Genomic DNA, 144,179 nt, shown 5'->3' on the forward strand with positions numbered 1-144,179 from the left:
ATTCAATATGTATCAATTTTTTTTACTCCTACATTTACATAGGAAATGTTTAGAAATATTTATATAAGTATACTTTAGAAACCAAAATAAATTAGTCAAGACATGATTAGATGTTCAAAAGTACCATTCTGAAGATTTAAGTTGGACCAGGTGGCAAACAGTAAGTGGTATCTTAACATGAAGCTGTTATAATAGAACTTAGCACTGTGTTTATTACCACAGTGAAAGTCAATCAAGCTTTAAGAAAATATTTCAACAGATGGTGTGTTTCCTAAGATTACATGACTCAACTTTTCTTTGACTGTGATCAGTATATTCTAAACATTTACGATGCCATTGGCACATCTTGGTTGTGAGTGGGAGGAAAAAATAAATTTAAAACTTTATTTAGTTTGGTATTCTTGGTAATGACCAAAATCATTGATCAACTCAAATAACTCCATGAAAATGGCTGAGTTTAGGGTCTCTCACAAGCTATTACTGTGATGTCAAAATAGCAACAATGCCATTCATTACAATTCTTAAATATCATTGCCATTTAAACTTCTAATAATTTGTCTTTAGAGATTCCCAACCCTGCCCCAAGGTTTATTTTTATAATCTTTTTAAAAGCTAATATATTGCTCATGAAATATGTATAGTTTATCTAAATAACATAAAACAGTATTACCTCACTTTTCCCATAAACTCTTAATGAGCATTTTTTTTATCACCTCAATTTACTACAGGCTGGTGATTTTTTTCTCCATGAACTCATATTTTAACTTGCAGTATATGAATATTTTCCCTATGTCTTTGTTCAATCATCTGCCAAGTTTTGTTAATTCCAAATGCTAATTTAAATCCAAATAATTTGAGCAGAAAAGAAATCCACAATGTAAAATCAGGCAACTATGTCTTGCTTGTCAGTCCAGAACACATGTAACTGAACTATACAATATGTTACATCAACAAATACTACACAAGTAAAACATCTTTGAAATTTTGATGTTCTCTTTGTGCTGTAACTTTTAAAATTTACTTCTAGCTAGCATATTACATACAAACAGTGGAATGCTTTCAAAGTTGAATTCATTATAGGCATCAGCTATCCATAATTATACCTTTATCCATTTACTTGAGTTGACCTGTTATTTGGAACTTTTTAGATGGAAATATTCTCATTCAATTCATGAAATGTTTTCAACTATATTAGTGCTAGTATGCAGTAACTGCCTTATCCAGACTTATAATTCTTACAGATCCTGAAATGGAACACCATGAAAATTAATCTTCTGAGTTTTCCCTGCAGACCTTTAGAAAGAGGAATTTTACATGATTTTTACAGAAACCTGATATAAGCCTGTATAACTTCAGGATCATATTAATGTTATTTCCCATAATTAGTTAGCACCAGGCCAACACCCTGTATACAATACAATATTTATTTGAAGTGAACTATAGTTTTGAGGTTTTATAATTTCTTTGCGTAATGTGTATATTCAGAAAATATATACATACAGTTGACAGATGTTTTAACCATTACAGCTGCACAATATAGCTATTGAGCTTTTTTTTTTGACTCATATAAACATAATATTATGAACTGTTTTAAATTTCAGGTAACAGATTATTCATTTACTATTTCACATTGAAAAATGTTATATACATATTTATTTAATTATATATACCATATATATATATATATATATATATATATATATATATATTTGTGAGAGTATTCATAGTTGCCTGTGTACATCTCTCTCAGTGGCTTTGTTCCTGTATGTCCCTGGCAAATCTCTATGACTTTGTCTTCTGTAGTAACATGATGTTATGGAGAGGCTGTGACCTGACTAATGATAACAGTCATTTTCATACAATTATTTAGGGGACTTAGTGGTTAAGTTGCTTGTGGCAAAGCCACAGGACCCAGGTTCCATTCCCCAGACCCAAATAAAGCCAGATACACAAGGTAGTGAATGTGACTAGAGCTCATTTGCAGTGGCTGGAGGCTCTGATGTGCCCAATCTCTCTCCCTCTTTCTGTCTCTTTCTCTCTCTCTTAAATAAATAAATAAAATACTTAAAAATATTTAGGTATATAAGAATATTGAATTATTTAAAAAATTAAATGTGGGATGGAAAGATGGCTTAGCAGTACGGGCGCATGCCTACAAAGCCTAAGGACCCTGGTTCAATTCTCCAAGTCCCATGTAAGCCTGATGCACATGGTGGTGCATGTGTCTAGAGTTCATTAGCAGTGGTTAGAGACCCTGGCATGCCCATTCTCCCTCTCTCTATTTCCCTCTCTCTGTCTCTAATAAGTAAATAAATAGAAATAAAAATCTTTAAAAAAATAAATGTAAGAATATATGAAATGGAAGAACAGGTTACAAAGCATGACAAGAGGTTTCCATGGGTTTACTACATACCTTATGAATATGAAAACTATGAGAATTTCATCTATATTTGTCCTCATTTCTCTCCCAGAGGAACCACTATATTGCATTGCATGTTATTTTCTCATTCTTTTAGAAACAATTTTATTACTAAAATGTGTTTTATAATTTTAATTATTTATTTTACAAAAATTTTATTCCATATGACCATTAGTAATCAATATTCTCTAGAAGAGTTGAAAATTTATGACTCACAGACCAAATTTGATCCACACACCAAATCTAATTACCCACTTGTTTAGTAAGACCTATCAGATGATGACAATTTTCATATTTGAAAAATTTTAAGAAAAGTTCTATAGCCCCAAAACTTAAGCTATTGTGAACCTGTACAGAAAAAGTTTACTAAAACCTGCTATATGTTATTCAGAATTCATTAGTCCTTCTGATTGTGAAGTTGTCTGTTTATCACCCAGGATTTTTGTTATTGCAAACAATGGTACTGTAAACATTGTACTGGTGCACATGGCAAAATTTTCTTTGATGTGTATAACTAGGAATACAGAGTGGATGTTTAATCTGGTTTACTAACTTGACAGGATTTAGAGTTACCAAAGAGACAAAACTCTAGACATCTATGTAAGGAATTTTCTCGATTAAGATAATTGAGTTCAAAAGACCTACCATGACTGTGAGTGGCATTATTGTATGGTCTGGGATGTTATAAAATGGAGAAAGTGAATGGAGCACTGGAATAGACCTCTTTCTACTTCCTGATTGGAAAAGCAATCCGGCTCTTGCTACCAAGCCTTCATTTCTATGATGGACTTTACCCCTCCAACACTAGGCAACATAACCCTTCCTTCCTTAAATTAACTCTGTCAGGTATTTATCACAGGAAGAAGAAAAGTAACTAATACATTGGGTCTTCATGTGTCATACATCATTGGCTTTACATGACATGTGATCTCTCTTTTAACCACTCAGCTCCATAGCATACAAGCAACTTTGTTTGACCTGGTATTTTTCAATACAAGTCTGATAAAAAATATGTTGTTATTGGGTAATTGGAGTTACCTTAATTATATATTCCTATTTATATAAATGAGTATAGTTGTCAGTGCAAATTTATTTGGCTGGGGAGACATCTCAGAAGTCAAAGATACTTGCTTGCAGAGTCTGTTGGCCCAGATTTGATTCCCCAGCAATGATGTAAAGCCAGTAGTAAAGTGGTACATGCATAGCATATATGCATACCCCCCCCACATACACTTATGCACAAATGAATAAAAATTAAAAAACAAGACAAAACTTACTTATTAAAGTTGTACTCAGGCCTGCCAACTGGAGCCTGCAGACCCTTTGTACTTCCATGAAATGCTTTCTATCTTTAATTTGAGTTTTTTTTTTTGTTTGTTTGTTTTGTTTTTTTGTCCACTCTGTCTTCTAATTTATTTTTCTTGCATTATATCATGGGCTGGGATTTCCAATTCAGTGCACATACAAGCAATGATAATGGGCCTTCTTTGTTTTCCTTTGCAAGCACAATGTTAAGAAGGATGTTTTTATGTTTCTTAAAACTGAATTTCTCTCATGATCCTTTATACCTATCTAAAACTTTTGAAATTTATGTCATTTGATTCTTTGATCTATAGTGTGGTAGTTGAATAGATGGCCCCCAATATATTCAGTGTTTTAATAGTTTGTAGTTTCCATCTTCAGCCACCTGGCTGGAGGCGGTGTCACTTGGCAGATATTAAGTTTGGTGGTGGGTTTAAGATTTCAATCTAATGATACACAAAGTGTGCCTAGCTGAAGATCCTGAAGTGTGCTGTGCTGTGAGGCTTTTGGCTTGTGCTTCTCTCTCTCTCTGCTTGGGCCTGTGAAGGCAGGCCAACTTCTTCTGCTAATATGGAACTTCCCCAGGATCCGTAAGCTTCAATAAGTACCTTCCTCCATAACTGTGCTTGGTCTGGAAGTTCATCTCAGCAAACCTGAAGCATTTTTCTACAGAAGTTAGTACTGAGGAGTGGGCTGAGATGAACCTGACCATGTGGATGTTGGTCTTGGAACATTTGTTTTGGAGGAATGGGCATAAACTTGGTGCTTGCAACTGAAGATGCCTTCTGAAGTGGTAAGGCAAGTTTTATGGACTATTGTGATGAAAGTTTAAGAATGCTAAGTGAAGACAGCATTGAACTTCGAGGCTTGGCTTATGAGCCAACGGGAAGGAAAGGAAGGAAAGACTGCAGAGGACTTTGTTAGAACTGGTTTACTGGCATAAGGGCTTAATGCATTCTGCTGCCCAGGCCCAGAGAGTTTGACCAAGGTTAAACTTGTTATGGACTGATGTGCTTGGCTAAAGATATGTGACTGAGAGATGTAAGATTTTTAAGTTGGAAAAACCTCAAGCAAGTTAAAATTACAGGCACTGAGACTGGTCTTAGTTTTCTGAACTTGCTATTGTCAAATACATTAGCAATCTTAAGGAAGATGTTCCAATTGCTTTACATTAAAACAAAGGAAAGGATGCCAGAAGAAAGACTATCATAGAAATGCAAACTCTTTTGGAAAGAGTTTTATTTCATCCCTGAAATAAAAATATTGCTGTGTCCTGCACACCTGGTGTTGGTTTCAGAAGCATGAAAAATGTGAGGAGTGGTTGTGAATTGCACACGGTTACAGGAGGTACTGCTGAGATGCAGCATGAGGCAGGGCATGATGCCCTGATAGGCTAAAAGAGCCTTTGGAAGATGGACCTCTGTTTGCATGAAGACCTGAAGATGTTTTTCTTATACCAGAACTATGCAAGGGCTACAATAGAGTGAACTGTTGGCCTAGGATGTAAGTATTCCCTGGCTACTATACCCAGCTGGAGGGGTGAATTGGAAAATCTGGACCCTGTCAGTCTCTGGTTGTATTGAACTTGAACTGCAAAAGTTTGATGTTTGTTTGATAGAGGTTGAGTTTGTATTATTTTAGTCTCTCCTTGCTATGCATTATACTAGTTGAAAATGTTTACTCTGTGCCTTTATATGTTGGAAGTATTTAACTTGTTTGATTTTGTAGGACTTACTATCTTAAGTTGGTCAAGACTGTGGAGACCTTTGAAATTGAACTGAGTATAATTTACAATGTGTGATGGTTATACATCTACTGGAGGCCAGAGCAGCATGTGGTAGTTTGAATAGATGCCCCGCTGCATATATTCAGTGTTTTATTCACTTGTAGTTTGCATCTGCAGCCACCTGGCTAGAGGTGGTGCCACTTGGCAGATATTAAGGTATCATGGTGGGTTTAAGATTTCAATCTAATGATATGCAAAATATGCCTAGTTGGAGTTCCTGAAGTGTGCTGTGCTGTGTAGCTTTTGGCTTTTGGCTTGTGCTTCTCCCCCACCCCCCCGCCTCTCTCTCTCTCTCTCTCTCTCTCTCTCTCTCTCTCTCCTTGGGCCTGTGAAGGCAGGCCAGCTTCTTCTGCCAATATGGAACTTCCCCTGGATCTATAAGCTTCAATAAATACCTTCCTCCATAACTGTGCCTGGTGTGGAAGTTTATCTCAACGAACCTGAAGCTGTCTGCTACATATAGCATAATTCTTAGAATTTTATTTTAAATTTAAATCTTATTTATTTATTTGACAGAGAAAGAGAGGGAAAGAAGCAGACTGAGAGAGACTGGGCATTCCAGGGCCTCCAGCCACTGCAAATGAACTCCAGATGCGTGTGCCGCCTTTTGTGTCTGACTTATATAGGTCTTGGGGAATTGAACTGAGATCTTTTGGCTTTACAGGTAAATGTCTTACCTGCTAAGCAATCCCTCCAGCCCTAATTCTTCAAATTTTTATGTACGGTTTTATTGGTAATAAATTGTTTTTCTTGACTTTTGTTTGTCTGATGAATGTTTGGGTTTTGCCATTATTCTTAAAGTTTAGTTTTATTGCATATACATTTCAAAGTTGACAATTTTATCTTTAGCACGCAGCAGACATTATCTCATGTGTTTTGACTTGAACTGATTCTGGCTTGATATCTCCCAGTCTTCTCATCATTCTTCTACAGGAAGTCATTCTGTTTGCCTAAGAGGATATCTGTTGGTTCTTGCATATCAATGTGGTTAAATTGGTCTTATTAGCTAAAGATCCGTACACAACGGGACATGTAAGATAAGGAGGGTTGAAAATATAGTATAGCTGAATGCCCTTGAGAGAAAGACTTCACCTCCTTTCACCTGCAATTTTACTGCTTTCTCTAAATATTTATTTTATTTTATCTTTTTACCTGTGTACTGTGTTTGCATATGTGTAGATACAAATGTGTGTATGTGGTATGCTTACAGACCAGTGGTTGATATCAAACATTTTCCTCAATTGCTGTCCACCTTATTTTTGTCACAAGATATTTCACTGAATGGAGCTGACCAGTTTAGTTAGATCCACTAGCCAGCAAGTCACAGAGATCCTCTTGTTTCTACCTATCCAATACTAGGATTATAGATGTACATGCCAAGCCAGTACTTATGTGGATGCATGGGATCTGAACTCAGATACTGTTTAATACAAGCACTTACCCACTGTGCTATCTCTCTAGGTCCTTCTATGTCTTATATTTCATGCTTTCTCTTTCTGTAGCATTTTGGTGAATCTTCTCAGATATGTGTTCAGACCAGGCATAGTGATGCACTCCTTGTATCCCAGAACTCTGGAAGCTAAGGTAGGGGGATTGCTATGAACTAGAGGCCAGCCTGGGCTATACAGTGAGTTCTACAGTGAGATGCTATCTCAAAAACAAACAAACAAAAACAAAAAGAAACAAAAAAGTATCAAACAGATATGCATTCCATTTCAAAAATTCTCTATATAGTTTTATCCAAACTCACCATATCTTTGTCTGTCCTTCTCTGAGAGAATGCCTGGGTAGTTGTTAATAAAGTACCTCAATGTGGAGACTGTGAAGTTCATGAGAATGGTGCTGGTGGTACTTTGATTCAGGTGTCCCCCATAAACTTGGGTGTTCTGAATGCTAGGTTCCCAGCTGATGGAGATTTGGGAATTAACACCTCCAGGAAGCAGTTATTGCTGGGGGCAGGCTGATGGATGTTATAGCTAGTGTCCCCATGCCAGTGTTTGGCACATTCTATTGCTATGGTCCACCTTATGTTGGCCAGGGGTTGATGTCCACCCTCTGCTCATGCCATTGTTTTCCCCTGCCATCATGGAGTTTCCCTTCAAGCCTGTAAGCCAAAATAAACCTCTTTTATCCCATAAGCTGATCTTGGTTGGGTGATTTCTACCAGCAATGTGAACCTGACTACAACAGTGCCAGTGCCTTGTGTCTGGTGAATAGGTCATTTTCTGTGTCTTCTGGGTCAGTCGAGCAGCAGAGAGCAATCTCCCTCCTCAGTGTCCTGCTCATAATGGAATTCTTTCATGTGGAAGAGCAGAGCTCTATTATCTGGAATCTTTCCTAAAGATCTCATCTTCTAACTCTGGGGCGATGGCTAAGTGGTTAAAGGTACTTGCTAGACTGGCCTAGACAAAGTTTCTGAAATATGAATTTGGGAGTACCCTTCTGTTCATATCATCTAATGTGCTTATCATGTTCTTTATTACAAAATCATAAAGGTTCTATTGATTCATTTCAAATCTCATTGCTTTGAGATTAGCTTATGACTTAATATATTTTGTGATAATATATCTTCAAACAATTCAGACACAGATACTCATTTTGTTTAAAAAATACAATATTAGAGGATTTGGGGTTCTAGAGAAATGTCCGGCCTTCCCACTCACAGTCACTATGTGCCTCCCTTGGAAATCATGACTCAATGAATGTTCTTATTTTGTTTTTTCTTATTTTTTAAAACAATGTTTTATTTATTTGTTTGAGAGAAAAAGGCAGATAGATAGAGAACGGGTACACCAGAGCTTCTAGCCACTACAAATTAACTCTGTATGCATGCATCATTTTTGTATATCTGGTTTTATGTGGGTACTGGGGAATCGAACCTGAGACCTTTGGCTTTGTAAGCAAGATCCTTAATGACTAAGTCATCTCTCCAGCCTAATGTTCATGTTTAATTGACATTAATTTATGGAAAATCCAGGTATAATTTTCTAACACACTCCTGATTTTGCCTATTTGTGTGTGTGTGAGTATGTGTAGTATGTATGATGTGGTAGATGGGAAGGTGTGTTCATGTACATATGAGATGGGCTTGCAAGTGAGCAGAAGATAGAGAATATTGAGTTTCCTTCCTCCATTGTTTACCTGCATATTTCCCTAAGGCAGTATTTCTTTGCACTAGAGCTATAGTTTTGGGGTGTCTCCACTATCCTCTGATCTCTGCTCCCCACAGAACTGGGGTTACAGATGTGTATGGCTATGAACAGCTATTTAAGTGGGTCCTGGGAAATCGAACTCAAGTAGTCAGGTGGTCCCACACAGTCCCAGACCCTCATGCTTGCTGCAAGCACTCTGACTTACTGCACCATTTCTCCAACTCTATTTTCTTTCACTTTTCTTATTTTCTTCCTTTCTAGCCACCTCCCTTCCTCTTGGAATCTAAGGGATCTGCATTTCTAAGTTCTTTTCAGAGCTTATCCAGGCTGAAGTTTAGCCCCATCCTTTTTCCTCTTATATTACAAAATACTAACAGTAGCCTTTGCACTCTATGTAAGTACATCTCAATGCATGTGCATTGCTCACAGCTTGGATTTTGCACATATAATGATATTGGTAATCATTTTGAAAGTATCAAGCTTCCTGGATATGAGTGGGGATACCAAATAGTTTTTATTTTATGCAAGGCCTCATTCTATAAAGAGAAGAAAACCTCTCAGTGTGTATAGTGGATTAAATTAATTTTAAAATTATATCATAAACCCTAAAGGTCTAAAAATATTTTCTAAATTTTAAGACAATAAAAATAAGTTTTTTTCAAAAGTATTGTCAGTTGATTGACCAAAATATTGTATACATGGTACTTAATTTTTAAAATAATTTTTTTGATTTGAAAGGGCAAAAGAGTGAAGATGAGCAGAGGAGAGGAGAGAGAACACACCATGGCCTCTTGCCACTGCCAACAAATTTCCAGATGCATGTGTCAGTTTGTGCATCTGGCTATATGTGGGATCTGGGGAATTGAAACCAAACCTCTAGGCTTTGTAGGAAAGTACCTTTAGCTACTGAACCAGTTCCCCAGCCCTAGACAAGACACTTTAAACAACGAATTTGCTACCTCACAGATCTAGAGGCTGGATGTCTAAGACCAAGATAATAGTATTGAGAGTTATGTTAGTCAGCTTTCCATTACTGTAGTAAATAGATAAAATAGCCTATTTATAAATGGAGAAGGCTTCTTTTGGCTCTCATTTTTGTAGGTTTCAATTCAAAATTGAGTGATTCCCCCCCCCCATTGATTTTAGGTCTGTATTCCATCATGATGGGAACATATGATAAAATAAAATATCTATTTCATTGACAGGAAATTATAAAAGAGAAAGAGAAAGTTTCATAATCTCTTGAAGTGTATAATCCAAGTCACTTTAAGACCTACTACGTTTACCAGTACCCACTGTAGCAGCTAGCTTCAGGTTCACTGAAATGAATTTCCAGACTAGGCACAGTTATGGAGGAAGGGATATTTATTGAAGCCTACAGATCCAAGGGAAGTTCCATAAATGGCAGAAGAAGCTGGCCTGCCTTCACAGGACCAAGCAGAGAGAAAGAAGCACAAGCCAAAAGCCACACAGCACAGCACACTTCAGGAACTCCTGCTAGGCACACTTTGCATATCTTTAGACTGAAATCTGAAACCTACCACCACACCTTAAGATCCACCCAGTGATACTGCCTCCAGCCAGGTAGCTGCAGATGCAAACTAAAAACAAAAAAATGGATATATTGGGGGCCATCTATTCTATTCAAACCACCACACCCTCCATGTGGAGTTTTCACCACTTCCAAATAGTTCCAGGCTGAGGAATGAATCTTTGTTACATAGAATATTGTGGACACTTATTAACTATAGCAGTTGATTCTTTGCTATATCTCCCATCTCACTTGGTGTCATGTCTTGCAAGGGTGCTAATCCCATCATGCCCTTATCCCTTATTCTTTCATCTGTACCTAATTATTTTCCAAATATCTTTAGACAAATAACATTACATCAAGGGGTCAAGAATTCAATATGTGTTTTAAGGAGGAAATGTCTCCTAAATTATGAGACACATAGACCCATACAAACATAATAACTAAGCAATGCAATGTATAAGAGCATTTGGGGATGTTTTCTGTCACTGTTGAGCTTCTTATAATCCCCAAATAACCTGCTCTATTTTTTAAAACATTCCACAATATTTTAGACAGGACTAATTCTGCATTGGTTGTGCAGATGTAGTTTTTAAAATTTTCATTTTGGTGTGTTGGAAACTTTTTGTTTCATTTAGAAACAGGAGCAATTATCCCTGAGCTCACATGTTTTTGTAATGAGTAACTGGGCATATGTCTCTTTACCCCTTTTATCACTCAATTCATCACATTCTCTACTAACTACTTAGGATTTCCTAAAATAACAATTCTTTACTTAAATGTCCTCTAAATTCATGGATTCTTTTCTCAACTCATTTTCCCTGGAGATATTCATTCATTTCACAATATATTCCAGGAAAACTCAATAATGGATATTATATACACTTGCTTTCATTTGCTTGTTCAACTCCATATTGGGCTTATTTTTATCCAATGTGTAATTTAGTTAAATATAAATGTATAATTTACCAAATTATTTAATGAGTAAGGTGAATGCCCATAATGATAAGTTTAATGGTACTTAAACAGCAGTGCTTTTTATTAAATGTTGTTGTTTTCTACAAAGAAAAATAATTTTCTATGTTTACTATTATAATATGATATTCAGAATGGAGAAGTATATTTTGAGTTTTCATAACCTAGACAGATAAACCATCTGAAAAATATTCAAATTCTAAAGAGGACTAGGGATATAGATCAGTAGAAGAATGTTTACTTGGAATATGCAAGGACCTGGATTATATCCCTAGCACCAATAATAATAATAGTAATAATAATAATAATAACATAGAAATTTCATTTTCCAGTGTTTAAATACCATAGAAATAGCAGGGGCATTTTTTTAAAATTTAAGCTAGGTATAACCTCAATATAACTCAACAATTTAAAATTAGTAACTGCTGGCTGGCTTGGTGTAAAATCTTCTAATAGACTTTGATCACTAAACACACAGAAGTCAGTTTGCTCATCTGTAAAATGAAGATCTTGGATCATCTGATCCAAACCCCAAATATTGAACCTAAGTCTTAATAAACAGATTTACACAAGGAAAAGGATGTGATTATAGTTGTGTGTGTGTTAAGTTATATATAACCAGTAGATTTTTTTTTATAAAAGCTAGAGAGGCTTTTGATAAAAAGATTTGCCCAATTATTTTTCTGAAGCTTGCTTGTAGTTTTCCTCTGGCATAAGAACATTATCTTATGAGCAGAACTGATTCTTACTACATTCTTATTTATCATTCTAGATTAGAAAATATTAGTGGTAGGGGAATGAAATTCTTCCACAAGTCATTTAAGAGGAACTGCTGTCTTTGTTATTAGAGTGTTCACTCCAGCAGCATACATGCCTTGGTAACTGACCTTTTGGTGCTTATTAAAGGATTAGTGATAGGTTAGTTAAGTTGGCAATTTTGTCCTGCCTCAATTTTTACTCCTTTCTTACTAGTCGATGTTGGAGGATACAAATTGCGAGAAAGCCAAATATGGAATGAACAAGAGAAAAGAGCTAAAAGCATGGATAGATTCCAAAGTGGATAATATTTTATTTCTGTTTCTCCATACATATAAAAAGTCAATGGGAAAAAGCAGTATGTGGAAAATAATGTATCAGAATTACCTGGGTGCCTACAAATTTTGGGATGTACCCTTCATAATTTATTATTCAAAAGGTCTGAGTTAAATCCTTGAATTGTGGACTCCCAATTTTACATCCCAAACTCATGCTAATAATGATGTGTATCTAAGCATCTAATTTTCAGAGCAGTTAGCTCTTCCAGAGCATTGCCAGATGATGTTCCTGCAATGGTGGAAGTCATGCACAGCTAAACCAGTTATCATGCCCCTTATGTAGACTGACTGTAGGAGTCACAGAGAGCTTGTCTTTAGATTTGCTATAAAATGTTGGCTTTCCATGATAGGAATCCATTGGGTACTTTACAATTTGAGTTAATTATCCGCCAGGCTATGAGGGCTCTTTGTATGCATAAAAGCATACCAGGACATAGACTTTATTCAGATGTCAAGAATGTATCATGCTTATTTTTACTTTTGAATTATTAGTTCTGTAACTGATCATGGTTTTTTTTATTGTTCTTGTTTTGTTTTTATTTATTTATTTGAGAGTGACAGACAGAGAGAGGAAGAGGCAAATACAGACAGAGAGAGAGAATGGGCGCGCCAGGGCTTCCAGCCACTCCAAATGAACTCGAGATACGTGCGCCCCCTTGTGCATCTGGCTAACGTGGGTCCTGGGGAATCAAGCCTCGAACCGGGGTCCTCAGGCTTCACAGGCAAGTGCTTAACCACTAAGCCATCTCTCCAGCCCAACCATGTTTTTTTTCTTTTTCTTTTTTGTGTTAGTTCTAGGAAGCTCAGAGGCAAATTTGCAGACAATATGTAAGAAATTGTAGTGAGTATTTTTATATTAATTTTAGACTTGGCTTTATCTTATATCATTTACCTTATTTTTTTCTATTCATCTCATCCTTTTCTTTTCTTTTGATTTTGTGCCCTGCACTGTTATAGTTCAGTTAAGAGAATAAAGACTATGAAGTAATCAACCTGATAAGTATATTATAGTACTAATGTTTTCAAAATTAATAAAGTGAGACTCAAATAAATTTGTTTGCTGTAAACAATCAATTTGAAGATCTGCTCTATTCCTGTCTAGAGTGTTACACTTATGACTAGGTTATATTTCTCACTTTTTCTTTAAATGTCAGGTAGCTGTATATCATCATTATCTAGGGTAGACATGAAGCTTTAAATAATGTTAACAACAATTGTTTTAATATGCAAACATAGCCCACTAGGTCTACAATTATTTACCCTTACAAGGAATGGGAGACTACTTCATAAATCTGTCTCTTCTTTTATATCTGGAATGTTGTACTTCTTTTCATACAGAAATCTGTGGAGAACAAGGAGAGTACTATTTATTGTAGAATATGTTTACTTTCCAAATATGTTGTGTTCAATCAGCACAGGGAAATTTGCCAAAACAAAGGAGAGGGTTTATTGGTGATGGTGCTGTGCTGCGTCTTCTTCCCCTGGTGTTAGCGAAGTAGTCTCCACATATTTCTTCATTTTTGTTGATTCTTTTAAATAAACATTGAGTCAGAGGGAAATCATTTCCACATTTCATGTGGAAAATGCATATGTATTCCATTAAAAAATTTGGGGAGGTTTTTTGTTTTAATAGAAGATCTTAATTTACTAGCATGTTTAATATTTCTCCACACTATAATTTGTTTTTAATTACACATGAATGCCATATGTAGTTCATTGACACTCTTTATTAATTCCCGAAAGTAAATTTACTCACTATTCATGTCATTTGTATCATGGGGTGTATGCTCCTTGTTAAGTGATTCCTTTCTAATTTCTAAATAATTAGCTAATTAAGTACAGGTTCCTACGGTTCTGTGCAAGGATAACACCCACTGGGTTACAGACATCGAGGTTTGCTTTCATTGTGAATCCCAGTGCTACACATTCACTTGATGTTGTTTTCTTTTTTGTTTGTTTTCTAATTAATGCTTGTGAATTTTCACCTGTGAAAACATCTTGTTAAGTGAGTTTGTTGACTTCTACTTTGCAGTGGTATTTAGCCCACTGTTGGTAGATGCTACAGAAACAGTGGATTCTGGTTAGCTCCACCTGTACATAGCCATCACTTTATTAACCACTTGGAAAAATACATTGAGTTAATAATAGGTGGTGGTGTGTGATAGAGCTGAGCTCAAATACCTCTCTCTGGTGAATCGTGGCTTAACGAGCAGCATTAGATCTTTCCAAATAGCTCAGCCTAAGAAACACAACCTTTCCAGGATTATGAATAATAATGATCATAGCTTATACTTTTCTACAACTTATTATTTTTCAGATAGTATTACAACAAAAACCCTGACTTTCTGAATCACTATGAAAATGTTTTTGTTTGTGCATCTTCTAGTATCAGGGAATATTTACATAGTCCCTGATAGGATTCCCATACATAGTCAAAGTACCCCAACCTTCCCTTTCTTGGTTTTACCATTTCTTATCTTTCCCCACTCCTTCTTTTGTTTATGGTACTGAGATTATTGACATTTCTCATTGCTGCAACTAAATATCTGAAGAAAAAATCAACATTAAGTATTAGTTTTCCTCCTAATCTGAGTCCATCAGGTCTAAGAAGACAGAAGGAACATGAACCAGATGCTCACATTGGGTTTTCAGTGGGGAATCAGCAAGAGTTGACAGCTACTGCTCAGCTTGCTTTATCCTCTTTATGCAGTCTGGAACTTCAGCCTGTGGAATGATGCCAGCCAGATCTGCTGGGTCTTCCCACCTCATTTAATTTATTCTAGAACTCCTTCACAGACATACCCAGAGATTTGTTTCTAAATCCTGTCAAGTTGACAGTATTAATCATGACAGTGCCTTTCTAGTCATCTATACCAGACCTAATTAATCTTTCACAACCCATCTCTGAGTTTTCCTTAGCTTCCGGTCTGATTTCCTTCTGACATTTCTTCTCTAATCATTTTGTGATGAAAGGCTGATCAGTGATAAGATCATCATACTTCCTCCATGAAGTCCTTCTGAAGAACCAGCGTTAGCCATGCTTCTATTACATTGTAAAAATACATAGTATTGCCAGGTGTGGTGGTGCATGCCTTTGATGCCAGCACTTGGGTGGCAGAGGTAGGAGGACTGCTATGAGTTCAAGGCCACCCTGAGACATAGTTAATTCCAGGTCAGCCTGGGCCAGAGTGAGACCCTACCTCAAAAAACCAAAAAACAAACAAACAAACAAAAATACATAGTACTTAATTTATACTTTAAGCATGAATATATATTAAAGATTACACATCTGTTTCACAGAATAATTGTATGTATTATTCTCTTCACAAGCATCTTTGATCTCAGTATTTGAATACAGGGAGAATGCTTTTTATGTGGCCCAATTCACTTTGTGGATCCCATGACAATCACTATTTTCTAACTTTTTCTAGATCTAGCATTTTCTGAGCCTTTATATGATACTTTCAGTAACATAGTTCATCCCACAAGTCTCAGTTCATGAAATCACACATATTATATTTCCAATTGTTCTATATATTTATATTAATGAATACAACATCTTATCATTTAGTGTATCATATTATTTTCAGAGTTGTGATATACAATGTTTTGATATATGTACACTTAACTGAATGGCTAAATCAAGTAAATTAACACATGAACATATATATATATATATATATATATATATGCTGATCTCAGTATTCATTTTGATCTGTGATGTATTTGTTTATATGAATAATTCATTTTCAGATTAGGAATATCTTGAGGACCAAAATCCCCCCCCCCATCACTGCAGCACAAACGTACTTCTGCTCAGTTCTCCATTGCTATACCTAGTAGATAGCCTGCAACCATGTACAGAGTTAGCAGAATACTCATCCATATGGCATGATCTTTCATCTTTGTTGTCTAAAGACATTTTATGTTTTATATCTTGTATGTTTGAAATTTACTATGCTAGTCATAAGCAATTTTTAAGTAGTACATAACTAGTAATACATTATTTTGCTTTTAGATAAGTCACTACCCCTCCTCCAAATAAAAACTTTTTATCTATAGAATTCTTGTCTTTTATATCTGTATCTATTTTCTGTACTTTATATACCACAGTGGCTTAAGAGTGCTCCCAAGCCAGGTTGTCTGAATTGAATCTCAGCAACTCTGAAACCTAACTTTGTAGCCTCTGGCTTCAGTGTATCCATCTGTAAATGAAAGCAATACCTGCACTTACTTGTCAGTGTTGTGAGGTTTATATCACAAGATGTGACCTATAGTCAGTCCACTGACTGGCTTAGAGCAAACCCTTGATAAGGAGCAGTTGTTCAGGATTTCAGATTACATTTTCTGTCCCTCCTACACATGGTGCTTCATCTTGGGCTCTTCAGGGTGGCTGAGTAATGAAGACTCCTAATGGAATCTCCCTAGGCAATGGAACCTGCAGTTAGACAATGCTTGATCAGTTCCCAGTGAAGTACATGTATGTTGAATAGGTCTCTGAGTGTTCAAAGATTCTTTTTCTTATAATCATTTCTTAAAATGCCTCTATGCCATCTCACTGTATCCCTTCCATGTTGCTCAGGCAAACTCTAAGAAAAGCCTGAACAAACAGGTAGGCCTTTCAACTCGTACCCTGAATGCACAACTAAATCCAAAGCTAATGAAGTTCATTCAGATTAAAAGCACTTCATATGCCTACAACAGCTCTTTATGTAATGCAGTTAGGGGTAGAAAATTCATGGTATTTCATGCCTACTTATATGCTTTTCATGTGAAAAGATACAGTATAATAAAGTTGAGGATTATTCATGTTAATTTATTATATTTTGCTGATATAGTCACATCAAGGGCTTAAGAAATATACTTCAAGAGCAGTACAAATGAAGGAAGTATAGTTTAAGACATGGTGCATAAATGTTCTCTTACCTGCCACTTTTAATGACACTTCATTTAGGAACACAGCCTCTGTCATTTGGATAATACTTTATTTTGGAGTTAGACTCCTTTAAGAAAAGAAACTATAAAATGCATGGAATTTATTATTTTGTAAAACATTCAACAACTTTTTTATGGATGGGTCTCTCTGATCAGGTGGTATTTTGGCTGCACAGCCTTTATGTGAACTTGTATATGTGTGTGAGTATGTGCACACACACACTCACACATTCACTCTCATACACTACTAGAACAACATAAAAGCACAGACCACACTCCCCACCCAACATCCCCAGTCAAAAATGCAGAGTAGCAAGGCTTCTAGACATAACTTACAAAATAAAAAGGATAATATATATAGTATATATATAAATAGAAGAACAGATTAATGGTGTGTGAAAAGGCCTAAGTGAAGTCAGGGGAAGAGATTGGGTAGAGGAAAGGTAGAGGAAGGGCTGATCAAAACCTAAGAGGATATAAATAAGTCATATGGAAACCTACTTCTGTGGACAATGGAACACTCAGAAGCCATAGATTGTTACTAGAAAATTTTCAGTGCCAGTGATGGGATACCTTCCAGTGAGTTGTTGACCAGGGAGTCCTTGATATATCCAAAACATTATAGGCCATTGATGAAGCCCTTTGTTTCCCAACAGGAATATATATTCTATTGCTGAAGATTCCACATACTTGGGCTGCAAGTCCACTGAAAAATCCTGCTGGAGCTGAACTGAAAACCTCCTCCATGTAGACCAGATGACAGAAAGCTAGAAAAAGCTACCCTGTATGCAGTTCAATGGGAGAGAGAGAACTCATCAGTGGAGATATTCAACAATGGACATTGCAAGCCTTAAATTTGGCTAGCCAGGCCAAATGAGCCAATGGGTGCATTATTGGCATGTCTGTTATGAGCAAAACCAACTGCTCTCTAATTGGACTGGAGGCCCACTCCATGGGAGGAATACATCCCTGATACTGAAAACCTTCAACAGGGGTATTCATGAGCCATAGGGGTGTGACACCTGCTACTGTCTGGATAAATGTGTATACTATGCTCACCACACTGCCCAGTAAACACTTGTCTTAATTTCCAAACCCATATATTAATGCTATTCTTACTTTTGGTAAAAGAAGCTTCTGTTTTCAGATGGCAGTGACCTTGGGATGACTCAGAAGCCACCATGGTGCTGAAGAGATGTGACTGAGGAGTGCTCATCACTGAAATATCTCTATCACATCTTCCAAGGCTCAGGGTGCATTGAAGAAAAGGTGGCAGAAGGAATGTAAGAGCCCAACCAAGGGTAGGACTCCTTACAAGGTGCTCCTCCAGACACAAAATGGCCTGGATATCCATGACCTCACAGTGTTTGACACAACCTACACATGACCATCATAATAGGAGGGAAAGATCATGACATAAAAATAAAAGAGAGGCTGATAAAGAGGGGGAAAGAATATGATAGAGAGTAGAGTTTCAAAGTGAAAAGTGGGGAAGGGGGAGGAATTACCATGGGTTATTGTCTGTAATTATGGAAGTTGTCAATAAAAATAAAATTAAATAATAAAAGAGCTGGTCTCTTGGAGAGCTCATGCAGAGATGAAGGAAGAAGCCCTTGGATGTCAGCGCCAAGAAAGAGAAATCCCTGCCTCTCCCTCAGGATTCTCACTCCCCAAGGTCCTCTGTCCTCAGTCAGGGTTGTTAACACCAGCTGTAGATAGGCCTGAAGCCCCTTTAATGTCCATTCTCCCAAACTACTAGATTTCGGTGCCAACTTCCATTTTCCTGCCACTGCCCCCAAAAGGAATAACCTTTGGGGCGGGGGGTGCAGTATGCAGATCTTTCTCTGACTTTTCCAGGTTCTAGGTCTGGGGACCCTAAAGTAAATTTTCATACATATATGTTGGATGTACATGATGCAAATGAGCAACAACTTTCAGAGAAACATTTGTAAATAGCAAGTTACTAATTTATTTTTTAAGTGAATGAGTTTATTGCCTTTGAAATGATAATGAAAACACTTTATATTTAAATAAACACATAAATCTCTTCTATATTTCACTTAAGAAGATTTTGAAACTAATATTTGACCTTGGGAAAAGAAAAAAAAGAGTTAAAAATATTAATACTGGAGCTTGAGTAATGGCTCAGTGGTAAAGACACGTTTACAAATCCTAGTAACCTGTGTTTGATTCCCCAGTACTCACCAGTAAAGTAAGATGCACAAAGTGGTGCATGCATTGGTGTTTTTTTTTTTGTTTTGTTTTTTAATTTTTTTTTTTTTTTGAGGTAGGGTCTCACTCTGGTCCAGGCTGACCTGGAATTAACTCTATAGTCTCAGGGTGGCCTTGAACTCATGGCAATCCTCCTACCTCTGCCTCCCGAGTGCAGGGATTAAAGGCGTGCGCCACCACGCCGGCATTGCATTGGTGTTTGATGGGACTAGAGGCCCTGGTACCTCTCTCTCTCTATCTTTCTTTCTGTATCTTGAAAATAAATAAACAAAAAACAAAGCAAAACTAAACAAAACAAAAAAAATACATCACAGGTGAATGTCTACATACACCAAACACTGAAAGAGATGGATGCAGGGAATTTGGAACAGAACCAATACCTAAGAAATTGGTAATCAAATTAGATATTTTATAAAATCATAGAGGCATGGCAACTTAACTAATTATACATTATTATTAATATTAATTCAAAGTCAATAAGGAGAGCTGCTAATAAGCACTGGAAGATTTTAGAGTAGAAAAGCCTTTCAGTAGATTTGAAACAAGTTTCAGTCTGCAAAGAAGAAACCATATTTAACATCTGAGAGTGAATTATGATTTTGCAGAACAATAGGAAAAGATGTAGCTGACGAAACTATACCATGAGCAAGAGCATACTTACTGGGAGACAATAGAAGGAAAAACGATGTGTAATTTTCCAAAACCTATCCCTAGCCTACATTAGACGTTTTTCTTACTTTTATCCTTCCTTCCTACCTGCCCTTCTTCCTTCCATCCTTCCCATACTCCTTTTTTCCCTCACTTCTTTGCATAACTCTCCAAGGTTATGAAACTCCCAAGTTGTACTCTGAATGCACTAATGTTGCATATGTTTTAAATCCCACACAATGTCAGTGTTTATCTAGTAATAAACTAAAATTGATGGAACAAAATGATTTATTGTAAGAGCAATAAATGGGCTTGTCTCCATTGAATATAAGGTTCATGTTACCATGTCCCAAAGGAATAAATGGACGGGTAGGTCAAGACCAAATTGCAGAAGTTATTTTTTTCCCCACTAACATACTAAATCATTTGAAAATTTATCTTAGTGTAAGAATAAACCACCAAAACATTTTTAAGGCATGAATATTTAGTGAGCTGTATGGTATATATCAGTGCCAAAATTTTGTATTTCATGTAGGCATTTGAGTAACGATGGGAAGAAAACACCGTTATTGTAGTTGATAGATCAGGAAAGAAGCTTCTTCCAGGTTGTGGAAGAAGTAAATGGTAGGGTCAAGACTCACAGAGCTCTTTCTGTCTCACCCTGAAGCCCTGTTCTTGTCCATCCCGAGAGTGAGAAGATAATCTGAAAGTGAAAGTTGGAATGAAGTGAGAGGAGAGAACAAGAGAGAACCAGGAGGCTCAAGAACTATAGGTACAGAATTAAGATGCCAAGAGTAGCTGGGTGTGGTGGTGTACACCTTTAATCCCAGCACTTGAGAGGCAGAGGTAGGAGGATCGCTGTGAATTCCAGGTCAGCCTGGACCAGAGTGAGACCTTACCTCAAAAAAAAAAAAAAAAAAAAAATCAAACAAACAACAACAAAAAGCCAAGAGTTAGGTGATATCACAACAAACAATGCATTCCCAGCAGCCTGGGGAGCTGTAATGGGGAAATATATGGACTTTTCAGGAAAGTCACATATAGTCATTATAAACACAACTGTAAGCCAACCGCATCAATGACTTATAGTGTACAGAGAAAAGAACCAAAATATTGCTTCCCTCTCTCTCTCTCTCTTTCTCTCTCTCTCTCTCTCTCTCTCTCTCTCTCTCTCTCTCTCTCTCTCTCTCTCTCTGGATCTCATTCTATCTCAAGCTTACCTAGAACTCACTCTGTAGCCAAGGCTGACCTTGATGATGATCCACCTACCTCATCCTCCCAAGTACTTTGCCCTACGGTCTCTTCTTGATAATAAAATACTATCTCCAACTTTCATTTGACATTTATAGTATTTAATTGTATTATAATTCCTTTGAATATGCTTTATTAGATTATAACTTCACTGAGAAAAGCACCTGTGCCTAATATTTTTTTCATAATTTTTCACTATGCTTTCACTCTGAAAATAGCTACTAAGACATACACATACACACACACACAACACAGAGAAAGAGGGGGATAGTAATGTCTAAAGAATAGCTCTATTATCATCATTTTTTAAATACATGAATGTTGCAAAGGAGTGTTGGAAGAAGGCAGGGTTTCTACTCAATAAGCATTTGAGTCAAATTGTTGTAGGGAAGATACATAAACAGGCTGTGCAAAAGAGACACCATTTGTCAGTCAAACCACATGTGGTATCCAGTAGAACCTGTGTGCTTTAGATGGCACGTTTGTTGTTGATTTTGTTTTTTTCTGTTGTTTTTCTCCTGTTTCTCCTCATCACAATCAAATAAGTTATACATAATTTCTAAAGTATCTCACTGGTAGCCAGCATACATTTCACCCTGTAGAATTTAATCTGTTAAATTGAAATTATATTACCCTCTTTTAATATTATTCATTAGTTTCTCCAATTTATAATTTAATGAGTCAGTATAGTAACTAAGAGTAAAGCTTTTTAAATTAGAAAGGAAGGAAGGATGGAAGGAAGGAAGGCAGGAAGGGAGAAAAGAGGGAGGGAGGGAGGGAGGGAAAGCAGAAAAGCCATTGGAGGCAAACAACATCAGGTTTACATAAGGTTTAGCCTTAGTCAACCTTTGAAAGATTATATCTCAGTTTCTACCCATCTTTACTTCATTCACAATAAGTGTGATTATACTGAAGTTATGACAAGAAAAAAATTCAAGGGAGCCAGGGAAATTTGTCCAGTAAAGCTAATAATTATTTATTTTTTCATATTAATAAGAGTTTACCAGGCAACTAGAACCAATAGACAGAAATAAGGAGGATGTGAGAAAATGGTGAGGGAAGGGAAGAAGAGATGGGGAACTGGGGGCAAGCCTACAATTTGTCAGTAAGGCTGTCATCCTGGAGACAGGTAGGACTCGTACCTCAGTCTTCAGGCAGGACTGCACATTCTTTGTTTTTCCTCTTAAGTAGACTGTATGAAGCTTATCCCATCATGAAGAATAACTATGTCTAAGTATGATCACAGCAGTAGCTAGGCTACAGTTTGACAAACAACTGGACACCACAGCCTGGAAAAAGCTGTCATCCTAAGTTAATCATGGCAACATTATTACTAAGTAAAAGAGCAAACTTCCTTCTTATTACTTAGATGATATTTTTACATATATTAAGGCCTTGATCATAGACCATCATCCTCTTTATACTTTAACTCCTCCAATATCTCTGTATGGCAAGTTTATTCCAATCTGTCAGGTAGGCCTAGTAGTTCTTAGCATTTTCTTCTGGACTGTTTTTCTTAAACCAAGAAAATTTTCTTGAGTCTCTTGCATTCAATTATTGTTTCATAGATATTCTCCTGAAAAGTTACTTGTGTGTATTTATATGTATAGATTCTTAGCACACATATCTACATAGAGTGAAGATTTCAATGTTTAAAGAATCTTAGAATGAAAATTTGAACAAAAAAATGATAGTAGAAAAGAGTATGGAAGGGCTGGAGAGATGGCTTAGCTGTTAAGCACTTGCCTGTGAAGCCTAAGGACCCCAGTTCAAGGCTTGATTCTCCAGGACCCACGTTAGCCAGATGCACAAGGGGGCGCATGCATCTGGAATTCATTTGCAGTGGCTGGAGGCCCTGGCACGTCCATTCTTTCTCTCTTTCTCTACCTGCCTCTTCCTCTCTCTGTCCTCTCAAATAAATAAATACAAATGAACAAAATTAAAAAAAAAAAAAGGAAGAGTATGGAAGGAAACAAGGAAAAATAATGAAGCAAAGAATCACTCACTTCCACAAGTATCTTGAAGCTCCTACACTGACTTACATTACAAGTACTATACATGTTTGCATACAATAAAAGAATTCCATATAAAACTAGAATTAAAGATTTTGTGGCAAAGTTTGGGATTGAGGGAAAAATGAAGACAGATTTATTCAGAATTTTTATAACATTTTTTCATGAAAAATTAGGTAATGTAACATATTTTTATTAGAAATTCTATCATGTGTTACATGTCTTTATCATGTTCAATGTGAGAGTCAAGTTCAACTATTTTTCCTATTTTCTTGTCAATGCCACATGCAGATAATTTCGGTATATCCTGTAAGAAAGGGTCATGAAACCCATTTTCTGGAATGATGTCATTATTTCTCACATGAAAAGACATCACTTATTGTCTGATAATTCATGCTGTTGTATCTTGGATGGCTGGTTCTTTTCAGCCTGGTTATACCTAGATCACCTTCTCTGTAATCAGCTAAAGGCATCATTTGTCATTGGACACTTAATACTTGACTATGACACGAGGGAAATCATAAAGCTCTGAATCATTTATATATTTAAAGAAGGTAGAATGTGTGTCATGTGGACATAGCAGTAGGCAAGCTTAGAAGACACTTGCTAAATCTATTATTTCAAATCACCAGATGCATAGTTTATAACACATTTAAGGGCTATACACATCATACCACAACATGAGGGGTAAGCATAGTCCTAGAAAAGAGAAATAAATAGGGAGAATGATCATGTCAACAGCAAAGGGAATCTTTTTTTGTGGGAAGGATTTATTTTAGGATTAATAAGCATACATTTAATCTGTATTACACCATTTCTTTTTCCTTTTCAATACTTTGGTAACCATCTTTATTAACATCACTTAATGCTGAGATTGTCCCATGGAATTATCATAGAGAGCTGTGACATAAGTCAGAAACTTCAAAGGACTCTGGGGGTAAGGATGAGTGGAGTGGGAGAAAGACAGAGAGAGAGGAGAGAGATTCTTTTATTTTCTAGCCCTGTTGAATTAGCTTCACAAACATGTTATAGTCTGTCTTCTTTTTTTCAGTCATAGTGCTTTCAAATATTATTCATATCAAATTTGTGTTAATATTTTACCTGATAGTTTTGTTCATTATTGGTTATTTTAGCTATGCTTCTTTGCAGGAAATTTTCTCCTGTGTTTTTTTTTTAATTTTTTTTAAAATTATTTATTTATTTATTTGAGAGCGACAGACACAGAGAGAAAGACAGATAGAGGGAGAGAGAGAGAATGGGTGCACCAGGGCTTCCAGCCACTGTAAACGAACTCCAGACACGTGCGCCCCCTTGTGCATGTGGCTAACGTGGGACCTGGGGAACCAAGCCTCGAACCGGGGTCCTTAGGCTTCACAGGCAAGCGCTTAACCTCTAAGCCATCTCTCCAGCCCTCTACTGTGTTTTGTAGTTTGGGTCAGCAGGGTCATTTGGAGTAGGAACTTTTGTGTTTGGTTGTCTTGGTTCAATTTAGTTACACTTTGGTATTTTGCTATCTCTTGAGTAATTTCTTAGTTACAACATTCTTTATCCTGCTTTCTTCATAAACCCACAACTTGCATGAAACTATAATTTGAGAACCTTGAATTCTAGCTTCTTTGATAAGCTCAGAGCATAGCCACTGTTACCAACATATACTTCTTCATGCAGTACTACTGGAATCCTACTCTAACTTCCAGTTTCTGGCTTAAGAACCTTAAATGTCATGCTTATTCACATTCACTTTTCTTCTCTCTCTCTTTCTCTTTCTCTCTCTCTCTCTCTCTCTCTCTCTCTCTCTCTCTCTCTCTCTTTCTTTCTTTCTTTTTCTTTCTTCAGTTTTTTGAGGTGGAGTGTTCCTCTAGCCAGGCTGACCTGGAATTCACTATGTACTCTCAGGGCGGCCTTGAATTCATGACAATCCTATTACCTCTGCCTCCCAAGTGCTGGGATTCAAGGCCTGCACCACCACAACCGGCTTCAGATTTACTGTTCAATTTGAATTAATATCCTTTTTCTGCTTCAAGATATTTGTTTGCTATTAAACAATGCTTTGTGTTACTAGGCACATTTTTGTTATTTATTTTATTTTATTCACTTTTAACTACTAAATGTTTGCATACTTCAAAATAGTCCTTATTGAGACCCTGTGACCCAAATTCTCCATAATCCTTGCCTTGTAAAGACTCTTTTATATTGAACCAAAGACTGTAAATGGATAAATATCTTCTAGTGTATTCTCAGATTCTAATATGCCCCAGAGCCACCAACCAACTCTATTACAAAGAAGATTCCAAAATTCCACCTCTACCACTTCTGCCTCAGTAGTATAGTCACTTAGGGAAGAACCTAGACAGCAATATATATATATATATATATATGTCTTTTTTTTTGAGGTAGGGTTTCACTCTAGCCCAGGCTGACCTGGAATTCATTGTATCATCTCAGGGTGGCCTTGAACTCATGGCAGTCCTCCTACCTCTGTCTCTCTAGTGCTGGGATTAAAGGCATGAGCCACCACGCCTGGCTGGACAGCTATCACTTTGATAAGCATGCAAATATTTTGACTTGTTCAGACAGTGGATAGTTGGTAGATTCTCTGAAAGCAATAGCTATAGAACATTGCATTCAGGCATGAAGAGCACTGGTATAGTGGCTGAAAATTTCATTCTCACACGTTGTTAAGTTAAATGTAACTGTCTAAAACACAGGACATCCTAAATGCACTAAATGTGGACCTAACATAAACCACAGGGAGAGCAAAACCAGTACCCCCAGTTGATTTCTATATAAGATAGACTATGATAAGATGAACATCTCAGGTCAGAGATAAAAGAGAAAGAAAAAGCTTACACAGTTTTCCTATGTCTCCTACTAATTACACATCTTAATGTAACTTTGTAGTGAGTGTGTATTCATATGTTATAAAAATTCCCATGACTACCTGGAAAGGACATGAAGGAATATGACACTCAAAATATTCTGAGAAATAATCACCTGTGGGAATTAACAAATGTGCATGGATTAACCTTAATCCATTTACACTGAAAAGAACTTGGCTAATAGCTAATGATGGTGTTACAAAACAATGAAGAAAGAGGAGATAACATGCAGCTGATGAATTCTTCTAAGTATTGATGTGGAAGTTCTTAACTACCACAAAAATAATTATAAAATCATCTTTACCCACTTACATATCACTCTATTTTTTGAATTATAAAATAATGAACTGCCTCAGTATCTTCTGATTTAGAATGACAAAATAAATCTGATCTCATACTATGAAGCATTAGTACTAAGAAACACTATCTAATCTCAGAACTTAAAAATCAAATGACTGTGTATGTTTCTCTGTGTGATTGTATTATGAGTATGTCCCTTTTTCCAAAGATATGCAGATGTGCTTTAGAATTTAAAAAAAGTTATACTAAGTCCTTTACAGAATAGATATGGATTGCTATAAAATGTCACTGTACTTATTGATGTCCAAGTCACGATAGCATATAAATTGGAAAACAGGTCCCAACCTTACTTGCCTTTGCTCCTCTAGTATTTAAATTGGATAGGCTTGATTAGCATTAATTTGTGTAAAAATAAAGCAAATCTACAACTTCAGTTAGAGTCTTTCTCTGTTGGGGCAAAGATATATCATTATAAATGCATCCACAGTACTTCCCAAAAATTTGCATGGGAAGTAAACAACAGGCATTTATTAACTTGGGGTTATATATATATATATATTTTAATTTGAGATAACTTTAGCCTAGAAAGAAAATAAAATGGCTATGTATAAAAGAAATATTCTGTGAATGTGAAGGTTTAGAGAACAGGCACACACACAGGAATGTTAGCTTATAGAAATGTTATATTTTGAAGATCACTGAATATATGGCCAAAATAATGACACAAATGATAACAGTTTTTTCTGTTTGTTTTGTTTATAAATAAGTATAGTGCTTTACATGGAACTTTTCATGAGATTATCATCTTCTACCAACAAAGTACTGCTTATGACCTAGTATTTCTGTCTTTAAACCAGTAGGTTACATGTTTTTTAGGTTTATGTGTTTTTTTTTTTTCACTAAAAATGACAAAATAGTATAGAAAGCTATGTTGATTAGCCAAGAATGTGAAAAGCCAATATATATATATATATATATATATATATATATATATATATATATGTATGTATATGTATATATATATATACAGAAAGTCTTCAAAGGTTGATCTGAAAAGTCTGAGGTATATTTGTAAATATTGCAGGATGAAGTATTGATTTTGATGGATGTGTTATTTCAGTTATTTCATATGGAAGAAATACAGCTCAACAGCTAAGACACAATGGGCCCCAAAGTGCCTATATTAGAAACTCAATCCCCAGGGCCACTCTTAAGAGATTAAGAGACAGTGTAATCGAGTTTCTCCAAACTTCTTAACTTGTGTGTGTGTGTGTGTGTGTGTGTGTGTGTGTGTGTGTGTATGTGCATGTACACGTGTATGTGTCACAGAAGATATAAGGTTGTAATTGCTATTCCACTTTACTCATTCCTTGCATTTCTATTTGAACTCTGAGTATCCCTTGAGTTATTCAGCAGTCTCAGATATACCTCTCTTCTGTTTTTCTTCCTAGATCCATAGTCTGTTTAAACCTATGGTCATGACCCTCACTCCTTTTCTTCTCCTTTTGCCTTTGACCTAAAACATGTTTTAATTTTTGTTTCATTGATCTCTGAGAGTTGTCTTTGTGTTTTGCAGTGTTCTACTGCCCCTCCAACACTAGAGACCCAGATGCTAGGGGCAGTTCTCTGTCTCGATTACCAAAGATCCAGGCATATAGCAAGGTACTTGGTGGTGACTAGAAACAAAAGGGCATGCCTTATTGCCATGCTGATGCAGAAGGCAGTTTTCCAGGTCTGAACGGTGACTATGTGAATATGGTCTTGAGTCTAAGCTGTACACAAATTCTTCACAAGCAGAAATGCAGGCTTGTATGACACATGCTCAGAAACAAATGGACATTGGCTAGGACTGGAAAACCTTGTACAGATTGACTATTTTAACATTTTATGTTCACATGTTGGAAGGGATGGATATGAGATCTACAAATTTCAACAAACTAATAAACTTTCTATAGAAATTACCTCAAGTAAAACTATAAAAATTTAAAAAGTAAAATGATTGCCTTAGAACCATACACATAGTATTTTATTATGAAGAATATTTTCATCATCTCAATGGACATACTCATTTGCAAAATGGGGAGGAAAAAGGAAAAGTCGGGCTGTGAAATCATTAGTATTTTTTCTAGCACTAAGAACCTATGATAAAATACCTCATGAGTGTTACTTAAACACTAGCAAAATATTCACAGTGCTTAGTATATTAGGTTATTCATGTTTGTCTTATTATTTCCTATTTTGAACTGTTGAGATGACTTACTATGTAATACGTTTTCTGTGTTATGTAATAGCTGACTTTATTAGAAACCACCGTATGGTTTCTGGTGAACATTTGCCCATATTGTGAAGTCATCATGCAATCTGACACAGTAGACACCTTGTGCTTAGAAGAAATTTAGAACTATAACTCTATGGCAGGCCATAACTAATACATATGGGCAAAGACATATTTAAATATTTAATCTTATTTTATTAAAAATCATATTTACAGTAGGCCAGCAAAGTGCTGAGGCTATATTTGTTTTGTAACAACAAGTCATTATATGGCCATATTTTTTCCAAGGTAGAAGTCTATGTCAGAATTCTCCAGTTTACAAAGCTATATCTGGAAATCGTAAATATCTTAGTGACTAATTTCTTGTGGAATTGTATATATAGGGGGATTTTTTTTTTACAACAATGCTGTTTTGTCATACTCAACTATGGTGAAACACACACATATACATTAATAACATCTATTGAAAATTGAGTGTTTTTATTATTATTTAATTATTTGTGTGTGTGTGTGTGTGTGTGTGTGTGTGTGTGTGTGTGTGCGAGTGCGCGTGCGCTGTATATGATATGTATGGCCATGCCACCATATCATGCTGCTGCAAACTAACACTCATGTGGCTTTACGTAGGGGGCAAAGGAATTGAACCTGGACCAGTATGCTTTGTAAGCAAATACATTTTAACTGCTGAGCTCCCAAAATTGAGTCTTTATGCAAACAATAAACTAGTGAGAACATGCTGAGGCCTCATAAAACATTTCTAAGTATGCTGATATAAACATGACTGTTTATAGACAAAGAATTTATACATTTTATTATTTATAAGAGTTAAACACTTAGAGAAGGATTTTGAAAGACTATGCTGTACCTTAAAGTCAATGGGAATCATGCCCTTAAAATTTTTTATAGCATTTTGAAAAATTATTCCAGACTCTTATAAAATGGCCTTTTTTTAAATGACACACAATATTCTCAGAATAAGGATGATAAATTTGGGGGAATAATCCTTACAAAACCAAAGGTATATCTTTCTAAAAAATATATTTATTGATTGATTCATTATATATAAAGAGGGAGAGACAGAGAATGGGCATGCCAGGACCTCCAGCTACTACAAATGAACTGGAGAAAAAGGTCTCTGAGATATTGACCAATTGACTTATTGTAGCATTACTTTTTTTAATATACTTCTAATAAGAGAGAACTAGATTTTCAAATAGTATGCTGGAAAAATATTGCATGCAATTGATAAGAATTTCTAACTTATTTTAGAAATATGAGCTATGTTGTTCATTCATTTTGGTCTATGCTTTCTAAACTGTTAGGACACTGATTTAACTGTGAGCACAGCATAGTCTCTGTTCTCTTTGGATAGTTTATATTATTTTAGAAAAATAATAATTAAGTAGAACTAAAGGAGGAGATATTGCTTGAATATTCCACTAGTCACAAACATCACATGTTTTATTCAAGAAAAGATTTAATTATTAGATATATACAAATATTTTAATGATCAATTTTTACTTTAATATCTAACTAAACATGCATTTTATGTTGTAGCTGAAATGCTAAAGCTCCATGGAGGTAGAATACTTGACTTGAATTTGAGGCAAGGCTTATACTCACATAATATTACCTAATATATAATATGAAGTGAGTGTTTCAAAAACAATTTTGAAACAGTGTATAATATGAAAGTACAAGTAATAATTTATAAAGCAAGAATTTAAAGCATAAGATTATATGAGTGATGTGAGTAAGGACAAGGAGGAGGTAAATATTAATAAAATCAAACATGGATATCTGCAAGGAAAGAGAAAGAATTAAAATATAACAGTGAACTACAAGAAAAAGTAATATATTGAAGAAAGGAGGAATCTGTTTCAGGGAAAACTATTGATTCATGAGATTTCTTCTGTTTGTGGGCCCAGAATTACTTGGATAATGAAAAGCTCCACATCAAGGCTATGTTTATTATATGCTTTCATAGGTATACTTTAAGAGTTATTTCACACAAGGAACAAACTTGATGTGAAAAATACTGCTAATTTCTATAAGGGAGAATCCAAGACTGATAGGAAAATGATGCTCAGTGATTTTTTTTTTTTAGGTTTATACATTTTATTTGTATATGTCAAAAGACATTTTTTTTTTACTTCCAAAATACTGGGTTATGCAACTAGTTTCATGCAAAAACAAGGTCAGCTCAATACTACCAATAAAGCCAATATAGCACAGTAGCTATTCCGTTTAGATACAAAGAACAAATAACCTAAATACAAAACACTAAAATATTGGAGAATTACAGATGAGTCCAAATTAGGGAATTAGGAAGATAAAGGTAAACAATGACTGGATAAAATCAGTTACTTACAAAATTAACAAGCACTGCCTTTGGAAATATGTTTTGTTTTTATGTTCCATTGTGTTTTTTTTAGAGCTCACTAAGGGCAAAGTTTTGCAGAATGCTGAAGCTTTACTCTCCATGTGCTTCACTTTTTCTTATGCAAATCTGTGGCCAATCCATAAATGACTGATAAAAATTGTTAAATAAGGAAAATACTGCCCATGCTGTTGTGTAATGAGGCCTGTCAAGTAGGGCGAATACTGCTTATAATATTAAAATTAAATGCAGCATTTATTAAATCTCTGACATGAAGAAGTTATTTCCCTGGACCAATGCTTTTTCCATAAACTCAATGTTCTGTATAAGTCACTGTCTTAGGATATATTTTATTTTGAGGCAACCCAGTCAATTTTCCCATAAATAACTTCCAAATCAAGTATCATTTATCTAAAAATTACATATTCTAAGGTACATGATATTCAAAAGATGCTGCTTGGAAGGGCTGGCTAGTGAAATATATAAACATCTCTGATGATGACCCTCTGACCTGCCTTCAGGTGTGGAGGTGATGTCTTCAGTTTGAAGGTTAATTGGGACAGTGTATCTTTATATTTATTTTTCCAGAAGAACTCATATGCTGTTTGAAACTCAAGATTCTGACTTGGTTATCTATTTCTGCGGAAATGTGTGGGAGGGGAAAATGAATTAGGAGCTTTTGGAGTCAAAAAGTCAGCGAGTAATTATAAACCAAGCAAACAGTTGTGAATGTTAATAATTCCATGAAGTATGTTAAGGGATTGTCCACTTCTGAGTGGTGATTTGATATTATACCTTACATTTCATTTGGAAACAAAAAGGAATGCATGCAAATAAACACCATTAATATCTACAATATACAATCTTATCTGGCAGCATCTTTCCAATTTCTGATTCTTGTACCTCTGACATCATCATAGTCACAAAGTAAAAAGTGGTGATACTTTAAACTGAACTATTAAATCTTTTTGGCTTGTCTAAGACAATTCTTTTAGTAAATTCAGGGGACAGAATTCAACATTAATTTTGCTAATTCCTAGCCTGGAAAATCTGAAATCAGATACTCTTGCTGGGGGCCTTTGTAACCATAGCATTTTATTGTGCTGTGATTTGAGAGCCATACCCCCCAAATTAAAATTAACACCTTGGAAAGATATGCAAACTACCCTCACTACATTCTGGGTACTTTTCATGCATGGTAGGCTAAGAATTTGCAAAGTCACAACTTAGAAAAACTGCAGTTTCAGGTTATTTTGCTTCTTTCTTTCTATGATATATTGAACTTTTAATTTTTCAGTTGATTTCTGATTACAAAAAGCACTAAAAAGTCATTGGATATTTTGGAGATATTAAAAGTATGAAAAAAAATGGAATAGCCAATAATTTCAACATGCTATGAAATTATCAGTTAATATTTATTCCATTTTTATTTTCTATGCATATAAATTTAAAATATTAAGATAAATATTTTAATTCAAGGAAAGTGGTACAATTAAAAAAAAATTTAACCCTCCCCACAATGACAGACTGATGCTCTCACAATTCATAACCTACAACTACATGGTGAATACCAGCAATCCCACTAAGAATGGTCATCAGTGGAGTAGGGACAAGGAGGAGGGAAATGATTGTATGTTCGTACAAAGTTTCCATTTAAGGGCTGGAGAGATGGCTTAGCAGTTAAGCGCTTGCCTGTGAAGCCTAAGGACCCCGGTTCGAGGCTCGGTTTCCCAGGTCCCACGTTTGCCAGATGCACAAGGGGGCGCACGCGTCTGGAGTTCGTTTGCAGAGGCTGGAAGCCCTGGCGCGCCCATTCTCTCTCTCTCTCCCTCTATCTGTCTTTCTCTCTATGTCTGTCGCTCTCAAATAAATAAATAAAAAAAATTTTAAAAAGTTTCCATTTAATACAAAAAACTTTAAGATTATCTGTTTTATAAATATTTTATTTTGATATTCCTTTAAAATTCCTTTTACATATTGAACAATTTCAACCCTCCAATATATTTTGAAGCAAAAGAACATCCATTGATAAGAAGATATTTAATAAAGGTAAGAATATGAATGAAGTGTGGGAGATTATGAGCAAAGGAGAGAGGCTGGAGAAGGAGAAAGAGGAGAGGAAGAGGAGAGGAGAGGAGAGGAGAGGAGAGGAGAGGAGAAGAGAGGAGAGGCTATTATAACATGTTGAGAACACTATGAAATGGGCAGTTTGTGTACTGCTCACTAGGGTGTCATGAGCAATGTCATAGGCTTACTGCAGATGAGGACACAATGGGGAGAAAACACATCCCACTGGTGCCAACAAGATCCTCACTGAGGGCAGGGGCAAAGGGAAGAAATAATAATACCCTTGAATCAATTCTATTAACTGCCATTTTTTTTTATAAGTTACTTTTCTCCCTAGATATGGTACCTTATGTACTTTGCAGAAGGACATTTTGAGAAAATCTTACATTAGGTAATAACAAGTTTAAAGGCAGAAGTATGATTTGCCTGGTATACTACAACTAAAGCAAGACAGAACTAAGAATAAACTTATCTTCCTTTCATAAATATGTGTGTGTGAGTGTGTGTGTGTGAGAGAGAGACAGAGAGACAGAGAGAGAGACTAAGAGAGAGAGAGAGAGAGGGAGGGAGGGAGGGAGGGAGGGAGGGAGAGGGAGAGGGAGAGGGAGAGGAGAGAGATCTTATATATGTACACATATATTTTTAAGTTTGCAATGTTTCACTGTCTCTTCTGTCTTAATAGCTACAACACAGGATAGCATAGAATGGAAAAGAACCTCTAATGGTCATAATAAGCAAACTCACATGTCTTCATTATTGGTCTAAAAAGTCCGTTTTCTGTCTGTGACCCTCAATTTGGAGCCCCAAAGCCTAAAGTTACAGATGTTTCAGCAAAAACTGCAGTGTCACACAGGATGTTGGAAGCAAGCACATACAGCTATTTTTGATGGAGGACTTAAATTAGTAAGAGGAAAGAAATCCAATAGCTCTTGGTGTTGATGTCAAAGATGGAAGACTATGAAAGACAGCTAAGGGAAGGAGCAGGGAAAGAGCAGAGAAGAGAGCTTGAAGAGTTTTGTAGACAGCTTGCAATTTGTTGACTAGCAATTCATTTTAAAACGAAAACAAAGAAAAATAAAATGTTATGTAAATAATATAAAGAACCTTTCCAAGCCTTTATTGTCATCTCTTCTAACAATGTCCAAATCTCACTCTCCTGTTTCACTATCATTTCAATTTCACTCTCCTGTAGGATCTAACCAGCTTTACTATTCCTTGCCTTACATTTCTTAATTTCATATTGCTTCCTTTCTCCCTCCCTCTCTTCAGATGTATGTATGTATGTATGTATATATATGTATGTATGTATACACACACACACACACACACACACACACACACACACATATATATATAATTATATATATATATAATTGGTTGTGTGTGTCTGTGAACACATGCATGTGTGGAGACCAGAAGTTACCTTTGGATGTCTGTCCTCATCTTCCACCTTATTTGAGGTCGGGTCTTTTACGAGTACTGTTGTACACCACTGTGTTTGCCAAGCTAGCTGACTCAAACCTTCCAGGGAATTCTTCTCCCTCCTCCCTTTTTGCTGTAGATGTACTAGAATTATAGAGACATACCATGGCACTTGATTTTTTTTAAATTTTTTAAAAATTATTTATTTATTTATTTGAGAGGGACAGACACAGAGAGAAAGACAGATAGAGGGAGAGAGAGAGAATGGGCACGCCAGAGCTTCCAGCCTCTGCAAACGAACTCCAGACGCGTGTGTCCCCTTGTGCATCTGGCTAACGTGGGACCTGGGAAACCAAGTCTCGATCCGGGGTCCTTAGGCTTCACAGGCAAGTACTTAACCACTAAGCCATCTCTCCAGCCCACATTTGGTTTTTTACATGGGCTCTAGGGATGTGACCTCAGGAACTCATGCTTGAACAGAAAATGCTTTATGCACACAGCCATTTCTCAGCACTCATAGTGCTTGCTTGCCATGACAAGTGCTGTGGAATTCAGCTCTCACTTTTACAACTACACATGTCTAAAGCAGTTATTCTCACGTAGGAGGGATGTTACCATCTATGGACACTTTCTAATTTCTGGACAGGATTTGGATTGTAAGAGTTCAAGGGAAAAACATGACTGCTATTGGAATCTGGTAAATATAGGTCAGAGATCTTGAACATGGGGAAAATAGATTCCTATTGTTTCCTATAGGACAACATGTGTCTCCAACACTGGTTTAGATGAATGCCTGCTTCGTAACTCCCAGTTTTGGTGTATTTTTTGAGGACCAAGGAGATAGGATAGTCTAATAAGTGAGGAAATTCCTATGTAGCTATTAGAGACTCAAAAAGTATAAGTCCCTGTTAGTGATACACACTCATCAAATGCGTGTGAACCAGGGACTATTATGATAATGGTTTATTGTTACATGTCCTTTTATGAAAAAGAAAGAGAGGAGAGGCATAGACATACAGTATGGGTACTCTAGGGCCTTCAACCACTGCAAACAAATCTGACTTACTGGGGTACTGGCAAATCAAACCTGAGTACTTAGGTTTCTCAAGTGTCTTAACCACTAAGCAATCTTTCCAGTGCCCCCTCCACCTTTGCACATTTTTAACTTAAGCAGGATTGACTTTGAAATAAAACCCAGCATGTTTTTCAGTAAGTTTTGATGTAAAGGAAGCCATTGGTAGACTGCCTGAGGGCCTGTTGGCGATGGCTATTTATCTTTATCCTGGGTAGTTTATATATTTTAAGAAAATGATGAATGGAAGATTTTAAAAAACTCATTATGGTAATTGATTATTATAGAAAAACCTTGGGAACTTTACAAAAGAGAACTCTATTCTCTTGGTATCTTAGCTTGAAACCAGACGTGTAATTAGAAGAATCCATAAACATTTGTCACAGTAAAAGAAACCTGGTCACAAAGTTTAGAAGGAAGCACTGGAGTCACTGAATTGTCCTGTACTGAGGTGACACACAGTAGCAGCCATCACATATAACAGATGATTGATATGCCCTGTGAAATAAAAGGTCACCACTGTGGAACCAACATAAAATGTAGTAATAGAAAAAGCAAGATTTGTTTCTTTGGAAATCCCAGGATTTGCGAACTGAGAAATCTTTAACACACCTCTGCCATTTATTTATTTTTATTTTTTATATTATAATCATGATTAGTACTTTACTGCACATTTCTGAAAGCATAAAGGCACATTTTAAAGCAAAGTAGAAGTGTCATCTGCTTATTATGTCTGCTGCCTATTTTTTAAATATTTTTATTTTTTATAATTAACAACTTCCATGATTGTAAACAATATCCCATGGTAATTCCCTACCCCCACTTTCCCCTTTGAAACTCCACTCTCCATCATATCCCCTCCCCCTCTCAATCAGCCTCTCTTTTATTTTGCTATTGTGATCTTTTCCTCCTATTATGATGGTCTTGTGTAGGTAGTGTCAGGCACTGTGAGGTCATGGATATCCAGGCCATTTTGTGTCTGGAGGAGCTTGTAAGGAGTCCTACCCTTCCTTTGGCTCTTACATTCTTCCTGCTGCCTCTTCTACAATGGGCCCTGGATCTTGGAAGATGTGATAGAGATATTGCAGTGCTGGGCACTCTTGTCACTTTTTCCCAGCACCATGATGCCTTCTCAGTCATGCCAAGGTCACTGCCATATGAAAAGAGAAATTCTCTGTTGTAATCCCAGTTACCTTTTGGGATTGTTTTGATCTCAGTTATGCTGCGCTTGCACTTGGGTCCTTCTTGGCTGCACTGTGGGCTCAGGTCGGCTGGCTGGGTCTCTGGATCGCTGCTCTGGTCACCTGTGCTGGTGCAGGGTTCTGTGCAGGTGAACTACTTTCTCTAGGTCTCTGATGCTCCTTGGACCTTGGGCTGGTGTTGAGGGAGGGGAGGCTGTGGTTGATGGCTCTAGTTCTCCCACATGATCCTCTTCCTCACTAGCACCTCTTCCGTTCTTCCCCTTCGTCCTCCCTTCACATTTCTTGAGTTTGCAAGCAGGCCGGTGTGAGTGGAGAATCCCCTCACCTGGCTTTTCCTGTGGCTCATGCTGAGCCTGAGTGCTGTGGCCACACAGATTTGGTGCCCACCACTTCCATTTAGATGATTATTTTTATTTTTCTATTTTCTTGCAATTAAAAAAAATGACATCAAACTAAAAGAGAAACTGATTGAGATGGGGAGGGGATATGATGGAAAATGGAATTTCAAAGGGAAAGTGTGCAGGGGAGAAAGGGGGGGGTATTACCATGGGTTGTTTTTTATAATCATGGAAAATGTTAATAAAAATTGAGAAAAAAAATGAAAATTTAAAAATCTAAAAAAAATGAACTAAGAACATCATGTAAGCATAGATGCTCCTCTGCACACACTCACATGTGCACACACATAATACCCGCTGCCTACAAAAATGAGAAACCAGTTGGATAACCAGCAAATATTTTCTCCCATTCTGTGGGTAATCTATTGGCTTTGCTTATTGTATGCTTGTCTGTAAAGAAACTCTTCAGCTTCATGTGTTCCCATTGGTTGAGTGACTGTTTAAGATCGTGAGCTACTGGGTTTTGTTCAGGAAGTCTTTTTCCATTCCTATATCATGGATTTTCTTCCTGTAGTGTTCAAGTTTCTGGTCTTATATTGAGGTCTTTGATACATTTGGATTTGAGTGTAGTGCATGGTGAAATGTGTGGATCAAGTTTCAGTTTCCTGCATGTGGTTATCCAGTTTGTCCAGCACCATTTGTTGAAGATGCTGTCTTTTTTCCAGCCTATGTTGCTCGGACCTTTGTCAAATATCAAGTAGCTATAGTTACTTGACCCAAAGCCTGGGTCCTCAAGTCTATTCCATTGGCCTATACTCCTGTTTTTATGCCAGTGCCATGCTGTTTTTATTACTATGGCTTTGTAATATAGCTTTATATCAGGTATGGTGATGCCACCAGAGGTATTTCTTTTGCTGAGGATATGTTTGGATATGCAAAGCCTCAAACACCCCACTCACAAAAAGGGGCAAAGAGCTGAACAGGCAGTTCACAGAGGAAGAAATACAAATGGCAAATACACACATAAGAAAATGTTCATCATCTCTAATCATCAGAGAAATGCAAATTAAAACAACTATGAGATTCCACCTTTCCCCAAAAAGGATAGTAAACATCAAAAAATCAAATGAAAATAAATGCTGGAGAGGATGTGGAGGAGTAGGAACACTCATCCACTGTTTGTGGGAATGTAGGATGGTACAACCACTTTGGAGAACAAGATGGAGACTCCTAAAAACGCTGATTATAGTGTTACCAACAGACCCAGTTATTCCCTTATTGGGCATCTACCCTAAAACCTTCAAACCACAGGCCAGAGAGATTTGCTCAACCATGTTTGTAGTGGCTCAATTCGTAATAGCTAAGAGCTGGAATCAATCCAGATGTCCATCACTAGAAGAATGGATAACTAAGATGTGGTATATCTACACAATGGAATTTTACACAGCAGTAAGAAAAAAATGACACAAAGAAATTTGAGGAAAAATGGTTGAACCTGAACAGATCATCTTCAGTGAACTTACCAAATCACAGAAAAAAAAATCGCCACATAGTCTCACTCATCTACAGCACCTAACCTGAATCTACCCAAGATACCTTACATACCCAGCAAGCATCTCATGGACTAGACACTAGGATGGATGGGGAGGGAAGGGAGGGCATTGAAGGGGTGGGAAACACTAATCTAGACCCAAACAGCAATAGTACCATAAAATTCTACTTCCTAAAAGGCAGACCAAATGGTTGACTCCTCACCAGGTCCTTATAGGAAACACCTGAACCACAAGACACTGGAGATGGTAGGATCAATCTAATCTAAATCTTCTACATCTTCCCTCCCTCCCTCTCCCTCTTCCTCTCTCTCTCTCCTCCCTAACTCTTGTATATTAGTTATATTCTTCCTCATTTTCTTAGTGGGCACTGACCTGTGACTCCAAGTACCAGCATGGGGCTATCATCCACAATGAGCTTTTGATCAGAGAAACCTATAAGTTTTCCTAAAAGAATGGCAGACTTCTGTCAGAGTACTTGATGATCCACCAAAGGTTAGTTGTAAGACCCTATTGCTGAAGACACCATATGTAGCTGACACGAAAAATGGAATGGCATGGCTTGAAGCCAGGAGAGAGTCAGTCCCCAGATAGTCAGCGTATCTAGTACCAGAAGGTGCTACATGGGTGAATGGTGGAAATAACCAATATCCCAAGAAACTCATGGTCTAACCTACTTAGCAACAAATAACCTGTTGTGATGCCCACACAAGTGCAATAGTGGCACACAGCCATGTTGGGGAACAAACTGCTCTTGATTTGGCTAACTCATCCCCTCAGTGGTATGGGACCCATAGCTTGAGCTGCAAAACAAGTCAGAATCATATCCAAACATAAACCCTCTCTCCAATATCAAGCTACCATCAATCATGTGCTACAAGGGGGCCTACACCTATTAAACTCTCTATTAAAAAAAAAGTGAGGGTTATTTCATTTGTCCTGGAACTAACTTACTCTCTGTTGGAGAGTCTGCTTCTCTTTTTCAGATAGATGCAGATCCTAAGGAGAGAGCCACCCCATCATACCTCAAAAGGGCCCTGGCTGAAACTAAGGAAAATTAGCAAAACAAGCAAGGGTGCTGATTTCCTGATGAACCAGATACCAGCACAAGGGAGAAGGAGACCAACACAGAAAAAAATCAACTCCTACCAAGTCAGACAGCCAGAGCCTCAGAGGCCCCCAACACCTCATCACTGAAGCAGACCAAAAATGAACCCAACATGGCTCAGGGAAATTTTGTGGAAGAGGGGGCGGAAAGAATGTCAGAGGCACATGTTGGGTCAGGATATGCAGAGACATTTATAGTCCCAATAACTGTGGGCTAACTCCATAATGCATGACCCATATACCTCAACAAGGAGGGGTCAAGGGCAGGGGGTAAGTCACAGATGACCCTAATAATGGTAACAAACTACAATTTTATAAAGGAATATTAAAGAAGAATAAAATGTGAATAAATGATGGGGAATAATTTTCAAACAGTTTTTTCTTAATATTGCAAAATGATTTCTAGTACTTTCAATATTGTAAAACTTATAGGGAATGCTGAGACAATTTACCTTACAGGAAGGATGGATGCAGATCTATGTTGGTGAGTTTATGCTTAGGAACTATTTAAAACAATGTATACATTTTCTAAAGAATGTACATAAGTAGCCATTATTATTTTTCTTTCTATATGTTTAATTACGAACTTTCCATGGGTTAATACCTAACAGAATGTCAAACAACATTATGATGATACAACTCTTACCAGAATGCCTAGCATGTAAATCCAGCATTATTGGAACAGACTTTAAAAAATACAGTAAAATTTGAGAAATTCAATTCAAATATGTAATATTAAATTCATAATGCTAAATGATAATGATAATAATAAAAATAGTATTACAGTAGACAAATCTTCAATCCTTCCTGCTAATTTCCCTAATGTGAATATTGAACATTTTCCAAGGCATATGGTGGAACTCTTCAATAGTTCTGGTGATCATTTCTTCTATTCCTCATGGAGGAATCACTCAAGTGCTTGAAGTGGGATGAAGCCGTCACATAAACATTATGACATTGCTTTGATCAACCTCTAAGAAGAGAATTTTTTACTTTGTATCTGTGTGAAACTAGTGGTTTTTACTGTTATAGCTTCAACTTATATGGATAATTTACTATGACCATATTGAAACATGCCTCCATTGTAAAATTTAACATTGAGTTATGTTTATAAATATATTTGACAGAAGCTGGTCTTCTTAAATTGGCAACTTAAAAAAAAAATGGGAAACCACATGGCATCTCTACGAGAGTTCATTGTTGATCTGTTTTTCTGATAGCATAGTGTGATAGTGATAAAACATTATTATGGAAAAAGCAAAATTAGTTCCACAGTAGAAAAAATGTAAAGTTTGTTACACCAATTATGCTTATGAAACATGATAGCTAAGGCTATGTGCGTTTTACTCCTTATAACTTATACCTTAGTAAGGCGGGACTTGAATTCAGCCTTCTGGCTTGAAGCACCATGGCTCCTGCCTCTGCCCCACTCAGTCTGCTCTCCAGATACTGGAAAAGATTCCTTTCACCCAACCTTAAGGCTGTCATGTAAAAGACAGAGCCTTGGGACTTGTCCTCACCACCTGTTGCTATACCTCCACCAGGTGCAAGGATATGGGACCCTGCAAGTCTCATCTCTAAGCACTAATCCACTCTACATTTCCTATTGGATTGAAGAGTCCTTTCAAATTACAGCCACAGAAACTTATGTCTTCTTCTCTTTCTCTGATAAATGTGTTTCTGAAATCTAAATACATGAAAACTGTACATGTGGCTTCCTCAATGTTAATCATATATATATATATATATATTAGAGAGAATGGGTACACCAGGGCCTCTTGCTACTACAAATGAACTGCAGATACCTGCACCACTTTGTGAGTCTGGCAATTGAACCCAGGTTAGCAGGCCTTGTAAATAACTATATTTAGCCACTGAGCCATCTTTTTTGCCCTAATCATCTTTTTTTTTTTTTTTTTTTGAGGTAGGTTTTCACTCTAGCTCAGGCTGACCTGGAATTTACTATCTAATTTCAGGGTGGCCTTGAACTCATGGTGATCCTCCTACTTCTGCCTCCCATGTCCTGAGATTAAAGGTGTGCACTACCATGCCTGGCCCTAATCATCTCTTTATAGTGAAAACACTCAAACTCCTTTCATATTTAAGTACACAGTATACTATTACTATATATGGTCATCATATATAAAACTTCCTTCTCCTGTCTTGAACAAGGACTGGTGATTATCTTGAAGCCTACATGTTGTGATGCCACTGGTAACAGAACAATCTCCTATTATTGTGATTTTCCCCTAGCATGTTGCTAGTTGTATATGCCCATAACCTTGGAAGGTTCCATGAATTTTGATTATGTTATATCATTTGTTTTATTGCCCTTAAGTGTTTTGCCTCCTCATTTCTTTTCTTTTCTTTTCTTTTTTTTTTTTTCGGGTGGGCGGGCCTGCGCAGGGGCGGCCACAAACTTTTCTTGCCTCCTCATTTCTATAAGCAGTTTCTGTGAGACATTTTTTATTAGTTATGTACACAGTGTGTATACAGTCATGTTGATACCATTGTTAGTCTCTTCTCTGTCCTCCCCCCCTCTTCCTTATTAGGGAATATGTGTCATGCATTGTGGAGGTAGCCATCAGTTATGGGTAAGAGGCAATATCTCTGTGCTTAATGACCAAACGTTTTGCTCTAACAATCTTTCTGCCCCCTCTTCCACAAATTTCCTTCTGCCATGTTGGGTTCATTTTAGGTCTGTTTCAGTGATGAGGTCTTGGGAACTTCTGTGTCTCTGGATATCGGTTTGGTAGGAGTTGAGTGTTCTCTGTGTCTATCTCCCTCACCCTTGTGCTGGTACCAGGTTAACCAAGGAAACAGCACTCTTGATCATTTCCCCAGTTTCTTTAGTTTTAACTGGGGTTCTGTAGAGGTGTGATGGGCTGGTTCTCTCCTTAGGATCTGCATCTATCTGAAAAAGAGAAGGTTGAAGGTCTTTTCTGCATCTATTGAAATGATCATGTGGTTTTTGTATTGAAGCTTATTTATGTGGTATATTACATTGACAGATTTCCATATGTTCAACCACCACTGTGTTTCTGGGCTGAAGCCTACTTGATCAAGTTGGATAATGCCTTTGATGTGTTGTTAAATTCGATTTGCAAGGATTTTGTTCAGGATCTTTGTGTCTAAGTTCTTCAGGGAAATAGGCTATAGTTTTCTTTTTTGTGGCATCTCTTCTCTCACTTTTTTGGTATTAGGGTGATACTAGCTTCATAGGAGTTGGGGAGCTTTCCTTGTTCTCCAATTGTGATTGTGTGGCACAGTTTGATAAAGATTGGTTTCAGTTCCATGAAGGTTTGATAGAATTCAGCTGAGAAGCTATCTGGTCCTGGACTCTTCTTTGGGGGAAGGTTTTTGATTACCTTTTCTATCTCAATGGGTGTGATAGGTTTGTTTAGGAGATTAATCTGCTATGAATTTAGCTTTGGAAGGTGGTATGTGTCCAGGAATTCATTCATTTCCTCCACATTATACAGTTTTGTGGAGTACAGGTTTTTGAAATAAGTCCTGACGATTCTCCAAATTTCACTTAAGCATATCAGCAAAAGAAACACCTCTGGAGGCATCACCATACCTTATTTAAAGCTATATTACAAAGCCATAGTAATAAATATAGCATGCTACTGCCACAAAAACGGGAGTATAGATCAATGGAACAGAATCAAGGACCTGGACTTTGGGTCAAGTAACTACAGGTACTTGATATTTGATAATGGCCCTAACAATATGGGCTGGAAAAAAAGACAGCATCTTCAAGAAATGCTGCTTATCAAACTGGGTAACCACATTCAAGAAACTGAAACGTGGTATTATAAAGGTCTCTGTATATCATGACCCAACAGTGGGCTAACCCCACAATGCAGGACCCATACACCTCAACAAGGAGGGTCCAATGGGGAGGGGGTAGGTCATGGATGAGCCTAATAATGGTACCAAACTGCCTGTACTTGCAGAATAGAAAACTAATAAATAAATAAATAAATAAATAAATAAATAAATAAATAAAGATGCTGCTACAGCCTAGAGCAAGTAAAAAAAAAAAAAAAACCTGAAACTTGATCCACACATCTCGCCATGCACAAAAATCAAGTCCTAATAGATCAAAGACCTCAATAGAAGACCAGAAACTCAGCTATTACTGAAAGAAAAAAATAGGAACTTTCCATGAAATAGGAATGGGAAGAGAATTTATGAACAAAACCCCAGTAGCTCAGGTTATTAAACAACCACTCAACCATTGGGATCTCATGAAGCTAAAATGTTTCTTCACAGACAAATATACAATAAGCAGAGCCAACAGATGACTCACAAAATGGGAGATAATACTTTCTGGCTAGCACACTGACAAAGGCCTAGTTTCTAGAATCTACAAAGAACTCAAAAACCTAAAAAATAAAATGTGAACCAATCCACTCAAGAAGAGGGGCAAGGAACTGGACAGGCAATTCTCAGGGAAAGAAATGCAAATGACAAACACACATGTAAGCAAATGTTTTTTATTGCTAATCCTCAGTGAAATTCAAATTAAAACAACTATGAGATTCCACCTTACCTCAGTAAGGATAACAAACATTAAAAAAATCAAATGAAAATAAATGCTGGTGAGGATGTGGACAATTAGGAACACTCATCCACTGTAGGTGGGAATGTAAGATGGTACAACCACTTTGGAAGCAAAATGGAGACTCCTAAAAATGTTAACTATAGAGTTACCAACAGACCCAGTTATTCCCTTTACTGGGCATTTATCCTAAAAGCTCCATGCCTCAGTTCAGAGAGATTTGATCAACCATGCTATAGCTGCTCAATTCATAATAGCTAAGAATTAACATGTATGTCCATCATTAGACAAATGGATAACCAATATGTGGTATATCTACAAAATGGAATTCTACACAGCAGTAAGAAAAAATGATACAATGAACTTTGAAGAAAAATGATCGAAACTGGAATAGATTATTCTCAGCAAATTCACCCAATCATAGTAAACTAATCATTGCATAATCTCACTCATCTACAGCTCCCAACCAGATTCTACCTGAAATGCTGACATACCTAATAAGCATCTCGATGACCAGACAATAGGGTGGATAGGATGGGAGGGGAGGGTAAAGATAGAGGTGGGAGACACAAAACTGGACCCAAATGGCAATGATACCATAAATTTTACATCCTATCAGACAGACTAAATGGTTGTACCTTCATCAGGTCTTTAGAGGGAACACCTCAATCACAAGGCCCTAGAAAGGGTATGATGAAGACTGACCTTATTCTTCTGCTGTTTCTCTCTCTCTTTCTCTCTCTCCTTATGCTCTCTATCTCTTTTATATTACCTATCTTTTCCTTCCTTCTTTTCTTTGGTGCTGGCCTATAACTCCCAGTACCAGCATGTGGCTAACATCCACAATGAGCTGTTGATCAGAGACCTACATGGTTTCCCAAAAGAAAAAAGATTTCTGTCAGAGTATTTGATGAGCCATCAAAGTTTAGTGATAAGACCCTACTGCTGAAGATACCATATGTTGTTGGTATGGAAAATAGACCTGGCTGAAATCTGGAAGAGTCAGTCCCCAGACAGTTAGCTTGTCTAGTACCAGAAGGTGCTACATGAGTGACTGGGGGGAAATGACCAACATCTGCCCAAGCAACTCATGGTTTAAGCTGATCAGCAGCAAACAACCTGAAGTGATGCTCACAGAAGTGCAACAGTGGCACACAGCCATGGTGGGAAACCAACTGCTTTTGATTTGGCTAACTCATCTGCTCAGTGGAATGGAACCAATAACTGGAGCTGGAAAACAAGTTAGAACCATAAGCAAAAATGAGCCCAATTTCCATTATCAAGCTCCCACCAATTGTTGGCTAAAAGAGGGCCTATTCCCATTAAATTCTCTCTAAAATAACATGGTTATCCCATTTATCTTGTGCTAACTTCACTCTCTGTTGGAGAACTTGCTTCACTTTTCCATATGGACAAAGATCCTAAGAAGAGAACCAGCCCATCACACCTCAAAAGGGCTCCAGCTGAAACTAAGAGTGATAAGGGAAATGAGCAATAGTGCTGCTTTCTTGGTGAACCTGGTACCAGAACAAAGTTGAAGGAGATAGAAAGAACAATCAATTCCTGCCAAACCAGATATCCAGAGACACAGAGTCTCTGAAGATCTCATCTCTGAAGCAGACCTAAAATGAACCCAACATGGCTCAGGGAAATTTGCAGAAGAGGGGGCAGAAAGAATATCAGAACCACACATTGGGTCAATATGCACAGAAACATTGCCTCTTACACATAACTGATGGCTAACCCAACAATTCATGACCCATATTCCCCAATAAGGAGAGTCCCAGCAGAAGGGGAAGTACAGGGAGGAGGCTAACAATGATATCAACATGACTATATACACACTGTGTACATACCTAATAAAAAAAGGGGGGGAATGCATGGCTCAGTCACTTATACATTTAGTGTTTATTAAATACTAATTATATAAGAGGAAAAGTTATAGGTATTGAGACTGTATTGGGAACAAAAAGGAAATCCCTACGCTCATGTAGCTTATACCTTGTGTAAAATATTTTGGAAATAAAAGTATAAAATTAACATATACCACTTTCTTCTGCAAAACCCTATGCTGTCTGCCAATTATACTCAGAATAAAACCCTAACATCTTATTACAGCTTTCTTTCCTCTAGGATTTTGTCTTTGATAATTTTTAAATAAAGTATCTATTTGTAGTAAATGGTGTTATTCTGCAAGTCATCTTTGAATTTTGCATTTCATAATTTCACTATGATGCATATTTATTCTCAACTGCCTTAAGACATATGCTTCTCCAATAAGTGGAGACTTTTTCAATGGGGAAGAAAAAAAATGAGCAACTACTTCATAATCAGAATCAGGATCAATATTCTCTGTAAAAAATACATTTATGTTTATAGTAGACTATAATTTATGTCTTTTTTATTGACAGCTTCAATAAACATAGACAATAAATTATGGCAATACCCCCCCCCCACTTTCCCCTTTGCAACTCCACTCTCCATTCTCTCTTTTATTTGGATGTCATCATCTTTTTCTCCTATTATGATGGGATTATGTAGATAGGGTCCGGCACTGTAAGGTCATGGACATCAGGCAATTATGTGTCTGGAAAAGCACATTTTAAGGAGTCCTATCCTTCATATTCTGTCTCTTTATTTATGTGAATTGTTTGCTCCAACTTATTTTTCAGTATATGATCCATCTCTCCATGTGTCCAACATAATGTTAATGTATATGCTTAAAGTTTAACTCATAGGACTATCTGCATTCTTTCTAGAAATTCTAAAAAGTTCTCTAAAGGAACAACAATTATGTCATTCCATAATACCTTAGTCTTTCTTCATTGTTTATCTCAGGATCATGTTTATGACTAAATGTGTAGACATATTTTGTGGTTATATTTATTTTTAAAATACTTTTAAATATTTTTATTTATCTATTTGAGAGACCAAAACAACTTAGAAGAGAGAGAGAGAGAGAGAGAGATAGAGAGAGAGAGAGATAATGGGTGTGCCAGGGATTACAGCTGCTGCAAACAAGCTCCAGATGCATGCGTTACCTTCTGCATCTGGCTTATGTAGGTACTAGGGAATCAAACCTGAATCCTTTGGCTTTGCAGGCAAGCACCTTAACAGCTAAAACATCTCTATAGCCCTTAAACATGATCATGCAGGTAATTTAAAATTTAAATTCAAAGTCATGAGATACAGTTCCATTTTTACTTTCTTATGGCAGTATTTTGTCCTACTCTCAGCACAGTTTCAAATAGAATTCATGTTGTCTCCTGTGTTATTGCTTCTTTTTGCAATTTATCAATATGTTTGGTATGGAGACCTTTAAATTCTTGGATTTACTACAAGGAATCTATGTAATAATAAACATAGACTTTTGTTATTGCCTGACCTTTTCTGGACATTTGAGCTAGACTCTATTGGTCACCATGTGCAAAATACTCTCTGAGGTACCACACTATCTTCCTGTACTACTTTGCTTATTCCTCTTCCTTTGTATGCCTATTGATTTTCTTTTCTTTTTCTTTTAAAAAATATATTTTTTATTATGTACTTACAAGGAATGAGAAAGAGTGGGCTTGTGTATGGGCACACCATGGCCTCTGGCTTTATGTGGGTCCTGGGGAATAAAACCTGAGCTGACTTTGCAAGCAAATGCCTTAAAATGCTGAGCCATCTTTCCAGCCCCTCCTTTATTTCTTTTGATCGCTGTGACAAAGTGTTTTAATTTGCTTTTTCATAATAGTCTATCCAGTATCTTAAGTGTTTTTAGTAGGAGTTATTGTAAGGTAAGTAGTATTTAAAAAGTTTGAATCTGTTCTTCTTTTAGTAACGTGTCAGTAGGAAAGCAGATGGAGAATGAGAATGGGAAGAACAGGGTCTAGTGCCGCTGCGAACAAACTCCATACATGTGCTGCTTTGTGCATCTGCTTTCATCTGCATCCTGGGTAATTGAACCCAGGCCTCCAAGCTTTGCAAGCAAACTCATTTAACTACTGTGTTATCTCTCTGGCCCTGAATCTTTTCTTTTACAGATGTTTCTCCTTCCCCTGAGCTCATTTATTAGATTCACTAAGTTAGCTTTCATTTATATAACCTATTACTGTGTCAATCCCTATACATTTCTCTGTCTTCACAATTACACACACACACACACACACACACACACACACACACACACACACACATTAGAATCTGGTTTCATTTTCACTTTTTGAGATTATATTACTTACAAAATAGATGGAAACCATGTATAATTTATCCTGATGAAACTGATGTTTTCAGCATTGCTTCCCATGTTTATAGCTTTCTTTTCATGAAACAGAAAAATCTATATTTCATGATTAGAATACTGTACATTAATTTGATATTCACACCTACTCCTATTGTCTTTTTAAAAAAGTAAAAAAAAAAAACACATGTCAAGATCATGGGTTGAAAACCTGGACTGCTCCTTATATCTAGCTCACAAATTTCTATTTTTGCTAGCGAAATAGGTATAAAGGATATTCTCTTTAGTCTGAAGTTTCATGAGGGCAGGACTATGTATTTTATTTGAGCAAATAATAGATATGTACAGTGGAATTCAAAGATAATTTCATTCTTGAAGTATGGCAATAAATTTTCTCTGTATTCAGTCACAAGATTCATCTGATTCTAGATCCATAGGAAATTTCTTTCATGATAGTTATTAAGTCTGGTTTAGACTTTTCCCCTTAAATCTTTAGACTCCATTTTCTCTTATCTCACAGAAACTGTATTATATGATTGTTTCATTCTTCATAGGAAGATATTCTTTCTATTTTCCCTCAGAAGGAAAAAAAAAACTGATTTTCAGTGTTCAAATATATGTAAGAACTTATTCAAATAACAAAATGCATTTATGTGCTCATGATCAAAGTACATTGTATTCATGAATATGCGTATGAATGTCAAAATGTGACCCATCTTTTGTACAATTAACAATAGCAATAAGGTGTTTAAAACAACAAATAGTACATATGTATCTTCATAGGTGAATTTCAGTGGTTGTTTATGGGGCTTTATAATTTGAGAAAACTCTCAGGGGTTTAAGATGGCAACTTAATCACTAATCTGAGAATTCTAGACTATAGTTCTGATGTTGTCTGAGCCCCAGCCCCCTGTCACTTTACCCTTCACATCACCATGTCTATGCTACTGTGCTCCTACAGAGATGCCACAAAAATTTGGCTAGATCGGGAAAAAAATGAAACATGAAATTAGTATTGTTAAAAGGATTTTACTATCTAGTTGTGAGAAAAGATTAGACTGATTAATATTTCTGCAATATACAACAAGTAATACAGGTCAGTATGAGTTTAAAATCTATAATATAGTCATTGGGTACTTGCCAACTTCGGAAGTTAACCATTTAATTTTCCAGAAAGCTAAGTGGCATCTCAATTCTAATTCAATGCCAATCTCTTTCTCTTCATCTCCCACAAATCTGTTCTCCAGTTAGTCTTCCATATCTCAATTAGACTGGTCTGTTTCCTAATGGCCAAAACAAATTATTGAATCTTTATATACTCACATGTACATAAAAGTCATTGCAAAGCTCCTTCTATCATATTTTTAGATACAATTTAGCAGTTCTCACTTTGACACTTCCAATTTCCAGAGCACTTCTGAGAATAAGAGTATTAATAAGTATATCAGGAATGTGCTAACAAATAAATATATCCTTTAAATGTATATTGTCATATATGTGTGTGTGTGTGTGTGTGCTTTTTATGCTTGTTTCCAGTTTAATCTGATTACACTTAAATCTAAATTTCACTGAGAACTATATGGATATATGTATATGTATATTTTATTATATATATATATATATAAAAACATTTGTTCTCAATGAAAATTAAGGATATGATTTATTGAATATTCTTAACTGAAAATAACAAAAATGTTTAAATCACTTCATTGAGTTATGACTGGCATATAAAATGCCATATATATTAAAACTCAGTGATTTTAGGGACTTGGACACCTGTGAAACCATAAAGCATTAACTAAAGCAATTGATACATTTATCATAAACTCATGTGCTCAAAAACTCAGAAGAAAGGTTGAAGAGATGGCCTAGCAGTTAAGATTCTTACCTGCAAAGCCAAAGGATCCAGGTTCAATTCCCCAGGACCCACATAAGCCAGATGTACATGTTGGCATGTTGGCACATGCATCTGGAGTTTGTTTTCAGTGGCTAGAGACCTGGAAGCACCCATTCTCTCTCTCTCTCTCTCTCCATATATATATATATATATATATATCTGCCACTTTCTCTCAAATAAATAAATTAAACTATTGTACTCAAAAGGTGGTTTATATAAGTAGTGGTACAGAGGAGTCAGGAAAGTAGCATTATTTGCCCAACAATGTTATAACTGAAACAAAATTTTCTTCTCTGTTGAGTTCATGATTTCTAGAATTTTTTAAACCATATTAGTTTTATGTCTTGAATCATGTTAATATATAGGACTACTGTACGAGAAGAAGAATAAAATTAATTAGTAATGAACATGGCACAAAATCAAGATACATGATCCAGAGTTACTAGACCTTTTGTATAATATTCTTTTGATCTTATAAATTTTCAGGATATCATAATCAGTGACACATTCATAGTGTTTCCTTTCACAGTGAAATTGTATTGATTACCAAACTAACTGAAGATTACATTTGATATCTTGGAAGTTAAGTTACCTCCATATCAAATATTTTTGAAAATTCCAAATAATTACTCAAATAATTTCCTTGGAATAGGAGGGAATATAGATAAGATAAGGCCCTTAATTTTTTTTTTTTTTTTTGCAGTGGACATGCTATTCTTATTATCATGTTTACTTGAAATAGATGAAAACAGAGAGGCCCATTGGTGTTTGCAGTGTCTGTGACGCACACATTTAGTACTAGTGGGTCAAACCATGGTGACTAATAAGGCTAATAAGGCTGATTCTATGTTGGAGCTAGCAAATCCTTTATCAGTACTTCAACCATCTGCTTATGTGGCCTCATTGTTAAGATTATGCCTTTCATCTATGGAAACCAATCCCTTTCATATACAATTTCAGCAAGAAGCTTATAAAATGTGTATTAAAGCAGTATTGACTTGTCTAACAATAAAAAGTACAATTAGGCTTCCAACACAGAGCATTTCTAATTTGCATAAAAACCTCTCTAACCTATTCCTTTTACTGCAGAATATAACCAAAAGGTTATATTCTGCTCCATGCACCAGTAATTACTTTAAAATCACTAGATAGATGTACCTATGTAATATTGTTCCATTCTTTATGCAGATCATTAAAACTGAATTTATATGCAAGGTATATCAATACAAAAATGCTATTAAAATCATTAGAAAAAATGACCAAACACAATGAATTCCTTTCATATTATATCACATAATGTAATAATTTAAAATAGCTTCTTTTTTAGAGTTACTGTTTTTATAAAAATCCTCCCAACGGTAAAACTAAAGACAGACTTGAATCACACCTTTTAATTGGGACTTCTAATTTATACGATGTGTAATTTTAAAAGAGAGCTTTGAACTATGAGAAGGAGTAATTATGAACGGGCTTTATGCAAAAAGTAGATACACCAATTGCAAGGCTTAAGTGATTATTTTAAGAATCTTGGAGTATTATTCTATGGACTCTTTGTATTTCAGAATATAGTTTAGCCCCTAAGTCTATATGAACCATGTTACATAAAATGTACATCTTTTTTTGTGTATTTGAGAATTTGAAACAAAAGTTTAAAAAAAATAATGAAAACTTGTGTTTGACTCTTGTGGTTCTTGTGTTCTTTGAATTTCTTTAAAGACTTGTAGGAGGAGCATGTTCGGAAAGTGGCTGGTTCCCCACTTGTTAGAAACATGGCCAGGCAGCACTTTGAGACCACTGTGCCTTGGCCTTCCCCAGGGTTGTTTAATAAAGAGCAACACAGTTCCACCAGGGTAACACAGAATGACATTGCCTCAGGTCATGGCAGGGCATGTCACATCATGTAACACAGCATAACCTGATCCAACAGGTCAGGTGCCTGTTGCCTATTTGTAGAAAATACCTTTCATTTCTCTTCCAGCAGAGAGGCCATGTCACCATGTATAAGGAAATGTCAGTTTTAGCTCTGGGTCGAAGGAATACCAGTGGAAATCATTTCCTTCCCAATTACAGTGGTCTGTTCAGCACTGAGTGACTCTGAGTATATGCCATTAATAGGAATGTATTTAATGTTATTGAAAGTGAACTGAAGGGATTCTCCTTAATTAGCACAAATTTAAGACTAGGCAAATGTGGTATAGGCACAATGCTATCTACTGTATTTTAAGTTGTATGCTAAAAATAGGGAAAAAGGGGGGAGAAAGGGCTACAAAGAAAATAATAGTGAATAAGAAACATTCTTTTACAGAAGAGTTATATTTTTTAGGAAAAAGAAATTCATAAATGGCTAAGTAAGTTTTCTTTTCCCTTAAGATTCCTAGTAGCCAAGATAATTGATCAGAAAGTAATTTGTAGTACTCCATTCTTGAATTAAACAATGTAGCTCTTTACTGTGCTGATTGCATTTCAGTATATAATGGAGGCATACTACACACTGCCTGCTTTCAAAGTACTTACCTGAATGAAGAAAGAAAATGGAGCTAAGTTTCATAGTGGAGAATCTGTTAATCCTAGTGGCAGTGGCGGTAAAGAATCAATTTTATTGCCTAGAGTAGGCAAGACTGTGAGCCCCACACATGGCAAACTAGGATGAAAATACTCTGTGCTTATCTGTCTAGAGTAAAAATCATCTCACATAAATGACATTTCACCTCTGTCGAGAAAGGACACTAGCAATAGTTTGAATTTCCTGTTTGTTGCTGTGTGTTTATTTATTTAATGTTACAGAAGAATATTTAAGTCTTATCTCAAAAGGTGAAAACTTTACTTAAAAGGGCCAGCTTTAAACACATTTTACTTTACAAAGGAAAAGGGAGTTTTCTTTTAAATTATTTTTGGTATGTAAAAGAATTACTTAGAAATAAAAGTATAGGATATATCACTAGAAAATTTGGAAAACAAAATATCATCATAAATACATTTAAAACTTAACTGGTGTTTATCTAACAAACAATTTTATATAACTAATTTCCTATGATTGATTACTTCATGGACATGAAGTCTGATGAAACTGTAGTCATGTGTTGGGTGTTATGTAAAAGAATTGAGTAAAAGGATACCTTATAACAAATATGAACCAGCTTATAGGAAGAGATGAGGCAAACTTTGTCCCTTCATCCAAATGGAGAAATGAGGAGAACATAAATAAAGAGCAAAACTGGTGAAGGCAGACTTTTATATTTTTACAAAGTAGTCTTACTGTTTAATCAGTAATAATGTAGATTTTTCAGATCAAAGCAAAAGATAAATATACATGCACTAATAGGTTGTCATCAGAGTCCAATATGAGCCATTTCAGAATTTTCCATCACTTCAAATAATTTGTCATATTATTCACAAATTTCCTCCATTAGCTCATATAATCAAGATTTGACTGTGCATATATTATAGGTAAGAGACAGAAATTAATATATGCATCAAGGAAGAACCATTAATAAACACAGTTGTCAGAATTCACTTCATAATTTTATTTCAAACTGTAACAGCCCTGTCAGAAAAGGAGATATTCTAAAGAGATACTTGTGGCTTCCTTTAGCTATATCAGATGACTGCAGCAGTGAATTTGAAAGAACTAAAATTTCCTCAGGAACTCCTGACTGGGGCAATGGAAAGGCTGGAACCAGCCATAGCAAGAACTTACCTCTAAAGAGGGGAATTTACACGGTTCTACCTTGCAGGACAGACTGGATCCAAGATCACTCTGGATCAGAGATGAGTACAACTGCTTAGTCACACATACCTCTTGCCTCAATTTTAACCTCTCTCTCACATCCGTACCTCATATTCAGATGGGGGTGAGCATTGTTCCCCTTCCCAGTGCAGCCATAAATTTTTCTGTGTTTTTCACTGTTTCTTCTCTTCAACTGGTGCATCTGGAAGGAGGAACCATACCCAGTTCTTATGGTACAAGGACCCAAGATTTCTCCTAAATAAAACCTGTGCCTCCAAATACCAAGTATTTGAAGTCAAAGATGTACTGGATATAGTGCTTGGCTTTCTTTCCTTTTTATAAAAACCAAATGCCTAATGCAAAGAAGTAAATTTTCAGAGCTGAAAAAGGGGCTATTAAAGTCAAATCTAACAAAACTTTTCCTTGGCATAGCAGAATGGTGGAAGATGAGAGGGTTGTTCTATTTTTCTTTGGCTTTTAACTTAGCTTGCAAAAAAGTTCACACTATGTAACGATTTTCACAGTTATGTACTAACAAGTCTGCAGATTTGTTACTCTTACACAAGGAAGTCAGATTAGAAAATAAAACCTTTTTTTTTTTTCTGTTTGTGGATGCAATGATGAACATATGGCCAACACCTGGAATTTATAGAGGCTTTTACCTAATAAAACCTTCTGAGGCATTCCAAGAATGACCACAAAGCGATGGCATGGAGCAGACCTGCCAAAGGTAATCTTCTTCTCCTCTGGGTTCTTTGAAAATAGAAAACATAAAACTAACAACTCGCTTGCCCCTCCAATGCTTACGAAATGTACATTAAAGAGGTGGGAACCCAAGGTCCGTGACAAAGGTGCCATTATATCATAGCTGCAAGTGTCTTTCTGGACTATCTCAGAAAGAGCTGGTTTATGAGGAAGATGACTGATTGGGAAGCATACAATTAAAAAGCAGAAAAAGAGTGCTAGATCAAGTTCAAAGTTAATGAAGTTTTACATAGGACATGTATATAGTTCTGTAGGAATAAAACCACATACAATATAATATTAGCTTATGAATTTTATTTCAAAAAAGATCTATTAAATTTAGCTGAAACTTGGAGAAATATCATTTTCTAGGTCACAAAAGTTCAACCTACAGTAAAAATCTGAAATTCTCAATCAGAAGAAGAAAGATTGATGAAATCCATATTGTAAAACAAATCATTACAGCATCAAGACAGAAAAACGTAAAAGCATATGAATGTGGTCACAAATGTATGTTAAAATTATATAATGAAATATTTACTATATTTCGCCCAAATATTTTTCATGTAATATGGCCAGTTTTCCAATAAGGTCAAAATTAACACACACTGTGGACCTTTATTTACTCTGGTTTAGACCTGAGTGTTCAAGTTCAACATATATATAATTATACCTTTCTAGGCCCTCCAGTCCTAACACTACATACTTTTTTCTTCAAGAATTCATGTAGATGGGCAAAAGAACTGAAAGGAAATATTCCATAATAGATTAAGTACTATAAATAACTGTCAATGATCAAAAGGAAAAACAAATTTTCCTATTTTCCCTCTCAGAACATTAATTAGTTAATATTCTCTATCACTTCCTGACAATAGGCCACCACCAAATTGAAAGTCTAGTAAAAATAGTCATAGCACTTGTAACAATAATAAAATTTGCAGCAGGGGAAGAGAAATAAATGCAATAGCTAATTTTGAGGTGGTATTGTCATGAAGGAACAGAAATGCCTGCAAGTAAACTGGGGAATGACAAGGACAGAAGTGGGAAAATGATAGGAAATGCTATGGGATAAGATCATGACAATCAAAATCAAGATCTGAGATATGATGTTATAAAATTGTTATTTGTTTATTTTTAGAGAAGAAAGTGACAAAATAGGCACTCAAACAAAATTCAGACACAGATGTCTGGCTTTACATGGTTACTGGGGAATCGAACCTGGGCATGTTTTCAAGAAAGCCTTTTTTGCTACACCAGCTACCCAGTCTGGCACATATAATCTAATATGTTATTTTTCTAACTGTGTGATTAGCACTTGAGAAGAAAACAAAGGAAAAAGGAGCTATTTGTGCTCATGTTGTCAGCAGCTTCCACCCATGGCTGGCTCCACTGCTCCCAGGCCTGTGCATTGGCAGAACATCAGGGTGGAAGAGCATGGAAGAAAAAAGAACTGCTTATTAATGGCCACCAGGAAGTATGTTGAACAGCAGCAGGGTTGGGCAAAGCTCCCTCCCCACTATCAGCGGCATACTTTCATCAAGTAGGCCCCACTTTTCAATGTTCAACTATTTCTCATTAGTCTACTAAAATTTTGAATCCATCAATGGATCAATCCACTGATGATTTCCAAACACTTGTGAGCCAGTTACTTCTCAGTAATTGGATCTACCAGCTAAAGACAATGACTTCAACATATGAGTCTTTGGTGTGTGTGTGTGTGTGTGTGTATGGTGGGACATTTTACATGCAGAATGTAATGTATCAATTCTCATTTTTTGTGTTCTTGTAAAATGAGGATGTTTGTTTGCAATGATCCCTCAAACCAGAACACAAAGAGGTAATGTTCTTTTTGCCCTAAATTATGGCTTGCTCTTTGTCTCAGAGAATACATGCATTTAACCCACTGAAGAAGCCACAGTTTGGGGTATCTATTTTATTATTATTCAAACCACAGTGAAATATCAACCCATTGATGTTAGAATGGTGATTATCAAAAGATAAAGACATAGAAAGATAGGGTGTGGAGAATAGAGAACTTTTTTTTTTTTTTTTTTTTTTTCCGAGATAGGGTCTCACTCTGGCCCAGACTGACCTGGAATTCACTATGGAGTCTCAGGGTAGCCTTGAACTCACGGCGATCCTCCTACCTCTGCCTCCCGAGTGCTGGGATTAAAGGTGTGTGCCATCATGCCCGACTAAGAATAGAGAACTTTTATATTGCATTAGTAGGAATGTCAATTGGTATAGTCCTCATGAAAAATAGAAAATTTCACAAAAATATTAAAAATAGAACTATAATATTACTCAATAACTTTTTACTGGATATATAACTAAAAGGAAAGTAAGTCAGCATCCTATGGAGATATCTCTGAGCCATACTGCTTGCAACATCATTAACATTATTGATATGGTGCCCATTGGTGGATGAATGGCTAAAAAAAATGTGATATATATATAATATCTTTATTATATATGTATGTGATACACACACACACACACACACACACATATATATATATTAGAATACTAATAAGTAATAGAAAAAATACTACATGATATAATTTTATATGCATAATCTGAAACAGACCCATATACAGAAGTGGGGATCAAAAAGAGTAGGTTAAAATGGTATAAATTTTTGGAGTGAAGTGGTGGTTCAGTAGATAAAATGCTTGCTACACAAGCTGAGCACTTGAGTTCTAATCTTCAAATCCCATGTAAAACCTAAACTCTGTAGTACTAGTGACTATAATCCTAGCACACCTTGGGCAAGTTGGAAGGCAGAGACAGGGTAATAGCCCAGAAGCTCATAGGTGTAAGTGAAAGATATATACCCAAGTTGTTCTGTGATCTCTACTAGCACACTGTAGCATACACACCCTTACACACACACACACACACACACACACACACACATGATAAAAAGATATGTATTTTTAGGAAAGCATAAATCACTGTAGGGACTGAATGTACTCCATGAAGACTACCGTTAGTAATATTGATTACATACTGGATATCTGCTGAGTCAAATATATGTGCTCTTACTACAAGAAAGGGTAATTATGATAACTAGACTAAGAAGGTGATAGATAATTTATGTGATTATCTCTTGTCACTAGAGAATATGTAAATAATAACATGTGACATTTTTGTGAAAATTCATTGGTTGTAATCAGTGCTTGGTTGCTAAGAGCTAATATATGGACCTTTTAAATTTAGTTCAGAGCTAAATTTTGCTCATCAAATGTTAAAAAATCTTATGGTGTTTTAGGTGTCTTCCACTGCAAATGTCATTTAGAAATTATTTGCTTTATAGGCACTAATTTATTTATCTAAAAGTTAAAAATATTGGTAACAAAAAATAAAACCAATAGAAAATAATGAAATGATTCCTTGACAAAAATTGAGAGTCCCAGCTAATCGTTAAAATTGAAGATAAAGCATAGCAAATTGAACCCAAAGCAAAATAATAACAGAGGACCAAAGAAGTACGATGAGAGTTTTTAGCAAACATCAGTCAGAGAAAGCACTCTTATTTCTTAGCCAATGCCAATCATGAAAGTTAATGGAAAACCCATAGCAACTGCTAATCATTGAAGTCAATAGAGAATTGATAGCACATGCTGATCAGCAATGTTAATGGAAAAATGCTTCCTCCAAACTGCTCGTTTTCAGATGTCATCTCAGAATAGCAAAGAGCTGTAAGTGTGAGTTTTGACTCTTATGTTGACATTTCCCATTTCTTTGTATTAATCATATGTGTGTGATGTGAAATAGGCACAGCCTATTGTGGCAATAGGGGGTTAATTATGACTTGAGTATATTTGAAAAAGTATTTCTTATGACTTTGGTGCCCTGAAAATGGAAGTGACCACCTGCTAATTGTATTCAGGAACTCTGAGTGCTGTCTGATATGATAATCTGGTCTGGACATTTGAAACTGTGAAAGACCCCTTTCCTTCGTAGCGAATATGAAACACTCCTAGTTTTCTCTGTGAATTACAAAATCAACAGACCCAGAGGAAATACAGCCTATGAAAATGTAACAGCTCCAGTCTTCTTTCTAAATAAACAGAGCCTTTTTTTTTTGCATTAGTCCCACATTCACCTGTTATTTAAATTTTGTTTAGTTGAATATTCAGTAGTTTGTTCAGAAGATGCTGTCCGGCCAGCATGATGACCACTGAAGCAGTATGATTCATATACTACAGGACTCAGTTGTACAAAATCTGGAGCAGAACTGATGGCTGATAGTTTAATTCTCTCCCCTCTCCACTAGCAAACCTCCACTAGAATCACAAAGCTCCAGTTTCCTCTAAGTAGTCCTGAACTTTTCAGGTTAAGCACATTTGCCACATCCAACCTTCTTCCTATCATTTTATTTTTAATTCAATCATTATACTCCAGTATTATTTATTCTTCAATACACAGCTTTAATTTCATCTCCACTATTGACACTTTCTACTTATCCTCAGAGTTCTCATTTGCATAAGCAGCCATTTATTGCCTTTGTTGTGCATTTTATACTCATAGTATTCTATATATTATCTGATATATACTGTTATTTATTTATTTATTTATTTATTTATTTATTTTTAAGTTTTTTGGTTCATTTTTTACTTATTTATATGAGAGCGACAGACATAGAGAGAAAGACACATAGAGGGAAAGAGAGAGAATGGGCGCGCCAGGGCTTCCAGCCACTGCAAACGAACTCCAGATGCGTGCGCCCCCTTGTGCATCTGGCTAACGTGGGACCTGGGGAACCGAGCCTCGAACCGGGGTCCTTAGGCTTCACAGGCAAGCGCTTAACCGCTAAGCCATCTCTCCAGCCCTATATTGTTATTTAAATATTTATCAGTCCAATCTATATCTCACAGGCAGCGAGTAAACAGTAAATTTTGTGACATTATGAATTTCATATTTATTTGTCTTTAGAGTACATATGTCCGCATGACGTCAAGAAAAGAAAATAGATTAAGGTGGAGGGGGAGTAAAGCATTAGAACTAGATAGGTATGTATAGAACACATACATGGTACACACATAATATTTAATTATAGATTATGTAATGTTTGGCAAAGTATAACAAAGCAAGAAGATACAAATGCCATACACATACTACATACAGAGTTTTTCAGTATATATTATGCAATATGTGAAAACTATAGTGAATTGCAAGTACAAATAAGATGATATTACTGGAATTCCAAAATCAGCACTTAATAATATAGTATTGCACATTTTTAAAAGTATTATTCAGTTTATAAAACAAAAATTATAACCTTCTTATAAATAAAACCAAAATAATATAAAAATGAATACATGAAAAAACACAATATTTTAAAACCTAAAGATATTAGAGATTCGATCCAAAATCTTTCCTAGCAATAATGGACAGTTTCAGAAAAAGAGAATGAAGAAAATGAAGGCAATAAATATATAAACATTTAAAAATGCAAAGTTGGAACAGGTAGAGAGTGAGTTTCTCCATGCAAAGTTGCACTAACAGCAAGCGCAGTGAGCAACATTCACCAGCAAGTAGGAAAGTTCGACAGAATGTATCAAAAGAAAGAACTAAGACGGACTGGAGAGATGGCTACCACGACTAAGGACCCATGTTCAAGTCTCCAGATGCCACATGCACCAGTGGCACAAAGGCAAGGCAAGCACAAGGTGACACATGCCCACTAGGTGGAGCAAGCATCTGGAGTTCAATTTCAGTGGCTGAAGCCATGGTATGCCAATTCACTCTCTCTGTCTCCCTCTCCTCTTTCTCGCTTTCTCTAAAATTAAAAAAAAAAAAAAAAAAAAAGTAAGCCAAATGACAAATATAAGTAGTTCATCTTCAAAGCCAGGACCCAGTGCGGTACAGGACTCCTCCACAGTAACTGTTTCAGAAACAAGCACAGGACAGCAACAGTCAAGCTTTCTTCCTGAAGGGCCCCAGTGGTAGGGAAGGGCCAAGTCTTCATGAACCTGTTCCAAAGAAAATAATTTAAAAAGTGTAAATTAGCGAATGTCTGAATGAAGTGACAGGAGACTTATAGGCTTGAGAGAACACTGTAGGTGCCAAATAAGTGATAGATACCCAGAAAAACAAAAATATCCTGAAGAAACAAAAGGAAAACAAACAGTGGCGTAGTCAAGATAAACATTGTGTATAGAAGCACATAGGACCTTTAATGAGCTTTAAAAATACTGGATAACATAGCAATAAATGAAATAACCAAAATTGTGGCAAACTGTGATGATGAGGAAAGTCTGTTGGTGGCATGGCCTGTTATAAAACGTAGTAAACGAGGAATAAACTTGAAATCAAAAAATCAAGTAATAGCACACTAAGCAACTTACTTAACATGATGGCAACTAGAAAATTGTGTTTTGCTATAGTTTCTTATTATTTTTTAAATATCTTATTTATTTGGGAGAGAAAGAGAAAGAGGAAGGTAGAGGACAGAAAGAGAGAGAATGGGAACACCAGGACATCTACACATTGCAAATGAACTCCAGACACATGTACCACTTTGTACATCTGGCTTTACATGGGTACTGGGAAATTAAACCAGGGTCCTTTGGCTTTGCATGCAAGTGCCTTAATCATTAAGTCATCTCTCCAGCCCCTGTTTTGTTACAGTTTTCAGATCTATATGTTTTTAACCTCGTTAGTTATCACTTTGTAAAAATGAAAATTAAACTTAAAAAATTAAAAAAAATGTATATACATAGGTAAACAGCAAAGTGTTCAGCCAATTGTGGGATATATTTCCAGAACTTCAATAAATATTAAGAAGGGAAAACATAATCAAAATAATGCAGTAGGTGATAATCTAAATTTACACACTGAAAAATATGAAGAAAATTGGGATTTTAAATATATATCTGCTGCATTTTCATTAAAATAATGATATGATGAAAATGGTACAGAACCTTCATAAAAGATCTTATTCTCCCTTTTGGAAATAAAATTATCTCCAAAAATAATATAACAGTTGTTTGTCATGTGCCTATAAGTGATCATCTACTCCCTTTTAAAATATAAAGAAGAACATTTGATAACTTTGTTGCAGAGAGGACAATGACTCACAAAGAAAAATGTCCCCATTAGATAAAGAACCTACAAAAAATTTAGAGGCAAGCTGGAAAAAGTGAGCTCACTAATTCATAAGAAGCATTTTACTAAGTGGAACCTGCAAGCTCCTCTTAAGTCTAAATAATTTTATTTATTTTTCTGAGGCTAAAATTACTTTGTACAATGTTAATGTGAATCACTTGTTGCTATAGAACAACTGTATGTTATTTGCTTTATTCAGTTTGTGAAGTGGCATAACAAGAAGGATGTTCCTTTATTGCCTAAAACTGGAATAATTTTATAGAAAGGAAGGGAAGGGAATGGATAACGAGGAAGGAAGGGAGAGAGGAACGGATAGAGGGAGTGAGGGGGAGGAAGAGGGGAGAAAGGAAAGAAGGAAAGAATGAAAGAAAGAAAGAAAGAAAGAGAGAGAGAGAAAGAAAGAGAGAAAGAAAGAGAGAGAGAAAGAGAACATTATTAATAATTATAGACCCAGATTTTGACTAATGAAGAGTAAAGGGAATGTAACGTCTCCCTACATGGATATGACTGACACTGTGTAGCAATTCCTCCACTACTGGATAGCCAGCATGACATAAGCAGCTGTGTTGGTTTTGAAGGCATACCTAATTGAGCAACATCTGGTGGCAGGTAGCCAGCCCATTAAAAATCAATTATCCTCAACGACTTGCATCTGAGCCATGCTGCACCAATCTCCTCACACTCATCAGATCCACATGTTCCTGAATAAACACACCACTCAGGCCAGTGCCTTTGAACTTCATGTGGTTGGAAGTGAATTTCATCAGTGGTTTTCCTCTGACCCATAGAGAAGAGAAGCATTCCTGTTGATCCACCCCCAACTGTTGACAGGTCAACAGACCAGACCGTGGTTTGAATAAAGCACTAACTGCAGAGGTAACCAGAGAATTCTCTGGGCAGCTCTGCGGGATGGGTAATATATGCCATAAATAACAGAAATTGAGCTATAAAACAATAAGGAGGTGATTGTGGTCATGCAGGAGACTGAGGGTGTGAGGAAGTCAGAAATGTGTGATTAAAGTTCAAATGCAAGTTCAGAAATGGATATAGAAAGTTTTCTACACAATTTTCAGCTCAAAAGAAGGAAATCTGCTTGTGTGTTGGAGTTTTCTCTCTGCAACATAAGTAGCAGAATAATTAGTGAATGGGCTAGCCTTTTCTTGTGAGAGGCATCATTCTAAGTCTTATTACAACAGCAAGGAATGGATGAGGGGAAGATAGTACATTGACTGTCTAGAATACCACACTGAAGAAAGCCAAACTGTCATGTTTCAAGTCACTGAAGCCAAATTGTGCATAGTAGCATGGATGCATGAAATTGGATATGTGGTAGGTCTCTAGTACTAGACTCTAGTTGAATATATTAAAATAGAAGAAAATATTTGTTGTTGTTGTTGTTTTGTTTATTTTTGAGGCAGGGTTTAACTTAATCCCAGGCTACCCTGGAACTCACTCTGTAGTCTTAAACTCACAGCATCCTGCAACTTCAGCCTTCCGAATACTGAGGTTAAAAGTGTGTGCCTCCATGTCCAGCTTAACAAGATGTATTTAAAAAAAAAAAAAGAACTTTATGATCATGATCATCAGATACTCTTTCTCCTCCCAAAAATGTACCTTAACTCAGCATTGAAAACCTAGGAGAACGGTACAGACTACTTTTCATTGTCCTTTCCATGTCCAAAAGAGCTCATATGATAGATTCAAGGTAGCTTTCTTCATTTTTCTTAATATTTGGAAGGAAAGGAAACAATTTATATGACTTCATGAAACTGTGAGACATAAAAAATTACATCTGTTCCTTGAGTATCGTCTGTTTAATTGAATTTTCTTACAGTGCAGTATATAGTTTCAAACAAAAAATGCATAATAAATGAGTTAATTAATTATCTTGACTTGTACTTCAAACACCTCCTCCCTGTTTTAAACCATGGCTTAAAGATTGCCTATTTGTAATCAGAATTTATTTCTTAGATTTGAAAGGAACCTTAAAGATCATTTAGTTCAATCATCTTCTTATAGATGATGTAATGGAGGCTTTGACGGGTGACCCCAGGCCAGACTTACGTCAGGCCATGCACCCTGTAAATGGAGATTTGACCCTTAAAGTCAGAGTGCCTGGCTATAAGTCCTGTGCTATATTTTTTCAACTGTTTTTAAAATGTAAGGCTTATATTTTATATTGACATGTTTATGAAGAGCTAAGTCTGATTATGGCATAGTATAACTTGAACCCAAATTGAATCTCTGGGACTGAAATATAAGCAAGCTAGCATTTGTTAAGCTAGTTAACTATTCTTCATTGTTATAGGCTTCTTATCCAACAAGTTAGCCTCTGTAATGTCTAGCAATGCTAACTTATATAACACACATATGCAGATCTATGGATATATATGGTATATATCTATATATCTATATGTGTATATATATACATATATAGAGAGAAGATTGCAATATACCTGCATATATTTATATTTTAAAATCTACATTATAAAATAACAATTCTATAATAGAGTTTATCTAGAATATGACACTAAAATTTTTCAGTGGATGCTCAATGCACTTGTCAAAATACATACAACATATATGGATATGTGCATTATATGTACAAATGGCATACTTTATAGTATATCATATATACATATAAGGTTATTTTATAAACCATTATTGATAAAATTCATATCATACATCAATGAAAAACAGATACTTTGTATTATTGTGGTACTCTTACAGGGACAAGAGGCCTCAGTGAATTTATGCAAACACACAAACACACACTTACAAATAAATAAGTAAACAAAATACTAAATCATTTTTAAGAAGTCACTATTTAAGCTTTACTCTCTCCCTAGAAAATGTTTCTTCAAATACTTTACTGTTTGGCATGACTTTCTGACAATATCTATTGGTGTGACAGAATAGTACCCGGAGTGAGAAAAAGGGTGTTTTCTACTATTTTATCCAGGCTGCAAAGATGGGCCACAGAGCTGCACAGTCCATAACAATGTGAAAATCTTTATATGAACTTGTTCACCAGAGACTTGTCAATAGACTGAGCCATATTGGATCTGGCAGTCTTTCTACTGGGACAGTATTTGCCTTGAAGTACTATCTTTTCTCTTTTTCAATGTCAGCCTGAAGGCTCTTAGACAACATATGTTCATTTCATGTCTTAGAGATATTGCTTCTGGTATTGCAAATGCATTACCACATTGTGCTTCTTTGTAAAACAGATGGTACATATTAAGGTCTCTGTTTCTTGTACAATTTCAGTAACAATGGCACCGCATTCTTCACGTTGACAAAAGTATCATCAACGTCACGCAGTGCAGCCCTAGATTGTGTCAGGATGGTAAATGAGCTCTTCAAACAGAAAGATCAATGATGAGGGGGAGCCAAACCCCTCAGAGAACTCTCAGTTGAAACTGGTCATTTCTGGAAACTGTTCTCTTAAAACTTTAGCCAGGAAATACTCTGTTCGCAGAGACCCTCTGTCAAATGGCTTTTCAAGAAACTACAAATATATATATATATATATATGTACACACACACACACACACACACACACACACACACACACACACAATAACCAACTTTCAAAAATGAGGGTTTGAAGTACACACCCTGACCTCTCAGGCAGCCTACACTACAATAAGCTTATGACAAATGCTATGCTTCACAATCATGTGCTCAGAATATGCCACAAGATTCAGTAAATACAAGTGCTGTTCAATAAAATTTTTGGACTCAGCAAATGTGTAAATTTGGAAATGTTCACTTCTCCTTTTTACCCATATAACTTTGTCTGTAAACATTCATTCTAATTTCTGTGAACTAGTTGATAACAGTGTCCTGGCATTTTTTAGTTTTCTTATAAGTTAGGAGATATTAATATAAATAAATTTTCTTATTTTGATTCCTTTTTTCTGTACTTTTGAAGTAAGTTTTTTTATTCATTTTAATGGAAAGAATACACCTATAACTAAAATAATATTAGTCAAATCCTTGTTTTCAACAGCTATTCCCAGCACTTGGCAGGTTTGAGGTTCCCCTGAGACTAGATAGTGAATTACAGGTCAGCCTGGGCTAGAGTGAGACCCTATCTTCAAAAATAAAAAAAAAAAAATTTTTTTCTAAATACTGGTAACACAATACATAATTCATACACATGTAAGGAATTTGTGTGTGCACACATGCTCATGTGTGAGTGTGTTTTGTGTATGTGTGTGACAAAGAGAGAAAGAAAGAGAGAAAAACATTATGCCCCTAAGTATATGAGTTTCCATTCTATTCTGTGGTGACAGAAGATAAACTTATATGATAGGAACTTAACAATGAAATCTACAGAGAGGAAAATAATATAATGATTTTCTTTAACAAGATAAAATAATAGTCAGTCAGTTTCTTCTTCTTTTGTTTCTTTTTATTTTTAGCTTTCTTGTTTCTTGAGGTAGGGTCTCACTCTAGTCCAGACTGACTTGGAACATAGTATGTAGTTTCAGGGTGGCCTCAAACTTACAGCAATACTCCTACCTCTCTGCCTCCTGAGTGCTGGGATTAAAGGCGTGCACCACCATGCCCGGCTACCTTTTTTGTTTTTAATTTAAAAATATGAAATGAATATATACAGCATGTATTTTGATATACACATACATTTTAGATGGCCAACTCAGCTACTAATATATAAATTACCTCACACACCTCCACATTTTTTTTTTGGCAAGAACACTTAAAATCTGCTATCATGGGGTTGAGGATTGGGCTCATCACAGGTACTGGCTTACCAAGACTGCCTGCCCAGGATCAATGCCCCAGCCACCCAGCTCATCTTCAAAATCAGAACCCACAGAGAAAAGTCAGGTACAGAGCCTGAATATTTACAATGGCAAGAGACCTTGGTGCGTGTGTGCGTGCATGTGCGCGTGTGAGCGCACACACACACACACACACACACACACACACTTAAAGACCTAACTCTACTATCTTCACAAGTTCAAAGTGTACAATATGGTATTGCTACCTATGATCACTATATTGTTTTGTGGTTTACTAAGACAGAAATGTGAAGGGATTTAAACTACTTCTAATATGAGGTTATATAAGTGGACAAAATGCTAACTTATGGTGGTATCTTGAACTTTCTCTGATATAACTAAAATTTTGTGGCTTTTTGACCAATATTTCTCTAATTCCCTCACCTCCATTTTATTCTCTGGCTCTGTGAGTCTCACTTTTGATATTACACGTTGAAGGAAGACCCTGCAGATTCTATCTTTCCCTGCCTGGCTTCTGCTATGTTCTCAATATCCTCCAGGTTCATCTATGCCCTTTCACATGATGTGATTTCCTTCATTTGCAAGACTGAAGATACTTCATTGTGTATCTACTTCATTTGCTCATTTTTAAATTTTATTTTTATTTATTTATATGAGAGCAACAGACAGAGAGAGAAAGAGGGAGAGAGAGAGAGAATGGGCACGCCAGGGCCTCCAGCCACTGCTGACGAACTCCAGATGCCTGTGTGCCCTTGTGCATCAGGCTAATGTGGGTCCTGAGGAATGGAACCTCTATAGGGGGTCCTTAGGCTCCACAGGCAAGCGCTTAACCACTAAGCCATCTCTCCAGCCCTTGCTAATTTTTCTTTATCTATTTATTTGTTAATGTGTTTTCGGTTGGTTCCATAGCTTTCTATGTTAATACATGGTGCAAAGAACACAGGAATGCAGACAATACTTTGATTTCATTTCCTTTCATATATATATCCAATAGCATGGCTGCCAAATCACATGACAGTGCTATTTTTGAAGTCTTGATGACAGAGTTTCATTTACATTCCCACCAACAGTGTAGGTGATTTTTTTTTTTACACCTTTATCAGCACTTGCTAATTTTTATCATTTCAATATGCTTGTGGTGCTACTTCATGGTGGTTTATGCTTATAATTTTAAGCATTTAAAAATATACTTGGTCACTTATATTTCTTTATCTGTTAAACATCTATGGTATCTGTTACTCACTCTAAAAGTAAGGGTTTTATTATTAAGTTCATTTCCTTATAGAGTTTGGACATTAGCCATATGTTTAGATGCATAGGTTTCAAATGGATTCTTTCAACACCAAGGATGTTCTTAACTTTCTTCATTTCTATACTGTACAAAAATGCTAGCTCAAAATTATTATGTTTGTCTGTTCTTGCTTTTGTTACATGTGAGTTTTCTTGGAGTAGGCCATGTCCAAATTTATTTCCCAAACCAAAGTTGTTAACCATTTTTTTTTTCTAATAGTTTTTCAGTTTAGGTCTTATGGGCAAATCTTTGATTCATTTATACATGATTTTGTTTATATAGTATAAACTGATTATCCACTTTTATCATTCTCCATATAGATATAGAGCTTTTCCACACCACTTATTGAAAATTGTCTTATTTACTGTTACTTTTGGCATTGTTGATAAAAATCAACCAACCCTAAATGTACGCGTTTATTTCTAGGACATTCATTCTTCTCTCTTGGTCTGTTTAATGACATAGATGAAAAATTACAATATTGTTCCAGCTTTTTAGGGTCCTCTGTGGTTCCATAAAGGTTTTAGAATTTTTTTTTTCTGTCTGAATGAAATATTATTTAAATTTTGATAGTTACTACTCCTAGCATGGACATTATAACAATAAGTTTGGCTCTATAAGTGTAATATCTTTCCTTTATCTGTCTGTTTTATTCATCAATGTATCATTCTTTTCAGTACACATATATTTTACTTTATGAACTAAATTTATTAAGTGCATTTTTGTAGCTATGATAAGTGAAATGTATCGCTTCATTTCTCTGTCATAGTTTATTGCTAGTGTGTAGAAATGCTACTAGTTTGATTAATTAATTTCAGATCTAATAATTTTAATAAATCCTTGTATTAGTTCTAGCTGTTTTGTTCATGAGGAATCTTTTTTTAAACCTTTGATCAATCATGTCATCTGTGGAAACAGCTAATTGTAACAAGGACTTTTTAGATTTATCTCTTTTTATCACTTAAATACTCTGGTTAGATTTTACCCCATATGAGATTATACTACATAAAAGTAATAAGAATGGGTGCTACTTGTTCCCAATCTGAGAGGAAATTTTCACTTTTTCTTTGATAAATTTGATATAATCTATGAGTTTATCATACATGTTTGATTCTATAATTTTGGTCTTTCTTAATAGTTCATTGGTTTGTCTATGTTGAAACATCTTGCATCCCACAGATAAATTCTACTTAGTAAGAGTAGATGAGCCTTTTAATGAGTTGTTATATTTTGTTTGATTTTTTTTTTTTCATTTTTGAGGATCTTTACATTTATGTGCTTCAGGAATATTGGCCTGTTTTTCTAGTAGTGTTTTTTCTATGATTTTCAGGGTAATGCTATCCTTGTAAAATAAACAGGATTATCTCCTTTCAGTTTTTCTAGAAGAACTAAATTGTATATAAAAATAAAGAATTGTATTAGTTTTAGTAATTATGGTAGCATTCAGTATTAATCTATCAACTTCTGGGCTTTACTGTCACAGGGACCATTTTGTTTCTTCTTACTCATTAATGTAATGTTTGCTTTCTAGTTCTTCATCATCTCATTTTTATAGGCTTTATGTATCTTGGATTTATCTATTTCATTCAGTTTAACACCTTTCCTGAATATGTATTTGATATGATTATCATTCCAGGATCTTATGATCCTTCTTATTTCTGTGGAACCAATTATAATTCCTGATCTTTCTTTTCTGATTTCGTCTATTTCTTCTTTTTCCTTAGCCTTGTTAAAGGTTGAATGGTTTTGATTATTTTCACAGAAAAATCAACTCAGTCTCATTGATGTAGTACCAATTTTGTAGTCTTCCTATGCCTTCTTTCATCTTCATTATTTTTTTCTACTAATTTGGAGCTTATTAGTGTTTTTATTTAATTTCTTGGGATAGGAAGTTAAATGGTACAAGTGGAATTTACTTATTTGCTATAGGCATTTATTGCTATAAACTTTCTTTGTAGAACTACTATTGGTTCTTATCAATTTTTCTTTGGTCTTCATTTTTCTTTACCTTAAGACATTTTTTCTGATGTATGCTAGGACAGGACACAATCATTATGATACATCACTCCTCCCAACCCTCACTTTACTTTCTATTTTGACACAGGATCTCAGTCTGCCCAGGATGACCATGAACTCATTTCGGAGCCTAGGAAAACTTTGAATTTGTAATTTCGATCTTAACCACCTGGGTAGCTGGGATTATGGGCCTGGACTACCAGGTTTGGCTTCTAAATGCACTTTTAAAATTTCTTTTCTATTTTCTTCTTGGCCACTTTAGGAATATGTTCAGTTTTCAAGTATTTGTACATTTTCCAATATTTCCCATGTATTGATTTCAAGTTTTATACCATCTTGAAAAGAAAAGATATTTATCAAGCCTTTAGTCTTCTTAAATTTGTTAAGTATTGTTTTATTTCAAATATTATAAGGTGTTCTGGAGAATATCCTATGTACCCTTGGTAGAAATATGTGTTCTACTATTGCTGTAATAACTAGAAGTTAATATGACTCTGTATATAAAATATTGCTAAAGTCTGATATTTCTTGAATGATGGTTGGTCTGGATGACCTATTTCTAAAAGTGGGATATTAAAATCTCTTTCAGTTACTGTACTGCCATCTATTTCACTAGTCAAATCTATTATTTGCATTTTATATTTAATTGCTATAAGCTTGGGCACATATATATTTACAATTATCTTATGTTCTTGGTAAATGTGTCCTTTATCATATAAAATTACCTCCTTTGTCTCATGCTAGCTTTTGGCTTGCAAGACTCTATTATCTAATTAAAACTACCTCTCCTTTCCACAAGTTTCTATTTTCATGGCAAGCCTCTTTGTTTCTTTTTCATTTTGAATCTCTGTATATCCTCAGATTAAGTTTGTCTTTTTTAAGCAGGCATATTTGAGTCCATTCAGACTCTCTATGTAATTTAATTGCAGAACTTATTCCATTTACTTCCAAGGAAATTATTAGTAGGTGAGGACTTGGCATTGCCATTGTACTATTGTTTCTGGATCTTATAGATCATCTATTCCATACTTCCTCACTTTCATCTTTCTGCATGATTATGCAATTAGTTCTAAAAGTATACTTTCATTTCTTTTACTATTTTGAGCACCTAACTTTTTGTTTTGTGGCTTATGCACATATCTTAGACTGAAAGAAGGCTAATTTAAGCTGTGAACTATTTAGCTTGGATTGCAATCAAAAATATTTTAGCTCTTCCTTCTCCAAATTTTGTAATTTGAAAGATTTATTTGCAAGCTGAGACAGAGAGGGATAGAAGAAATACACAGAGAATGGGCTTGCCAGGTCCTATATCCACTGCAAATAAACTTCAGAAGCATGTGCAACTTTGTGCATCTGGTTTTATGTGGGTACTGGGAAATTGAACCAAGGTTATTAGGCTTCACAAGAAAGTGTCTTAACTGCTGAACCATCTCTCCAACCAAAATTCTGTGTTTTTCATGCCACAATTTGAAACTATTTATACTTGATATCAATTAAAATTGTGGTGACTATCAGTATTATTAGTATTAATAATTTTGTTTTATTATTCATTCTGAAGGCATCCTTTACACATCACTGTTACATATTATATTATTCTGTATGACAGTTTACTTAATTGACCAGTGAGTTTGCACTTTCCAATTTTTGTATATGCTATTATGTTTATTTCTCCTTTATTTCTGAAGGACAACTTGCTTACCAATGCATTTGCAGTTACCATTTGCTTTACTAATTTTTCAACTCTTCTGATACCTCCTCCTCCTCTCTCTTACTCTGCAAAGTCTCCTCTGAGAAGCCTATTGCTGACTTTGTGGTACTCCCTTTGGGTGCTGTGCTTATTTTTTTTCTTGCTACTTTAAAGTCTCAATTTGTCTTTGCTTTGTGGTAGTTTGATTTTAATATGTCTTATTAAAGTCTTACATTAATTAAATTTGATTGGAGATCTCTAACCTTATGTTACCTGGTATTTATATAGGTTTTTTTTTTTTTTTTTCAAGCAGTAACTTTTTGGAAGAATTCTCTGCTATCATTTTTTAATTTTTTTCTTTTGAGGTAGGGTTTCACTCTAGCCCAGGCTGACTTAGAATTAACTAAGCAGTCTCAGGGTGGCCTCGAACACATGGCGATCCTCCTACCTCTGCCTCCTGAGTGCTAGGATTAAAGGCATGCACCACCACACCCAGCTCTACTATCATTTTTAAACTCTAATTAAATATTTGCTCTTTGAATACTGTGCCATAAGTCCTATGAAAATACTTTCTTCTTTTTTTTAAAAAAGTATTTTGTTATTTATTTATTTGACAGAGAAAGAGGGAGGGAGAGGGAGAGAAACAAAGACAGAGAGAGAGAATGGGCATGCCAGGGCCTCCAGCCACTGCAAACGAACTGAACGCCAGAGGCATGGGCCCCCTTGTGCATCTGGCTAACTGGGTCCTAGGGAATCGAACCTGGGTCCTTTGGCTTTGCAGGCAAATGTCTTAAGCGCTAAGCCATCCCTCCAGTCCAATATTGTTTCTTTAAACTACTTTTTCTTCTTTATTATCTTCTAAACTCATAATTATAGTTTTCAAATATCTTACCTTTGGTTATAAATTCCTTTCTTAAAATCTATTTGTTCCTTGATTAATGTGATTATCATATTTTTATGACCTGTACTATATATTCCAACTACATAACATTTTTCCTTTTGAAATCTCATGATCTTTGCTAAATTTATTTTGGTTGATTATTGCTTTTCTGCTATCTTGATGTAGTCACCCCTACTTGTAAATATAAACGCTTAGAATGATGAAGCTTGCTCCGTGGTTTTCTAGAAAGGACAACACCCAGACAGAGTCTGCCAGAGTCTACAGAGAATAAGCTTGGAAAAGACAGAAGCTTTCATGAAAAGTGGTGATGTTGAAACATGCCTAGATTATATAGCAAAGTAGAATAGGAAACTATGCAAAACAGGAGAGAAAGTCCAGGGTAGGTCAAAGAGACATTGGCTCTGTTTTAGGACTCCCTGTTCCTAGTGAAAGGGAACAATGAACAACAAAAGCAGACTAAGGGAGCTAGAGGGGTTAAAAAATACACACAGTAGTGGACATTTTAAAGAGCAGAAGAGAAGGAGAGGAGACTCAGTGTGTCAACAGTACCTGCAGAAGGAGATGCTGAGAAAAAAACAGTGGTCTTGGCACTGAGCCCTCGGAGCTCAGAACACTGTACTCAGAACTTGATGGAATAGCAGCAAGATACCATTTCAAAAAGACAGTTGTGTCTGCAGCTTGGCAGGATGAGTCTGCCTGCGAATTTGGGGAAAACTCAGAGTCTGTGTCCTGGGTTTATGTGCAGAATCCTGGCCACTAGAATACAGTAGACTTTATAGAAGGAATTTTGCACCAGAAACATACAGTACTTCTTGAGCTTAAAATCTTGTTGGAGCCAGTGTTCAGGGGAAAGTTCACAAAGTCCACCAGCATAGTGATGGACAACAAAGAGGATCATTTAGTGGCACGGCCAGCCATACTTCCAAAGGATTGCCATGAGCTGCGACCAGAATTACTCCACATGTGAAGTACCACTCAGGCACTAGACTTTGCATCTATTGCCCAATCTCCCAAAGGAAGATCTAGGGGAAGCTACAACAGGAACCCCCCCTTCCCCAGAGGTGTGTTCATCATCTTTGACCTAATGTCATAAAGGACAGAAAGGCTTGAGACAGGCTTCTGGAAGCCAGGGAAGGAATGCTGACAGAGTCAAGATAGAATCTTGGGAACTGGCCAGATGCCATTCATATGATATACCCCCATCCACATAACTTCCTTTCACAATTATTTCTCCCTCATTTAATATCCAGTGTAACATTACCAGGTCAGCCGTTTTGCTCTGTTATTTTCCTGTATCTATTCTTCCTTTACTTCTTTGTCCTTCTTTCTCCTCCTCTTCCTTTTCATCCTCTACCTCTTTCTTCTTTTTCTCTTCCTCCTATTTCTTCCATTTCATTTTTTGTCTACCAAAAATATAGACTGGCCTGTTTTGCATTATCTATGCTTCTCAGCCTCTTGAGAGTAGGGGCTGTTCTTTCATCTGATTACATATCTTGGCCTCACTCTTTTCAGTCTTCCTTTAGTCAAAATGGCCCATTTCATCGCTCCCATTTCCCCTTGCAGTTATGTTCCCTTTTCCTACATTTTCTCTATCAACCTAGCATTCTTGACCACTAAGCAACTCTATAGAAGATATTTGAAGTAATCCTTCAGACCACAGAGGAAAATAATATCCATCTATGAAACTAAAGGAAAAAAATAAACCATGGTATATAATAGTTTAACAAATTAAATTTGGAAAAAACATGAAAGATTATAAAACTGATAATATGATATAAATCAATTCATATTTCTAATAAAAAGTCTCAATATTAATGGTTTTAAATAAGGAGACACAGATTAGTAAATTGGATTAAAAATAAGACCCACCATTCTTGCTGATAAGAAATAACATTTCAGCATCAAACACAGATGCTACCTTAGGGAAATAGAATGGAACAAAGATAATCTAATCAAATTGAATTAGGGAACAAGTGGGTTTCACTATTGTAATACTGAAAAAATATACACAAAAAAATTAGACAGACAACATAAATAAGGTAACTTTATCCTGCTTAAGGGAGCAATCAGTTAAGAGGACATTATGTTTAAAATATATATACATACACATACACTAAGCAAGCAACAAGTGTTAAGTAAATAAATAGATAAATGATTTTTTACTCTTTTGGTTGTCCATGTCTTAGTATCTTCAAAAATATATTTATTTGGAGGGGATAGGAAAAAATCTATTTATTTCACCTTCATTTGGCAGGATGATTTGGTTGGAAACACAAACCCGGAAATGAAAATTTTTACTTCTAATACTTTGAAGAGATTTCCTATTGTTATTCTATCTAAGTTTCTAAGTCAGCCATCATTTGAATTGATGCTCACACATAACAGTTACTGATTTTAACATTTTTCTTGATGTTTAAATAATTTGAGTGGCATTTTTTTAAATGGCTATTATATTTGTAACTTTCTGGAAGATTTTTAAATTTTGATTATCTATATTTATATATTCACCAAGTTTGAAAATTGTCAATTATTATTTGTATTTCCCCAATTCTATCTTTCATCTCTTCCTGAAATTCTCATTTTCTACTCATTAAACATTCTAATAACGTCCCTGAAATATACACAGCTTTTTACCCTTTCTTCTCTGGTTTTTCTATGTATTTCCTATTTCCTTTTTTTTAAATTTTGCTGTGTACTACATTAACCTTAAGCCACACTTCAAAAAACTCTTAAATACAAAATTTTTATTTTTCTATTTAGATTCCCAATTTTCCCATATATCATTAATATAATTTCCTTATGTTCCAAAGTGCAATTTTGGTAAACTACCTTAAAATCCAATCACATAAAAATTAGTTTCTTTACTGATTATAATTTCTCTTTGGTTTTCTGATTTCCTTTATTGTTTCTTATTTAGTAACTTTGTATACTATAGTGAATATTTTGCATTATGTTTTTCATACTGGGTTCTGTTATAGTCTTCCAAAGGGTATGATATATTTTTTTAAGTGTGCAATTAACTTGTTTCAACTCAATTTAACATATGTTTCCTAGGATACAGCTCAAGTGAAAATTTAATTCTCCTGTATTGGTTGGATTATATCTTGTGCATGCATGATTTGTGTCTTAATCAGACATCTGATATGTATTAAAATACACAATGGTAGACTTGTTCTTTGTGGTACTCATCCTTCTGTGATTCCTTCTCAAATTTCTGGGAGTTTATTTTTAAAAATTGTATCATTTATTTTTAAGAAACAAAAACCCTGCAAGTTTTCAATGAGTTTGCCTTCTTAGGGAAAGTTAATAAAATTGCAAACAACCCATTTTTCTGATATTGGAAATGCCCAATCCCTTGTATTACACACCTGGTTTCAATTTTTCAATGTCTTTTATTCAGTGGTTTTTGTATTTTGCATATTAAATTGGTTTTATGTGTGAAAGTTGAGTCAATTAAATGCTGATTTCATGATAGTTATAGTGGATCTTAAGCTGAACAAAGTCCTTCAAAACAACTATTCCAGCACACTAACCAATGTTACAAAAGATATAGTGTTGATTAAAAAAAATAGTAGGGATGCATTGTCCTCTTGCCTACAAGACCCTGACCTTACCACCAGAGAAAACAGGAAAGAAGACACATAAAGGGAATTATTACATAGACACTTTGGCTATATGCAGAACTGGTTTTAACATTTAAATTTCCAGGAACCAGCCATAGAACACAAGTTCCTACATAGTTTTAAGATCCTTGTACTGTATCTACTATTTAGTTCCAGCATCAATTATATTTGAAAAGCACTGTTTATTCAAATCTGTGAATACTTAAGTTATAATTTTTTTCACCATCTCTGGGACAAACTGAAGGGCCCAGATAACTTATTTTTATGTGTTTAAAATGCAAACCACAAAGCAGATTAATGCTGCTAATAGAATTTGGGAATCATCTGTTTGTGTATTTAAAGCTCCATGGATCCTAAATCCTCTATTCAAAACCATTTCCTATCCACATCTAGATTGTGTCTCTAGACATAAATCAGTTACCCAGGAACTTCCATGATTACATAAAACATTGTTTACCAAAATGTTTTTCTGTCCCCAAACATTCCTGGTAAATGGCCTTATATATCCTGATATGCACAAGTGTGCCTCATTACATCAAGAATCGGTACTCTGGCATACTTGTCTCCCTGCTGCTACCTGACTGTGGTTTGTAGCCATCATTCATTGAAAATGCAAATGATTGAAGGGTAAAAGATTTGATTGTGCAGCTAGTATCTCATTTATCAGAAGTTCTTTCATTCATGAATACAGGAATACAGGATCATAAATTCTATAGGTTGAAACCAATATTGCATTAGAAGTCAGAAAATGTCAGTTTGAGCAACTGTAGGAAAACAATCCAATTTTATCATTCCCTCAGCCATTAAAAAGAGTTGCTTGTTTGCTTGCTTGTGGCAATGGTGCTGTTTGTGTCATTGCTACTAGGAGACAGTTTGATCCGTTACAAAGTCAAGTAAGTGTATTATCGCCAGGAAATTTTGAACATCTTCTGATCAAAAAATATACAGGGATTTTAATTAGGGAAGAACAGGATCTGAGTAACTCATATGCCAAGTCTTCACTTCAAAGAGATACCCCAGTCAATACAATGCTCAGAGGATATTGCTCTTTCATTATTTACAGCACAAGAGATTTAAAACAAGGGAATCATAATGGTCTGGGGAGATTGAACCAGGTTCTTCCTCAGCAACTGAAAGCAGATTATAAAAATATGCAGACTTTCCTACAAACATCATTTTGGATAGTCTCTTCATATATTTTATAAAGAAAGAAAGTGAGTCCACTTTAATAATAAAAGACAATGAGGTGCATTTTCTAACAAAAGGAATAAAAATAGTCATTGATTTCTAACTCATAAGCTTTTATTCCAATATTAATACATTTAGGTATTTTAGAAAACAACATATTTAGGTAATACTATAATACTTCAAAGCAAAATGTAGATATTAACTAAATATATTGATAGTTTATATAATTTTCACTTTAGGAAATAGAGAAAATTAAAACAAATTACTCATACTTTTTTTCTAATATTTCATATGTATTATATGATTGTTATAATTGTATGAATCTGACCTGACAGGTTCATAGTGAATAGAGCAGAAGACTGTCAGGGTTGCACACTGAGGACTCTGCTAGCAGCAGACACTACACTACAGTGGCAAACACTTCATTTCTGCTCTTAAGTCCTTTTAGCTCATAGGAAGGTGTCTATTTAGATGATCTAAGACAACCACATTTACATAAAACCATTTGATTGTAGCTGCTAATCACATCTACAAAATAGTTCACAGCAACACCTAGATTACCATTTAATTGAAAAACTGTTTGGTATAGCCTAGGCAAGTTGACATATCCTAGTGACCATCACTACTAGATGATATAGAAGTGAGACTTTCGTCAAGAATCTGAGGAGAGCTCAGGATCAATTACAAGGAGAACAGTTTTCTTCACCTATGTAAGAGTTGGACCATATTTTCATGTCTTGAGAATCAATTGTAGTTAGAGAAAAATGCACTAAACAAGGAGTTAGGAAAGCTTGGTCCTTCTCCCTTGTATGCCATTAACTCACTGCAGAATCTTGAGTATCCACTTAACCTCTCTGACCCTCAATTTATCTGTTAAAACAAAGAGAGTTTAACAAGCAGAGAACTCCAACAGCTACCTCAAACTCATCCTATGGCCAGGTGTAAAACATACACAAGTGATGTAGACATGGCCTATGTGCAAAGAGTTTTCATGCAAATTTTCCAAAAAAAATTGTCACTGAGGAATCATCACTGGTTTTCCATTTCTGCAGGCGTTGTTTTCTTCAGTGATTTAATCTTAGTTTATAAACAACAGCTCTCTAAAAGTATGCTTTTAGTTGTTTTTTCTCATCAAGCTTATGACCTAAATGGGTAGTACATAGGACTAGAAAGGAAAGTAATTGTTAGGTTATAGTAAAGAGGGATGAATTTTATAATTAAATGGCACAATGAAGTGAGAAGAAGGACTACTTCCCTGAACAGCCTCTGAAAAGTTAATTCTGTGATTAATTTAACTATGGTTTTCTGTTGTATTTATTAAACACTGTTATATGGTAAACCAATTTATTCATGACCTAATGATTTTTTTAAGGATTTTTTTGAAAAATATTCTAACAGTGGAAGCCATACTCACTTTCCAGGATGTGCAGTAGAAGTTGGATGGATGCTCGTGCAAAAGGAAGGCTTGCCCTGAGCCTTGTGCAGACCTGTGTGTGAAGCAAAGCCACTCAGTAACAAGAGACTCCCTGCTCATTAACTAGGGATGATTGTGAGTCCTCAAGCAGAGAGAAGCTACAAACCTCACCTATGATCTCTACTGAAATTAAATTTTTGTGGACTCTTTACATACAGTCCTTTTCCCAAAACCAATTTGCATAATTTGGTATAATTTGAAATGATTGACACAGGTTGCTAATTGTTAGGGTAGAAACTAGACCCTTAAAGTCACTAAGTCTCAAAGGCAAAGGTCAGAATCCAGTACCTGGCAGTGTGGGTCAAATTGATATTAGTTTAATAATCTGTAAACTATGCAAGAAAATGTAATTGTCCTACATTACAAGGATAGTCCTTCCACTGCAGTTTATTCAAATGTGTAATCTAAATAATTGAGTACCTCTGCATACAATCCAACATTCCTTCATATGCAAACACCATTTAATAGATAGTTAAATCCAAATAGGTAGATAAAAGGTACCAGAATGTAATTGGTTTGCTTTTGATTATTTTATTGATACCAATTTACTTAAGGAATAAGTCTAGATAAGGTAGAATAAATTGTCACAGAATATGCTGTTTTCCAGAGGGGGTTAAAGGATTCAGTGATGCTATTTCAACCTCCACACATAAAAGCTTGGTGGAAGTGAAATTGGACCAAATGGTTCACTTTGTCTTTGGCTTACCCCTTCAAACGTTGGTTGAAATTGAAAACTTTCTTTTGGTTATGTAAGATCTGCTTACGTAATTCTGGGTTGCATAGAGGACATCGACTATTTACAGGTTTTTTTTTTTTTAATTTACTTTATTTATTTATTTGAGAGCACACACCAGAGAGGGAGGGAGCGAATGTGTGCACCAGGGCATCCAGCCACCACAAACAAACTCCAGATCCTTGCACCACCTTGTGCATCTGGCCTACATGGGTCCTGGGAAATAGAACCTGGGTTCTTTGGCTTTGCAGGCAAGGGCCTTAACCATGAAGCCATCCCTATAGCCCCATCTTACAATTTTTGGACTAGTTAGATAGTATAAATTAATACCAGAAATAAAAATCAATCATTGATATCTGTTTTTAACAGCTGTATTTCAAGGCTTGGTTAAGTTATAGTATCTTATGCGATTTTCAATATTTTCTCTGAGGTTTGTAAATCATCTGAATTTTCAGGGAAAATAGAAGTGAGATAAACTTGAACAACCTGACATGAATAAAGAAGAGGTGCATTGTTTCATTGTTCAAGACTGAAGGATGTGGGGTAGTTCAGAGCTCCGAAGATAAGGAACGTTAATCCACAATGAATACGTATGTATAGATATAGATTGTTTTTTTCAATACACGGGATAGAATTCAGGTCCTCCTGCATGTTAGACACTCTACCACTCAAGCTATATCCCCAGATTCCTCATCTGTAGTTATTGAGAATATCTATTCTTTCCAAAATAGGGCTTATAGTGCTTGTCCCTAAGTTATCTTCCTTTATTTTTTGATTTATTAACTGTTACATAAGAATATAAATATTGTATGTGATATGAGGTGCCACAGGATGCATTCATGCATCTAAGTATTATACAGTTTTCAAATCAGGATGAGAATGTCTATCTCCTTGAGCATGTACCATTTCTTTGTGGGTAAAATAAAAACAAAAACACTTTCAAAATCCTTTCTTCCAGTTTTTTTTTAAATTAATTAATTTTTATTGACAATTTCCATGATTGTAAACACTATCCCATGGTAATTCCCTCCCTCCCCTGACGTTTCCCTTTGAAACTCCACTCTCTTCCATATCCCCTTCCCCTACCAATCAGTCTCTCTTTTATTTTGATGTCATCATCTTCCAGTTTTTTAATATGTACAACACATAATGTTTTCCACATTGTTTTGTTCACAACATTGTTTACAAAAGTACACTAGGATTCCTAATTGTAAGACTAACATTATGCCTCTCCTCCTGCAACAGCTGTTAAAATCTTTTAAAATAGCTCTGTATCTTACAAATGAAGCTTTAATTTATTTTTGATTTTTTTTTTTTACTTTTTTGGCTAGGAAACAACTCAAGTAGTTAAACATAATTATTTTTAAAGGCCATATTCATTATTAACACTATATTATGCCATTATCTGCAAAATAACTTGATCTATTATGCTTAATTTATTTTGTAGCTAGTAAACAGGCTTAAAATGCTTTGAGGGGCTAGAGAGATGGTGCAGCTTTTAAGGCACTTGCCTTCATGTCCAAAGGACCAGGTTCAGTGCCTTACGACCCACATAAGCCAGTTGCACAAGTGGGTGCATGCATCTGGAGTTTGTTTCCAGAAGCTGGAGGCCCTGACATGCCCATTCTCTCACTGTCTGTCTCTACCTGCCTATCTCTCTCTCTCTCTCTCTCTCTCTCTCTCTCTCTCATAAATAAATAAGTTTTTAAAAACTTTAAAAAGTACTTTGAAAAATCATCAGCTTTTAAAAACATATCAGTCTGTACTTAATAGGTGTTAATACATTTAAATTTAATAATGCAAGTATATAGAAGTAAGGCATAAGAACTAAAATTATTTATTTATTTATTTATTTATTTATTTATTTATTTATTTATTTATTTTGTTTTTCGAGGTAGAGTTTCACTCTAGCTCAGGCTGACCTGGAATTATACTATGTAATCTCAGGGTGGCCTCGATCTCATGGCGATCCTCCTACATCTGCCTCCCAAGTGCTGGGATTAAAGGCATGTGCCACAATGCCTGGCTAATTTTTTTTTTATTCCAAAAAAATCTTTCCCTTCTTTTCAATATGAATGCCTCCAAAATGGGTGTTTAGTATACCGATTTTTGATAATAAATACTCATTTCTTAGAAATGGCTATGAAAGGAAAATGTTTTGAATACTATTTATTGTTAAGCAGGGAGAGGAAAAGGAGAGAAAGAAACTATGTGCCTGCTAGGGCCTCTTTTATTATTAAGTAGAAACTTGTATGGGACGTCATATGTTGGTACCTTCATTTCCCTCTTTGCTGTCCCCTTTTCACTGAGGGCCCTCCTCAGTGAGATTGCTGGTGTTCACCATACAGTTGTGATTTATGAGTTGTGAGAACTGCAGTCAGTCATTGTATAGGGGGCAATGCATCTGGATATTCCCTCCCACCCTGTGGCTCTTACAATATTTTACCCCTTTTCCATGAAATTCCCTGAGCCTTGTCAAGTATGTTTTAAGTCCACTTTAGTGTTGAGCTTTCAGTAATTTCTAGATTTCTGTTTCTGTACATTTTGAGGATCCTTAGTGTCTATCTCCATCACCCTGGTGCAGGTTGTTGGGATCGCTGTGCACCCTTGCTTAACTAATTCCACTGTGGTTTCATTTGGAAATCCAGGGCCTCTTGGGCCTGCTTCTGAACTCCAGATGCATGTGTCACTGTGCATCTGGCTTTACGTGGGTACGGGATATTGAACCCAGACAAATAGCACCCTTAGCTGCTGAGCCATCTCTCCAGCCCTTAGGCCAGTCTTGAACTTGTGATTGTCCTGCATCAGCCTCCCACGTACCTAGGATAACAAGTCTACTAAACATATTTGGCTTGTATATTTTGAATTATCACAGTTGTAAGTTTTTAGACATTTGGATGCACATTTGAGTGAATATTTAATTCATTATTTCATGCTGTCAAATTATCCTTTTAAAATATTTTGTGAGTTTGTATTCTACACAAGTAAATAAAAATTTCCCAAACTCTCGTCCATATAGCCTCATATTTTTATGCGTGTTCTAATTGATGACACACTTCTCTTTGTTGAAGAATTTACTAAAAAGAGTGTAAAGGGTGAAGCTCATATATTTATGAAGATTTATTTATATAGTTAATATATATGCACTTCTAAACACTGCATTTTTTAATATACAAAGAGGGAAAGTATTGATTGACCTATTTTCAGTAACTTTCTCTTAGCTATCTCACTGTGTCCTACCAGAGAAACCAAAAAACTTCACAAAAATCTTCCCTAGGTCACTGTGCAATATTGTGGATGTTATGTGTACCTGTAGAAAACATGGGTGCATACTTGTACTTGTGTAGGGTTAGGTCTTCAAGAACCACTGTGGATATGGTCATGTATTAAGACAAAATCAGTAGAAAATTTCCATGATAAAAAATTCCCTCTTTTTAATGACCACACATTTGTTAACTTTTTCAAGATGTACTTTTCATCTCAAGGAGTTTCAAATTTAGCAATAGCAAAACTGATCATTTCTTTACTGGCTTTACTTTTAATGTTGCTTAGGATCAGTTTGTAGTGCTTTTTTGGTGAAAACGTTGCAGGGGCAATATTACCGTTCATCCTTTCTGAGGGTGTATATAATTCATCTCACCAGCCATCAGAATTCCCAGAGGGTAAATTACTCTAGAGATCTCTGTGCCCTCACACTGTATCAAATTGACCTGGTCCTTGTTTGCCATTTTTGTGTACTACATTGCTTATTTAACAAGAAACAGAATGATTGTAATTCTGAGAAGGTCCTTTGATAGTAGTTTTGACACTCTGCCTGAATAATGACCCTCATTATGGTGCTGGTGACAGGCTCTGAAAGTCCTGATTTATGAATATATCACAGGTTCAGCACTAGAGCTCCCCCTACTCACTTACTTCTGATATAGACTCAGATACGGACAGAGCCCTTTGAAATATAGAAAGGCTGAGATAATTGCATGATTATGACCATTCAAGTCATCTCTTATCCTGATTTAACAAAGCTCTACATTTAATTTTGACTGTCTCCAAAGTTATTAGGAACCTTTGACAACATGTTTATTAGAAGAATGTGTCTCAGAATACTGCACCCATGACAAAGGTGGAAGTTATTCTGACTTTTCTGTTTCAAAGCCTCAGCAAAATTTCTATTGCAAATACTCATTAATGGTTGATATGATAATAGACTGTTGGAAGCGAGACTAGCTAAGAGCAAAAAGTCTGTGTCCTTGATAAAACAAATTACAAGACACTCTGTAAACACTTTCCTCTGCAGAATGTTGTTGATTTATTGTTTCCTCTATAGTGATTATTTAAATAAATGTAGCTAATTTAGTTCATTTGCCAAACTGTATAATTTTGTTCTTTGTGAAAGGGTTATATGTAAAAGCCTCAAGGAATCACATCCCCATTAATCTTTTTACAAGTGCAATAAATAAGTAAAGAGACATGGTTTAATTTTGCCAGTTAGAAGAAATTTAAGTAGCAGTGGTGGTAAACTGATTTCTTTTCTACTGTTTGGGGGGAAAAAAAAAATCCATGTTAATGTACTTTTGCTTGTGAATAGTTTGTATGAGAAACACCATAGCACAACCATTTGTGAGGTTATAAGAAACAAAGGTGTTTCAGCTATCTACCCTTCTGTACCTTGGAATTCTTTTTTTAAATGTTATTCGGCTCATATTTTTCCTACTGCATTTTTTTCAAAATGTTTTTTAAGAATTTTTAAAATGTTATAATAATATTGATTTTTTTTCTTCAGGAAAAGCCATGGAATATGGTACTCCTCAGCATTAAAAAGAAAATTCCAGACTGTTTGCTGTCCAGCAATAAGGAGACATGTCTCCTTGTGGCTTCATTGCAAATGGAGAACAAGGTCTTTAGATACTCTCAGCTGATTCCTTTTGAGACGATTGTCATGAGCTGGCCCTTGAGATTAAAAATGCATAGTTACTACGGACAGTGGTTTGAAGTTAATTGTAAGTGAAGTGTGGTAATAACCTGGAGTAAAGTTAATAAGGACCCTCAATTTCATAGCAAACTCAGTCACTTACAGCATTTATGGGATGATTCTGAAATCTTTAAACAAAGTGATGAGATTGAATTCCTTTTAGCGACTAAGAATTTTCAAAAGCCTTTTACATCTGCAAAGCCCTTTTTCTTCATTTCATTAACATATTTTTAGTAAGTCAATTTCTAAAGGAGAAAATATTTGCTACCTCTTTGGGGTAGGTATCATTAATTAAAAGGATCTTTGAGAAACTCCCATGCCCTATCTCATGGACACATGTTGTAAAAATTCTGAATGTGATATCTCCTTCTTTTGCTTTCCTGCTTAAACAGGCCTCCTACAAAAGTACACTGTGCTTGTTCAAAAGTATTTCAGAGCATAACAAAACCTTCTAGACCTTAATAACTATACATGACTGATCTGTCCTTTCCAGCAAGGTTAACCGCTTCTCCCAAGGAGTTAAGTGGCATATAAACTATTGTTCACACCATTTGTGCTAACAGTGTAGGATGACCTCAAATACCGTAGTGGCCATACAAGGTACCTGCACTATGCATTTATCAACAAAGGGAAAAGGACCACAGGGGCAGATCTGACTGTAAGTGTATTAGGACTCTATAAGGATAAATGCCTAACGTCACTCTACACCAAAAAGTAATTACAGCTCCATTGTTTCTGTAGTGTTAATATTTTTTACAGTTCTTTAGAAATGCGTGCTACTTAGTTCCTAAGCTGACATCTGTACTATATTATATTTTATACAAAGCACCCAGACTAAAGCATAGAGCAATCAAATAACTGTAAGATCATTTTGCTCTTACAGGAAATCAACAACAGTTATAAAATATAGATAAAGGAATAGTTTAAATTTAGTAGCTGATTTTCACACTTAAATTATCTAATTAACAACAGTCTGAACAGCCACATTTCAAAGGTTTATTCTTTTAAAAATTGCATGCTCTACTCAGTCTATCATTCTTTACTATGTATTCACAGTCTTCTATTTGTATTTTTATATTGCACCAATTCTTTCTGCATGCCTCATTTTTGTCACTTAAATATTCTTTCTTTATTTTATACTTGCTTTCATGCATGTGTTTCTGAGAAAAAAGCACTAAGACACTTGTTTACACATATATAAATGCACACCATACACACACACATACACACACACACACACACTATAAAGAAGGCAACACAAAATATCTGTGACTCACCACTATGTTATCAGCAAAATGGGGATGTTGGCTCCTTTGACTAAACAGGCTCATATGTCCCCCTCAAATATTTCAGTCATTCACATTCAGTGTTTACTTCCCTCATACAAGGAAATAGGAACAGGATTCAGTGTCTAGGCAAAAAAATGGTGGCTGCTTTTTATGGGCCCTAGAAATTGTACTGTGCTAATTTTATAATAATTATATCTTTATATGAAATTTTCTGAGAAAAATGTATAGGTTACATTATGGATTAAATACTATTCATTGTTGTGTTAAAACATGGTACCTCAGTAAAATATGATATTAAAAAGCAAATATGGCTCATGTAAGCACTGTTGTGACACTTTATGGTAACTGGTTTGGAAGAGCAAATGACAGTGCTGAGTGAGTGCTGAGTGATGATGGAAAACTATTCATATTTTTCTCTGAGGAGGGGTGAATAAAGTAAAGTCTTTCTACTACATGGAATGTATTTCACTTATGTTTCTGTGTCCTTCTAGAGACCTTGGAAGTTTTGTAGACATTTAGGTGGTTTTTATGGTAATGTGCCCCCTGAGATATGATTATTTCCAATGGTAGCCTTCTGCAAAATAAGCCTTCACCAGCGCTACCTAGAAGTACTTATCCCATATTTTACTTACTATGATGCAACTCATTTCCATGTTGTATTGTGCATATCTTTTATTCCAGTACCAAGTATAAAAATACATATATAGTATTAGAACATACAGATAAATTTTGCTTATCTATAAATTCTACATATTGACAGTATGCAGGGATAAAATTCTCTGAATTAGTCACTACCTGGTTAGGCTTTTTCCAACTACATGGGAGTTTACCATGTTACCATATAGGGAATTCCAAAAGAATGTTCATTAGCATGGACCTGAATGCTATAATTAGGGAACTGCAGATAGGGTAGAATGCATAGGATATAATGGCAGAGTAGAGAGACTGACAAGTAATGAGGACCATATTATGAAGAGCACTGATTCTTTATTCTGTAAAATTGTTAGATAATAATAAATATTCAAGAAATGGAATGAGTATATTTGTCAGAATGAAGGGAAGAATAATTTGGAGAGCAGCAGAAGAGAGACAGGAAAAATCAAAAAGAAAACAAGGGGAAGGAAAGGCAAAGGCTTGGGTCATTCTTCAGAAACCAGGAAGTGATAAGAGATAAAAGATAAATGAAAGAGACTATAACCTCCAAGTCACAAGACTGCCATTCTCATATTGGACTCTTCTTAATCCTATTATTATTATTAGTCATAGAGAGAGAACATGTGCAAGAGAGAGAGGGAGGGAGAGAACTGGTGTACCAGGGCCTGCAGTCACTGTAATTGAACTCCAGATGCATGTGATATCTTGTGCACATGTGAAAACTTATATGATTGCATGACATTGTGCATCTGGCTTAATTGGTAAAATCAGAAATGAGTCCACTGGCTTCACAGGCAAGCACTTTAACCACTAAACCATCTTGCCAGCCCAATCCTATTTTCTTTAAAAGCAAATAAACATCTGACTTTGATGGGACACAGTTGAAATATGTGAAGATCAGCTGAGATGCTCAGGTCTGCATCTTTCGAGAGTCAAATGAGTGAGCCTCCCAGGAAATAAAAATAACCCTGTCCTGTACCCTCTGTCACTGTTTCCCATACCTCTCTCTCTCCTCAATCTCTCCATGGATTTCTCTCCATGACTGTATCACTGAAACTACATGTCTTCTTTTGTTTGTGAAAGAACATCTCGTCAATCCTGCTTACCATTTCTCCCCAAGCTTCATCTCTGCAGAAGCTTCTTGTAAATCCCAGGCCATCTCCTCAAGCATAATGGGTGCCCTCTTTGGGAGTCAGTTGTTTTATCCAATGCACGCCCAACATATGGTTAATAGGTACATAGTACATGAGTAAATAAATTGCTTGACTGATTATCTGGAATGAGTAATTGAAGTAAATTTGGGTCTAGGAGGTAAACTGGTAAGCATGTTTATTCTTCAGTGTGATCTTTGTTCTGTCATGAACTCTATCTTCTTTAGCTTTAATCACACACTAATTAAAGATGAGACCTGCAAATTGGGTCTCAGGACATAGCTGATGAAACTGTGCGGAGAAATGGGAGAGCAAGAGGGAGAAAGAGAGAGAATGTGCTCATGTCATTAAAAATTTCCTGATGGAGGGCTGAAGAGATGGCTCAGCAGTTAAGGTACTTGTCTTCAAAGCCTAGCAACCAAGGTTCAGTTCCCCAGTATCCACATAAAGCCAAATAACACAAATTGCCACATGCATCTAGACTTTGTTTACAGCAGTTGGTGGTCCTGGCATGCCCATTCTCCCTGTCTGTCTCACTTCTTCTTTCTTTGCTCGTGAATCAATAAATAAATAAAATGTATTTTAAAAAGTTACAACAAGTTTTTTTTTTGAGGGAGAACATGCATTATATTCCCATAATGGTGACAAAGAAGGGAATGACTGATGTAAGTCATAATAAACATCACAGGGACGAGGAGTATAGGTCCACAAAGGCAAACAGTTTTGATATCACACTGGTGGCTGTGTAAAATGGCAGTTGTCCTTTCTGACCACTAAACAATGTTTCTTTTATTAAAAAGAATGTAATAGCTTGGAAGAAAATTTAAATCATATGTAAATGAATTTGAACATTAGAATATAGCTTCCTGGAGCCATAAGCACTTTTCTGAGAAAGTCAGTATATGATCATAACAGGTCTGAGAAAGACGAGCTGGAAGGCAACAATGGATGCAACCATGAGCCGTGTACCTGACTTCATTGTGGCAAATATATTCTTGGAATAAAAGATCAAGGATATTGGGAGGTAGAGTAACAGGTCATCTCTGTAAGCACCCAAGCCAGAATTACTTCGTATGAAAAAATGCACATAATTAACAAATTCTTGGGTTTTAAACACATTGGATTCACTGCTAAAATGTTACAACACAGATTCTGTGTTTTGGTTACAAGGTCCAGACATTTCTGAACTAATAGGGATAAAACAGGCTATATGAGAAATGAAATGATTGAAAACAGTTTAACTAAATCTCTCCCTTCCCTCCCATCCTTTCTTTCTTCCTTCCTTCCTTCTTTCTTCCTTCATCTTTTGCTTTCTTTGTTTTGAAACAATGCAGCCAAATCTCACAATTCTTTTGCTTCAACCTCTCCAGGGCTAGGATTATAGACACATATAATAATGCCTGAAGTTAAAAGTAAGTTAATAAATTAAATAGTTCAAATTATAATAATTAACAGATATTTTAAATTTTGTCTGTGTTCCCTATTATGTAAATTATTTATGTTTAAACTAAAAACTAATGGAAAATTGAAGTAAATTTTCATTTTTTCTCCTCTGTAATTACAACTTGTTTTCAGGTTGAAGTAAATTTTTCCCTTGAATTCTCTTCCAATCGCAGCCATCTCCTAGCAACTTCTCTTCTTACCAATGCCATATTACCTCCATGACTCATCATTTCACATGCTCATCTTTCATTTATGTTAAAAGAAAATTAACTTCCATTCCCTAGAAAAGACTCAGTTGCCAGAAACCATGAGCTAAACAAAGAATTTATTTTCCCCATCAGGAAGTGAGTTTGCTGTTTCTGTTATTATCTGGGCCTTGGATAAGGACTCTGTCCCCTCAGTGCTAACTTTGCTGGTGGCGGTGGAACTGCCCCTAGGGCTGCCTTACAGTCAGCCTGGTGATGGCCTGTCTCTTTTCCCAGATGTTACTGATGAAGAATAACCCTCAGCGATTAAAGAGACAGAGCCTACATTCTTGCATTTCTCCATCTCTTCTCTGGATCCCTGGTAAACAGTTAGAACAAATCCCACAATGATCATTTAAAAGGGGGTAGGGAATTTTTAGAGTGCATTTTTTTTTTTAGTTTTCCTTAACAATAGAATAGAAATGTATTTTTTAAAAGATCCTTTAGAAAGGCTGTGGGTTGCACAATGAGGTGTATTCTCTGTTCTTTTATGTTATAACTTTTCCCTTGTACGCCATTATTGTTATTGACAGCATTTCTAAAGGCTTTAAAATAAAAGGAAATTAAACAGTGAATCAATAAAGATTAGCTATTTTCTACAGATTACTAGCTTATCATTCTCATAATTACAATAATGGTTGCTGATGGAAATTGTATTTATGTGGATCATTTTATTCTTGTTATTTACTATTATTAATGTTACCATTATTATCTTCTTACCCTTCAGTTCACAAGATGTATCTTCTCAGTGAATTTTAATTCCGGTAGCTTGCTATTATACTGTACATAATCCTATCAAAGACTGTCCTTCATGCAACATTTTCAGTGATATATTATCACAGAGACCATTAATGAATGAGCTTCATGTCCTGCTAATACTGTTTTAGATACTATTTTTATTAATTTCCCAAGCTGTAACTCTTCATATACTACCTGTGTCTGTCTCCTATTAAAGTTGTGTTTTCAATTTTTACATGGAGATTTCAAAGGAAACCATTAACTTTGTCTTTAAAAATACATTTTACTTCAGATTCTCAATGATTACATTATCATAATGCCCAGGCTTTGTTCTCTTACTGCTAACAAGTTAATTTTCACAATTTTCCTTTACTTTGGATTCCAATTTTATGTTAACAATCAAAATTAAAACAGTAACACTATGATCTTTCTGACATGCAACTGGGATAAGAAGTAACTTGAAAAACATACCAATTGCACTCTGTCCCCTGCCAAAAATCCAGACACTATAGTCAAAAAAAGAAAATAATTATGCCAACTTTATACATACTATCTCTAAGCACTATTCCTTGAAAGCAAATATAGTCATCATAGAGAAGGTACTGTGCTCCTTGGCAAAAATTTCTTTCTTTCTTTCTTTCTTTTATTTTAAAGGAGCTGAGAATGTTACTAACAGGAAAGTCATTTACTTGGCTTTGTTACAGCCACATGATTCCGAATGCAAGGCATTACTGTGCAAAAAAAAAAAAAAAAAAAAAAAACTTTCCCTGAAGTTTTTGTCATCTTTTTCTCTTTCCTTTGCACTGGGAATTTTGTAGAATAATATAAATTCTTTTCATATATTCCTGCAGGAAAGGTCAAACACAGAAATGTAGATTAAACAAGCTTAGACTGTAGCTACATTCCTTTGTAATTACATTAAAACATTCTGACAGTATAAAATTAGTGGCCAATATTAAAATGTCCCTAAAACTATACTATGTATAGAACATGTAAATAAGCTTAGATTCCTTTGAAGAAAGATTAAATATACATGTGATATTCTGCAGCTTAGATTAATAGCTAAAGAGAAATGCATTATTATGGTAATACAAACTTATATTTAGCATATAGCTCTAGCTTTCTTCACATACACAACACATCTCTAATATTGGTTTATATTGATATGACTCATTAATCTTTCTAATACATCCATTTTCTTTTTATAATCTCCTAATTTATATTTATATGCAAAACATACAAACACTAGGATAACAGATTAGTAGTAATTAGAACAAGAACTGTTTAAATAATATAAAAGGGGAAAAAGAGATGAATAGGGAAGAATGAGAAGGGAGAACAGAATGGAGGAGGAAAGAGGAGAGGAGGAATATAGCAAACATTTTATTTAAATCTAACCAGTGATATTAACCATGTCTGCTTTTTAGAAGGAAAATCCAACCTTTTATAAAAGCCACAGTTACAAGACTACTCCTGCTGAGCATGAGGGCTAGGACCTGTAATCCTAGCACCAGAACAGAGAGACCACAGTCAACTAGTTGTACCTAGTGACGTCCAAGTCAACCTGGGATACACAGTGAGACCAGCTCAAAAGAAGGAGAAGGAGGAAATGGAAGACAATATTCTGTCCACAATGTGGAGATTTTGAGATCATATTATTGAGATGAGAAATATTTAATTCCAAGTCTAAAATTTTTACTGGCACTAGAAAAAAGAATAGTAAACATCCTATAATGCTCATCACACTGTTTACATGGACTATTTTACAGGTATTATTATCTTTTTCAATCTTCTAGATATCATTACATGTTAAGTAGTATAAATATTACTTTTCAAATGATTACATAGCTATTGTGTGGGTGTGCTAGAATGGTAAAAGTTTGTCTCTGGGGGGTAGGGGTGCCAAACTAATACACAATCATTAGAGTTGAAAGAGGCAATTTTTTTAAAGCTCTGTTTTTATAATAACCTCTAGGTAGTTTCAATCAGGTGTCTTCCACCCATAAACTCATGTGTTATGTATGCTTGGTGCCCAGCTGGTGATTATTTGGGAGGTAGAACTTTGTTAGAGAAAGTGTGTTGTTGGGGGCAGAGTGTGTGTCAATGACAGAAAACAAAGCAAAATATTTCCTCCATGGGCGTGGTGGCCCACACCTTTAATCCCAGCCCTCAGGAGGCAGAGGTAAGAGGATCACTGTGAGTTCAAGGCCACCCTGAGAGGACAGAATGAATTCCAGGTCAGCCTGTACTAGTGTGAGACCCTACCTCGAAAAAAAAAAAAAAAAAATCCCCAAATTCTGGCAGGTACAGTGAATTTGGGACTATGGTGAGGCAGAATATTCTGGAGGGGTGTGGATGTTACAACACAACTGCATTGTGTATAGTGGCCAAGAAGTAAAAAGAGAGAGAGAGAAAGAGAAGAGACCACAGTTCTTATATCTCCTTCAAGAGCACACATTCAATGACCTAACTTTGTTTTTTTTCCTTTATTAGTTGTGTACATACTCAGTGTGTAAACAGCTATGTTGGTACTGTCATGAGTCTCCTCCCTCTCCTCACCCTTCTGAAGGGGGACCCTCCTCCTTGGGGATTGTGGTTCGTGCATTGTGGGGGTAGCCATCAGTTATAGGGAAGAGGCAATATCTCTGTGCATAATGACCCAACTACCAGCTCTAACAATCTTTCCTCCCCCTCTTCTGTGAATGTTCCTGAGCAATGTTGGGTTCATTTTGGGTCTGCTTCAGTGATGAGGTCTTGGGAGCCTCTGTGTCTCTGGATATCTGATTTGGTAGGAGGTGAGTGTTCTCTGTGTCTCCCTCCTTCACCCTTGTGCTGGTACCAGGTTCACCAAGAAAGGAGCACTCTTGTTCATTTCCCCAATTCCTCTATGGTTTCAGGTGGGCCCCGGTGAGGTGCAATGGTCACCCCAGGTTAGCCTTAGGTTCTGTGTCAATGACATAACTTCTTTTACCAGCCCTGCCTTTCAAAGGTTCTACCAGCCCCCAATAAAACTTTAAGCTGTGGTCCAAGCCTTTAGCTCATGATCCTTTGGCAGACAATTATGATCCAAACCATAGTACTAAATAGCATAAAAAATAAAAGTACGTATTAAGTTCTAGCAATAGAAAGTATAAAATGATTAAATCTCTATAAGCATACATGTTTCTGTGTATAGAATTAATGATTGTATGAGTTGGATGACAATACTTGACAGATTTAACATCTGGGACAAAGTTATTATGGTTAATGGTTTAAGAGGGGACACAGTTTGTCATAAGAGACAGGTATGGCAACAGGAGCATTAGCTGGTAAAAGTGTTGTTGTTCAAGAAGCAAAGAGAGGTACATTTTGGGACAAATGCTTTTTGCTACATTTTTCCCATTTTCATTCATTTTGAGACCCCAGTCATTGGAATGTTGCTCCTCCCATACATCTTCCCTCCTCAAGTAAACCTTTCTAGAAACACCTTCATAAACATACCAAGAGGTTTATCTCCTAGGCAATTGTAATCTTAGTCAAGTTGACAATAAAGTTTAAACATCATACCTTTGGGGAGTCTCCAGTACTCATTCCAAAAATACTTCTTATGAGTGTGATTTGATAAAAAAAATAATAATAATAATCCTTCAAAAAATAAGTGACAATCTTGATGCAGTCACTGTGACCTGGGCCTGAAACCATAAGCACCCTCATAAATAAGAGCCAATTTCATGCAGTAGGGGCAGACTAGAGGTATTATTCATATAATGACGTCAATGGGACCTCATATATAGATGGGTAAAGACTAGATCAACACAAAGGATGAAGTTTGAGGGGGATTATTACCAAATTAATCATTTGGTCTATATGTCAGAATGAATATTGCTAAAGTAGAATTAAATAAATAGGGCCTAAATATTCACCATAAGCATAGTAACATCATATATAATACAAAGGTATAAAGGCAATAAAGCTATCAAAATGGGTGGGAAAAGTATACTTGCATCAAATTGTTTTAAAGAAATGGTTATATTTGTTTCATATGTTTGTGTGTGATATGTATGTATCATAGATCTATTTTTATCTATATAACATACATATAACAAATCATTTTAAATTAAAATTAATATAAGCTTGCATGACCCACAAATGCCATTTGTTACATTATATTCTGAAAAAAAAAAACTTTTTACAGTTTCTGATACAAAATGTTTGCCATAAATACAATTTGTTTTCACAGCTTATTCATGTACAGTTACAATGCTGTCATTATGCTTTTCTAACTGGTTATTTTTGTTTAAGGAATCAGCAAGGCTACATTATGTTAACTGCAGGTTATATGTTCACAAGAAATATAGACATGAAAATCAATAGAAATACTTAAACCTGTGATATTAGAGAAGGCCCTCTCACAATAGATCAAATGCTAAAGCCTGAAGCTCACATATACCAATGCACATTATTGCTACACGTGAAAGCATGTTGATATGACTCTCTTGATCTTTGTGGACAACGTGTGAAATTTGAAAAACATTTCACGATTAATGGATCCTCAATCTCAGTCATGTGATCTCATAGACTGTGAGAGGAATCCCAGGCTAGTGCTGTCTTCTTTACACCCTGGAAACATTATTAAGGTTAGTCTTGGGGCCCTGTATACACTACACTGAATAGAAGTGATGAAGATAAGTGATCGAACACCCCACATTTCATTCAAGGTAGGAAGTGAGGAATCCAGTCAGAAGTAATGGAACAGGAGGAGAGATCTCAATCGCCTTCGGCAAATGTGTGTTTTGCAAAAGTAAATAAATAAATAAAAAATAAAAAGGGTCTTCTCCTCCCTGCTTAGCGGACTCTTATTCTGTAATAGTACTTCATAGGTCTTTCAGCATCTTGCCTCCATCTGACTGATTCAGTTCCTCACAAAGTGTTGCTATTCACATACTTCCATTTCTTTTCCAGTGAGTTTTTTTCTTGGCACCCCAAAGTGCATTTCTAATTTTAAATTTGAAAATCCGTGTTTATTTTCAGTTTTCACAGATATTACAAAGCACTCCAAATGGATAGGACCTAATAAGCTAACTGGAGCTTTTTCCAAAGGAATTTGTATCTTGGAGATATTTTGAGATTATGAACGACCTTCCACTCCAAAGAGAAATGATAGGCCTTCATGCTCCTTCGATTAGTTTTTCACATGCATGTGCACATGCATTCACATATGTATGTTTGGCAAAGCCATTTCACTGTCAGCAACTTTTAGTGAAAGGTGATTCAGGCAAGTATGACCAAAATCAAAACAGCATTTAAGATGTAACAATGAAAGAGTTGTAAATTGTGTGTATGTGTGTATGTTGTGTATATTTTAAGAAAAATCAGTAAACTCAAAAAGTATAAGACTACAAAAATGTAAGGAAGACCTGTTTCATAATGCTGAATAGAAAAAAAAAAATGGATAATGTTCTCAAAATGTATTTATCTATCAATTTCATTGACTCTAACATTTTATTCCACAATTAATTCTGAAATGCATGATAACACAACTGAGAACAGTAGGGAAAAGAGGAGAACTGAAAAGCACTGACTCTAAAATGTTAAAGTTTATTATATTTCAATAAAATAGCAATGATGTTATTAAGTTACAATAAGATAATAAAATAGCTCACTGTTTATTTGCTTGAATTTTAAATAAGTAGAAAAGCAGAGAAAAGACAATATGGGTAAGATAATATAGAGCCAGATGTTATTTAAGAACCTATTAGATATTCAAATGAAATTTACTGTAATATAAAACTTATCAAATAATGGTCAGAAAATTTGAAATAATTTTATAAAAGCAACTCAACAGTTTTAATGGTGACAGCTTTCTAAGTAACACAGATAATTCCCTTCCCTTAAGACAATTTGTCATTCAGACTCATATTTTGCAGAGAATAAAATTAAAGTTCAGACGTCAACCACTGATCTTTTAGTGTGCCACACTGCAGATCAAAATAAATGCATCGTTCTCTGACCTAATCACTTAGAACCAATCAATTCAAACATTTAACAATTTTGAACTACATTTTTTTTCTCTAACAATTTTATCATGCTCAGGAGGAATTTTTTTTTTTTTTGAGTTAACATGGGAAAGACATTTAAGATTTTACTTGATGCTATTTTAACAATTAAACTATTCAAAGTTAAAGATTATTAATTAAAAGTAAAATTATAGAAGTATTCTATAAAAACTTAAAATTATTTTGTAGATATACAAAATTACGTTTAGTTTTTATGTAAAATGAAAGTCTGAGTAAAAGATTAAGCTGCCCACAGGATGGAAATTATTGAAAATTCACTGTTTTGTAATGAATATAAGAATTATTCCAAGCCAGGCATGGTGGTGCCTTTAATCCCAGAAATCAGCAAGCAGATGTAAAAGGATCACTGTGAGTTTGAGGTCACTTTACTACTACTGAGTTTGTTTCAGGTCAGCCTGAGCTACAGTGAGACATGACCTCAAAAAAAAAAAAAAAAAAAAAAAGACAAAAAAAGAATTATTATTCTAAATGTATACGAATTTCTCCCCCTATATTGTTTATGTATATGTGTATGCGGTATGTGCATATGTATGTATGCATGCACATATACACATATGTATATGCACATCCACATATGGGTGCATATGCATTGTGACAGAGACTCTCATTTAAAGCCAGCTCTCACCAGTCAGCTAGTCTAGATAGCCTGATTACTCTTCTGGGGATCTCTTTTTTCCACTTCCCTAATTACTGAGATTACAAGAAGATCACCAAACCCACCTGGTATTTACATAGATGCTGGGGATCCAAACTCAGGCCCTCATGCTTGCAGAGAAAGCACTATCTACTGAGCTGGATCTCCGCTTTCCTCCCTCTTTTTTTTTCTTTAATTGTTTATTTTTATTTATTTATTTCAAAGTGACAGAGAGAGAAAGAGGCAGGGGAGAGAGAGAGAGAGAGAGAGAGAGAGAGAGAGAGAGAGAGGGAGAGAGAGGGATTGAGAACAGGCGCGCCAGGGCCTCCAGCCACTGCAAACGAACTCCAGATGCATGTGCCCCCTTGTGCATCCGGCTAACGTGGGTCCTGGGGAACCGAGCCTCGAACCAGGGTCCGTAGGCTTCACAGGTAAGTGCTTAACCACTAAGCCATCTCTCCAGCCCCCTCCCTCTTTTTTTTTTTGCCAGTTTTATTTACTCTAACTTTTAATTCCACATACTCTACCTTTAAAAAAAAAATTGTGTTTATTTTCATTTATTTATTTGAGAGTGACAGTCAGAGAGAAAGATGCAGAGAGAGAGACTGAGAATGGGCACGCCAGGGCCTCCAGCCATTGCAAACAAACTCCAGACACATGCTTCCCCTTGTGCATCTGGCTGACATAGGCCCTGGGGAATCAAGCCTCAAACCGGGGTCCTTAGGCTTTGTAGGCAAGCACTCAACTGCTAAGCCATCTCTTCAGCCCTACTCTAACTTTTTATTACACATTTATGTTTCACTTCTTCATGAGGGTTAAGAATTCTTTAAGGTTATTGTTCTAACAGTCTAATCTGAAGAGAGTCATAGTGACTTTTTGCCAAATTGATTTTAATTGAGAGTTCTTCCTTACCATTGGTAGATAAATCCTAGCAGTTTTTAATTTTTTTAATTTTTTATTTTTTCAGAACAGAGATTTTAATTGAATAGAGGGTGTTGTTGAGATTAATTGAATAACAATGTCCTTAATTTTATAATCACACTTCAATTAAACACACTTGAACATCTGTGTGGATGTGTGTGTGTGTGTGTGTGTGTGTGTGTGTGTGTGATTTTCTAGGTGGTAAAATATGTACATGGTATAAGCATGTGTGAGTATAGATGTATGTGAACAGGGGAATACATATGGAAGCCAGAAAAGAAGATCAGGTGTCCTTTTCTATCGCTCCTTCACATATTTCCTTGACAGTCTCTCTGAAGCCAGAGTTGGCCTTTCTCTTACTTGTTGAGCCATCTATCTCCGCAGCCCCATTTTAACAAGTTTACTAATGTTTAAAAGATTTAGAATGCAACTATGTCCATCATTAGAGAATTCTAAGCTGGTAAAGACTTTTACAGGACTCTGGTTAAGATGGCGGTGTAGGTATCACGCCAAAGCAGCCTAGAGGGGAAAAAGACCAAAAAAACTCAGCAAAATACACACTTTTACTAAAAAAATGAGGTGTATAGAAAGTTGAAGTGGTAGCGGAGAAGTAGAAGAGATCCAGAGCATCCAGAGCCCACACAGGCCGGCGAAAGTGGCCCCAGCACCTCCACCAACCGCGGCGATGGCAGCACCACAGAAAGCTGCCAGGCTCGGCTCCAGCCGTAGGAAAAGCCAGGTGCAGGGATTTTCCACTCACACCAGAGCTCTCCAAAACTCAGGAAACATGAAGGGAGAGCAGCAGTGAGCATCAGAGGAGCAGACCACAAGGTAGAAGAACACGTGGAATAGCGAGAGATCCAGAGAAGCTGTGGCTCCCTCCCCTACCCCACTGCCTGAGCCCAGCTCCAGTGAACAGAACAGCAGTCCCGGGACCTGGCCATGCCAACTTGAGCTGACAGCAGGACCATGGCAGGAGCAGAGTTTGGCAGCAACATCAGTGGCTCTGGCACTGGTAACAGTGGCCCCAGCAGTAGCAGATCCAGTAGCAGCAGCAGCAGCAGCAGACCCAGGAGTGGCAGCAGTGGGAGATCCTGCAGCAGCAGCTTCAGCAGCAGCAGTGACTCCAGCAGCAGCAGCTACAGACCCAGCAGCGGCAGCTTTAACAGCAGCAGTTCCAGCAGCAGGGGTGCTGTCTGCAGGACCACACTTGCCAGGCCTGGTTTGCCACACAGAAAAAGTCAGTGCCCAGCTCCAGAAATCAGAACAGCAGCCCGATGACCCAGGCAGCAACTTTACTGAGACAAAAATCATCCAAGGTAACTGGGATTGCACCAGGGAAGAGTCTCACTTTGTCACAAGCTGACTTGGATCCCTCAACAAACCAGAAATCTTAACCTCTTTGTTGATAGAGGATCTGGTCATTATAATAACTACTCTTGCATACATACTTGGGGCTGTTTTTGATTGGATGTGTACAGTGTTTAATTAAATTTTAGAATCTACCTGTATTTTATTCCACTCAGCCTGCTTGAATACTCCCATAGCAGGGAAACTCAACCCCTAGGAACATCTTTGCAGATACTCTGAGAGTCTTAAGAGCCACACCTAACACCTTAAGCTCCTATCCTGAAAATATATAACATCAAGTCAATTGATACAGCTAAGAACACCCAATTAACTAGAAAAACCAAGCGTTAACTTAATCCAAGATGCAAAAATATATATATCACACAAAAAACACTAAAAAGCAAGACGATATAAATCCACCTAAAAGTATTAATGCATCAGAAATGTCCTCCAGTGAGAATGAGCTAGAGGAAATGCCTGAGAAAGAGTTCAAAAGAATGATTGTAAATATGTTCATGAGGTCAAAGAACAAATCAAAAGAATCAAAGGAGAAATCAAAGAGGAAATCAAAGGAATCAAAGAAGACACAGGACACCAATTTAATGAAATAAAGAAGGCAATACAAGACATAAATAAGGAAATAGAAATAATAAAGAAAAAACAGTCAGAATTACTAGCAATGAAGAACACAGTTAATGAAATAAAAAACTCTGTGGAAAATCTCACCAGTAGTATGGATAAGGGAGAGGACAGAATATCTAAGCTTGAAGACCAGGTGGCAGATCTAATACAGTCCAACAAAGAGAAAGACAAACCTATAGAAAAGTATAAGTGGGAATTTCAAGATATTCGGGACCTTATAAAAAGATCAAATAAAAGAATTCACAGCATAGTAGAAGGAGAAGAATTCCACTCCAAAGGCATAGAAGAAAATCATAGAAGAAAATTTCCCCCAAATTGGGAAAGAGGTGCCAATGCAGATACAGGAAGCTTTTAGAACCCCAGCCAGACAAAACCTGGAAAGAACCTCTCCTCGCCATATTATAATCAAACTTCCAAACACACACACACACCAAAGAAAAAATATTGAAAGCAGTTAGAGAGAAAAATCAAGTTACCTACAAAGGCAAGCCCATCAGGATTACAGAAGATTATTCAACACAAACGTTAAAAGCCAGAAGGGCTTGGAGTGATATATTCCAAGTTCTGAAAGATAACAACTGTCAACCAAGGTTACTTTATCCTGCAAAGCTATCCATTCAAATAGACAGAGAAATAAAGACATTCCATGACAAAAGCAGGTTAAAGGAGTATTTGAAGACAAAACCAGCTCTACAGAAAATATTTGATAGAATCCTCCATGCTGAAGAAAAGGAAAAGTACACATATAAGGAACCTAGAAAAAACAAGCAATACTCAAATGCTAGTTAACACAAGAGAGCACAGGTAGAACCAGAACCACACAAACACACACACAAAAAAATGGCAAACATAAATACACACCTTGCAATAATATCTCTTAATATCAATGGCCTCAATGCCCCAACGAAAAGACATAGGTTTGCAGACTGGGTTAAAAAGCAGGATCCTACAATTTGTTGTCTCCAAGAAACTCACCTTTCTACAAAGGATAGATATTACCTTAGGGTGAAAGGTTGGAAGACAGTGTTTCAAGCAAATGGGCCTAGAAAACAAGCAGGGGTTGCTATCCTAATATCTGACAAGGTAGACTTCAGTCCAACGTTAGTCAAGAAAGATAAGGAAGGTCACTTTATATTGATGAAGGGCATACTCCAACAGGAGGACATTACAATCCTAAACATATATGCACCTAACATGGGGGCTCCCAAATTGTCATACAAACACTATTAGAACTAAGGTCACAGATAACACCAAACACAGTGGTGGTGGGTGACTTTAACACCCCACTCTCATCAATTGACAGATCATCCCAGAAGAAAAATAAACAGAGAAGCATCTGGACTAAATGAGGTATAGAAGGAATGGACCTAACAGATATATACAGGACATTTCATCCAAAGGCTGCAGAATATACATTCTTTTCAGCAGCACATGGAACATCCCTTGTTCCTGGATTGGAAGAATCAATATTGTGAAAATGACAATCTTACCTAAAGCAATCTACACATTTAATGCAATCCCTATCAAAATTCCAAAGACATTTTTCAAGGAAATAGAAAAGGCAATCCAAAAATTCATTTGGAATCACAAAAAACCTCGAATATCTAAAATAATACTGAGCAACAAAAATAAGGCTGGTGGTATCACCATACCTGATTTTAACCTATACTACAGAGCCATAGTAGCAAAAATGGCGTGGTACTGGCACAAAAACAGACATGTAGATCAGTGGAACCGAATAGAGGACCCAGATGTAAGCCCAAGTAGCTATAGCCACCTGATATTCGATAAAAATGCCAAAAAAAAAAAACTCATTGGAGAAAAGACAGCCTCTTCAGCAAATGGTGTTGGGAAAACTGGATATAAATCTGCAGAAGGATGAAAATAGATTCTTCTCTCTCACCATGCACAAGAATTAAGTCCAAATGGATTAAAGACCTTGTGGTGGTTTGAATCAGGTGTCCCCCATAAACTTAGGTGTTCTGAATGCTAGGTTCCCGCTGATGGAGATTTGGGAATTAACGCCTCCTGGAGGGAGTGTATTGTTGGGGTCGGGCTTATGGGCTTTATAGCCAGTTTCCCCATGCCAGTGTTTGGCACACCCTACTGTTGCTGTGGTCCATCTTATGTTGGCCAGGGGGTGATGTCCACCTTCTGCTCATGCCATCGTTTTCCCCTGCCATCGTGAAGCTTCCCCTCGAGCCTATAAGCCAAAATAAATCTCTTTTTTCCAGAAGCTACTCTTGGTTGGGTAATTTCTACCAGCAATGAGAACCGGACTGCAACAGTAAAGTGGTACCGAGGAGTGGGGTTGCTGCTAGATACCTGAATATGTGGCTTCAGCCTTTTGTAGCCGAATTTCAAGAGGAATGTGGAAGGAGTTGAAACCTTGGCCTAAGAGATGCCTTGCAGTGCTGTAAGTACAGCTTGATGGTCTATCGTGGTCAGAGATGAAAGACCTGAAGGCAGTAAGAACTATGGACTGTGAGGTTTGGCTTCTGAGGGTGAAAAAGAGCTTTTGCCTGAACTGGGCTAGCAGTTTGTGTGAGAAGCTTGCTCTTGTGCCCATGTCCTAAGAAGTTGTGCAGGGTTGCTTTGCGTAGAAATGAACTGGTGTGTGCAGAGGGATATGGCACAGAAAGAAAAATCTTTGGGTGAACTATTGCCCATTCAGCTGCAACTGAGAGATTACAACCTTTGAGACTGGGCTGGCTGACCTGCGCTGAGGCAACAAAAAGAATGTCGACTCTTTTGAAGGGGCCTGAGTGCTCAAGGAGTGTCCTGTTCTTCAAAGTCTGCTTTATTCCCCCCTGGATTAACAAATTGGCACCCTACCTGGTATCATGGAGTATAAAATGCTGGAAAGAGGGTCACTGAGTTTGCAACACGGTCTTATGTTTTGGAAATGGCCATGGGCAGTGTGAAGCAGGTTTGTTGGTTGCCTGCTTAGAGACCCCATGGGGCCATGAGGATGAACCGTGGCTTGCAGTGGAGACCCAGTGGAGATGCCGGGACCATGAGATGGCTGCTGAGGAGCTGCCGGCCCTGATGAAGTTTCCCAGGACTGTGAGTAGCCTAGCTGGAGGGGCGGAATTGGAATGCCAGAGACTTGTTGCTGGTTAGAATATCGGACTTGAAGATTTGTCACTGGCTAGAGTTGCTGGACTTGAAGCTACAGAGTTTGAAATTAGCCCTGGTTGTTTTAAATCTTGTATTGGTTGAATGTTTCTTTGCTATGCCCAATGCCATCTTTTGCAGTGTGAATATTTATTCTGTGCCATTATGGGTTTTTTGAGGTTATTTTTTGGTATTATGGCTCAGTTAAAAGATCTTGGACTATGGGGATGTATGAACATCATTGGGATTGATTAAAAACTATGGGGATTTTTAAAATGAGATGAATGCATTGTATTTTACATCATGTTTGGATATCAGTTTATGGGGGCCAGGGGCGGAATGTGGTGGTTTGAATCAGGTGTCCCCCATAAACTTAGGTGTTCTGAATGCTAGGTTCCCAGCTGATGGAGATTTGGGAATTAACGCCTCCTGGAGGGAGTGTATTGTTGGGGGCGGGCTTATGGGCTTTATAGCCAGTTTCCCCATGCCAGTGTTTGGCACACCCTATTGTTGCTGTGGTCCATCTTATGTTGACCAGGGGGTGATGTCCACCTTCTGCTCATGCCATCGTTTTCCCCTGCCATCGTGAAGCTTCCCCTCGAGCCTATAAGCCAAAATAAATCTCTTTTTCCCAGAAGCTACTCTTGGTTGGGTGATTTCTACCAGCAATGCGAACCGGACTGCAACAGACCTTATCATCAGACCTGAAACTATTCATAGTTTTTCATGGAAATAGAAAAAACAATCCAAAAATTCATTTGGAATCACAAAAAACCTCGAATATCTAAAATAATACTGAGCAACAAAAATAAGGCTGGTAGTATCACCATACCTGATTTTTACCTGCTAGAGGAAAAAGTAGGGGAAACCCTTCAACATATTGGTCTTGGCAAAGACTTTCTGAATACAACTCTAATTGCTCAGGCAATAAAACCACAGATTAATCACTGGGACCTCATGAAATTACAAAGATTTTGCACTGCAAAGGACACAGTGTAAAAAGCAAAGAGGCAACCTACAGAATGGGAAAAAATCTTTGCCAGCTATATATATATATGATAGAGGGTTAATATCTAGGATAAACAAAGAACTCAAAAGGTTAAATAATAAGGAATCAAACAAGCCAATCAAAAAATGGGATATGGAGCTAAATAGAGCATTCTCAAAGGAAGTAATATGAGTGGCATAGAAGCATCTAAAATAATGTTCTACGTCACTAGTCATCAGGGAAATGCAGATTAAAACTACATTGATATTCCATCTCACTACTGTCAGATTGGCCATCATCATGAAAACAAATGATCATAAATGTTGGCGGGGATGTGGAAAAAGAGGAACCCTTCTACACTGCTGGTGGGAATGCAATCAGGTCCAGCCATTGTGGAAAACAGTGTGGACTCATCTCATTTCCTTAGAAGTACGTGCTCAACCATATTGATTGCTGCTCAATTTATAATAGCTGGGAAATGGAACCAGCCTAGATGTCTCTCAACTGATGAGTGGATAACGAAGATGTGGCACATTTATACAATGGAGTTCTACTCAGCAGTAAAGAAAAATGAAGTTATGAAATTTGCACAAAAATGGATGGACCTGGAAAGGATTATACTAAGTGAGGTAACCCAGGCCCAGAAAGCCAAGTGCCACATGTTCTCTCTCATATGTGGATCCTACCTACAGATAATTGGCCTTCTGTGTGAGAAGGAAAATACTTAGAAGCAGAGGCCAGTAAGTTAAAAAGGAGACATAAAGGGAAGAGGAAGGAAGGGAGGAGGGTTCTTAATAGGTTGATATTGTATACATGTAAGTACAATGATTGAGATGGGGAGGTAATATAATGGAGAATGGAGTTTCAAAGGGGAAAGTGTCGGGGGAAGGCGGGAATTACCATGGAATATTTTTTTTTATAATCATGGAAAATGTTAATAAAAATTAAAAAAAATACATAAAATAAAATAAAAGACTTTTACATAACAAACATTATGATTCCTTCTGATTCTCATTTTTTTAAAGTATTCTCTAATACTTATCAGAATTATACCATATATGATCATGATAATTTTATTGTGTGTATATACATGTTTATTTGTGTGGGCACATGTGTATGTATGTGTGTGGAGGCCAGAGAATACCTTAAAGTGTTGTTTTATATGTGCTTTTTGTTTTGACACAGGGTCTCTCTTTGGCCTAGATTTTGCCAATTAGGCTAGATGGCCTGGCCAACAATACACAGGGATCCGTCTGTCTCCATCTCCCAACAAGTGTGCAACAATAAACATGGCATTTTTCCAGGGTTATGGGGTTGAATTCAAGTTCTGAGCTCAGAAAGGCAAGCACTTTACCAATTGTGCCATCTCTCCATAACTGAAAGTTATATTCTTACATCACAATCTCATTGACATAGAAAATAAAGTTGTAATATAAGCCGTACTTATATAAAGTAACAGATACAATAATAGTATTCAAAGTGCTTTTGCCTTTTTCATATGCACAGTATGTTGCAGTGTGGTGCTTATTGTGGTGGTGTGTGTACTGTGTACAGTGTATGCCTGTGTATATGTGTTGACACAAACTCACCCAGTGTGCTCTTCTGCAGGGGCCAGAGGAGAAACTCCAGTGTTTCTCTCTATTGTTCACCTGCAGGTTTTTCATTAGGACCAAGTCCTTCCTGATTCCAGAGCTTAATATTAGCAAGTCCCAGTGATTTTTCAGTCTCTGCTCCTCATAGGACTAGGGTTGTAGATGTCCCACTGTTTATGTGGGATCTGGAGTTTCTAATTCAGACTGACTCAGGCCTCCTCAGGCCCTCAATATTTCATTGGAGGCACACTTAACCACTAAGACATGTCTCTAGTCACCCTCCCTTTTTTTTTTTTTTTTTTTTTTTTTGCTTTTTGTTTTCTTAATAACACACACACACACAAAACCACAAAAGAAAAAAAAAAAAACCTATGCCTTCAAGACATCAAGTTAACTAGTAGGTATTTCTCAATGTCTGGCCCAAATTTAATACAAAATGAAAATGACATTTATATAATTACAAAAGGCTTGTTTCACTGAAAGTATACTGCCTTTTTCACAGTTTTTAAAGCTAAATTAATAAAAGAATGAGATATCTTAATTAGTTCAAAGTGCATAATTTTGGAGAAGCTTAAAATAATCTAGGTCTACAAGATCACAAAGTGGAATTAATACTAGGATATAGGATATCCTTCCTCTGAACTCAGGACCTAGCTTCATTCTGGCCAGCCTCTGCTTCTCACACATGAACTTAGGATGTGCAGGAGAACCAGGGTGCTCCACTGACCATTCTTTTACAAGGTTTGGTTAGCTTGATTTCAGATTATGACATACATGTGTATTATGTGTCCATGTAAATATCATTCTGTCATTATAGCAATTGGACTCCACATTTCCTCTTAGCTTCATTGGTATTTTTTGCATATTCACAAAAAAATAAATTAGTAAACATCAGTTATTTAAAAAAAGAATCACTAAAACATGACAATTTCAAAGATGAATTTCTAGAAATTAGAAATTAATAGCAAGCTATTTGTTTATTCATCCCTAAGGGTACCTTCTTTCAGTTCAACTGAGGAAAATAGGTTTGTTTTACCTTTGTATAATATAAATAATATTGGAGCAAGATTATATCTGTCAGAGATGAAAATACCATATTTATGTCTTTCTATAATCCATTCATTGTGTTATGGACCCAAAATCCTCCTGGGAGTATCACAAATCCACATAATGTTCCCAAGTATTACATTCTGCATTTGCACCTATGATTTAACCGACAGATGTGAATAAACACTTAGATTCAGGAAACGGTCCAATAATGGCACATGTGTAGAAACCAAGTGTGCAAATCTCTCTAAAATGATACTAGCTTTCCAGTGAAGCCTCATCTATGAGCTCATCTTTGCTAATGTTAAGATAAATGTCTGGCAATGATCCTTCCTGTTCTTTAGCATTTCATGTACACATGCATTTGTTCCTTCTTTATTACATATTTAATTAATTCATGAAAGTGAGGATTTTGTTATTTTTATTAAAAAATCTTGAATTCTATAATTTTCAGGCACGCTAATTACAACAAAATTTCTAATGTTCTCTCTTTGGTTGTGGAAAAAGCAACAGGAGGTGTTCTACAATGACATGATCTCAAATATTGGCTTCACTCTTAAAATAATGTTGGAATAACTGCCCAAATGTAGAAGTCATGTGACAAAAACATCATTTAAAATTATTTGTGCTGTTATTTTAAAATGTATTTATTTGTAAAGCGAGAGAAAGAAGGAGAGAATGGAAACACCAGAGCTTCCTGCTATGCCAACAAACTCCAGGTACATGCATCACTTTGTGCATCTGGCATTATCCATGTACTGGGGAATTGAACCACGGCTGTCAGATTTTGTAAGCAGGCACCTTTAACCGCTGAGCAATCTCTCCAGTCCTCATTTGTGCTTTTGTAATCTCGGATTCATCAATAACAAAGTTTAAAAATGGATTATTTTATTTATTTATTTATTTATTTATTTATTTATTTATTTATTTATTGCCTTTGTGTGAGTGTGGTATGTGTGGTATGGTATGTGGGTAGTGTGTAGGTACAGTGTATGCATATGTACAGGCAAATGAATGTGCCTTGTGCACTCATGTGGGGAGGCCTGAAGAGAAGACTGGGTGTCTTCCTCTGTTACTACTTCTTGTGTTTCCTTGAGTCATATTCTCTCACTGAATCTGGAGCTGCTGTTTTGGTTATATAGGCTGAGCAGTGTGCCCAGCAATGCTCTGGTCTCTCCTCCTCACAGGACTGGGTCTACAGGCATAGGTGGCCATGTTCGGCTGTTTACATGGATACTAAGGCCCTGAGGGCCTTCAAGCTTATGTGGCAAGTGTGCTCTTACCCACTAAACCATCCCATAAGCTGAAGAAAAATAAATCTATAGAAAAAAAAAATTTTAACTAACCTGCCTGCCTTCTTTCAGCACCTCATTAGTTTTTCCCATGAGTGAAACATATTGTTTCCCCAAAATGATTACTGATAGTGCTATCATGACCCACTGTTTCTCATGTCCACCGTGGCATCATGCACAATGTTGTTGGCATTTACTTTCTTCCTTCCTTTATTTATTTTTTTGTTTGTTTGTTTTTCAAGGTAGGGTCTCACTCTGGCCCAGGCTGACCTGGAATTAACTCTGTAGTCTCAGGGTGGCCTCCAACTCATGGTGATCCTCCTACCTCTGCCTCCCGAGTGCTGGGATTAAAGGCGTGCGCCACCACGCCCGGCTCTTCCTTTATTTTTAATGAAGGAGAGCAGGAGATAAAGTTGGCATGCCAGGACCTCCAGGCACTGTAATTGATCTCCACATGTGTGTGCCATCTTGTGGACATGTGTGACCCTGCCCATGCAACAACTTATGCATCTGGCTTACCTGGGATCCAAGGAGTCAAACATGGGTCCTTTGGCTTATCAGGCAAGAGCCTTAACCTCCAAACCATCTCTCTAGCCCTCTGCCCCTCTCTTTTAAAGGAAAGAACATAGAATCAGCTTATGCACTGATACATTTTAGACTCTTTTCTCATCTCAACTCCCCATTACTTCTTCATGCTCATTCGGTATTTGAAAAACCCTTATCAGTCAAAATAAATTATAGTTTCATGCAGTGAAGAATTTTTATATTCATGTAGAAAATACCTCTCAAGCCCCAGTCACACTTAATGTTTGTTTGTATGTTTTCTAACAATAATGATCTCATCTCACTTAAATTCTCACCTCTATCTCCATGGACCTTGTCATCACTGGGAACATCCCTGTGGTTGAATAAACTTTCCAATCTTATATCACTTTGTATATCACATCTGACAGCAGACTGTTTATTGTATGATTTTTTTTGTAATTTTTTTTTTTTTTTTTTTATTCAAGGTAAGGTCTCATACTAGCCAGACTGACCTGGATTTTACTATGTAGTCTCAGGCTGGCTTTGAACTCACTGTGATCCTTCTGCCTCCCAGAGCACTGAGATTAAAGGCATGTGCTACCTATCCTGGCTCTTGTGATTTTTTTTTTTTAAATGACCTTTAAAAAAATAATAATATGCAAGGAGAGAAAGAGAGAGTGTGTGTGTGTTTGGATTCACTGGAGCCTCTAGATGCCGCAAATGAACTTCACATGTATGTGCCACTTTGTGCATGTGGCTTTACGTGGGTACTGGGGAATCATATCTGGGTCCTTAGGCTTTGCAGGCAAGCACCTCATCTGCTAAGCCATCTGTCCAGTCCCTGTTTTGTGAATTTTAAGAATGGAAGAATGGCATATACTGATGATAGATAGTCAAGGATGAAGAAGATATTCTGTCAAATACATTTGTAACTTCCTAAAACCTTGTGACTTTTTTCTTGACAAATAAGTCATTTGAAATTAAACTTGATAGTTGAATTTTTAATTGAATCTTGGCAAAATTACAGTAATAGTAAAGTATTTTACCTCATTTATCATCTCTACTTCTTTCTCTGGAGACCATTTAAATAGAGACTACACAGACATTTAGTTGTATGTTACTTATTCTGCATCTCCTAAGCACACACGCAAAAAAAGGAAAAGCTTTCTCATATTACTACAGTAAAATATTTACATTTAGTATATTCAACAGTAATAAGACATAGTTTTCCAACCCCCAGTGTCACATTTTTCTGGCTGTTTCATTAAGGAGTTATCCAAGATCTTACCTAGGATCTTGCATTAAGTTGATATGCTTTACAAATACTCTTCTGTTAGGGGGGAAAGTTATCCACTCCCCCCCCCAAAAAAAAAAAAAACAAATCATAGGGTGAAGTCCAAAGATGACTGCATTGGGAGTCTGGGGTTTTAAGAAAGTAAAGGTCATGGGGCTGGGGTGAATCTTTGTTCAATATGACTTGTTTCCTTAAAAGAAATAAAGACAGCCCCACTCAAGACTACACAGAGGGAGGACTGCCATCCTCAAGCCAAATACCTTCAAAACAAACTAGCTCTGCTGAAATTTTGATCTAGGAATTCCAGCCTGTAGAACTGTAAGAAAAGTTGTTTCTGTTGTTTAAACCAGGCAGTCCTAGCAACTATGGTGACTGGCACCTGAGAAAACTCAAACAGTTTACGTGAAGAAATAAATGCCCACTCCTTATTTCCACAACAAACATACACAATTCTAATTCCAACTTCCTAAGGTCTCCTGTGGCTTATGTGATCACATAAGAAGATCCTTGTTTAAAGCTGGAATGAGATTTCAGTTCAGATGTGAGTTGAATACTCTTGGAGTCCAGACCACAGCAGAATGGTATCAGGACCAGTTGGCTTTACCACACCTGCAGCTGTTGACCACTCCTAAGCAGCAAGGCTCAGGCAGTGAATCTGGACGCCTCCCAGAAGCTAACGCTTGAGCCTGTGATGGAGTCTTGTTCTTTTCCCAGCCTGCCTATGAGCCCCTGATATCCAGTTAACATCTTTTCTTGTGAATCAACCAACGTCTGTTTCCTTTGCTTGAAATGAAAAACTCTAAGTTAGCCTGACTCCAAAAATTTTCCTAGCAATTCTCAGTGGATTAAGAGTAAGAAAAGAGAAAGTAAATGATTAGATAGATTTACATAAATTCAATATGTTAATGAATCATTCCTATCTAGTTAGCAGAGAGAAATGTTGGAAATTTACCTGACACAATATCCTAGCAACAAATTCACATTTTTTAACCTAATAAAATAACTCTAAGCTAATAGCAAATGAACTTTAGAAAAAAATATGTTCATGTATAATTAAATCACTACAATCTGATGTTCCATTGATTTATATCTTTCTACTTGATCTCAAATTCAGATATCTTGTATTATCATGATGATGATATCTTTTTTTGTTGTTTTAATTTTTCAAGGTAGGGTTTCACTCTAGCCCAGGCTGAGCTGAAACTCACAATTCACTATGAAGTCTCAGGGTGGCCTTGAACTCACAGCAATCCTCCTACCTCTGCCTCCCTAGTGCTGGGAATGAAGGCATGTGTCACAACGTCCAGTTCAATGATGATATCTTTTGTTGTTGTTGTTGTTGTTGTTGTTTTGAGGTAGGGTTTCCTGACCTGGAATTGACTCTGTACTCTCAGGGTGGCCTTGAACTCATAGTGATCCTCCTATCTCTGCCTCCCGAGTCCTGGGACTAAAGGCATGTGCCACCACGCCGGCTCAATGATGATATCTTGATGATACCTGTATGCCAGACAAGGCCCTAGAACAAAATAGATGACGTGCCTAAATTGGGCAATTGGAAAATTACATTTTGATAGGAGGATAAAGTTCAAGAGATCCTACTGCTGTGACTACAGCTAGTGATAATATTCTACTCTTGAAAAATTCTGAGTAGATAAGTTTTCTCGTTTCAAAATGATAGCTGTGTGAGGTAATACATTGATTAGCTAGATTTAACCACACTACAATGTGTACAAACTTCCAAACATCATGTTGCATTTGATAACTATGCATGGATTCATGGAAGGTTGAAGGAAAAATGCCCCCAATAGCTTCATGTGTTGAGTGGCATTGTTCTAGAGGGTTGTGAAAACTTTAGGAGGTGGAACCTTGCTGGAGGAAGCTTGGCATTGGGCTATCCTTGAGGCATACAGCCCTGCAACAAGTTGAGTTTGTGGTGGACAATCTGTATTTCAAGGTGATGCTAGCTTCCCTCTCCAGCCTATAGTGTTTTCCCCATTGCAAAGGCATTTCCTCTCAAGACTGCCAGCTCAGTTTAACCCTTTTCCTTCCATAAGCTGCCTCTGGTAGGGTATTTTGTGTCAGCAATGGGAAAGTAACTGGCATAGGATTTATACAATATTGTTTTAGAACTATATAAACCTGAAAAGGAGAAAACTGTCTAATAAATAGATATAAGGATAAAGATATAAGACATAAGGAAGGCAAATAGGTAGTATGGGAACCCCAGGGCTAGAACCAGGGTGTTGTACCTATCCTAGGTCTGATAGAGCACAGGATGACATTTGGGTACTCATTCCAGACATGGAAAGTGCTCTATGCAGATAATAGGTGACAAAAATGATCATTTTGGGCTGAGGACCCATCCAGCTTTCAGGGACCCTACAAAGAAGAAATGTGTAAAAGAGCTACCTAAGCCTCACTCTCACTGTCATACTTATCTGCCAGTATTTCTCATGACCAAATGAACAAACCCTGCTGACAAAGTCCATGTGATAAGATAGCAGGACAGACCTGGAAACCAAAAGGAGTACATTCAGAAACATCTGTTGGCACAGTATGTCATCAAGTTGTCATATTTTTGCTTGCTTAATTGCTCTCCTATTACAGAAACTGAATATAGTTTTCCTGTTAAAAATAAATGAGCAGCAGTTACATAAACATCTTAGTTTATACTTCATTTGCACAAGAATAATTCACATTAAAACAGCCCAAAAGATATGCACATATTATTTGTTCTCAGGAAAAAATATAATTTCTTATGAGAACCATCTGTTTCCCTAATTGTGTTTTTATATAGTTGTAAAAGGTTGAAGTTGCAATTCATTGACTGTGTTGTAAACAGGCTAAGCTACTCTGCAGCAAGCAACTGGACATGATGGTCCCACAAGTGCAATAGTGACGCACAGCCATGGTGAGTAACCAACTGCTCTCTTGAATTGGCTTACTGAACTGCTCAGTGGAACAGAACCCATAGCTGAAGCTGAGAAACAAGTCAGAATCATATCCAAAAATGAGCCCACATTCCATTATCAAGCTTTCACCAATCATGAGCTACAAGAGGGCCTACACCTATTAAATTATCTCTAAATGGGTTATCCCACTTATCTGGCACTAACTTTACTCTCCATTGGGAAATTTGCTTCTCTTTTCCAGATGGATGCAGATCCTAAGGAGAGAACTAGCCCATCACGATTCAAAATGGCCCCAGCTGAAACTAAGAGTAATTAGGGAAATGAGCAAGAGTGCTGCTTTCTTGGTGAACCTGGTCCCAGAACAAGGTTGAAGGAGATACACACAGAGAACACTCAACTCCTATCAAATAAGATATCCAGAGCCACAGAGGCTCCCAAGACCTCATCACTGAAGCAGACCTTAAATGAACCCAATGTAGCTCAGGGAAATTTGCCGAAGAGGGGATGGAAAGAATGTTAGAGCCACACATTGGGTCATTTAGCACAGAAACATTGCCTCTTACCCTTAACTGATGGCTAACCCAATAATACATGACCCATATTCCCCAACAAGGAGGGTCCCTGTAGAGGGGGAAGGAAAGGGAGGAGGCTAATGATGGTATCAACATGACTGTGTACATAACTAACAAAAAAAGAAAAAAAATGGATATGGCAAATTTTTTTCAGTGTTCTTAAAATGTATTTGTCTTATAAGAATCTTATACAAAATCAGGCAAGTGGGAAGAACAGATCTTTTTAAAAGATGAAGAAACTTAAACTCAATTATGTTTCTGGCTTGGCCACAAGTTGCAAGGCCAGTTGAAGTAAAATAAATTGTAGCTGTGGTTACTAAGGTTTTAGGGTACAAACTATTGCTAGAAATGAGTTTTACCTGTAATAAAGGTGTGTTCATTCAAAAATCAGTTGGTGAGCCAGGTGTGGTGGCACATGCCTTTAATCCCGGCACTTGGGAGTGAGTTCAAGGCCACCCTGAGACTGCCTAGTGAATTCTAGGTCAGCCTGAGCTAGTGAGACCCTACTTCAAAAAAACAAAACAAAACAAAAAAATCAGTTGGCGTACCCCTTACATTGCAAAGGGATATGGCAGGTAGGAAAAATGTAACAACTTTTGTTTAGCAGGCATTGCCAGAAGTTATACATATCATGTCTATTTGCATTCTATTGGTCACACCTTAATTATAGGTTCTCAACCACTTTCAAAGATGGTTTGAAATATATTCTCAACATGAGTATTCATATTCTCCTAAGAAAGGTCTATTTATTTGGGGTCAGGAGATGGATATTGGCAAGGTGTTTGCAACATAAGCAGGAGGAACTGTGTTTGGATCCCTACTGCTTAAGTGAAAGGATGTGTGTGCTTATAATCACACCATAGTACTAGGGAGGGAGGGGACTTTTCTGGCTAGCTAGTCTAGCTAGATTGCTGAGCTCCAGGTTCAATGCAAAGATACTATCTGAAAATATTAGTCAGAAAGTAATGAAGGAAGACACCTGTCAATGACCGTGGGCCTCCAAAGTCCGGGACCCATACATGGGTACCCAAATACATATGAACATGTATACAATCACACCACACACACATACACATGAAAAACATTTTCAGAATAGAGGATAGAGTGATATTGAAGACAATGAACATTTTCATGACTACTTCCCACCACACAAAAGTCAATGTGCTCAACATTTTTGTGTACCTAAAACATTTCTGGTTCTTCACTAAAGGACAAAATATAGAAATATGGCCATCATAAAGTCTGTGTGTCTGAATGAAGCATAGTCTTCTCCATTGCAGGAAGTGACTCTTTCCATCTGAGGTTCTATGTCTTATAAAAGAAATGATATATGAAGGTGTACTGGATCAGTGTTAACTACAACTCAAACTCAGTAATGGCAGGAGAACTGCAAAGGTCATCAAATCCTCCTGATTATGTAGTTGAAATGTTTCATGCTGTGCAAGTTCCTTGTTAACCCACCCATTTGCCATTGTTCCTTTGTCCCATGTCCTCTGTAGTCTCACCTTTGCCCTCTTGTAACTTTTTCTCTGTGATCACAACTAACAACAGAGCTGATGAATAGGTTCAGATAGCCTTACCACTGCTGGCATGAACTTTGGGAAACAGCTTGTTTTAAATGTCCAGAAACAGCAGACTTTATCAGGCCAGTTAGTTAGTAGTTGACAAGACTTGCTTTTCATGACTTCTCATCTAGTCAGTTCTATTGAAGTGGAGGCAGGGGGGTTTGGAGGGACAAGCACTAAGAGCTTCAGGCACGGGTGTGTTGAAAAATGTGATATCACTTGCATCTTTAACTCCCAACTACATGATATTTGGCTAGAAGTTAGTCATAATGCCCCACTTGCCTACTAAGAAGGCAGGGAACTGTAGTTTGGTCATGAAACCTTGCATGTAGATACAGCTCAGAGATTTTAATTCTAAGAAAGAAGAATTTCTAGTGCAGAAAAATGAGAAGCTTCTCTAGGCTTTTTCTGTGATCTTTTAAATAAAAGACTTTTAGAATTGACTATCTGAGTTTTTAGAATTGTAAATGAAGAAAGAATTGGGTGACTAGGTTGGAAATATATACAAAAATAAATACACAAATTAATAGGTAGCTTTCTAGGGGGTAGGGTGTGAGTAGATATTTATTCCTAAGATTTTACTTAGGACAAAAGAGCTGACAACCAATATCCAGAATTTTATATCTGGCATAAATTTCATAAATCATTTTAAATTTAATTTGGAACATATATAAACACCATGGGTGAATTTTAACTGAATATGGCTTCTCTGAAAATTTCAAATTTCTTGTTAGCTATGTTTTCTATGATTTAATTTTAAGACAATGTCCTGATATCCCATCCATAGCTCCACCCTCAAATTTCTTCACAGAGTGATGCCTTGGGAGGAAGAGGGTCAGATAGAGCCACACTATCCAAAGTCAAAGCCAAAGAACTGCTCTTACACTTCTTTCCTGACCCTATAAAAATGACCAATCTTTCTAATCCATAGTTTCTATCAAACAAATAAGTATCTAATTTTAATTCAGTTGATAGAAAAATTAGAAGTATTAATAAGTCTAAAATACATAAAACATTTGTAAAACAACTGGGATTTGGTGAAGTCTCAGTGAGTAATAGCTAACACATTTGTAAGCCTTTAACCATGTCAGGTGATGCACTCTTCCCTGATAGATGGAATTGTGCTTTGAAATAAGCAGCTAAATTATATTAATTCTCACTGAAATTAATCAGATAACATGTACTTATTTTATATTATTAAAAAGTATATTATGAAATACCCATTGATTGCATAAATAAGACAAAATAGTAAACCATTTATGAGTGAAACCTAACAACCTTTTATAAGCACCACCTGACTGGGAGGTTTTGCATGAAGCATAAAACTTGACTAATAACAGAATAAATTTCTTCAGTTTGTTAATGCAATTTTACAGACTCCAAAAATGCATCCCAGCTCCAAACCATCATATTCTTGTTCTTACAAGCAATTACAAAATAAATGCAATAAATATAATATTCTTTCTGTTTAGAGAGAGAATGTATATTCATACAGATGGAACCATTATCTGAAATTCTATTACTATAATATAACTGGTACTAACATTTCTAGACATTTCCTTGTAAGATAATATAAACAAAAAGAGAAAAGTCTTCCTATTTAAGATAAATAATCTGTTCTCCAAATAACAATTTTAAATATAGACAGATTTCTTTAAAAGAATTTTGTGGCTGGGTGTGGTGGCATACACCTTCAATCCCAGCACTCAGGAGGCAGAAGTAGGAGGATCACTAGGAGTTCATTGCCACACTGAGACTACAAAGTGAATTCCAGGTCAGCCTGTGCTAGAGCAAGACCCTACTTTGAAACACCAAAAAGAAAAATATAAAAGAATTATGTGAAGTCAGTGTAAACTATAAAGGTCATACAAAATCTTGACATTATATCTTTTTAATGAATTTGTGGTTTATTGGCACCTCAAAAACAATTCCATGTAGTCCCATTCTGCAGTGGAAAGCAGGCTCTCAGCAGCTCCAGGTGGCAGATGTGAAAGAGCAGGGGACCAGCTGGACAGCTAAGGTGAAAATACCGGAAAAAGTCAGTACGAATGGTTTAGACATGTAAGAGTAGAAATAAAAATAATACATAATATTTTGACTGTCTATAAATCATTCATAAACATAGAAGACCATGTTGGGCCTACTAAAAAGCAGGTAGAGAACAAAAAGACACTTACCTTCCAAAAATGCATCCTCCTAGTATGATTTGTGAATATCTGATATAGTGTGTTCCTCAAATGTGCTCAGGGTGGCTGGTAAAGAAGCTAGGAAGTTTACACTGCTTATATTGCTCATTGATGCATTCAGAAAAGACAACACTATGTTGGTGTAATACTTTATAAACAGTTTTCAATGAGGACTTAACTATAAAAGCCCTAAATTGGAAACAATTTAAATGTCCAACATGGCAAACTCTGTACATCTTTCAAACTGAACATAGTTTATACTTTAGAAAAAATGTGTAAGAGGTCTGGATAGATGTCTTAGTGGTCAAAGGGGCTTGCTTGTAAAGCCTAAGGGCTTTAGGTTTAATTATCAGTACCCACATAAGTCCAAATGCACAAAGTGGAGCATGAATCTACAATTCATTTGCAATGGCCAAAGACCCTGGCACCTCTCACTCTCTCTCGCTCTCTCTGCTTGCAAATAACTAAAAAAAATATTTTAGTTGTGTAAGACAAATAGAAGAATAAATAACATGATAGGTAAGAAAAGCAAAGGCAAGGACAATAGGCTATGTGCTTGCAGTTAGTTAGAACTCCAGGGGAAAAAAATTGTAGGGGAATGAAACACATATCAGGGAGAGCCTGAGACCAGGTTGGAGAAGAGCTCAAATTCAAAGTGACATGTGACTGGATGATTAGTCATTCCTTATCTTGATGTGGTGTATATTTCATCACTCCATAGATTTTTCCAAAAATTATACACCAAATGAGTGGATTTTATTGCATAAAATTGATTACCCAGAAGGCTGTTTAAGTAATAATGCTCACTCATTGTACATTTAATGTTCCATCTCCTCAACTTTTTTTCTAATTCAATATATTGATCAGAATTGTTATGATGAAAATGGTCCTCTGAAAACCAGAACGATGCCTCAGCTTGTCTCTGACACTGATCATCCAAGAACTTTAACTGAATAAAAGAATGAGGCCAAGCCTGATTCGTGAGGAGAATGCTTCCAAATTTAAAAAACAATTCTACTTTTTTTTCACAGCAAGTACACAGTAAAATTTATGTTTAGAATTCTGGGGGAGAAAACAAGAGATCCATCTTTACAAGTACACATACAATTATATGTCCTTTATTTTACTAACTCGACATTGTATTCAAACATATATTATGGATATATTTATGTGCACATATACAAATTTATAAATATAGGTATATGGTTATATACATAAAATTCATTCTAATAATCATGTTGCAATGATTGAATACTAGTATATGCATTTATGTTAATAACTTTTACTGATGAATAACTTGTGATACTTTCCTATTATAAATAATATTACAGGCAACATTCTTCTAGATAAATTTTCTAAACTAAATTTTTTAGTTGTATTACACAACAGTAACTGTCGAATGTTCTGTGACTATTATAGGCATATATGTGTTCATGTGCCAATGGAAAGGCACACACATATACATATTTATAAGATCTTTTGCATATAATAAAACTTAAAGTGAATAATTTTAATGGGCATATTTCCAGACCCTCTTATCTGTGCACATTATATATCCACATATTTATCCATTTTGCAGCATCATAGTTTGGTTGCTGCTGCCTTTCTTGAGATTTTAATTTAGATGCCATGCTTTGGGGGTGAGAATCAGTGAGGGTCAAGGTCTTGTCATATAATGTAGTCTACACAGCCTGGGATTTTTGACCTTCCTTCCCCTGCCTCCTGAATGCTGGGATTACCAGTATATGACAGCATAATAAGGGAGATATTGTGATTCTTCCACATGTATTCTTCTTATTCAAATTATTTCTGGTTAATTTAGTTTCTTCACTTACCCATATAAAGCTGAGAATCAGCCTGTAAATATCTGTTTTTAAAAGACATATGTGGGCTTGAGAGCTGGCTTAGCAGTTAAGCACTTGCCTGTGAAGCCTAAGAACCCCGGTTCAAGGCTTGGTTCCCCAGGACCCACATTAGCCAGATGCATAAGAGGGCTCACACGTCTGGAGTTCGTTTGCAGTGGCTGGAGGCCCTGGCGCACCCATTCTCTCTCTCTCCTCTCTCTCTCTCTCTCTCTCTGCCTCTTTCTCTGTCTGTTACTCTCAAATAAATAAATAAAAATTTTTAAAAAAGACATATATAAAAGACACATTTAAACATTTGATAGGAATTGCTTTATGCCTACATAGATAGGTTTGGAGAGAAATGGCTTATTCACTCTTCAGAGCCCTTTCATATCATGAAATATGTTGCTTTGATTGGTCAGCATGTTGTAGTTTTTGGTAAGGATGATCTGTATGTTGTGTAGAATTTATAACTGTTTCATACTTTTGAGCTATTTTATGTGGTAATATTTTTTTTTAATTCTCTTTTCAATTGGCCATTCCTACAACTGAAAATATGATTGATTTTTGTATGCTGACATTGTATTCTGTGATGTTGACAAACTCATGTATTAGCTATCAATATTTGTTGTTTTATTGTTGGTACACTTCACTTATACATGAAAGTATAAAGAAAATCAGGTTAATTGACTATTTTTCTTATTTTTTTTCAATTTATATCTTTATTTTCTGTTCGACTGATGTTTTCTATTTTATGTTTTTTGTTCATTTTATTTATTTATTTTAGAATGACCGAGAGAAAGAGGCAAATATATAGAGAGAGAGAATGGGCACACCGGGGCCTCCAACCACTGCAAATGACTAATGGCATGTTTAGATTTCTCCCTGGCATGTGCAGATGCCCAACAGGAACATGAGAAAGTATCAACTGATAAGAAAATATATTTAAGTTTTCCAAAGGGGGCATAATGAATACAAGCCTAAAGCCCAAAGTCACAGCACACTTCAGGAACTCCTTCTTGCATATCTTTAGATTGAAATCTGAAACCCACCTTAAGATCCACCCAGTGACATTGCCTTCAGCCAAGTGGCTGCAGAATGCAAATTACAAACAAATAAACAACTGAATAAAATCAAACAAGTTAAACACTTCTAACATATAAAGGCACAGAGTAAACATTTTTAACTAGTATAAGGCATAGCAAGAAGAGATTAAAACAATGCAAACTCAACCACCATCCAAAAGTGTTTGTGTTTCTATAATAGTCTTTCCTCAGGCATCCTTTACATGGTAAAGCAATTGAACCATCTTCCTTAAGATTGCGAATGTGTTGACAATAGCAGCTTTAATAATCTAAAGCCATTCTCTGGGCCAGTAAATTTAACTTGCTTAAAGTTTTCCAGTTTAAAATCTTAAATCTCTCAGTCCAATACCTCTAGCCAAGCACATCAGTCCATTACAAATTTAACCTTGATCAAACTCCCTGGCCTGGGCAGCAGGATGCAGCCAGCCCTTACGCCAGTAGCCCAGTTCCAACAAAGTCCAAGTCCTCTTTAGTCTTTCCTTCCCCTTAGAAAGCTCATAAGCCAACCCTCGAATTTAATGTTATCTGTACTTAGCATTCTCAGACTCACACACACATATATATATGTGTGTGTGTATGTATATGTGTATATATATATATATATATATATATATATATATATATATATATATATATATATATATTTGTTTTTTCAGGTCTAGCCCAGGCTGACCTGAAATTCACTCTGCAGTCCCAGGGTGGCTTCGAGCTCACAGTGATCCTCTCAACTCTGCCTCCTGAGTGCTGGGATTAAAGGTGTGTACCACCATGCCTGGGTGCATATTTTTATATATATATAGTATGTCCTTATAATTTTCTGAATGTCTCTGGTATATGTGGTAATGGTGCCTTTTTCTTTTCTAATTTTATTAATTTTTGTCTCTTCTCTCTTTCTTCTGGTCAAATTTATATGAGTTTATCAATCTTGTTTATCCTTTCAAGGAACCAACTCTGTTTCATTGATTCTTTGGATACTTTTTTTCTATTTCATTAATTTCTTCCCTAATCTTTATTATTTCTTTTCATATACTGATTTTTGGTTTGCTTTGTTCTTTTTCCAATGCTTTAAGGTGAAGCATTAAATTGTTTATTTATGAACTCTCTAATTTCTTAATCTAAGCACTTATAGCTATAAATTTCCCTCTTAGGAATGCTTTCATTGTGTCCCAAAGCTTTTGGTATGTTGCATTCTCATCATCATCTGATTTTATGAATTTATTGATTTCCTTTTTGATTTCTTCAATGACCCATTGTTGATTCAATAGTGAATTGTTTAGACTCCATGAATTTCTGTATGCTCTGTAGCTTTTCTTGTTGCTGATCTGCAGTTTAATCCCACTGTGGTCAGATAGAGTACAAGGGATTGTTTCAATTTCCCTGTATTTGTTGAGATTTGCTTTGTGTCTTATATACGTGGTCTATTTTAGAGAATGTTCCATGTGCTGCTGAGAAAAATTTATTTGCTGCAGCATTTAGATGGAATGTTCTGTAGATATCTGTTAGGTCCTTTTGTTCCATGATATCATTTAGTTCAGATAGCTTTCTATTTATTTTTTGCTAGGATCATCTGTCAATTGATGGGAGTGGGGTATTGAAGTCACCCACTACAATTGTGTTTGGTGTTATCTGTGACATTAAGTCTAATAGTGTTTGTTTGATGAAACTGGGAGCACCCATGTTAGGTATATACATGTATAGGATTGTAATGTCCTCCTGTTGGAGTGTTCCTTGCTAGGTGTATACATGTATAGGATTGTAATGTCCTCCTGTTGGAGTGTTCCTTTAATCAGAATAAAATGACCTTCTTCATCTTTCCTTCCTAATGCCGGTTTGAAGTCATGGCATGTAAGGATAGCAACACCTGCTTGTTTTCCTAGGCCCATTTTCTTGAAATATCATTTTCCATTCTTTCATCCTAAGACAATGTATATATTTTATTGAGAGATGAGTGTCCTGGAGGCAACAAGTGGCAGGATCCTGCCTTTTAATCCAGTCTGCAAGCCTCTGTCTTTTGGTTGGTGCATTAAGGCCATTGATATTAAGATTTATTATTGAAAGGTTATTTTATAATGTTTCGTGTTTTCTCTTTACTCATTTGTTTTAACTGTTATTTGAGGGTGGTTTATTTATTTATTTATTTTTCCTCTTGTGTGTGTTTTGCTTTCTTTTCAGCATGAAGAATTCCTTCAAGTATTTCCTGTGAAGCTGTTTTACTTGTCATAAATTTTTTAGCCTGTTTTTGGTCTGGAATGTCCTTATTTCTCCATCAATTTGGATAGATAGCTTTGCAGGATAAACTAATCTTGTTTGATACTTATTATCTTTTAGAACTTGGAATTTATCATTCCAAGCCCTTCTGGCTTTTAATGTTTGTGTTGATTAATCAGCTGTGATCCTGATGAGCTTGCCTTTGTAGGTGACATGCTTTTTTTCTCTAACTGCTTTCAAAATATTTTCTTTGATTTGTGTGTTTAGTAGTTTAATTATAACATGGCAAGGAGAAGTTCTTTCCAGGTTTTGTCGGTTTGATGTTCTAAAAGCTTCTTGTATCTGTATTGGCATTTCTTTCCCAATTTGGGGAAATTTTTCTTCTATGATTTTGTTGAAGACACCTACTAAGCCTCTGGATTGAAATTCTTCTCCTTCTATTATACCCTGAATTCTTACGTTTGATGTTTTCATAGTGTCCCAGATATCTTAAAATCCCCATTCATACCTTGCTAGTAGCTTGTATTTTTCATTGTTGGACTGTATTATGTCTGCCACCTGGTCATCTAGTTTAGATGTTCTGTTCTCTCCAGCCATTCTACTAGTGAGTCTTTCCAGAGTTTTACTTATTTATTTATTTTTATTTCGCTGACTATATTCTTTGGAGCTAGGATTTCAGCCTGGTTTTTCTTCTGTCTTTCTATTTCCTTACTCATATCTTGTAATGAGCTCTTCCTGTGTTATCTTTCAGTAGTTTGATTTCTTCTCTAATCCCTTTTTCTCTTTGATTCCTTTTGTTTCTTCTTTGGTTTCTTTGAGTATAGATATCACTTTTTTTGACATCTTTATCAAGCATTTCATCTAAAACAGTCTCATTGGTGATCATTTCTGATGGATTTATAATTTTCCGTGGGACTGTATTGTCTTGATTCTTTGAGTTTCTTGTATTATAATGTAACATCTTTTGCATCCTGAATTGATTTGTTGTTTGGGTTTTCTGCTTATCTGTAGTGTTCTTAGATATAGCAATCCATGTTTATATATTTTCAGGATATGAGCTTAAGGTTCTGGATGTAGCTCTTGTACCCCAATCCAGCTGCAGAAGTGATCCTAGGTGTTGAGTTTGCTTGCTCAGCAAGTATTCTAGTGGCCTGGGTGGAACAATTCATTGGCAAATTCTAAACTTCAACTGAGTAATATACACATCCAATAAAAACAAGCACAATGTATGCTGGGGACTAAAACAAACAGATATTCCTATAAAGCCAAAATCCCTAAGGGTTTGTATTATTTTACACCCTTAATCCTCTCAGCTGGGAGGTAGAGATTTCTGTTCTGAATTGGGTTCCAGGTCAGCTTGGATTTGGATCAGACCCTACCCCCAATAATGACAGAAGTAAAAGACAAAGTCTCTATAAATATGAAGGCATCAAAGGCAACAATATTCAACTCCCAAATACAATTTACTTGAAAATGGTAAAAGCCAACCTAGAATATATAACCCATAGCCTGCCCTGATAAGGAACGAGAGAATAGCTCTTCCAATGCAGACATATGTACCTGGTTTTTGTTGTTGTTTTTTTTTTGTTGTTTTTGTTTGTTTGTTTGTTTTGTTTTGGTCAGTTGGCCCTTCTTATCTTTTGGGGTTGCTTCCAATATCACCAAATGCTGACTGCACACCTCAATCCCTCTGTGTTGTGCTGCGGAGCTGGAGCTCTGATCACCTGTACTGGCTGTGTTGCCACTGGGGTCTGAATGATGGAGGTTCCTGGTTCTGATGGCTGGGGGATGGGAGAATGCAGACTTCTGGTGTTGCTCATGCAGTTCTGCCTGTTTCCCTTTCAGTAGCTCCTTAGTTGATCTTCAGATATCCTAACTTTGCAAGAAGACTGATGATGTTGAAAAAGTCCCCTTGTTTGGTCTCTGCTGCTGCCACCACTTGGTGTGCCTTGCAGGGTGGTGCTGGGCCAGTGAGCAGATTGCCTCAATGGGACTGTGGCTGTTTTCCTCCTTTCTGGTAGATCTTAGTCTCTCTGGCTTCTCCACTATGTCTAATAATAACCTATACTCCTTTACTTTTCAGAAGAAGAGTGTATTTTGCCAGGGTTTTGCTTAAATCCCTCCTTAGGCTGGTTTGACATGGCTCCTATGCCATCATCTTACCTGGAAGTCCTGTTTTGAAACTTTTCATTATGGAAGGTAAAGTTGAGAAATACTTGAGGCATGGAAAATAGCAACAAGCATGAGTACCCTATTTTGATCCCTAGTACTCAGATCAAATACCAGGCTTGGTGGCATGTGCCTATAATCCTGAACACTTGGAAGGCATAGACTGGAACATCTCTGGATCTCACTGGCTATCTAGTCAAGTCTAATGCTTAAAAACAGAATGATCTGGAATATTTCAAAATGATTACTTTTTGTCTCCCCCTGCTGGAAGCACCAGGAGAAATCTTGCCCACTGTCCACTGTGAGAGCTACAACACACTCAAGCTTCAGGGCTCAATCTCCAACTGCTCCCTAACTGTTCCTGGACATCACGTATTAGTCAGACTTTTCCACACTGATCCTCCCACAACTAGTCAACTGCACTTTATATTTTTCCATCTTATTACTGGTTCCTGTGGAGCTTCTGTCCATGAGTCTCAGTTCAGGAAAGCTGCAAATATTTGTATGTGTCTGACTATTCCTCCACACTCGCATTAGTTTGCTCTGTTCTTCATGCCTAAAATGCATCTCAATTGTGTATTCATTTTTCTAGTTGTGGTTACAATGGAGGGATGCCTTCCAAACTTCTTATACACAAAACTGGAAACCAAAAATGAGCACATTTATTTTTTCAAATAATTAATTAATTAATTTGACAAAGAGCAAGAAAAGAAAGGGAGAGAAACAGAGAGGGGGAGGGAGGGAGGGAGGAAAGGAGGGAGATAGAGAATATGAGAATGGGTACACCAAGGCCTCCAGCTACTGCAAATGAGCACTAAATGCTTATGCCACTTTGTGCATCTGGCTTTACCTGGGCACTGGGGAACTGAACTTGGGTTCTTAAGCATTGCAGGCAAGTGTCTTAACCACTGAGCTATCTCTCTAGACCCATGTTTATTTTTAAAATATTTGTCACTGGTTACAGACCTCTGGGTGGATGGCCGAACCACTGTCTCTCTCTCATTCTTTGAAAGATATAATCTCCTGGTTTTACATAGTTTTTGAGAAGTTCACAAACTTTGTTTTTTAATTTTTGTTCTTTTTTTAGTATAGTCTATTTTCTCTGCTACCTTTAGGACATTTCTTGAACACTACTTCCAGCAATTTAGGGCCCAAGGAGAGTTATCACATGTTTCGTTTTATTGGTCTTGTTGATTCTGTGAGCTTATAAATCTCCTCAGATTTGAAAACATTTTAGTCTGCATGTCTCCAACACTCTTCTTCATCTGAGACTCCCATTGCATACTATGGGAGACAACTTCCTATATACAGCCAAATGGCTGAAAGGTCTATGATGCTGTCTTCTAACTTTTCATGAGGTCATTAATCCTAATTATGATTCCTGAAATTCATGTAAAAACTGCATGCTTTGACAGACTTCTGTAATCCCACTTCACCTACAATGAGATGAGAGGTAGAGACAAGAGAGTCTCTTTGAAGCTTTTGGGGCAACTAGCCTAGAGAACATAGTGAAAAACAGAAAGCCATGCTTCAAACAAGTTGGAAGGCAAGGACTGATACTTGATGTTGTCCTCTGTTCTCCACATGCGTGCCATGGTGCATGTGAACCCACACTTCACATACATGAACACACATACAACATATACACAAAGGCAAATTGCAGACTACCTTCAAGAAAGTGAGATAATTTTCTTGTCATGAGATGAAATATTATGCCTCTATTAAGAAGTATAGTTATCTAAAATCTCTGTTAATATCTTTGTTATCTAAAGAAATAAATACTAAGACCAATAAACTTCATTTTCTTTTCTTTCTTTTCTTAAATTTTAGACATGACCTCTCTATTTAGATGAAAATGGCCTGGAACTAACTTTTTATGTAGACCAAGGTGTCCTCAAACTCACAGCAGTCTTCTTGCCTTAGCCTTCTACATGCTGGGATTGTAAGTGAATGTCAATATGCCCAGCCATAGCACCTTTTTTTTAATGTTTTGTATTTTTATTTATGTGTAAAAGAGAGAGATAAAGAGAGCGAGATGAAAGAGAGGAGACTAGCTATGCCAGTGTCTCTTGCTACTGCAAACTCCAGAAACATGTATCATTTTGTGCAACTAGCTTTACATGGGCACAGGGCAACTGAACCTGAGCAGGCATGCTTCTTTGCAAGCAAATGCTGCTAACCACTGAGCCATTTCTTGAGCCCACAAATTGCTTACTATTGTCCTTGTACTAAAAAGTACACCTAGTTGGATATGGTGCTTCATGTCTGTAATTCTAGCACTTGGGAGACTGAGGCAGGACGATTACTTCAAGGCCAGCCTAGACTTGTGAGGAAAGGATTTATTGCAGGCTTACAGGTTCTAGGACAAGCTTCTTAATGGCAGAAGAAGTTGACTCACTTCATCATGCATCCATAGTACAGAGATAGAAGCCAATAACAGCAAGAACCAGACCTACTCTGAACACACCTAGGACTGGATTCAAGATCCATCCTCAGTGACACACCTCTTCCAGCATGGCTCTGCCTTCTTAGAGACTAAGTAGGAAACTTAATCAAAAGTACCTAAGGTCAGGCTAGAGAGATGGCTTAGCAGTTAAGTGCTTGCCTGTGAAGCCTACAGACACCGGTTCGAAGCTCAATTTCCCAGGACCCACATTAGCCAGATACACAAGGGGGCGCATGCATCTGGAATTCATCTGCAGTGGCTGGAGGCCCTGGCGTGCCCATTTTCTCTCTCTCTCTTTGCCTCTTTCTCTGTCTGTCACTCTCAAATAAATAAATAAAAATAAGCCAAAAAAAATTTTTTTAAGTACCTAAGATGACTGGATGTGGTGACATGTGCCTTTAATCCCAGCACTTGGGAGACAGAGGTAGAGAATTCCAGGTCAGCCTTGGCTACAGTAAGTCCCTACCTCAAAAAAACAAAATTAAATAAATAAATAAAATAAGTAAATAAATAAATAAAAAGTACCTAAGGCTATGGAGCCATTTACATTCAAACTACAATTGACAAGTGGAATATTTGGCAGTTGAAACATGTTATATCCTTATTTGCTTCCCTCACATTACCTCACTTGAAATATGAAGACAGAAGTAAATAATATCAATGAATATGATTAAAAGCACACTTACAATTTGAATACAAAGGATTGGAATTCCTATACATGCTTGAACTAGTCTAGCATAGTAATCTACTTCAGAACTTTTCTTTTTTGTCTTTTATTTGTCAGTATAATATTTGCCCTCTCTTTTTTGCTTTTCCTGAGTATATGTGTATTCTTGAGCATTTCACATTGTCAGTATGATTGGTTATATTGTAAATCTCCCTACAGAGGGCAGAAGGGCATAGGCATTGTCCTTAGCAAACTCTCAGTCATGCAAGGGAGTAGAATATAAGCATACTAATAATTTGATAAAGTAAGTCTCTCAAGAGTAGAGCGAAGAAAGTGCTAACAGAACTCCACTCCTTCGAAGACTATGGCCCCAGGGGTGCAATTCAGCTAATCAGGAGGGCATAAATTCTAACTTTGTTCCATTCCACATTTTCAAATGACAGGGCCAGAAGTACACTCCCATTGAGATCTATGACTTCTGCTATATGAAGAAAAAAAAGTGACTTACTGTCTGACGGACTCCTAGTTGGCTTGCTTAACCTGCTCTCACTTCCCTTAGCAGGATAATTGAAGTGAAGTAAGTTACACATAGTGATTCAGAGGTTCACAACTACAAAAATTCTTAGATTTAGGGGCATAGGTATCCTTTCATGTACAAAGTTCTCATTTTAACCTACCTGAGGCTATCCAGCTTTGCTGATTTATAGTTAATTAGGATTGAGATTTGAATAAGTATATGCTTTTTTGTATGCATTTCAGATCATGTTGGCTGTAGCAAATAATTGTAACTGTACTCAAGAAATGAATGCATACCACAGGGAAGAGTCAACCATACCTGCCCCTGACAACCTGCAAGTAAATCCTGCTGTGTTCCCTGTTCACAGGAATATCTTCCTGACATCACTTGTGAGAGCTGAAAGATTTCTGTTCCTATCAGCTAAGAAAATGCTACCATTTCCTCACTTTATAATCATGTCTCAAGATCGCTCAAGAAAATTTCTGTTATTTTCTCTTAGACATTTACTTATTAGACCATATAAAGGTAGACCTATATATGTGTTCAAGTACAATTATGATAAATGACTAGCAATTGGGAGTAAAATTAAGAGAAGAAATCTATATTAATTATAGCAAAGAAAGCAGAATATATTGTCTTTAGAATGATTCAATAACATTATCCCATTGTGCATTCAAAACATTTGAGATATGCAGAATTTCAGAGATTAAAGAAACTCTTCAATCTTATTTTAAGGAAGAAAAGATTAAAGCATTCATCTGCATCTTTAAAATATGTAACTTAATAGATGTCAATAAGACTGTTCATTATTCACATCAAAATATCAAAATAGAATCAAATCCAAACAACCCACATCTGTCTCAATTTATTTATAAACCTACCCAGAATTTTAAAAAAAGAAGAAGAAGAAGAAATAGGAGAAGGTGGCAGAGAAATAGACAACTGGTGAGGTCCTGTGTTTTCTTTGATACATTCCTGAATCTTTTCTGTTCACTTGGTACCATGTTACTTTGTATATTGGGAATCCAAAAATGAAAACTCTTTTGTTTAATTGAACATATTTAAAAGCTGTATGAATTCTATAATTCTGGTAACCATAGTATCTGATGGTATGGACATGCTTTATCTGTAAGTCTATAGCTGTAAAGGGCAATGGTTTTTGTATATTTGACTACTATTTTCTTTAATAAAAGGTGCAATCTCATCACTACCTGCAACATAGGGTAATGCCAATTATTTGACCTTTAAAATATAAGATTAATAAGGCCTCATAGAAAAATGGGACTTTTTGATCTACAAACTGCACTTCTGCTTTCTTTTCAGAAGTTTTTATTTATTTCACAAGTTTATTTGCTTTTTGTGATAAATGATTAAATATTGTCTAATTGAGATATCATAGAGAAATATTCTTCAATATCTATTACTGTTATACAGCTATTGCTAAGTATGTTAATAATTTCATTTTCTATAACACACAATGTATTCTATTCACTTAAAAAAATGGGCTTCTACAAACTTATTCATTTGACTAGCTAAAGATCACTGAACATTAACTTAATATAGAGTGTTTTCCACCTGAGAGAATGCCTTTCCTCACCAACTTGACACTTCACCACTTAAGATTAATAGTTCATGACTAAAATGGCAAGTGATTGTTTTGTTAATTCCAAGAGGAAAAAAAAAAAAAACTGATTCTATGATTGAGTCAGAAGTTAAAAAGTATTTTCATTTACTGTTTCTGGGAAAGAAATCACTTTTGTATTTATTATTATTATCATTAGCAAGATGCTTCATATGGATACATCATGTATTGCTAGCCTCTTTTCCTTCATCCCTGCCCCCATTCCACTGGGGACACTCCTCGGTAGGGTTGCAGGTATTCCCCATGGGGTTGTAGTTAATGCACTGTGGAAGCAGCAGTCAGTTGCTTTTGGGGGGAGGGAATGCTTCTGGCATGATGTCTCAATCTGTGTCTCATCCATTCTTTCTGCCCCCTCTTCCATAAAATTCCCTGGGACCTGAGCCACGATGGGTGAGTCTTAAGTCTACTCCAATGATGAGCTCATAGGAGCCTCTGGAGTTCTACTTTGGTAGGTGTTGAGTGTCCTCGGGGTCTGTCTCCTACATCCTAGTGCTGATTATAAGGAACAGCATGGAAGCAGCACTCTTGCTTGTCTCCCCATTCCTTTATGGATTCACCTGTATCTTGGCTGAACTGTGAGGGGTGGTTTACCTTCTCCAGTCTCTAAGCATTATTAATTTAGGGAAAATTTGATGGTGTAACCCCTTTTTAACCAGATGAGTGACAGCTTGACACTGGGGAACATACTCTTTGTCTCCATAGGATTATCATCTGGTTCTCAATTCCAGGTTATAAGTTCCTTTACACTGAGCAGATCTCTTAGACAATCAGAAAGCTATTGGTTACTCACTGAGGCTGTGTGCCACTATTGCACTGGTGTTTCCATAATGTCAGAGTGTTTGCTTCTGAGTAGCTTAGACCTCTGGTTGCTTAGACCTTTGTTGTCCATTTTCCCCCAGTAGTCCATGTAGTACTTTCCAGCACTAGACAGAATAACTGCCTGGGGACTGGCTTTCTTCTGAATTCCAGCCAGGTCTCTCCATGCTCTGTGTCAGCAGCATATGGTGTCCACAACAGTAGGGTCTTAGCTTTGCCTCAAGCTGGTAATAAAGTGCTTTGACAGAAAGCTGTCTTGATTTGGGGACCTCCTAGGTCTCTCTGATCAGTAGCTCACATAAGAGACAAAAAAATAACTCTCAAAAAAGAAATTGAGGAGGACTTGAAAAGATGGAAAGACCTCCCATGCTCCTGGATAGGCAGAATTAACATTGTGAAGATGACAATCCTACCAAAGGCAATATATAGATTTAATGCAATTCCAATTAAAATCCCTACAGTGTTCTTCACAGAGATAGAAAAAATGATCTCAAATTTCATATGGAAAGGCAGAAGGCCTCGCATATCCAAACACATCCTCAGCAAAAGAAATACCTCTGGTGGCATCACCATACCTGATATAAAGCTATATTACAAAGCCATAGTAATAAAAACAGCATGGTATTGGCATAAAAACAGGAGTATAGACCAATGGAATAGACTTGAGGACCCGGATTTTGGGTCAAGCAACTATAGCTACTTTATATTCGACAAAGGCCCAAACAATATAGACTGGAAAAAAGACAGCATCTTCAACAAATGGTGCTGGACAAACTGGATAACCACATGCAGGAAACTAAAACTTGATCCACACATTTCACCATGCACTACACTCAAATCCAAATGGATCATAGACCTCAACATAAGACCAGAAACTTGAAAACTACTGGAAGAAAATTTAGGAAGTACTTTCCATGATATAGGAATGGAAAAAGACTTCCTGAACAAAACCCCAGTGGCTCAAGTTCTTAAACAGTCACTCAACCATTGGGATCATATGAAGCTGAAGAGTTTCTTTACAGACAAGCATATAATAAGCAAAGCCAGTAGAATACCCACAGAATGGGAGAAAATATTTGCAGGTTATCCAACTGATAGAGGCCTTATCTCTAGAATTTACAAAGAACTCAAAAGTCTAAACAATAAGAAGACAAATACCCCACTCACAAAATGGGGCACAGAGTTAAAGAGGCAATTCACAGAGGAAGAGATACAAATGGCAAACACACACTTAAGAAAATGTTCATCATCCCTAATCATCAGAGAAATGCAAATTGAAACAACTATGAGATTCCACCTTACCCCAATCAGGATAGCCAACTTCTTTTTTCTTTTAACCTTAGGTTTCCTCTCACCCTCACCAGAGCCCTACTTTTCAGATGCTCCCCTCTTATTCCTTTTGAGGGTTATATCTTTTAGGCTATCTCCAAGGATAAAGATTTCTATGGTATTAGCTCATTTTGGATTTAATTTTGTGCTTGTTTTCCCTTCTCTTCCCCTCCCTGCTCCCCAAACCTTTCCATCCCTATTGTCTGGGCCTTGAGTTGCCTATCAGGTGTGACAGCAACTTGAGTAGGTCCAGGTTAGGAACCACAGGGAAGTGACACCATGGGGCATTTGACTTTCTATGATTGTGTGAGTTTGCAAAGTTTGATCTACTCCAAGTCTGTCCATTTTTCTACAAATTTCATCATATCATTTTTTTTTCTTACTTCTGAGTAGAATTCTATTGTGTAAGTGTACCCCAACTTCCTTATCCATTCCCCCAATGATGGGCATCTGGGTTGATTCCAGTTCTAACCTATAATGAGTTGAGCAGCTATAAACATGGTTGAGCCAATTTCTCTGTATTGATGGGTGGAACATTTAGGATAAATGCCTAGTAAGGGAATAAGAAATCTTTTATGGACTATTTGTTTGTTTATTTTCTCAGGTAGTGTCTCACTCTAGCCCAGCCTGACATGGTGCTCACTCTGTAGTTCTAGGCTGGCCTTGAACTTACAGTGATCCTCCTACCTCTGACTCCAAAATGCTGGAATAAAAGGTGTGCATGACCATGCCTGGCTTTTAAGAAAGAAATCTAAGTGCCAAGGCTCTGTGACTAGTCCAATTTTTCCTATGTAACAATTATTAAATTGTGAAAATGCCTATTACCATACCTGTTCAAACACCCTTCTAAACCAAGTACATGGATAAACACACACACAAACATACATACACACAATTTAGAATAAAAAAATCAAAGTTATGATCAGCCTTTTCTATAATCTAAGTTAATGGTAGGTTTAAATCAAATAATATAATGTTGAATGCAATCACATGACTCTTTTAAGCCAGGAAATAAGCCTGATATTCCAGTTGGCTATTGACACTCTCCTAATGCATTGTTAGTCTGCATCATAATTGGTGCATTTTGATAGAGTCCTATGATTTGCTGGAAATAACTCTACAAGCTGGTTACTATTTATTCATTCTAGCAATGTGCTGATCCTTCCCAGGCTGTCTTTAAGATTATTTCTTACAACAGAACCAGTATTTTTATATTTCATTGGAAAAAAAAATAAAAAACCTTCTGGAGGCTGGAAAGATTTTCTAATGGTTAAGGTGCTTGCCTGTAAGGCCAAAGGACTTAGGTTCTATTCCCCAAGACCCCCGTAAACCAGATGCACAAAGTGGTACATGCATCTGGAGTTCATTTGCAGTGGCTAAAGTCCCTCACATACCTGTTTTCTCCCTCTCTCTCTCCCTCTCTCTCTCTCTCTCTCTCTCTTTTTCTCTTTCTCAAATGAATAAAATACTTTTTGAAATAAAAGTTTTAAACCTTTTGGGATATCTCTTATGCACAGGGAAGAAATAGCTGAAATGAGATGAGGTTCTGTTCTGAGAAGGAGGTTATAATTCTTTCCTTTTTTTCTTCTTAAAAATGATAGTTTCTATTGTTCAGAGAGAAAATAATAAAAGCCTATGTAAAAATAGTGATAATCTTAGATGGTGGATGCTTAAGAATTTCTTTTGTTGTTGTTAATATTCCTGTGGGATGTTTAAGAAGTGCCTTCCTCATATTTTACTTGTTTAGTTTCATTGGCTTCTGTTCTGTCTTCATTTCTATTCTTTCTAACTCTTGGCATTATTTTAATTAAGACTGTTTTTATGTCCTGGTCCAATGATTCCTTTTATTCATTGCTTAACATGTGCTCAGCAAATGTAGACTGGGTCATAGGAAGAATACAGAATCTAGAGTCAAGCTACCACAGCACTGGCCTTATTTCTCTCTTTAGTTGTCCTCTTGAGTTGAGGAAAGTTGTTACAATTATTTTTTGTCTCCAATTTCTTTTTTTTTTTTTTTTTTGGTCATTCAAAGAACAATAGCTGGGTGTGCTGTGCACCTCTTTAATCTCAGCACTTGGGAGGGAGAGGTAAGAGGATCACTGTGGGTTCAAGGCCAGCCTGAGACCACATAGTGAATTCCAGATCAGCCAGGACTAGAGCAAGACCCTACATTGAAAAAACAAAACAAAAGCAAACAACAACAAAAACAAGGATGCTGAGAAGGATAGTCTCTGTGCTCCCTATTCTTGCTAAAGGCCTTTGATTATATTAACAAGCCCTGATATTTCTTGTGGTTTGGCTTTAACCCAGAAAATATCAAGAATAGTATAATATATCATCCATTTACAACCTGGTTTGTTTCAGAAAGTCTTAGGATTGAACTGGGCAGTAACTACTGTTGAGCTTGCACAACTGTCTGAACTTTATTTACATGGAGTATTTCTCACTCCATAGGTGTCTTAGTGTTTTGTTTTGTTTTGTTTTTTTTAGCTCATATAAGTATCTAGCACACTGTCTGGCCTAAATATATATGCTCAAATATTAGAACTATCTTTGATGTCATTAAATTTGAAATGTAAGTTCAAGGGAAAGTAGAGTTTGAATGTGAATGCTGATGATGGTGAAGACACATTAACAAAGGATAATCTAATTGTCGAATATACAAGCAGTCCTACAGTCTATATGGTGAATCTAGTGCTTCATGTATCCCTAGAGCCCTCAGGCAGACAATGCTGAAGGTCATCCTCCTAATGACTGTGACATCACCTCGGGGTGTACTTGAAAGAATGCCTTAGCTAGACACTGTGATGGATATGGCATTCACAACAAAACAATCAGCTATTACTGGCCTATGTCTAGACTTTGTCTAAAATCTTAAAATGAAGTATTAAAGACAATTATTTACTAAAAATAAAACATAAGAAAGAAAAAATAAATGTTTATGTGCTGGGAATTATAATTCATAATAAATCTGTCATTAGCAAATAATTCAAAATTTATTTCACAACCACCCTTAACATAATACTGAAAACCGTACCACAGTCCTTTCTAATCAAATCAAAATTAATTAATTAATTAATCAAGAGAATTTATTAAATTAAATTTTGTATAAGACAGTATGAATTTAAGTATATGATAACACCTTCAATACAGTTCTTAGGAGGGACATATTTGGAGTTTTTTGAACTTCATTTTGTAAAGATAAAAGGAAAAGAGAAAATGACATGTTTACTTATTTATTTATTTATTTATTGTTTTTGTTCTCAAGGTAGGGTATCACTCTAGCCCAGGCTCACCTGGAACTGACTAGGTAGCCTCAGGCTGCTCTCCAACTCCCTGGGGTCCTCCTACCTCAGCTTGCAGGGATTAAAGATGTGTGCCACCATACCCAGCTAGATAGTGACTTTTTTTGCTTGTTTGTCTTTATTTATTTATTTGAGAGTGACAGACAGAGAGAGAAAGAGGCAGAGGAAGAGAATGGGCCTGCTAGGGCTTCCAGCCACTGTAAACGAACTCCAGACCTGTGTGCCCCCTTGTGCATCAGGCTAACATGGATCCTGGGGAATTAGGCCTCAAACCAGGGTCCTTAGGCTTCACTGGTAAGAGCTTAACCACTAAGCCAAATCTCTCCAGCCCTGGATAATGACTTTTAAAATGCTATGTCAACCTCAAAAATTTGCGGCAACACTACAAAATCAACCTAGACATACCACAAACATATTTTTCTGGTATGGTGAGTTCAAAGTCCATTCCAGCAGCTCACCCTTACCTGAACACTCTTGCAGCAAAATGCTGACAGTGAGATTGATGCAGTATGTTCAGAGAAAGGCTGCTTCATAAAGGTAAAGCACTAGAAGAATAAAAAGAGTCCTAATTGAGTAAAATGAAGGGTAATTTAAGATATCATCATTTGAAAGAAAAAAAACCTGCTAATCCAGTTTAACCTGTCTACCCTCTCTTTTGAAGCAAAAATTACATTTTCCAAAACATCATTAATTTATCACCCCGTTAATAAAGTTTTCATTTGTAGAGGATTTATGCCTTGTACTTTACTTCCTAATATATGTGGTATAAGTGAGTGAAGAGCATATTTGGTATTGTGAAATGTCTCTGTGGATTTAAAAAAGATTATATTATAATTGATTAGATATAATTATCTAAAAAGACACTTGCCATTGTTTTATATAATTACAAGCAGAAATTTACCAAATTTGAAATTGTTTTAATAGTTGAAAAGTGATTATAATGTATTTTCTTTTCCAAAACTAATTGGAGGTTAACTACATAGCAAGTCAAATCATGATGTTTTTGACAGTACGTTTGATAAGGATATTTTTAATGAAGGTATTTTAGTGCAGTGATCATGGGCCTGACAGATTTTGATGGTAGCTATAAAGTGATTGAGGCTAGTCAGGTGATAGGAATCTCAGGAGAGGGTTACATTCATATTGCTTGAGTGAGGTTAGAGTTAGTCAAAGTTTCTGAGTATAGTGGTGCACACCTTTAATCCCAGCACTTGGTAGGCAGAGGGAGGAGGATGTTTGAGGCCAGTCGGAGACTACATAGTGAATTCCAGGCCAGCTTGGGTTAGAACAAGACCCTACTTTGGGAAAAAAAAAAAAAAAATAGTCAAAGTAATGAATATTCTGGGGTATGGTGAATGATGTTTGAAAAGACAAAAAGGGGGCTGAAGAGATGGCTTAGTGGTTAAGCACTTGCCTGTGAAGCCTAAGGACCTTGGTTCAAGGCTCGATTCCCCAGGACCCACATTAGCCAGATGCACAAGGGGGCGCACATGTCTGGAGTTCCTTTGCAGTGGCTAGGAGCCCTGGCTCACCCAACACCCCCCTCTCCCCCCCCTCTCTCTGCCTCTTTCTCTGTCGCTCTCAAATAAATTTTCAAAACAGCAAAAGACAAAAAGGAAAGAAAAGGGAAGTGAGGAGAGGGGAAGGCAAAGGAGGTGAAGGAAGGGAAGGGAAGAACAGAAAGAAGGGTGAGGACGATGGAGGGGTGAAAGAGGGAGGAAGGGAAGGAAGGAAGGAAGGAAGGAAGGAAGGAAGGAAGGGAGGGAGGGAGGGAGGGAGGGAGGGAGGGAGGGAGGGAGGGAGGGAGGGCGAGCGAGAAATGCTGCTTCTTTTTATAGCCATTTTAAGATGTAGCTGACTTTGATGCTGGCACTGTCTGTGGTTATGTAATTTCATTCTTTCAATAATTTGTTCCCCTATATTAGTGACTATAAATTCAGAAAATTTCAGAAAGTTACTCAACTTACGCACTTTAATTTCAGAGAATTCTTGTTTTCTGGCAGGTCAAAGATCCAGAAACCAGACTGGTGCCATCATAGGTTTCAGTAAGGCACTGCCTCAGCTAGGCCTAAGTTTCAAATTCCCACGTACACAGAGGACCTGCATCAGCCGGTAGACAGGTCCAGGCATGCCAAGGACTTGTCCCTTCTGCCTCTCTGCCGCAGCCAATCAAAATAATACAAGTATAGTTACTGTTTAAACCAACCAATCATGTAACTGCCCCCTACTTCTTTGTTCAAATCCCTATAAAATTCCTGCCCTCCCAGAGCTCTTGCATGGAACCACTGTGCTGGTGAAGTCAAGAGTCCGAGCTTAAGCCTGAAATAAAGCTCTTTGCCTTTGCATGTGTGTTTGGTTCTCCTTGGTGGTCACTGGGGGTGCCAAGAACTGGGCATAACACATGCTCCCTGGCTTCTTCTCTCACCTCCCCAGAAACCACAAGAGTTCTTATAATGGGATAATAGGGGTTCAGAAAAGTCCTTAAACCCCAAACCATTTGCTTATATCAAATTTTAAACAAAGAATTAAATAAAATAATACGGTTAGGTATAACTATTAAATTATTAGATTTATTTAGGGAAGTACAAAACCAAGGAAAGACACCCAAGTGGCTTGAGAGCCCACGTGTTGGGACTGGTAAAACCATGGAAGGGACAGAAAGGAGAGTTCAAAGAGCTACTTCCATGAAGAGAAGGAGCCCATGTGGAAAATAAGGGCTAAGGGGCTCTCCCCTCAGCTGGCTAGGCCAAGCTGAGCAGAAACTCAAGAGCAATAGGAGGTTTAGAAGAGGTCAGGCAGCATAGAGACCTTATTCTCCTCTTGCACATGTATTTATAACCTTATGGCACTGATCCCTACCTTCTGCCTCAGGTGATCTGAGATATAGCTGATTGGTTTATGCTAACAGTTGTCTCAGGAAGAGGCCAGTGAAGTTCTGGGATCTCAGTTTGACCAACCACAATGTTAAGATTGTATCTAAATTCTAAGAGAGACCACCCTCCCAAGAGGGGTCCAGGTTGTTTGTAGAAAAACAGATTTAGGAAAGAGATAAGAAGTCAGATCATCCTTTGATCTCTAGCAAATGCAGGCCATTATGCCTTTTTATTTTCAGGGGCCACCCTAAATGCCTAACAAAGCTACCCTAGGGCTCCCTTTCCTCTCCCCCCTCCCTTACTCAATCTCAGGTACTTTCTAGATTCTTCTGCCTGGCATGCTCTTCCCCTGGATTGCATGGAGTCATTCTTAGTACCCAGATCATTATCACAACTCAGCTACACAGAGAAGTCTGCTGTTTAAATTGGCCCGCTGTCTTGCTCTGTTTCTTCATAACCTCACAATGAATAAATACTGTCTTCAGAATTATCTCTATCTCTGGTTGTGGACTGAAATGCCACCCCTACCATTCTTTCCTTAATGTCCTACCCCTTAATGACTGTATTTGGAAATAGGTCATTTAAAGGGAGGCAATTAAAGTAAAATTAAACAAGAAGGTTGGTTCATATTCCAAGATGGCAAATATCATTATAATAACAAAAAAGAGCACAGTCACAAAGAAGATCATGTGAAGGTTTAAGAAGTCAGGTACCATAAGGCAAGGAGAAAGACTCTCAGAAGAAATAAACCCTAATGACACCTTGATCTTAGACTTGAAGCCTCTAGAACGATGAGAAAATGACTACCTGTTAAGCCGTCTAGACTCTGCTGTTTTTTGTGACAGACCTAACAAACATTGACTTATTTCCTATTGTACCACAGAGGTATATAGGAGTTAGTTCCTCTAGGTAGTAAAGGTGAGGGTCCATGATGAATTACAAACCAGTTACATAGCACCAGGACAAAAAAGAAAAAGACCGAGTCAGTAACCTTCCAACATTGGGAGAGAGTGGACAAGATGACTGCCATATGTGACCATACCCTTGATTGGTTGAGCTAAGCATGATCAGCATAGGTGGCACAATTCACTCTTTTTCTCTCTCCTTCCTTCCCTCTCTATTAGGTTGCCCCTGCCACTCAAGCATCCTTTTAATAATCTCTTTAGTAAAGGTACTTTCTCTTGTTCACCTCTTCTTCATATTCCTTAATTCCTCTTTGACATGCAGCAATGAAATAGAGTCGCTGACACTGGTGGCCATTTGTTTTTTTTTTGTTGTTGTCTTTTTTTCTTTTTTTTGGCAAAGCCGCAAGTATTTATTGCATTCTGTATAAATAATTACTGGATGGAAGAATGACACTTAGTAGAGAACAATCTAACTTTGACTTTTCATATGCTTTTTGCTATCCATGTGCCTCAAAGGCTCTTGGATTCAGGAAAAGACCTCTGCCTTACAGCTATCAAGTGAAGACATTTCAGAAAATGGATTTGAGATTCAGGAAGTAAACACGATATCAATATTGGGGAAGCAAAAGAGGAGTCACAGGCTTATTGTATTTTTCACACCATTTTAAACTCCACTCGAATATCAATATTTAACACATGCCACTTGATAATCTGTAATTATTTATACATCCCTTAAAGATAGTTACCATGATACCAATAAGTTAAATTGAGAAGAGCATCAGCATTTTTGAGGAACTGGAAACAGAGACAAGGAAATGAAATTGTCTTTGAAAGAGTTAGCTCAGGTAACATTTTACCTGTAAAATTCTTCCATGACATTTGACATTAGTTACTGCTATTGTTCCATATGCATATTTTATTATATTGTTTTCTGCACCATAGTTATACTACATGTTTGCACCTGCCTCTAACATCATACTGTATTTATTTTTTTATACTCATGTCTTATTTATTTTTTGCATCTAAAGCAATAATAATGACACATATTTCACAGTTGGTCCTCATGAAGTATTCTGGGAAATCTAGAATGGAAAGGAAAGATATTCAATATTTAAAGGACATAAATTAGCTCAAGTTGCCTACACTATTACTTCTATGCTTCTATTTTTCTATGCCATTTTTGTTCTAAGAGTAGTCCAATTTACTTATGAATTATTTCACACATATGTGTTTTGGATGTTGGTATTTCAGATACCACATTAATTTGTCTTTTTTCCCATTCAATGATCACTTCACTCTCCTACCCATAATTACAAAAATGTCTATTCTAAAGTTTTTCATTACTCTCTTTGAAAATAATGTCAGGGCGGGAGAGATAGCTTAGTTGTTAAGGCATTTTCCTGCAAAACCAAAGGACCATGGTTTGATTCACCAGGACCCATGTAAGCAAGTGGCATATGCATGTGGAGTTCATTTGTAGAGGCTGAGGACCCTGGTGTGCCCATTCACTCTCTCTCTCTCTCTCTCTCTCTATGTCAGATAAATAAATAAATAAATAAATAAATAAATAAATAAATAAATAAATAAATGAAAGTAAAATATTAAGAAAATCATATCAGATTATAGACAAATGTCTCATACAAGTACGTTAGTTATTCTGAGTTTAGTTAAGCATTTAGTCTTTTAAAAATATTTTATTATTTATTTATTTGAGAGCATGAAAGAGAGAGAAAGAGTGAGCACCAGGGCTTCCAGCCACTGCAAACGAACTCCAGATGCATGTGCCACTTTGGGCATCTGGCTTACATGGGTCCTGGGGAATCAAACCAAGGTCCTTTGGTTTTGCAGGCAAGTGCCTTAATGGGTAAGCCATCTGTTTACTCCAGTTCAGCTTGTTACTTGAGAGTCTCTCTGATTTTAATTCATTGAGATTTGGAAAGAAGACAGACTAGGTGTGAATAGCAGTCACACTTAACTGAGGGAACTGAGTGAGCATAACTGGACCAGAATGAAGAAGTTCAAGTATGTCTTGATGAGTCTGTTAAGACCCATGCATGTACTTTCCATCAAAGCTTGTTGATCTATCAGGATGACCCTTATAACCTCTGACTTTTCTGAATCAGGGCAAAAAGTCATAATGTCTCATCTAGAGAATGACGTTTTAACAGAAGAAATATTTTTGATTCATTAGATTTCAAATTGTTTAAATTAGAACTGCCTTTATTCTCTTAATAGGATATGCAGAAATAAATATTAAAAATAGGGCCTAATGAGCCCAAGTGTACACAAACATAAATAAATCTAGTTAGCCAAATTGTTCACACTGAATTAAGCCTCATAACACCAAATATGGTATATGTCTTAAAGAGTACACTTTAAGATACCCCTTGGACAGTTTCCTAACCGTTGTCTGACACATTAACTTACTTCATTTTGCCCTTAGAAAATCAGTAACTGATTGTTCTGTTTATTTTTGTCTTCATTTGTCATTGCAAGAGGAGCTTTATATGCCGTTGCCTATAGGAGGTTACTTATTCAACTGCTGAAAAAAAAAGTCTGCAATTAAATGGTCATAAGATCTGTCATGTAGCATATTCTCTCTATCACACCTTCCAAGGCTCAGGGATCATTGAAAAAGAAGTGTCAGAGAGATTGTAAAAGCCAAATGCAGGGTAGGGCTGCTTACATATATAGCCTTCCAGACACAAATTGGCCTTGATATTCAGGATCTCACAGTGCCTGACACTACCTACATAAGATCTTCATAATAGGAGAAAAAGATGATGACATCAAAATGAAAGAGAGAATGATTGAAAGGCAGTGGTGGAGGGTAGATGTGAGAAGGTAAAGTGGGGGTGAGGAACAGAATTATCATGGGTTATTATACACAATTATGTCAAGAAAAAGTTAAAACAACCCTGTTTTCATCAAAGAATTGTCAATTCATAACCTCTTCATGTTTTAAAATACTTTAAATTATGATAAATGTATGTATCTTTTAGATCATGAATTGAAAAATGCTTATTTATTTATTGTCATGGAGAACATGATGTTTTGGAACACATGTACATGACGGTAGCCTAGTCATATGTTTAGCTGCTAAAAGAAAGTTTGGGAATTACAAATTCTGTGAAGTGGCTAAATCAAACTAATTTACACTTGTATTTCCTTGTAACTATTTTCTGTGATAAGAGAATTTAAAATATGCTCTTTTGCCAATTTTTGAGAGTATATTACATTAGCCTAGTCCAAGAATATATTACTTAAACTATGTTATACAGTAAATTTCTTGAACATACTTTTAACTGAAATTATTGAGTGTTACAGTCCAATTTCTCTTCTCCTTTTGGTCTGTATTAAAGATAATTCTACTTTGCTTCTGTGAGTTTCCTCTTTTCAAATTCAACACATAAATGAAATCATGTGAATTTTTTGCTGTGTTCAGATAATTTCATTTAACATGATGTCTTTCACATTCATCCATGTTGTCCTAAATGAGTTTCTTCCTTTTCTAAAGGGTGGGTATGTTTTTCACTGTGCATAGACTTAGACAAATATATTGGTAGTATAGATGAGCAAGCTATGAAAAGAAATTCAAATTCTCTCAAGATTGTCACTGGAATTGTTAGTGGTTTGATACATTTGTGGGACAAACAAGAGAACATAGAAAGGTGAAGCAAAAGCTATCACAAAGAACATCCACTGGACTTTTCACCCTGCTAGCCTGACCAATAGTAAAAGTTTTAAACTTCTATATTTGTTGAAAAAATATTGCTATTATTATAATTTCTTCAAAGACCTTGGTCAATTTGCAAAAACATTTGTTTATGGAAGAAGATAGCTGAAATAGTATCTGTATGTGTCCTAAACATACCCTGTCTATTTGAAGAAAATATAAATATTACAGAGGGAATGAGGGAATAAATATGGACATATCAATGCTCACATATAATAAATGGGAGCAGTATTTGTAGATTTTATGAAGAATAGTCTCCTTCCCTATTTCAGCTATTCTTTTCTGAGTCTATCTATGCCTCCTGTTGACTATCCTTAGGTCATGCTGGGAACCCAACAGTCTGACTCTGTGTTGTGAGGTGAAAATGACTCTTGAAAGTTACAACAATATTGACTACATGGTTGACAAAAGCTCTATATTTTCTGGACACCATTTTTTGACATAAAGGGCATTCCTGGTTCCTTTCTTTACATGACCAACATTAATATGTATCTACTACATTTTGGCTCTTTTGACTCAGATTCATTAATGTATAAAGAAGGACATAGGTCCAATTAGGATTTACTTGAACTGGCACATTGACAATATAAAATAAGCTAAATAAGGGAAACATATTATATGTCAGAATATCAAAGTTTCTTTATGAAAAAATAGAATCAAAATAATATATGGAGGCTGCAGAGATGGCTTAGTGGTTAAGGCATATGCCTGCTAAGCCCAGGACCCAGGTTCAATTCTCCAGGTCCCACGTTAGCCAAATGCACATGGTAGCACATGCCTCTGGATTTGTTTGTAGTGGCTGGAGGCCCTGGTGCACCCATTCTCACCTATTCTCTCTCTCTCTCTCTCTCCCTCTCTCTCTCTCTCTCTCTGTCTCAAATAAATAAAATAGATTTAAAAAAAGATATGGGTTGTAGGGGCTGAGGGTGTGGTCTTGACACATTGAACTTTTAGTAGGTCATTATACTATATGCCAAAGAGAAGCTGATGTTTTATTTTTATTTACTTATCTGAGAGAGAGAGAGTGAGGCAGAGGAAGAAAGAGAGAGAGAGGAAGAGAGAGAGAGACAGAGAGAGAGAGAGAGAATGGGCACTGCAGTGTTTCCAGCCACTGCAAACAAACTACACATGCATGTGCTAAAGTGTGTTCTGGGGAATCAAACCAAGGTCCTTTGGCTTTACAGGCAAGCACCTTAACCACTATACTATCTCTCCAGCCCTTTTTTCTAAAAAAAATAAAAAAAAATTTGTTTTATTTATTTATTTGTGAGAGAGAAGGAAGCAAAGGAAGAGAGAGAGGGAGAGACAAAGAGTTAAATATTTTAAAATAGCAAGACAATTAACCAAGTGGATAGCTGTGGAAAGAAAGTCATGGGTAGTTGAAATTGCTACAGAAAAATGTCAAGGTAGATGTCTGGCTATTACATTCAAGAACAAGGCAATTCTATGGAGCACAAACGTAATCATGTCTGTGTGGGAAATTTGTCAACTGGGCTGTGTCAAACATTAGAGGAGATTGGGAAAATGAATATATATGCATTAGGAAAAAAAATATATATGCAACATGA

The sequence above is a fragment of the Jaculus jaculus genome, chromosome 10 (genome assembly GCF_020740685.1).
Source record: "Jaculus jaculus isolate mJacJac1 chromosome 10, mJacJac1.mat.Y.cur, whole genome shotgun sequence".
Lineage (NCBI taxonomy): Eukaryota > Metazoa > Chordata > Mammalia > Rodentia > Dipodidae > Jaculus > Jaculus jaculus.